Here is a 140,684-nt window from a genome sequence, read left to right on the forward strand (position 1 = left end):
GTTAGTTTAAATATAATGTTTACTTTGATTGTTACTTAAATTTTATTGTATCGTATTGTATTTTTAAATCTATCGTTAGGAACAATGAAAAGATCGGTTTTTATGCCACGACTGATTTGGTGTGATCACGTCATCACCTTACTATTTTCTTCTCATTTTGTCTTTATTCATTATTTAATAATTGTGTTTTATCTTTTACCCTACCTTTTTATGGTAGCTCTATCTCGTCCCTACTTGTCTTATAGGTTTATCATTCAAATTATGAATGTGTGACATCATTTAACGATAGAGAACAATGCAATCTATCCAAACACTTTATTCATTAAAACAATACAATATGATCAATACAACACAATACAATACGATACATGATGAAATAATACATGTCAATCATCCAAACTAGGTGTTAATGATTGAGATCTAAATGATCAAAGATTCAAACTTAAATAAAAAATAAGTGTACGTAATAACTGAGACCTGAATGATTACTATTCAAACCTTCATTATGTGTAGACAAACGAGGTTTAAACGTAAGATCAATGAGTCGGATCCAAAATACTTACACCACCACACATTACAATTTATTAGTTTTATATATATTCAAACCTTCATTATGTGTAGATAAACGAGACTTAAACGTAAGATCAAAGAGTCGGATCCAAAATATTTACACCACCACACGTTACCATTTAATAGATTTATATTCAAACCTTCATTATGTGTAACGAGGCTTAAACGAAAGATCAATGAGTCGGATTCAAAATATTTACACCACCATACATTACGATTTAATTCATTTTCTTCGAGCTAGCTTTTAAAGTTAATTTTTTTTTATTTTCACTTTTAAGGGTAAAGAAAAAGAAAATTGTTATTAATTCATGACACGACAAAAGAAAGAAGAGAAGGATCTCGAAGCACTTTTTTGGTTAAAATTCTCGATATAAGAGGTTTGATTATTCTTTTCTTTTATCTCATGTTATGCCTTTTGTGTTTTCATGATTTATATATCATAATTTAGGGTTCATATTTCTAAAGAGAATATCCTCAACCTCCCTTGTATGATAAGACAAAGATATGATATTTGGTTCTAATTTCACTTTAAAAATTAGCTCACGAAGAGAGAATTTCTCTAGTCTATATAAAGAGACCACCTGTCTATTTTTTAAACATTGTGAGACTTTTACCTACTCTAACACCCCCTTCACATTTAGATCCTAATATTTTGTCACAAACATGTTCATAGCTTATCTATAATTGATGTCTTTGAGATACATGCATATAAAAAGAACCATATGTTTGGGGATTGATGTGTTCTTTTGTGTCATGTTTGCATCCTAGATCTACCAGAATTTAGATGTCATATTTACAAAATTAAATAAATGAAAATTGATTCCCAACCTCCTTTCTCTACAAATTTATTTCAGGAATCTCAATCATAAGCTAATCTACCCAATGAGTACATAAAAAACACTTGATAAAATTAAAATACAAAAAAGAAGATCAATAAGTACTCATAAGAGGAAACCCACATTTTCCTTGAATTTTTTCAAAAAGCTATTTTATAGGAAAAAATGACAGAATATTAAAGTTAATCAATCTATTAAAGTTTTCGTAAAATATAAAGTCCCCATCAAAGGTAGTAGCTAGTAGGTACTCCAAAACTTCATCATTTTTAATTGGGTCGAGTTATTAGAGCCCATCAACTAATCGAGTCGGGTAACGGTGCAACCCAGACTCGCGAATGGCGCGTTTGCTCAAAATATGCAGACCCAAAAATGGAGGGAACTCTAAAAGCTACAAGGAGGGAAAACAATTGCCAATAAGTAAATGCAATTAAAACACAGAGACTCTGCATTTATTCACATTTTTTCTCTTCTTCTCTTCCATTATTATCAAATCATACTAGAATTTTGAATTCTAAACTCATAAATTTTGAATTCCGGATACTTTTTTGATTAATGGATCGAGTTACCTTGTAGCTAAGCCGAGGCGGATTCAGGATGGATTCAAACTCTTACGTTTCTCATGTCTATTATTTATTGTAGTTGAAAGTTATGAGTTCAATTGAACTCGTAGAAGAGAGTATGCAGAGATTTGCACTAATGGATTGAGTTACATTTGAGGCGAGAGGATGCAGATATCTGAATACTAAGGTATTTATGCTGTGTGTACTATTTTGATATTGAGTAATGTTTATCAATTATGCGTGATGATTAATGTGTAATTTGTTGTCAAATTGAAGTTGTAACTTGTAACGTTCACGTATATTGCTGAAATTAAAATGTGATGATTCGTGATTGTGTGTAGTTTCTTTTATAATTGTTAGTCCTGAAAAAAGCATTAGTTTCGCCTATTTATGTGGTTATGATTAAATGTGAGGCTTCATCTAGGTGAATTGTTGATAATTCTGGTGCTCAACACTTGCACATTATTGTTACTGTTCTCATTTTGTATTCCCATTTTTCAAACTTGTTTGAAAATGTTTTATTTAAGAAGAATGTCTATTGGAAATAATCGTTCTATCTTAATGAGTTAGGCATAAAATCTACATACACTTGATATATTGTTGTTGTATAGATGGTTGAGTTCATTTCGTTTGACTCGAATCATGTATATGTAAATATGCGAAAAAAGTTACGAATAGTATCTGTGTGCAGTAACCACTTTTGAACCAACTCGATCGTTGTAAATGTTGAATCTACCTATGTACTTGTTCAGGTTAAGAATTTGTCATCAAAATTGCTGAGATTGAATGTAGACTTTTCTCAGCTTCACAAAGTTGCAAGCTAAAAAGTCCTCTTTTTCCAGTTAACTCACGTAGTTTTAATGAGATTTCAGTACGTTAAGTTACCATCAGCAGTAGCAGGTGCATTAACATGTTCACTTTTGAGTATTACTATTACTTCAAGGTTCAAACTATGTGTAGCAAAGAACATAAAATACCACAATGCTGTCCAGTTTAGGCTATTACATAACTCAATGTGGTGTTGTGGCTACCTGAAGAAAGATAATGGGGCTCTGTAAGTCTGTTATACATGCCAATATATAAATCTGATTTTCCTATTGGTGTCGATGTAGTTTTCTTTCCCTTGACTTGAAAGAGAAAGGAGATGTAAATTGCGGAATTCAAGCGAACTAATTGGGAATAAACTGATTGAATAATTCAATAAATTGTTGCTAACTAAAGAAACTCCATAACTTTTACCTAAAAAAACTTATTATCTCATTTACAAGTTAACCAGATACACCTATCTTCTTTTTACCAACTGGTTTAGAACTGCATGATATTGAATGTTGTTAGATAATTTTGGCTTTGGCATGAGTACTTGGGTAGCTATATTCAGGAGGCTACTCCTTTGTCTTCATTTGTTTTCCCATTAGTCCTATTTAACTTGCTGGCTGGAAAATGGAACCTTGCCAATAGCGGCCGAGGTGCTCGCGTCTTATGATCAAATCCTCGCACACAAACAAACCCTGAAAAAATACAATATCTATTCATCAGAAAAGCAAAAAGGTTTTGCAGCAGGGGACGTCAAACTCTTCTTGTTAGCTAATATTCTATTGTCATAGCCAAATTTTCCCATTTGTCCAAATGCTTGAGGAACAAAATATTAATTGTCAAAAATGGTGCATTTTTACTATTATTGTATACTTTTAGTACTTATCTCAGACCTTTTGTAACATATGTTCAAAACCAGTGTCCTTTTTCAAATGAATCTTACAGCTACGTGTGTGTGTACCTCATGTTTGTGTTCCTGCTTCATATATACCAAAAAAGGAGTCCTAGGACTGCTTATTTTCCAAAGGGTCTCACACTTTAAATTGAATAGATAATGTTGAAAACAAGATTCTTGTTCATAGAGTGTAAAGAAAGAATAGAACAACATAAATTAAACAAAGAATAGAACAACATAAATCGTCATTGTAGACTACCATGGTCCTAAGCTAAAAGTACAACTATTGTATATTCTTACCCCTAGCCTGGGGGACCTTTTTTTTAGGGATCAGATTGGTGAAGGTGAGGGCCGGGGGACTCAATGTTGTGAAAGGTAGAAGGCAAACAGAAAATAAATAGGATTCTCAACAAAGGTGAGCATTGTTGATCCTTGTTTCCTATGTTTTAGGGTTTGCTCCTGACAATGAGTGGTTATATAATCCTTTTTTCCTAGGTCTTCTGATGCTTCTTTTCATTTTAAATTTTGACAATGGCATGTTAAATGTTAAACAGACTAGACTGTGATCCATTTTATCTGTGTGTTTAACAGGATGGCATCTCAACATAAAGCTAGTTTAACATGTAATTTTCAGGGGTTTACTTTGTTGAAATGGATAAGAAGCTAGCTTTTCACTGCAAATATCTGAAGGATTTTCCATTTACATACCTCTCCAAAAGCAGTGTTGGATACTTTCTGTGTTTAAACCTGATGAACACAACAAATTTCAATGTTATTTTACTCCCAAAACTTTCTAAATGAGGTTCTATCAGTTTAGTGGTTCTTTCACCTTTGAATATCGTGGGTATTGAGGTTCCAAAGTAGACAGTCCGCCGTGGGAGATTCCACAGCCAATCCCTTGGGACATTGATTGGGTTAAGGCTGGAGTCATGGTCCGCGAACACCTGCAAAGTAATTTCTATCAATGAAAACCACAATATTTGATGCGAAATCTAGTCTTTGACGTGTGGAACTATAAATGAGCTAAAAGTTGGTTATATTCACCTCATTGACCTGAAAGTATGTACCATTGAGTGGAAAGCTTCCTCTCATAGCTGTTCGACATGGTATCTATTGACAAGAACAATGATTAATCATACTGTATGTATCTTTTTGGCCGTTTACTCATATGAAATGACCACTATTAGAGTCTATGGATTTTCTTACCAGAAGAGTCCCTCTTACTGTTTGAGATTGTGCTTCACGTGTGCTGTTGCATGAGGAACAAGTCTCATCTTCACATAGTTGGCCAGATTCTTGAGAGTTGCACTGAGTTTCTGGAGGTTGCATTGAATTTGCTGTTTCACCTGATATGAATTTGATACAAGTCGTGAAATCAGTCAACGAAAGTTAACTGATATTACCTACAACTAAAACTAACCCATGAAATTTGTATTCTATATTTACCAACGTGATAGCTATATCAATAGTTCCTTAAGCATGGCCTATCTAATTCATCTATTTTCCACATTACAAGAACTAGTGGAAGGAAGCCTTCCAAAATAAAATTCTTCAATATATAGCATTACAGTTCTTGTGATCCTACCCGGTGTCCAAATAGCAAGAAGATAGGAAGAAGGATCATCTGGTTCTCTTTTGTCCAACTGCAAAATGAAAAATGTAATTCTTTGGAGGATTAGTTTTATATCTGCTTGGCTGCTGGTTATATGCTAGACATAAAACTAATACTAACCCCTTCCAAAAGAGGATGAGAATCTGGAAGTTCATAGCTGTAGGAGGAAAAACAATTGATAGTTAGTACACAAAGTTCTTTAAACATTGTATTACCTTGAAAAGTACAGTCTATCCTTGACTCTTGTTAGTGCTTCTTTGGCAGCATAATTCTATTTTTATGATATAAAATCAGGATTGTTTACTTACACTTGATGTTCAGTTCTGAGCCGGCTAACATTCTTAAGTTTAGGTGTGGGAATTGATGCAGCTTCTGAAGTCAAGGCTACTAAGGCATTCGACATTTCTACCTGATGAAGCTCCATATTGTTTTCGACATACTTCTTTACATTTTGAGTAAACTCTGCCATATTCAATTCAATCATAGGAATTTCATTAGGATCTTCAAAGTAAGCGTCTTCTATGTCAATTTCTGGTGCTTGTATTTGCTCTTGCTCAGGTGTGGAAGGAACTTCAACAATGGGCTCTGGTGTTGCTGGCACTTCAATAATAGGACCTGATTTGATCAATTTCTGATTCTCCACTGGTTGTTGATTACCCGGAGGTAATGGCAGAGGCAGGTGCGTGAAATTTTCCCTTGGATTGTTGTTAGTGGCTTTGTGTTCTGTTGCACTGACAATGCTTTTCTCTTCCGGCGCGGGAAGGGCAAGCCTTGCACTGAATGAGGCATTTTTATTAGGTCAAGTTTGTGAAATACAATGTATCTGAATGTTTAAACAGATAATGGTGCTTGCAGAATGGATATCATCAATAAGCTGGTTAATTTAAGAAGCCATCTCAAAAATGGATGCATCTAAAATTTTTAGCATGAAATTGCTTTATCAGTGACTGAAATTTTATTTACTAGAATGCATCATGGATATGGAGGGTTAGCTTGCAACGGACAAGCGGTTTACTGCCACATAGTAGATTTTTCATACCAAAAACATAGTAGAACTATGATCCTTTGGGTTTGAGTAGAATAGTTTATGTACTAGATGTTAAAGAATGACAAAAGTCCCACATTGGTGGTTAATGAGATGGGTGGACTCCTTACAAGGCTTGGGCAACCCTCCTCCCTTTGAGCTAGCTTTTGGGGTGTGAGTTTTAGGCCCAAGACCTAATTCTACACTAGAAAGAAGATAGTTGGACAAACAGGACAGAAGTATTTTAGCTGCAGAAAGTGTAAATCGTAATATGCTAACCTTGCAAATGCACTCGCAAAGTGTCTGCATTCTCCTCTCAATGGACATGCATTGCAATTGGGTTTGCTTTTTGTACAGAAGACCTACATGAATTGTAAGAGTGTCTTTAGCCTTTGATTCTAGATATCTACTACTTTTAGGAGATATCATCTAATATATTGACATACCTTCCCAAAGGTGATCATATGATAATGTAGCTCATATCTGTAAGTAAGATCTTAATTAATGGACCATTACTGATTGGAAGAAAAAATAAAATAGTTTCTAAACAAACTTAGTACGAGTAGACAATACTTTTTATCATTTGATTATTACCAAAAGATTGTCATTGGACTACTTACTTTTAGTTACAACTGAGAGCTCGACATCTGTCTGTCTGTATATATGTAATTGTTTAATAGATGCTACTTACAATGTTCTTTGATCAAGCTTGCAGAGACGTGGCCATAGGTACTGTTGAATTGACTCCAGTATTGGGTACCTGTAGGAATACCACAGAGTTAGCCTTGCACTATGTATGCAATTAGAGATTTAGATTCAGGAATACTCACAGTTCCAGAAGATGCAACTGTAGTGACTCAGGCAACGGCTGCAGGGGCACCCACCCTAGTCTAACAGCTATACGCCCTACATTTACGTCAACCTTATCACAGAAACACAGAAATTAGTGTGATTGAATGACTATTTCTCATATATTTAACTCTTCCAAAATTGGTTTTAGGTCTTACAGGGAAAGCAAGGTGGTGAAGTGTTAAAAGTCTCACACACTCCACGCTCTTTAGACCCAATCCCCTTATGCTCAGTAGATACTCTCTGAAACCATACATTTGAAATTTGTTATAGTTTGTATATGACTAGAATCTCACACAAGGGAGATTATTTGGAATAATTGCTGGCTTACTTTGCTTTGTCTGGTGGAACATCTCTCAGCCATTCAAGATCAATGCTTCCATGATCACTAACAATCCGGTTAAGAAAAGCCTGCAATAGCAAGTTTATTTTTTAAAATAGAGCAATCATGGGGATTTCAGGCAAAATAAATACTGTAGATGTATATGTTCTACAGTATGTAAGGGAAGATTGTGTACAATAGACCCAATGTAGTTTGGTCCTTCTGTGGACCCCACACATAGCAGGAGCTTAGTCCTATGGGCTGTCTTGCATATGTTCTCTTGTTCTCAGATATTGCAAAGAAGGTTATGCAATGCAATACTCATGTGTGTACCTGGATTCTCTCTGCCAGCTTGTTGTTCATTCCTCGTTCTCTAATTGTATGGGCTACCTCATTGACATTTGCACACCTCACTGCTTCATAGTCCAGTGAATCCATTGAGTTTGCTGATTTTTCTCTTTTCTTGCCGTTTGCCTGGGCCTGTAACCGTAAGCTGTCCCAATCAATGTTCTCTTTCTCCTTCCCAAGCCGTCCATTTTTTGCTTTAGAAGGACTGTCATTTACTTTGTCTACTTTGCTACAGACATGATTACTGTCATTTTTCAAGTTTGACTCCAAACTTCTTTGCTCAGGCTTGCATGAATCAAAAACTACGCTGGCCCTTTCTGTGACATTTACAATGGTTTCTGAATTGGTTGGGGCTTCTGGAACTTGCTGGACATTGCAATTGTTATCTTCAGTTGGAAATTGTAGTTCAACATTGTCTTCTGCATCAGTCACTGTCTCTATGTCCAACTTATTTTGAGGGTTCATTGTGTACAGTGCTGATTGTGCAGATTCTGCCGACAACACACTTTTTTGGGGGGCAATAAGTTCCTTGCCAAGGAATGGAACGTTTTCACCTTCTTGTAAATGTTCAGTGCACCTGGTTCCTCGTGCTCCTGAGGTTCCTGCCATCTGTAATAGCTTCAAAAAAGAAGTGGAGCTGCAAAAGTTGCTTGAGTCAGTTCCTTCTGAAGCTTGAATAACTGCAGAATTCTCCGAAGAAACTACAGAACTCGGAGAAGAAGGCAAATCATTCAACTCTTTTCGATCTTGGAAACTTGTAACTGTTGATCCATGATACAGATCTGAGCCTTCTCTAGAAGAATCTGATTGCAGAATTACAGAACATTCTGCTGACTTTATGCATTGTGTGCTATATTCACTTGATTCAGAGTCATTGACAGCTACTTTTTCTTCATTTGAATCTGTATTATAGACTCCTGAAGAATCCTGACAATGGGTTGACTGATTTGGTTGATCTTCATACCATCTGATAGAAACATTGGGGTCCGTTGCACACTCTTCAGGTTCTTCAATTATAATACCTGTGTTTCCTTCATGCTTCTGACTACTGTCTGTCTTCAGAGGAAAGTGGGCAGCGAGTGACATGAATGCAGAACTGTAAATAGGATAAAGTAAGTAATTTTAGGTACAAAAGTGGGCTAAGTAATATGTTGGCACTCCATCTTTGAATGTTTAGGAATTTGCCGGAAGACAGAAAAAAATTCCAAAACTGTAGAAGTTTATTGTTTCAGCTAACCTAGAAAGGTGATCTGAAACATTCTGCGTAAGATATACCCCAACTACAGAGTCCACAACAGATCCCTTCCAAGGTGAGAAGCGCCTGTCTCCTGACTCACCCAAAAAAGAAGAAAATAAAATTTATGGTTATTACAATAGAAGAAAACAGGTCACTGACATTTTTTTTCTTTTAATATGGCATGTTTAAACTCCTACAGCATTCCTACGGAAATATAGTAAGGGTATGTGGAATCTTGGCGTGCAAGATCAACATTTAGTTGATGCCTCACTTTTCAATTGTTTTATATTACCACATGCTGAGTCACAGATTGAAGATATTAACATAGCCATTTTTATCTTATTTAAACTAGCAATATTTTCTTCTACCTATGTTTCTAGTGAAGGAATCTAGCTGGGAATTTGACTTAGCCACTAGGAAAGGTTGAAGACTTTGCACAATTACCTTGGACAAGACGCATGCGTGCAATAAATGAGTCTGCTCTACTATTAAACACTCGACGTTCTTCCTCCCACCATTTTGCCTTGTCTTCATCTGTTCCATCAATGCCTTCACTGTTTATATCTTGCAGCAAAAGCTTCCATACCCTATCAGTCTCATCATCAACATCAACTTTTGGTCGTGGTTTTCGTTTTCTAACTAATGAACTTCCAAAAGGGACAATACTTCCATCTCTTTGATAAAGAACAAGGGCACTCTCCTTTTGAAACTTGGTGTGGTAGGTGATTCCATGTTGACCTTGATTTTGGCTGCTTTCTCTATTTAAATCAAGATGCCGCAAGTGTTCTGCAATTTCATCGATTGGAGACATGCCTCTCCATGTTAAAGCTGGCAGAGAACCTGCATTCAATGTTGTTAGCAAGAAAAGAGTTATGATATAATTGGTAGTTTTAAGTATATGCCTTTAAGCACCTCTTGCATTTTTTGTGAGATGTTGATGGGTATATAAGTTGGAAGCTGCTGAGCTGACAAGGATGCTCTTCTTTGACTGCCTTTTTTTCTTCATTGCTGCTTGGGTGTCTGCAATTGGAGTTCCCATGCATGCATTGGATAGATGTGAAGTTTTATATCTTTCTCCAAATCCATATATTGTTGCTTCTTTAGATGTGGAAGTTGGAAATTGTTTGTAAATTTCACGCAGAGATGCAATGTCATGTACTTGAGTTGCGCCATTTGATCTCTTCTTCCTTAACATCTCTGCTTCCACATATGCTGGCATAACATTGGAATTCCACATTCCGTAATTGCCTATATTGGTTGCAGAATTGTTGCTAGGGGAACCATTGATATTGCACTGAGATGAAGGCACGTAGTTAGTTTCACCAGTAAAAAGTTTGATGTAAGATGATGTTGAGATGTGGCCCTTTTCTGCTCTCATTTTCTTGTAAATAGCAGGAAAATGCATCCCTACATTACTATAAACATCAGGTTTATTTGCTGGAAGGATTGCTTGATAAACCTGCATAGAATTGAAATACGCCCCTCTGGCATTTATGCTGTAGAATTGTGCTTCATCAGTTCTACATGAATGCTGTCTTTTCAAGCTTTTCCCATGTGGTAAGCATGAACTGCTGCTGCAGTTGGAAAAATTCAGGCTCTGTGGTGTCATTTGTAGTATGCTTGCCTGTTTATCATGAGTTAAATCTGAAAAAATGATTCTGCTATTTCCTCTTGTGCTTTCATTGTGATTCCCAACCATGGCTTTGTCATGATTCCAGCCAACCTTGTCCGGAGTTGGAGGACCAGGGTACTGCATTCCATGCTGTGATAAGTAATTTCTCACCTCCTGGTTCAGGGAGCGGGTGATGTTATGAGTTATGCCCACTTCTGTTTCTTCACTTGTGGCTTCTTTACCTTGTCCAAGCTGAACAGACTGTGCTGTTGACCCGGAATTATTTGCATGCAAATCCAAAGTTGAGGGCCTGTATGATGAATACTCATCACTTGCTTGGCTTTCCAATTCAAAACTCAACGATTTCCTGCAGGTTTTTCTAGAATGAGGAACTTCTGTCGGGTCAATTGTTCCACTGCTTCCCTCTTCAGAGAGTTTTTCCATGCTCATGTTAACTTGATTTGTTCTGACATTCCTTTTTGCTGTTGGAGTTTCTTCGGAATTAGGAGCCTTTCCCTCGTGAAAAGTTGTATTCTTTACCTCTTCTGCGGAGGTGGCTACAGGTCTGCCAGTTGTTCCACTGCTTCCTTCTTCAGAAGGTTTTTCCGTGCTCTTGTTCACTTGATTTCTTCTGACATACTTCCTTTTTGCTGTTGGGGTTTTCTCGGAACTAGGAGGCTTTCCCTCGTGACAAATTGTATTGTTTACCTCTTCTGCAAAAGTGGCTGCAGGTTCGCCAACCTTGTTTCTTCGGACATACTTCCTCTTTTCTGTCTTTGTCTCCTCTGAATCAGGCTGCTTTTGGATTCTTGGTTTAGGAGTCCTTTTAGGCTTGCCTTCTACAACCACTTTGGGCCTGTGCTTTCTTCGTCTTGGTTTTTGCTCTGGTGTATTATTCAGTTCAGTATCCAGTTTTCCTTCCAAGATCAGCACTGACTGCTCTTTATTCTGTTGGAGTTCATTTGCTTCAGCTCTCTTTATTATATCCTCATTTGACTGTATAACACTTGCTGTTGTCACATTAATATCTAGGTTTGATGCATTAGATGCTTGCCCTTTAATCTTCATCATATCTGGTGTTACTGGTTCGAACTGGAACGGGATGTTGCTGCTCAAGGTTGCACCCGTCATTTTTGGTGGTGAATTCAAGTTGAAAGGGAAGCTGGATAAAATAGAGCTTTCATCTGCATGATGAGTTCTCTTATGTCATATTAGTTTATCAAGGAAATAATCACAAACTTGAAGCGACAAATTTCTTAAGATTTTGATATGTCACCTAAATCATGATACTGTTTGATGCTTAGCTGACTTGTTTTCATGGAAACGAAACCAAAACAAAACATGTTGGAGTATGTGCTACACGTTAAATATCGAATTACTTGTAGATAACAATAGGATAATTTGACTTGGAATGACACTCTTTAACAGTAGAACACTCAATCAGAGAAACACAGTATCATGGATCTTATATGTGACCTTTTGTTTCCACTGATTTTGTTCTAGGATACATTATTTTTAGTCCAAATTGGAACTTCAGTAAGTATTCACAGGGTTGTTCAATTCAACATGAGCTGATTCGTGCATGCTGTGCATTCAAATTGTTAGTAGATGTAAGTTTCAAGAATGATACTAAACTAGTTATATTTCATTGTCAAACATTTTGCAGGTCTTACAATGCACAAAGACAGCGTTGTGTTAATGAGGCAGGTAAAAAGAAGCTCTTGACATATACATGGAATGCAATTATTGAAATCTGAAAATCCTCCAAGCAGTAGGGTCATTACAATTAGTAGTAACAAATGTATCAATGACTACTTCATTTGTCTACCTGCATTCTGAGTATTGATGAGCGGTTGGAAAGAACTCTTCACACTATAAGCTGTTTCATCAGCTGGCGTGGTGCCACTGCCACCAGCATGTGCCATCGCCAACAGATCCCCGAAAGACACACTACTCCACAAGTCTACATTATCACTAGCGAAGTTATTGTACATATTTATACTACCTCCACACATTTCAGACTTTTCTCCCACTGCTGCTTCTGAGGTCATGAAGCACTGATCTTCTTCTACTGAACTTGTTGAACTGCGATATGCAGCAGCATTTTGAGCTTCAGCCGTGCTGCCAGTAGCATGTTCTAGTGCTTGTTTTCTTTGCAAATCTGACCAATCAACTTGAGCTTGCTGGTTTTCCTGCCCGTTACTGCAAATTGTTGGCGATTCCGTAAAATTTGGCTTCCCAGGAGTTGCTGGGATCCATGAACTGCCTTGGCCTATTTCCATTCTGCAAACTGGTAAAAATCCAATCTTTTTTTCCCTTTTTTATTTTCTTCAGTTTGACATAATGAATTTCTTATGAGAAAAACTCAACCAATTCCGGCATAGAGATGCAGGACTTAGATAAGGTTATTAATTCTACTGTACCAAATCTGTTTTATGAAATCATCCTGCAAAAAAAAAAAACAAGAATTAAAGATGAAATGACCCAGATTAAAAAAAAATCCCAGAAATTACAGAAAAACATAAACAGAATTTCAGAAACTCTACCAGAATCCGAATTTATCAACACTTCCATTCAAATTTGTGAATTTACTGATTCATTTTATCACAGATCCCCAAAGACCAAAATCAGAATGTAGATTGTACATCAAAACAATAAATCTCAATTTTTTGTCAAATTCAAGAAATGAGTAGCAAAAATTAGGTCTTGATCAGTGAAAATTTCAGCAAACCGACAGAACAATAAATTCTACATCAAACCTCACCTCAAAAATCCCATTTTGTTCTGCAATTTCATAATGTCAAATTTAGATTATTTTTTTTGTATATATAACTGGTAAAGAAGTGTAACTTAATTGTAGAAATCTCAGCTGAATTTTACTCACCTGAAAAATGGATCTTTGAAGGAGATCTCACAGAATGGTAGAAGAGATATTCCTGTGGGTGGGTGAGAGAAAATAGGAAAGAAGCTGAAAACAGAAATACACAAGGGATTATTCATAGACTGGAATAAACCTCATTTTACCGATAAATATGTTTTTCTCCGTAAGCTGTTAAAAAAACTTTAAATGATTTTGTGTTATTTTAATTGTACTTATGTGTTCTTTAAGTTAATCAGGTAGAATGATAAATATTTCTTCATTTTTAATTAAAAGATTTTGAGTTTGAGTTTTATGCATATAAATTTAATTCGATTAAATTCAAATTCATTTTACTCTAGACTTACTTACTGACACGAATTTAAATTTAATCTGACTATAATATGAATACTGAATATTGGGTGGAAAAAAAAGTTATTGAGAAAAAGGGTTTAAAGTTAAAAAGTATTAAGTGCAGTTAAAGTATTAAATCTCTGTGAATTCGTTTAATTTGGGTCTTGACCACGTGCCGTGTAAGGAGAGTGGTCCTGTTTCGCATGTTTTCATGCTACTTATATTGTTAAAGTTAGCCGTTAGGGAAGTGGTAGTTATAACTTATAACTAACTTTGGAGGCGAATTCAGAATTTAAAACTTATAAATTTTTAATATTATTTTAATAGATTTTTGTCATATAGGTACACAGGTTTAGTCAAAAGTTGTGAATAAGCGGCATATATATATATATATATATATATATATATATATATATATATATATATTGTTTATATTGTTTATGTAAAATAGATACTTTTGAGTATGCAATTTAAAATTGATTTTATTTTTTTAAAATTTGATTCATAAATTTAAATTTTATTAAAAAGATTTATTATTTTAAATTTTGTCAAAGAAAGAAAATGTTTTTGGAGTGAAGGGATTGCATGTATCATATGGAAATATTATATTAAATAATAGCTAATTATTATTATATTGATTAGTGAATTTTCATAAATTATGTGTATTTTAAAATTTGTAACCACAAACATTTATTTATAAAAAGAACATAGAGATATTTGATTTATCAATGTGGTATCTTAAAGATATTTTGATATCTTGTTTTTGACCTATGATTTATTCATTTGATAAGATTATATAAGAATGATTTTTATTTTTTTATAGTTTTCACAACTTGTGGAGTTTTCATTTTGTGAAAAAAATATAATTTGAGAAATTCAAATTGCATGTCTTAACAAAATTTCAACTTTAAACCAATCTACTGTCAAATAATGTACAAATAGGCCTATATTAGATATAGAACATGTGTTCGTACATATGCTTTTATCACTTACAATAAAAATAATAATATATCTAGTGTAATTTCATAAATGAAATTTAAAGAGGATAAAGTATAAATAGACTTTGTTCTTACAATCTTAAAAAAAAAAATTGGCTTTAGTAATGCTTGTCAATGCAATTTTTTAAAAAGAGGAAGTAAACTATTGAAGTAAAGCAGACATAAATAATATTTCAAAATTCATTATATAGCATTTAGAATAAGAAACAATAACAATAATAAAATAAAGTAATACTTAAAGCATAGAAATAAGAAACAATGACAACAACAAAATAAAGTGATACTTCAAGCAAAGAAACAACTGACATTAACTGAAATTGAAAACAAGAAACTACGAGACAAGTACTAATGTTAATGGTGTGTATAGAGAAATATGTACAGGGCACTAAGACTATTTATAGTAAATTGAGATAACACTCAACTATCTTCTTCCTCCTCTTATTTTAATTGTTGACTTCCATTTTTTCTCATCTAAGGTCATACATGTTTTTGATAAATTGAAGATGTGTATGTCCTTCTTAATCGTTTCTCCTTAATACTTTTTTTGACTTCTGTCTATCTTTCTTTAAACCTACCACTGTCATTCTGTGCATTCTCCTTTTCATATATCTGAACTCTGAACTATTACTTAATCATTATTAATTAATATATATGTTCACTATATTAAATCAATTACATGATAAATTATATCTACTGTAAACACTTTGTACAAATAAATATTTATTATCATATATAGTTAAGGAAGTGAGTTATAACTGTTGTTTTATGAGTGTTAAGCATATAATATGTCACAAGTTAATTTTTCGAATAATCAATTTAGAAATAGGAATTGTAATTTTTATACCAAAAGCATCTATTAAAGAAATTAATTAAAGTACATCTTCTCCGAAACTTCCTCGTTTTTTTTTTTGTGGTTAGTTTGTTTTGTATTTTATTCTTTAAAGATAAATTTATTTTATGGAAGTTTTTTTTTTTTTCAAAAGTAGAATTAATAACTTTTTTTTTTTATAAAAAGGCAGAAAGTGGTTTGTGCACCCCGATTTAGATGGTTTGTTGCAAATTCAATTGCTTTAGAAATTTTCTACCAAATAATATTAATGTTTAACTCTTCATCACAATTTCCATTAGTCAAGCTTTTGAGAAGTAAAAAATATTTATTTTCTTAAGAAAAGTATTTATTTTATAGAATTGAGATATTTAGAGCCCATTTGTATAGGCTAAAAAAATAGCTTTTAAATAAAAAAAAAAGGTTAAATTTTAAATGACTTGTTAAGTCAAAAAAATAAAAAGTAGTGGAGTACTGCATTTAGTTTTTAACTTATGTTAAGTTATTTTTAACTTTGCCAAACACACTCAAAAACTAAAAATATCTTAAAAGTAGGTTTTAAGCCTATCCAAGTAGGATTTTAGTTTTTTTTTTTAAAAAGTGTTTGAATTGTAACGAGATTTTTTTAAAAAATTGAAAAGAGTAATTTGTTTTTTCAGTTCTTATATCGATAAATGTTTTAGAATTAATTAATTAAATTCAAATTATTATTCTTCAAAAAAATTATTTCAAAAGCCAATTTTTTAAAAAAAGATAAGCAAAGTTTTAGAATTTTGGCGAAAGAGGTTATTATTAATATGTTTTGAGGGCGTTAATTTTTATTTTTTTTGTCCTTTCATTGCGTAATTGACGGTGCCGTCAGTTTCGCCGTTAGTGGCCCCGTTTCAGTAGTACAATTATGCACGTAAAGAATTTGCTGAATTTAGTACTATAAAGTTTTAATGAGGTGGTGGTGGGGTTGTAATCTACTGTATTTATTTTTTATTCGGTACAAAATACAATTATGAATTGCTTATTACTTTTATATATTTGGTGTCATATTGTGGTGATAGTATTTTAATTATTCATTTCTAAGAAACTCATTGAATATGGTATTATAATCATTGTTATTGTTATTCTGATTGGACATCATCACTCTTCTTAATTGTAGTACAACCAAAAAGTGACATCTTGTCTTATATTGTATTGTAGTTAGAATGAGACAAAAATTTCGATAATTTATATATCTTTTGATTTTTTTTATAGTTCTTTCGTTGTAAATTGTTTTTTTTTTTACATAATAAAATGTTTAAGAAAGTAAAGATTTTTTTGAATTTTGTGATGTTATACTTTCTCCATTTCTATTTATTTGTCAAATAATTTTTAATTTAATTTCTTTTTTTATTTGTCATTTTTAACCAAAGAAGAAAGAACAACTTTTATTATTATATCCTCAATTTTTTTAACATTGAATGTCTTTGAAAAATATAGTAAGTATATCTATTTGGGACCCTATCAATAATAAACTAACTATGTTAATAGTTATTTTCTTAATAGGTGTGTCAAGTCAAAATTTGACAAGTAAAAAGAGATCGAGGGAGTTATAAAGATATGTCAAAATTAGCAAGATACTTTTTAATCTTGTGATTTTATACATGCTATGTAAAAAATTAAAATTCAAAAATTATCAAAAAAAATAAATTATTTTTGAATAAACTAAAAAAATAGAATCAACAAATAAAAATAGATGAAGAATTATGTTAACTATATATTCTATATATTTTTATTTGAAGAAAATATAATATACATAAATTATACCCCTGCTATTGTGGAGTAGGTCATGTCATCTCGTGCTGATAACATATAATGAATCATTTCTATGAAATTCATTTGAAAATGGTATAGTATAATTATAATCAATGTTATTGTTATTTTGATTATATGTACGTCATATATTTTATTGATCTCATTGTAATTAAAAAGTAATATCTTATCTTATATGATAACTTAAGGTGAGATGAAAGTCTTGAACAACTTATATGTATTTCATGATTATTTTTATTTAATTTATTTGTTTTATTTTGATTTGGTACAAAATATAAGAATGTAATTTTTTCTTGAAATTTGTGGTATTAAGTTAATAATATGTTAAATATATTATAATATCTTTTAATTTTATAGTTTTAAACAAATTACGTAAAATATTGAAACTGAAATGTTGTTAAAAAATAAACTATTCTATATGAACTAGACTTAAAAAAAAAATGTAGGGCAAACAAATTAAAATGAAAAAGTAATACAATAACAATATATTCAATATAATTTCATTTGAAGGAAGTATGATCTACATGGATTGTACTTCTATTTTTGTGGAATAGAAGATTGTTTTCGATAGACTTTTTGTATGATGATCTATTACTAAAATTGCTTAGAAAAATAGCAAAATAACAGAATAAAAAAAGGATGATATTTTTTGAGGAAAAGATTTGAAATATATTCGAACTTTGATTGAAATTGCTATAACAATATTGAACTTTGGAAATGACCTTTCACCCCCTGCACTATTTAATAGTGTATTTTAAAGGTATATATGTGCCCATGTGGACATCATAAATATTGCACCATTATAAATAGTAATGTGTCCACATGGGCACATATATACCCTTAAAATACACTATTAAATAGTGCACGGAGGTAAAAGGTCCTCCATAAAATTTAGTATCGTAACAATAATTTCGGCCAAAGTTGAAGTATTTTTAGAACCTTTTCCCATATTTTTAAAATTTCTTTTCGTTTCTCACCTTGTGAGACACTATTTAAAGATATGTTCTCATACCACTTATTTGAAGATTAAATAAAAGATTTACTCAATTTGTGAAATAAAATTATTTTTAACTGGAATTTATGTTGATAGATTTATTTTCTCATCAAGCTAAATTTTAAATTATTGGTTAATTTTCTCTTTCATTAATCCTTTTTATAATTATGTATTTAATTTTTATTTTTTTTGCATATTCAAATAATGTAAAAAGATATAATGAGTGAGTATTTAATCTAAAAAATATTTTTGTTGTTTGGATTGATAGTTCAATTTTGAAAAGTCTTATTATTGTATTGAAAACTTAGACTAGACAAGATAGATTTGTTCAAGTGGTTATTTAACATAACAAAATGAAAAGGAAGAATAGTTCTTTTTTATCTTTTTAGTGGAGTGGAATGAAAAGAAAAAACTTATTGACCGTAAAAGAGTATTTTTTGAATCAAAATATTAACGGTAAGAATATTTTTGAGTTAAATTATAAGTGGAGGACATTTTTGTTCCTTTCATATAATTTAAGGGCATTTTTTACCTTTTTCCTTAAATAACTATTTAACTTAAATTTTGTATAAAACCCTTATTAAAGAAACTCGAAATTCCAAGTAATATTGCTCCCTATTGTTTTATGAAAAAAATACTTAAATACATAATTTATTTTATCATATTCTATGAAATTTCCCACCATTTGAAAAATCACTACTCTCTTTACGTGATGTATCAGTCGGATACATTACTATATGTGATGTATTGGGACGTAATACATCATTTTACGTGATGTATCAGTCGGATACATCACTATACATGATGTATCAAGACGTTGAGTGATATATCCAAAATTGAAATGTTGAGAGATGTATTCGAAGGACGTGATGTATTCTGAGGTTTTAGGATGTATCTGGATTCCATAAAATTTAAGAGATTTTTGTAATATAGAAAACAATAGTAATAGGATGTAATATGGTCTTAACATTGAGTAATATGCTTTTAATTGTCATGTTGCGCTTTTTGAAAGTCAATTTGACTAATTTTCAAAGTTAAATTAGATTACATTAATTTGATATTTTAAACAAAAAAATTAGATATTTAAAAACTATATAAAAAGTACTATAAATTGCAATATTTTGCATATTAATATGATGGAAAAATACATTATAAAATATTAATCAAAATTATTATCGTTTGACTCCATAAAAGTAACTATAATAATTAAAAATGGGAGTTAATATCTCATATGGTCACTCAACTTTGAATTGTTCACTTAGAAAGTTACTCAACTTTGAGTTGTTCTCTGAGAAAGTCACTCAACTATTGATAGTTTACTTAAAAAGTCACTCAATCAATTTAAATATTTTTTTCATAAAATTTAATTGAAATTTAATTTTTATGTTAAACTACTTTTTCAAAGAAATAATAAGATATTTATTTTAATTATTTTGTTAATCCAAATTATTTAATTATAATTTTTTGGAAAACGTACCGTAGCAATTGACCCAAAAAAAACTTTTTCCGTTTTATCAATTATATAACTGGAATTAAATATGTTAAAAAATGATCCAAAAAAGAAGAAGAAGTTGGAATTGATAAGAAGTACAATAAAAAATAAAGACGCAGCACAGTACCATTTTTTTTATTAAAAAAAAATAGGTAAAAAGAAAAATTATACTTCAAAAAAATTCAATAAAATAATTAAAATAAGCATCTTATTATTTTTTTAAAAAAATAGTTATTTATTTTTTGTATTTTACAAAATTTAATGAAAAAATTAATTTGAATTAATTGGGTGACTTTTTAAATAAAATATCAATAGTTATGTGACTTTTTAAGTGAATAATTAATAGCTAAGTGACTTTTGAATTATAAAACAAAATTAAATAAATTTTAAAATAAACAACTCAAAATTGAATGACTTTCTAAGTAAACTATTAAAAGTAGAGTGATCATATGAGATACTAACTCTTGAAAATTGACAGAAGAAGTACTATGTTAGGAAAAGTCAATACTGGGCCATCCGTTTGAGTATAGGCACCGGTTCTCTAGGTGTTATTATGTTAGTGATTCATTTCTTCGAAAATACTCAATTGAAAATGATAATGTAATCATTATTGTTGCTACTGTAATTTTAATTGGATGCCATCAATCTTCTTCGTCAACCAAAAAGTGATATCTTGTCGTATGTTGTAAGGCGGCATAATACATAAATATATTATTTAATTTGATTTCAAATATTTATATTTTATAATTTTTGTATATACAATTATCTATTTAAATTTATATAAAATTAAATCTACTTTATGATTTATTTGATAGTTTGAAGTGTTGTGCAATGACTTTCAAAAAAATAATATTTAATGTTTTAATTTCTTTTTGAATATCTTAGGATCTAATGGGATTCGAACCTTTTTGTAAAGGTCTATGTTATCCTTATATAGGTATGAGTTATGATTTAAGATAGGACAGCATCTAAAAATTCTAACAAAATTTAACTCGTCTTATGGAAGCCCACAAATTACATTGTATATAAAAGTCTCGAAGGCAATACATGTCAATCTTGTGAGTAAACTTTTCAAATATTTTAGTGAATAGATTTACCGTATTTTCTCTTGAGCAAACTTGTTGAACATTTATTTCACCATTGAAGATCTCGAATGTAAAGAATTTTAGTAAAATTTATTCTCTCCTTTAATGTATACTTCTTTTAGTTGATTTATTCAATGTCTTGGAAAATCTCTATTCAATTATTGATTTCAATCAAATACATTGTGACCTGCTTCATGAATGAAAATGATTTTTGTTTGACTTTAAGAAGTAGCAATTATAGTCTATTTTGTTGATGGACATGATATAGGTTTAACTCTATATATAAATAAATAGTTTATTTAAAATTTAATTTTACATAAATCAAACAAATATCGTATATTTGCGTAACCAATTAATAATGAAATGAAGTCATTTGAACAAAAAAAAAAATATATCGATTGTTCCTCGGAGATATTTTAGTATATAGTTAATGTTAGACTTTGTTAGTTGTTATCTTTATTTGTTATTAAAAACATGTTTTAAGATACCATTATCTTTATTTGTTATTTATGCTAACGGTAGAATTAGTTAGAGGCAAGGTTAAAATTTGAACTAAATTTATTCGATTCAGTTCATCCCCATCACTTTCCCTTCGTCCCCTGGAATTAATTTGCTAAACTTATTACGATTTTAATTTGCTTAGAAGCGGATTTTATGCATCAATAAAGATTTTGGTGAGATGAATAAAAAATTTTCACATTAAAAAATGCGCTCTTTTTAAATATACAAAATTTTAAATTAATTGATGTCCTAATGCTTGGAAATAGCCAATGTGGGTCACTGAGAGTATAGGCAACCGATTCTTCAAGTAGTTTGTCAACTATTGATAGTATATAATTGGTTCATTTCTTTAAAATAGAAATAAAATTTTGTTGAAAACCATGTGACAATTATTATTATTGTTATTGTTATTCTAACTGTCGCATCAACTTTTTGGCCAGTATAACCAAAAAGTTATATCTTGTCTCGAAGTCTGTTTGATTAATCTTTTAAAATTTATGTATCTTAATCTGATTTAAAATATAATTTAAAAAAGTAAAAAAGATTTCTAAATTTGGCGATCTTAAAGTAAAGATATATATAATTTATCAACATATATTTTTATCTTGTACTCCCTCCGTCCACTATTGTTTGTCAGGTATACTAAAGATAGATGTTCAAAATTAATTGTCAATTTAAACAATCAAGAAATAATTAGTCATTTTTTTTCAATTCTACCCTTATTAATTACATAACTATTAGTTTAAAAAAGTAGCAATTTTAAAGTTACAAGACTACTTTAATGTGAAAAAAGTTATTTTTACAATTTTCAAAAAGTACAAACCATTTTTAATAAGCGAAAAGGGACAGATTTACCCCTGAACTTTAATAAATGGTACGTATATGCCCTCCGTTATACTTTGCGTCCACATAAGCCCCTGCCGTCCAATTATAGGTACACATATACCCCTCTCACTAACGGACCCCTAATTTCTTACACGTGTCTTAATCCTATTGAACTACCCGTTTGACCCTTTTCTTTAACCCATAACCCAACTATCCGCCCCATAATCCAATACCCACCCAATTTCCTCTAAAAGGAATCCTAATTAAAACACCCAAATTAACACACCAAAATCCGTCCCTTATTTGTCCGCGAAGAAACTGGAGGACCTATACATTTCATCAAGACTTGCATTGTGGACTTCTTGAACAAGAAAGGAAATGAATGAACTCTTAATCAGTTGTACCAGTTACTTACAGAAAAAATTGCTGTCAAATTGCAGAGACTACATGTTGTATGACAAGCTAAAAAGAGACATACTTTACAAAACTTAATCAATGTACCTCTCAGTTAAAGCAGCCTTTGATATATTAACAGATGTTTCATCCAAACATGTTTAGACAACTCTCTACTATAATTGGTACTTTGACTCGAAAAATCTGAATTAATATCTTGACTAGGAAATGCCATCCTCCGAAACAATCTTATCTGTGCAGATTGCTCAACAGAGTTATATATTGCACTTTCACCAACTTTCATCCCGTTTGTCAAATCAGACATTAACATACTATCAAAAGCTCTCATGATCTGCGAAAGCATAAGCATGACGAGAATGTAATTGCTCTTCTGTTAAAGAAGACTTGAGGTCGTTTGGGGATTAGTTTTCAAGTAAAGTAAATGAATTTACCTGTCCCATCCCTGGTCTCTTTGCAGCTGAGTGACGCACACAAGCTGCAGCGATCTCAATCATTTGAAACATCTCACTGTCAATGTAATTATTCCCAAGGAGAGGATCTGTTAACTGATCAAATTCCTTTTTTTCAACTGCATTACCAAGCAAAGGTCGAGCCTGGAAGCAATCAAATTAAAGTGCAGTTAGTGGATCTTGCTCGACAAAATGAGAAGGGATATAAGCTCTCTGTTGCTGCTGTTATGGAAGCAATCAATCAAAGAGCAGTTAGTGGATCCTCCGATTAGGGAAAAGGGACAAATTTTGGTGTGTTAATATGGGTGTTTTAATTAGGATTCTTTTTAGAGGAAATTGGTTGGGTATTGGGTTATGGGGCGAATAGTTGGGTTATGGGTTAAAAAAAGGGTCAAACGGGTAGTTCAATAGGATCAAGACAGTGTAAGAAATTAGGGGTCCGTTAGTGAGAGGGGTATATGTGTACCTATAATTGGACGGCATGGGCTTATGTGGACGCAAAGTATAACGGAGGGCATATACGTACCATTTATTAAAGTTCGGGGGTAAATCCGTCCCTTTTTCCTTTTAATAATGATTGATAGTATGATTATATTAGTCAAATTGCACCTTATATTAAATTTTTCTTAAAGGTTGTGCATGATCTTACCCTGACAAACAATAGTGGACAGAGGGAGTATTGTTAAACATGTCATGTGAAATATAACATTAAAGAGTTACGAAGTTAGATTTTTTTATTTTTTCTAAACACACAAAAAAAGAGTAAGACAAACAACTTGAAATAGAAAAATTACCAATATTTTCGAAGAGTAAAGATTTTTTTTGGATCATCAATTTGAAATCCATTTTTACTATTATTAAAGTTGATCAATTTTTTTTTTAAAAAAAGAATTTAATCAAGATTTCAAAAATACTTTTTTTTAAAATCAACTTTTAAAATATAATTTCTACTAGTTTTCAAAATCACTTATTTCCCGAAATGTTTACTTGAAAAACTCAAATTTCAATATATATTTCAAAAATTACTTCCAGCTATCTCCGTCCACTTTTAATTGTCATGATTTTCTTTTTTAGAGTCAAACTATAAGAACTTTGACTAATATTTTATGACGTATTTTTTCATCATATTGATGTGCAAAAAATTGCAATTTATAGTACTTTTTGTATAGTTTTTGAATATCTAATTTTTTTTTTAAATATCGAATTAATGTAATCTAATTTAACTTTGAAAATTAATCAAATTGACTTTCCAAAAACACAGCATGACAATTAAAAGTGGATGGATGGAATACTCAAAAACTTGACTCAACACACTATTATACAAGAAGTTAAAATAAAATGAAAGGCATAAACAATTTATATGTTATATTTAACCTTTTTTTATATTTCATAATCTTTTCAAGTAAATATTGCGCCTTTTATGCTAGTAACAAAAAACTTATGTAACGTCAATGAAAAAATAAAGTCAATAACTTCTACTTTTTATGCGAAAAATAAGCAACATGCGTAACGTAACGTTAATAAGAAAGTTAATATCTCGTGAAAAACTTTTAAACTTTGAAATATGAAAAAATGATGACATTATACTTGTTATGTTTGTTTTTTTAAAAGTCAAACTACATGAACTTTTATCTATACTTAATTTTGTATTTTTTCATTATTTTAACATGAGAAAAATTGCAACTCATAGTATTTTTCGTATAGTTTTCAAATATCTAAATTTTAAATTTAAAACATCAACTTAATCTATTTTAGTTTCAAAGATTAGTCAAATTGAATTTCACAAGTAAAATGTGATAAGTAAAAGTGAACGAAAGAAGTATATTTAAGACGTTAATAAGAATAAATTAGTCAATGAGGACGAAGACTATACGCTTAAAATACTTGCTATTTTTGGAATTAAACGTTATATATAAAATTGTTATTATATCAGTAATTTCCATGCGTATTGCCCTTCTTATCAAATTCTTTTGTTATTATCAAGAACTTGCTGGAAATATCATTATCATCATTTATTTTTATTGGTAAACATTGAACTAATTTATTTATAAATCTTATCACAATTATCATTAATTTTGCAAATTAAACGAGCTTAATAAGTTTCAATTTTAAATTTGAGAAGCTTCTACAAGTGTTTTTTTATTTGTTTATTAAATACTTAAACTAACCACACTAAATATGTCATTTCTCATCAAATTTTAGTTGAAAACGCATGAAATTTTATGGCTTATTCAGGCAAATATGTATAACTAAAATATATAACATAAAACTTAACTATTTAATAAACGAATGAGAACACACACTAAAAAAAATTCAAATTGAAAATATTTTTTTGAAACATTTCACTAAAAGATAGACGTATTCGATTATAATATAGCTTAATACAAGTGTTTAAATAAAATATTTTAAAAAAATTTAACGATAAACTCAACTTTATCGTGGAAACAAACAAATAATTAATCCATTTTTCATACCTGAACATTCGTTATTTCCTAGGTAGAGAATCTTTTATTTTCCCGTTGTCGCTTTCTTTTTTTCTTTCTTTTTTGGTTAATTATATTCACCTACAAAATTTATTAAATTAATAAGATAATGTCTTATGTATTTTAACACTATGCATTCTCACTTTAATTTGTTGATTATTAAAATTAAATAGGTAAGCTAGTAATGAATAAATTTTATCATAAGCATAGGAAAATTTGTTGATTCGTATATATATGAATATTAATTTTTGATTAGAAGGCGTTTGAACATGAATTAAATGATATTCGAAAAAAAATAGTATTTTATGTCTAAGTTAAAAAATGATATCTAGAATTGATGTGTTAATAACTGAACACAAATACTATTGAAATTTTGCCGATGTAAATTTAGGAAAACTTGAAAATTCCTAAACATCTATTTTCAAAAGTTCAAATTATGGTCCACGGGATGACATAAGGATAAGTTTAAACTAGTTTCAATACGTTAGAGACAATTTTAACCTTTTTTTTTATGTTTTTATTGTATTCTGACACATTAATCTTTTCAGTCATACTGTAATAAAAAAAATGACGTCTTGTCTTATAAGACGAGTTAAAAGTAGTTGGAAATTTCTAATAATTTACACATTTTATTTCATAATCTTTTCAAGATAAATATTCACGTTTTTTTTTGTGATTGACAAGAACATATATTGCGTCAATTAAAAAAAACTATATCTCGTACTTTTTAGAACAAGAAACAGATTTATCGTCACTAAAATGTTCTTATATATTGTGAAAACTCTTAACCTCCGAAAACGACAATAATATTGTTTTCATACGAGTTTTTTGAAGGCTCACACAATTAGTATAAGTAAAACTAATTTTTACTTGAATATTTTCATTGGTATGTATAAGGTCGAAGACAAATTCTTTTTCCCCCAAATTTATGTGAAGCTTGGTATATTGGAACATTATAACCTATCACATTTCCATCAATCTAACTTTTGAATTACTAGTTAATTTTGTTTTTTCTTATTTCTTATATAATATATACACTCTAATTTTTTTAAATTTGTCAAATTAGTGGATTCTAAAATAATAATCTGTAAATATTTAATGAACGATTAAAATAAATATAGAGTTTAAACTAAAATTATTGAGTTCAATTGAATTTATAATCAACATTTTCTCTTTGTCCTTAAAATTAATTTATAAGACTTATCATGAATTCAATTTTGCATAGGAGGGAATTTTATATATCAATAAGAATTATGACGAAATAAATCTAATTCTCCCATCCTTTAGTAAAGTTTTAGATTCCTGCCTTAAATACTAAAAAAATTATGTTAAATAACACTTTCTTCTTATATGTGTCTTATGTAACACAAACTTAGATTAATTAAAATCTTTATATATATATTCAAACATCATATGAAAAAATAAATGCTTGGAAAAAGCCAACAGTGGACCATTGGGAGGACTAAGGAGTATAGGCAACCGATTGTCTAGGTAATTTTGATAGCCATTAATAGTAATATTTTATTGGTACAACTTTTATTTTATTTTTCCAAATTTCAGTTGAAAAAGACAACACAATCATTGTTGTTGTTATTGTTGTTCTAACTGTCGCATTAACTTTTTGGTACTATCGTAATCGAAAAGTGATATCTTGTCTTATAGTTTGTTTGATCAATCTTTTAAAGTCAATTATTTTTAAAAATAATTTAATTAAAAAAAATGTAAAATAAAATAAAAATTTGTATTGACTAATTAATTTGAAATTTGATTTTAATAATATTAGAACATTATGTGCTTAAATCTTTTTTAGAGGCTTCTAATTTTGCTAGCGTGATAATTGTCCAAATCATTTGACGCTTCTTTTTATTGAGCAATCCTCAATTTTCACTTCATATCGAGAAACTTCAAAAATTACTTTTACTATTATAAAAATATTTTTTCTTAAAACTTAGCTAAACAATTTAATGATTAAAAGAAATATACATTTTAAAGAGAAACTATCACTCTTAGCTTGTTGAAACTTGATCATACATGCTATTATCATACTACAAGTTAAAGTGGGACAAGATTCTGGACAATTTATATGTTATCTCACTTTTTTAATTTCATAATCTTTTTAAGATGAAATTCCTTCTGCTTTTTATGCAAATGACAAAAAGTGCATGTAACGTAAATTAAAAAAATATACTTTTTATGCGAAGAACAAATAGCACACGTAACATTGATAAGAATGTTATTATTTCATAAATAATGATACTAGACAATAATATTTTCATTTCTCACCTTGCAAAACACTTTAATTTGAAAATATATTTTCCACACAACTTCTTTGAGAAAAACTTAATATGAAAAATCGAATTCACACAAATAATATATGTAACTTTAAAAAAAAAAAAAACAGTTCGACTTTTCTAAGTACTCTAAAACTTGCTAATTTTGGAGTTGAGCATAGTATATAAAATTGTTATCATAATTAGCAATTTCCTTTCGTATTGCCCTTCTTATTAAGTTTCTTTTGTTCTTATCAAGAACAAGAACTATTGGAAAGAACAATTATCTTCATTTATTATTTTTGGTTAACTAATTTATAAAACTTATTACAAATATTATGAATTGCGCATATTAACAATAATAATAACATATTTATTAAAATCTCATAAAATGGAGTCAGGGAAGGGATAGAGTGTACGCAGGTGTTACTACTACCTCGGAAAGGTAGATAGATTATTTTCAAGAGGTCCTCACCATTTTCTAAAAGCTAAGCATATATATATAAATTAGTATAAATATTGTGGTAAAATACAGGTATCAATTATTACTTTTTAAAGGGATGTGTAAAATTGAAAAGAACAAGTAGAAATGGTCGGAGGGAGTAGTTGGCCCATTTTTATACCAATGCCTCATTAATTTCGGAGTAAAAAATCTTAAATATAAATGCCTTCTTGATTTGGGAAGGACTTTTGGATCACCACTAAAGAAAGATTTGTTGATACGTATCATTGATAAAGAGAAAAACTTATGATCTTATGACTACATTGTGGATGCCTTCTAAAATTTATGGTCCTCCTCTCTAATTTTGGATGAGACAAAAGAGTTATGTAGTACCCCTATTTATAATTGTAGAGTATAGATAATTCAGTAATATATGAGATGTTTTGCTTAATTTTAAATAATACGTGTAAGTCATCAAATCTATAACAAATTATCTGATTATTAAATCATATTTGATTAGTTAAAATATGTCATTTTAGACATTTAATGACTTTAATTAATCTTATATTGACTAAATTTCTTGCATCATTTACGCACATGACATAATCTTAACAATCTTTATTTTGACTTGGCGTGCCATGTTAGTTAACACATTGTGGACCTTGAGCTAATAATATAGTGGGCCCATTAAATGAAATAGCCCAATAAAATTGGACTTACTTTAAATTCATGTCTTGAACTTTTACTAATTTCAATTTAGGCTTGATATTTTCGGAATTAAAATGTGATTTTATTTTCATGAAAGTCATATGCTTACAATATTTTTAACTTTGTTTTAAAAAATAATATGTATGGATAAACGAGTAAAAATAACTTTTTAACTATTTTTTATTACTCATTTCACTAATCTCTATGTTTTTTTTTAAAAAATATATTTTTTTTTTCATGTCCAGGTCTTCAGTGCTGTTGCGTCACTATCGGTACTACCGCTTTTCATGTTTGAATTTGTCCGTTTCCTTTTATTTGGTCATATATTAAAAATAAATATTCTATTTTAATTATTCATTTTAGCATTAAAAGAGTAAATATTTTTTTTCCAATCTATCCTTAGTAATGAATAATCATATAAAAGAGCAATAGTAGTAAAATTTAGAGTTACAAAACATTGTTACAAAAATTAGCTTAGTACCCCCTCTAATCTATTTCAAGTAAATTATTGGTATTTTTGTGTAAATCAAAATAAGTGGCCTATTCAAAGTTCATTTTTTTTTTATATTTATCCTTCATGAGGTTCTCAATTACTTTACATTTTCTTGGGACTAATTTGAAAATAATCAAAAAAAATATATTAGTGAAAAATAGCGTCTATTTTATGTCCTCAAATATATTTTTAAAAGAAGTATGTTATACCTCAATAATTCACTTAATATTGACTAAGAAAAATAAAATATTATTAGAAATTTTTATTAAAAAATACGTCAAAGTTAATAAAGATCAAGTAATATAACATGAGGAGAGTGTATATATATATAGGAGTAAAATTTTAAGTAAAAATTTGAAAGAATCGATAAATACGAGGAGAGTTGACAAGAAAGAACAGTAAATGTCTTGTCTAAGGCTCTATACATTGGAATTATTCTGCCACAACTTCCAAGCTACCTCTGAACAAACATTGCATCAACCACTTTTAATTTTGTTCCAACCCCCCCCCCCCCACCCCCGCCCCTCCTAAAACCCAAACCATCTTGTCCGTTCGACTCATATTACTCGGCTCATATTGATCTGATATAGTTTTTTTTTTAACTAAAGATATATTTTATTAATGATACTCTAATTCAGAATTTTAAATTTGATTAGTATTATTGTGTATAATTATTTAATAATATTAAGGACACCATGATTTAAAAAAAACAATATATTTTTAATATAAGGGTTGAGCAAAATAATCCTAAAATTTGTGATCCTAGTAAATATGAGGGCAATTTTATTACGCAGTGACATTTATATGGAACTATGAACTATTAAACAAAAGTGTATTTTCAAAGCAATAGGTTTTGTTAAGAGAACAAAAAATCAGAATCATCTTTATGTTTTTCCTTTCTTTTAATTCAGCATTGTTCAATTATTATCGGTTCGAGTAATATTAGGTTATAGCAAGACAATAGAGATTAGATAACTTCTATTTGAGGAAGATTCGAACTAATCCTCCTCTCTCAAATAGTCGAAATGTATGTCAGGTCTTTATCGAATTTCATTGATCATCACCTTTTAAAACAAAATTTTTATAACTGCTTTGATTACACGTTTTTTGAGTCAAAGGTCTAATGAGAAACAATGTCTCTACCTCAACAAAAGTAGGAGTAACAACCACGTAAATCTTTCCCTCCACAATTTCTTTCTAAAACAAGCCAAAATTCCTTCGTGACATGAGAAATACATTATTTCTCGAGTCTGATCTTATCCCGAAAACCTTTTTTCCATGCCTTGCGACTCTCGAGTGCTTGTGAATTTAAGATTAAAATAGAGTTGTTAGTTGAGACGTCAATTCTTTTACCTAAGTTATGATTCAGTGATGATGCTGACAAATGAGAAAAGAACAATACTCCACTAATTTGATTTTATTTACACAAAGTTTCATTTTTTTTAAAAAAAATTAACAAAAGAATATTCATATTGGGCCAAAATGCTTAGACTAAGATTTGGCAGGGGCCGCGCGAATCTTTCACAAATTATGACGTAGGCTTGACCACTTGGGCCGACCTTAGGCTAGAACCCTTTAAAGTGCAATAAAATTCACCAGCCTAAGCCACAAGTCTTATTGATCACCCATTGACCCCGTCCAGGTAAATACATTTCTCAAAAGCCCAGTAGTGTTCATATTTTCCGTTGTATTTACGATGTGGTACGGAATCGTTAATTATAGTTCTATTTTATTATTAATCTTCAGTCCAAAAGAAATATACAACGCATTTACAGATACTATTAACAAGTAATTAAGTTTTCATAGTTTGTATTTCAGATTAGAATTATTTAGATATTGTTCATTTCCCAGGTTTTCCACTCGAGAATGATTTTGGTGAATGTAATTCAGCTCGAACAAAGTGAGAGTGTCTTTTCGCTTCTTCGGCTATGTGAAACTTAGCTTACTTTAGCAACCATGTGATGATTCAAGTTCGTGGCAAGTATAGGGGATAAATTAGAGGTGTTTAATCAGCAGATTGCTGCTTATATACTGGACGAGTCAAAATGGATCACATCATTAGATTGAATGATGTGAGAAATTGTATCTTGCTATTTTGTTGCCTATTTTCGTACAATCTCACATCGAATAACTCTCTTATGAGCCAAGGGTTCATCGGGAATGGTCTCTCTACCTCACTAAAGTAGGGATAAGATCTTTGTATATCTTACCATCCTCAAACCCCACCGGTGGAATTGCCGTGGAAATGTTATTGTTCTAGTCAAGTAATTGTCCATTACCCAACCCCATTCCAACATAAACAAAGAGTTAGTTAGCTATACGTACCCATTTGAAAATGCTTATGTGATGAAGTTGTTTTAATGATGCATCTAGTTTTTTTTAGCACAGGTTTCTTTTCCTCTCAACTGCAAATCATGCCGTTAGGTGCAAAGGATGTTATCTATTCCAAGGTTTTTCTCTCACCATTACTTCAAAATGGCTAGAAAATTATCAATGTCAAACATTCATGATTTCAGCTTCCATGTCATGAAGCCACAAGCCTATATTCACACCAATACATAATATTACATCGGAATCACACAACATGAAAGAAGATGCAGTGATCATTTCGACTACATGATATAAAGATGGCTCTACATAAATGAAATGAAAGGAACTGCAAAAGGAGTTTATACTGCAGTCTAGCAATTACCACATAAAAATCCTGCTCTCTTCAGCAAATTTGTTTCAACAGAAACCTCCAAACCACTGAAAGTAAACACGATTAAATACTGAAATGAAACTCAACCCAACAGGTCACAGACCAGTACAGTTATACACAGCACTATTGTCTTTGAGGATATAAACCTGTAATGCCTAACAAATGGTAAAACTCCAAAACGGAAAGAACTTCATAGGTTCATGGACTTGGTTCCTTCACTTCTCGTCATCCCTAGCATGTTAAAAGTCCCATGGACTCGTCTGCAGCAGAGAAAACCTGTATACAAGACCATTGTAAGCTGCTATGTAAAGGTAGGCACGACCACTGCAAAGCAGGAACCTTTTAACCTGCAAAACCTTGGAATAGATAACATCAATCTTATAAGAATGACAAACTCTATGAATTATCCTAGAAAGAGAGAAGCCCTTAGACTGTAGACAACTAACAAATCTAAGGTGGGCAGAAATCTTGGAAGGGCTATGTTTTTAACTCCCAATCACTTTAATCAAATGTTCCATTTTCAGGAAAAATGAACCAGGGAAAGAAAAAAAATCATTTGACCAGAGACCCTAAAGTTAAAAAGATGTTATATCAATTAACAGGTGCTATATTACTGTTGGCTGGTTCCCTATATAAGAAATAAATAGTTGTCAATAGGAGACAGGAAAAAGGACATTGGAAATATTAACAAGAAAAATTGAGCACTGCAAGCTTCACTGTGCAAGCAACGGATGCATCAGAGTCGGGAAAAATGGCAGTGTTCCTAAGTAGGCCTCACTATGATCCCTGTTAAACAAAGTCCTGTACTTTAAAAATTTGGTAAAAAGAAGACAAAAGATGGGTAATGCTTTTTTCAAAATCATAGGACAGTGGACCTGTACTCCACCCTGCACAGTGGAAAATGGACAGTGAGCTATACTTCTGCAATGTGCCACTAAGATTGAAAGACATTCAGGTGAAACAATAAGTACGATGGAAGTACCACTAACCAGAGCAACAATACTATAGCAGCCATCACTTCCATTTTCTACCTACTGCTGCTTCGGGTAATCATCATCAAACTGTTCTCCATAGTGATCACCACCATCATTCCTGCCATTATCAGCATCAAAATTATCATATTTAGCAGAATCTGCCTCTTCTTTCTCCCTATTCCATTGATCAATCTTTGCCCTCCTCTCAGCACTGCCTTCCCTGTCTTCCCTACGTGTCCCACCACCATGATTCCTCCCAGAACCCGTCTCTTCCTTTTCTCTGTTCCATTGTTCAATCTTTGCTCTTCTCTCCTCACTTCCTTCCCTATTTGGACTTCTATTTCTCCTACCCCCAGGACTTCTGCTCTGTCCGCTCCTTCGTCCAGGACTTCTGCTTCTAGGCCTCCTACCTCTATCATGGTAGCGATCACCACCTCCTCCACCTCCTCTTCTACCAAAACCACGGCCTCCCTGTGGGCGCGGCTCTTCATAATTGCGATTACCACGCGGACTTCGGCTTCTACTATGGCTGCGCCTTCGCCTACTACTCTTCCCAAATAATTGCCTCCTCAACTCCCTTCAACAAAAAAAAAAACACAAATGCATCAGCCACCAAATACCAAGATTAGCAAGGTCAAAAGCACAGAGTTTTGGGGATGTCTGTGTGACAGGAGAGGAAAAGGAGGGATGGGGAGATGAAAACCTGCTTATCTTTTTCAGATGCATGAAGTTGCAATAGCCGCCTCGGTTACATACATTTTCCTCATACTGCCTACACGTGGCTTCCCGAAAATCAGTCACTGGGGAGAAGTCAACAATGATTGGACGTCCTAAAATTTTCAAATTTCATGATTGTCAGCCATAGAGAATGAGTTTAAGGCACAAAAGAGAAACAAAAGTATATAACAAAAAAAGGATTTGATTTGTTCCTATCCATTATAAATAATAGCATCCGCTTTGAAATAAACTAAGCTCCCTGCAAAATAAAATATTCCATAGTCCAAAACCTAAATTTCCTTCAACCTCATTTGGGATATATATGATCTAAGAACTGAAATAATGTAGGCTTAAACACACTGACACGTGTAAAACAACTGACAAGTGCAACCATCAGCATAATACTGTACATAATCTCCAGAAATTGAAGGAGATGAGGGAGCAACAGCTTGAAAGATATCTGTCTAGTAGAGACACACTACAGGTCAATTGCGCTGTACTTGAGATAAATATAACCAAAAATCACTTATATTTGTATAAGATACACACTGAGTTCCTTGGGTTATTTCTATAGAACCAACAAAGTTGACCAGAAAACCCATACCAAAACTAACTGCTAACACAATCAAAACTAAAAATAAACATCATTCAACCAAAATGAGTGAACTAACCTGCATAAAATCTTCCTGTAAGATTCTGAAGAGCACTTGCAGCATGATCTTCCTCTCTGAACTGGACATAAACATTACCAACCTGCGGAAAGAGGCACAATATCACTCAGATCAGATGAGATCAAATCACTATGGCAAAGTTCATATCAGAGAAGTGGACATACCATGTGGTCAGCTAAATTGTCACAGATGTTAAGGTTTTCAATCTCTCCATACTTGCTAAGCTCTTCAAACAAATCTTCATAGAAGTCCTGCATGTTCAATGGTGATCACACATATTTCATACCCACGAAATCAGAGGAAACACAGGATAATAAATCCACCTACTTTTACTAGGACAGGATCCCTATTAGAAACTTACAACAACAACAACAACAACAACAATGAACGGAGTGTAATCCCACAAGTGGAGTCTAGTGAGGGTAAGATGTAAGCAGACCTTATCTTACCCATTAGGAACTTCAAAAACAAATTACCTATACATAAAACAAACCTCAGATTTCCTCAAAGATGACACCACAGCTAGAAAACAGAAGCTAAAAACGAGGACAACAGTCTTTTGAATAAAAATTGACACGAATTCCATTTAAACATGCAATTACATCACAGCACCAAAACCCCATCAGCACACAAATGTAAGAAAAGGGCTTAATGTTTTCAACAACACACTGTTTTGCTTTTTCATTGTTCTAAGTTCTTGCAGCAGATGGAAACAGAAAATGCTACGGTCTGTATACGAGCTCTCAAAACCAAGTTCAACAACAACAGTATTCCCGGTGAAATCCCACAAGTGGGGTTTGGGGAGGGTAGAGTGTACGCAAGACCTTACCCCTAACTCGTGGAGGTCTCAACACCAAGTTCACTTTTAACAAATCCGTAAAACCCATTCAATGACAATGCTAAACTTGTGCATACTACACAACATGCAACACAGTTATGAGTTAACTTTCTTTAGTTTCACAAAAAAATCGCTCCCAACCTCCCAGTGGACAATAGAACAGCACCTAGCAAAATTAGCCAACAATTAAAAACAAAATTTCTTCATGATAACTAGTTTGAATCTTCAACTTTTCTTTGTTTATTAGTGTTTGAAGTTCTATTCCTGTAACCAAAGACTCTGATAATCATGTAGTAACCCAACAGATAATAGCACTTCTTAAGACAGTCAATCCATAAAAACAAAAATAAACAAGTATCCACCCAATCCATATATACATACAGAAGCAGAAGGAACACTGTATCGTTCACGCACAAGTATATGTTTTATGTAATGATAGCAGTGTCTGAGCTAGCTTTGGGGCTTCCAACCTACTAATATCACACATACACAAGTACATGTTTTTTAATGATAGCAGTGCCTGAGCTAGCTTTTGTGCTTCCAACTTACTCATCCACAACCATAGGCAACAGATAATAGCAATTCGGCTTGCACAATCTAGCAATTCCATCATTCTAAAATTTTAAATTAAATAACAATTGAATGATTTCTAATCGTAACTAAATCTTCAATTTCTTCGTATCTGAGCTAGTTTTTGTGCTTCCACCTTACTAGTCACGCTCAGAAACCATAAATTAAAAATACTGGCTTCGCCATAGTTAGATCCATATAAACACATACATATACACACACACACACATATATATATACCTCGAAGTGGCGCTGGATCTGGCGAGGGTCAAGGGGCTGGCCTTGAGGGTCAACACCAGGAGTGATCATATCAGGACGCTGGTACATGTTAGAGAGAACTAAGGTCGGACTGATGCTAGGCTTTGTGTGAAGCCTGGAACAGCGGTCACCATGCCGACACGCACCGATCTTAAAGTAGAAAGGGCAATTCACCCTGTCTTTCTCTGTACCAAATATAGAAGCCAAATGCTCCGCCATGATTGTCTTGCTTTGTTCTTCTTCTTCTTCTCCAGCACCGCCCCGATTTCAATTTATTGTGAAAACTAGGGTTTCTGATTTCGGCTGAAGAGGGGTTTTCTAATGTGGATTTTTGGGATACAATGGTAAAATTGTAATTATCGCTAAAAATTTGACAAATAATTTTTTCCCTTTAGTTTTTTTTTCCTCCTTATATTCTCGAGGTTTGACCCAAAAAAAAAGAGGAGGGGCAAATAATAAGTACCTTTTGAAGCGTTACATAGTATATAAATATATTTATTTTCTTAGATAATTTAATTGTTTATAAAATAAAAAATGAAGTCAAACATACTCGTGATCTTTTATTGGGATGTAGTTAGGGTTTCTCTATGATTAAAACATTAAACTGAACCGCTATTTGAAGAAATCGATTTAAAAATTTGATATTTGGTTCAGTTTGATTTTAAATTTTGAAAATCAATATTATTTGGTTTGATTTCGATTTTGCTAAAAAAAATCCATAAACATAACCAAATCGAATCAATAAATTATATATAAAATTTATATAATTATTATATATTATTCATAAATAAATTATAAGTATTTTATTAAATTTTAATTAACTTAAGTCTTTAGATTTATCATTTTTTTCAAACCCAACACTTAAATTTTAGTCCAACTATTACAACCCTAAGTCAAAATTCATTACTTTAATCTTCACCTACCGTACCTCACATAAGATAGTGACACTTTCTCTTAATTAAATCACTTTATTCGTGTAATAATAACTCTAGTATTACTTCATTGAATCCACAATAGCTTCCCTGAGGATTGTGTGTGCCTCTATTGAAATTCGTATGTCCTCAAAAAATTTATTACTTTTCAACCTAAAGAACCAAAAAGACCGAACCAAATCGAACCAAACCGACCATTATTTTTATTGTTTGGTTTGGTTTTAGAAATTTAAAAACTGACTAAATTGGTTTGGTTTTGATTTTAGCCAATAACCGATCCAAACCGAACTACGAACACACCCCTAGATGTAGTAAAAAAATGTCAGATTTGTTCTTAAAGTTTTAAGAAGTTGTTATGAATTTATCTTCCGTTAATAGTTGAGCCAGAGCTACTTTTATAATTATGAAAATAGGCTGAATTTATTTTGAACCGTGCAAAATTGTTCAAATTTCCTATAAAAAATTGAAGGATACAATTACAGTTTCGAACGCGGTATTATTATTTTATTCCATGCTCAAAAGCTGCAATAGTCACGTCGAGATATTGTAAGCTCAAATTAACCTTATTCAAGTGTCAAATAAATTAATATAAAGCTCAAACAACAATAAATTACACGATCAAATTGAATTCCTATCTCTAATGAGACTTTATCAATGTAGCTTCATTATGTGGTTTGATTTGCAAAATCATTCTGTACAATTAGTTGCAAAGTTGTTGTCTTTAACTTAAATTCAGTTCAAAAAGACATTTTTACTAACTGAATCAAGTGAAATGGCTAGACTTTGCTGCAATTTAGGAACAAACTAAGTAGAAGTTATTCACACACAAAAGTCTTTAGAAAAGGAGTTCTTCGGGTTTCCCACCAGTTGGAGCCCGAACTAAATCTGGATTTGCACCGGGAAGTGACACCAGTTACATGCATCACAATCAAACAGTACTCATCTGTCATAGCAAACTCCCTCCCAATTCCCAAGTAAATGGACCAGATACAATCATAATCTCCAAATAGATAGAACAAGAAACAAAAAAGAAACAGTTCATAATCTTTGACCGTATAATACATCACAAAGACTAGTAATCGAACACTTGAAATCAAGATTTTAGTATCATGGTTATCATCAAGATTGCCTCAAAAGAAAGAAAGGAGAAAAAACCTCTAAAGAGCCTGAGAATATCTTCTGCACTCCTAACATTGAATGCCATCATCCACAAGCATATAACATTTTCACAATGAATATTTCAAGTTTCCACAAGTTATATCTTTGCGCCAAAATTCCTTTCAATTACTCCCAATTTCCAAGTCCATTAAGTTTAAAAATTGATCAGATACAGTCATAATCTCCAAATAGATAGAACAAGAAACAAAAACAATCCAGTGCTTATAACTAATTAGCCTCATAATCTTTGAAGACATCGATATTATTCATCATAAGACTAGTAAGCAAATACTAGAAATTAAGACGTTAGCCTCAAGATTATCATCAACATTTTCCTCAAAAGAAAGAAACAAGAAAAAAAAGACAAATAAACCTCTAAAGGGCCTTGAGAATATCTTCTACACTGCTAACATTGAAAGCTCCACCTTCTTCCAAATTCAACACCTCAACAACCCCATCATCCACAAGCATAAAACATTTTTACAATGTATAATTTCAAGTTTCAACAAGTCATTTCTTTGCGCAGAATGTCGAAATTAAACAGGACTCATCTGTCTTAGCAACATTCCTCTCAATCACTCCCAATTCCCACGTTCATTCAGTTTAAAAACTGATCAGATACAGTCATCATCTCCATATAGAAAGAACAGGAAACAAAAATCAGTGTTTTTTTTTTTTTTTTGAAATTGGTAACTTAAACAAAAATCAGTGTTTTAACTAATTACTTCATAATCTTTGAAGACATCTTTGTTATGTTATTCAATCACAAGACTAGTAATCAACCACTTGAAATCAAGATGTTCGCCTCCTCATAATCATCAACATTCCCTCAAAAGAAAGGGAAAAAAAGGAAGAAAACTCTACACTGCTAACATTGAAAGCTCCACTTTCTTCCAAATTTAACACCTTAACAACTCATCATCCACAAGCATAAAACATTTCTACAATGTATAATTTCAAGTTTCAACAAGTCATTTCTTTGCGAAAAGTGTCGAAATCAAACTGCACTCATCTGTCTAAGCAAAATTTCTCTCAATGACTCTCAACTCCCAAGTTCACTCAGCTTAAAAATTGATCACATACAGTCATAATCTCCAAACAAATTTATATAACATGAAACAAAAACAGTACTTTTAACTAAGCAGCTTCATAATCTTTGAAGACACCTGTATTATTCATCACAAACACTACTAATCAAACAGTTGAAAGCAACATTTTAGCCTCATGAATCATCAACATTACTTCTAAAGAGGGGAAATAAAACGATGAAACCTCTAAAGGGCCTTGAGAATATCTTCTACACTGCTAACATTGCAAGCTCCACCTTCTTCCAAATTCAACAAATTTCAAGTTTCAACAAGTCATTTCTTTGAACAAAATTTCTCTCAATTCTCACGTTCATTCAGCTTAAAAATTGATCACATATAGTCAATAACAATAATAGCATACCCAGTGTATTCCCACAGAATGGGGTTTGGGGGGTAGAGTGTACGCAAGCCTTACCTCTACCTCACCTTGAGAGGCTGTTTCCAATAGGCCCTCGGCTCAAGACAAAAAACAGAATCACATATAGTCATAATCTCCAAATAGATAGAACAGGAAACACAAAAAAAAAAGGGCTTTAACTAATAAGGTTCATAATCTTAGAAGACATCTGTATTATTCATCACAAAGACTAGTAATCAAACACTTGAAAACAACATTTCAGCCTCATGATTATCATCAACATTCCCTCAAAAGAAAGAAACAAGAGAAGAAAAACACAACTAAACCTCTAAAGAGCCTTGAGAATATCTTCTGCACTGCTAACATTAAAAGCTCCACCTTCTTCCAAATTCAACACCTTAACAACCCCATCATCCACAAGCATAGCATATCTTCTAGACCTAACACCAAGTCCAATAGGCTTATCAGTAAGGTCAAGTTCACACCCAATTGCCTTTGTAAACTCCAAATTCCCATCACTCAACAGCAAAACTTCATCACCAATGTTCAAATTCTCCTTCCAAGCTTTCATCACAAAAGCATCATTAACCGAAATACAAGCAATTGTATCAACCCCTTTCGATTTTAGCTCCTTTGACTTCTCCACGAAACCAGGAAGATGTTTCTGTGAACATGTTGGTGTAAATGCACCTGGGACAGCGAAAAGAACAACCTTTTTCCCAGATGTGAGGTCAGAGACGGAAAGGGTCTTGAGTTCATCAGATGAATCGAAGTAGGAAAGTGTGGAATTGGGTAATTTGTCTCCGACGGAGATTGTGGCGGAGATTCTTGGAGTGGTGTATGAAAGGGGTTGTGCGTTGCGCTTTGAGTGATGTACCTTGAATGGAACAGATGAAATGGAAAAAGAAGAAGAAAGAGTGGATTTTGGGGAAAAAAGGGAAATGGTTTTTGGGTTAATGGAGGATTTGTAGAGCTTTGGAAGGGTGAAAATGGCAGCTGTAGTGGCAGCCATTGTTGTTGTACTCAAGAAAATTTGATTGGGTTTTGGGGATTTTGTGGCCTTTTTAGAGACCCTTTTTAGGATATGGACGGAACAAACTATGAAGGGTCAATTTTGCAAGAGGGCCAAAAGATTTTTAGGGTAATTGACATTTTCATTCTTGATCCCATCTAATATTAGTTTATTATATGAAAAGCCCACTTAGTTTTAAAAGGTATACTTTTGGGACATCATTTTGTAATAAATCAATTGAAGCGTAACTAATTCAGATTTGCATCACGTAGATCTCATTTAGAGGAAGCACTCTCTATCAATGATAATTACATATAAGCACTATATTCGCATTACGTAGGAAACGCTACCTATCAATGATAGTAGCATACATACAAGTTTCTGTATTCAAACCACATAGAACCCATATAGGAAAAGCGCAATCATTAATGATAGTTGCATACATTCGGAAGAAACAATCCTTATCAATGATAATTACATACAGGTTGCTATACTTGGGCCGCGTAGAATCCATTTAGCGAAAGAGCTCTCATGATAGTGGCATACAATAAAAACTTGTTTTCATAGCTTGCATCTTCCGTCAATAGAAAAACATAACTTTTTTATTATATTAGTAAAGCGCTAGCGCCTATGCCTAACCTTATACAAGAGCTACCTTCGAGATAGTTATATACACTAAATGACTAGATTCTCCTGAAACACTAGTTCAATGACTAAATTCTCCTAAACCACTAGTTAAACTAGTCGTCCTATAAAATATAAGAGCAAATATCATTATGTCCTGTGATGGATCTAATATTTGAAGTTTATGATTATCGAGTTTGTTACATGTGCATGTTCAATGAATTTCTGAATTAATATACAGGGTTCAATTATTTCATTACCTTTCACAAGATCAATTATCAAGTTCACTTCAATTTCTATATAACATAATAAAAAGACAACTGAGAATACAAAGAAACAAACAAAAAAATAAGCAGCAAATTTAGCTGTTCCTTGGTGTATAATAAGCACAAGATATTATATATCCTTCATTTTCTTGCCTGTCTTCTGTATACACATTTTCACAATACAATTTTCTTTCTTGTACTGTTTAACCTTCAAACATATTCATTGGAATATACACAAATAGAACAAAACAGATTCGAGTTATCAACTCGAATACTTTATGCTAGAACCAAAAAGAATGAACAACTCGATTTCTCTTTACGTGTGAAAAAAAAGGAAGCTGAAAATATTACTGCTTCAGCGTTGCTTACACGAGTAGTGTCCTTAAGAGTTGGGAACAAAAGTACCAATATGACCAAATCCGATGATGAAGAAGGCGAATGCTTGAATGAAGAGGTACAAGAAATAGTGATTTTTCCCAAAGGCGACGTCATAACATCCACAAAAGAAGAGGTAAGCACCAGTGGCTAGCTCTAACAAAAGAAGTCTGTTGTCAAAAGAACAAAGAATAACTTAGTTTGATGTATGGTTAGCCCTGTTTGATCTAAACGACGAAAGGGAAGTGAGTTTAGAGAGGGATTGTTTACCTGTCACCGAACCTAAATCGAGGTTTCTTAACTGCTTTGCTGGCTGATTTCATCTTGAGAACATCCCCTAGTTTCTCTGTGACAATCCATTCGTTGACTCTACCTGCCTCTAACAATCCAATGAACGTAGCCTTTGTTCGATGTAGTGACATGACATTCTCGAAAAGGATCCAAAATATTATCAGATGGAACGACCTGTTGTCAAATAGGCACGAGCGCAAAACCTCAGCATTTTCATGTTCACACTCAAATGATGGACTAGTAACTATATATTATTAGCTCTTGCTATAAGTATCACACATTTGTGTTTAAGTACTTGCTCCGCAGCTCATGAGCGTTTGATTATCGATCATCTTGCAAGGATCTGTAAAATCTAACAGTGTCTTTCCTATTTCCCTTTTCTGTTTATGTCACTCTGAGCAATGTTGCTCGGACTATCCTAAAATGATACCGCGCCCCTGTCGGATCATCCAAAAATGCACTACTTCTGGAGGATTCGACACGCACCAGGAGGCATTTTTGAAGAGTCCGAGCAACATAGCTCTCCTAAGTACTATTTGAAGTAAAATCTTAACATGGAATGAGAACTGACCGTGGAGTTCCAACTGCGTTGAGTATTGTAATAATGGAAGGAATGTAAACAGCTCCCCATTTCGGAACCTCAACTTCAGGTACTAATACAGTTGCAGGTAGTACAACACAGTAGAACACAAATGTCACAATGTGGGCTACAACTTTTCTTACAAAGAAAAAGCTGTAAATCACATGAATCTTCTTCCACAACGATACTTTCTGCGAAAAGACAAATGCAACATAAAGGCTCAACAGGGACTTAGCTAGCTCAGTAGTACTAAGCAGTTATAAAATTCACATAACAACGATTACACGAGGAATTTACCTTGTTTCTTATGATCTCCATAAACATTTTCCTGAAAAGATTGGCCGGGCCACAGGACCAACGATGTTGTTGATAGCGATACGCCTTGAATGTACTTGGTAATTCATTTTTCACCTATACAAATGAAACAAGATCTTAAAGTTTGGCATGTCATGACTCAATGTCACTATAGTAAGTATGACATTTTATTTGTTTGTAAATAGGATATATCACTCGTATTTCGGATAAGTTAAGAGGGGAGAATTTAAGTATTACCTTGAGAGCAGAAAGGTACAAGAATTTCCAGCCCTTGAGACTAGCGCGGACAGCCAGGTCCATATCCTCAACTGTTGTCCTATCCTTCCAACCTCCAGCCTCCTCTAATGCGGCAATTCTCCAAACACCGGCTGTCCCTGTGTTGTTTTTTCACACACACATTGTGAGCTTTACTTCTATTCAAACACAACAATAACAGCTACTTCGCCTCAATTCTAAGCAAATTGGTGTCGGTTATATGAGTCCTCAGTGTTCATTTTGCTCCATTTGGCCTCTTACGGATTTCAAAAGACTAAAACATTAATTACTGCATAAAATTAGCTGAGACAAGGAAAAATAGTTTTTCATCTCAGCGTTGGCGTGTGTAAGACTAGTGCATCCAAGCACAGCGCAGCCAAGAGGGTCCCAAATTTCTTCGACTAATGGAGACAGACAGGCTTCCGTGCATGATAAAGAACGTCAAAACTTCATTACTATTACATTTTCCTAAACTTCGTCAATCTCATCTGCTAATTTGTTCCGAACTAGAGTTTCTAGTTTTAAGATCCCGCATTTAGTATGCATGGTGTGAGATGTTTCAAGCTCGATATCTACTTATTTTGCCATTCCTATGATTTTTAGTCCGTTAAACAACAACATCCCCAGTAGAGTCTGGAGAGAGTAAAGTGTACACCGACCTTACTCCTACCTCGTGAATGGAGACTGTTCCCAAAAGACCTTATATATGACTTTTAGTCTATTTGGTTTCTTTTTGAACACGAGTAATGTCAAATATTATTTTGTCTTTTAAGCTCGGACTTTTCGAAAATATTGTTGCACCACACCCGTGTCAAATCCTCCAAAAATACACTATCTTTGGAGAATCTAACACACACTCAACGACATTTTTAAAGAAGAGTCCGAGCAACATGAATCATATCTGGTCTGTTCCTTAGAGATTTCAAAAGGGTCAATCTCAAAACATTAATTACATGTATAAAATTAGCTGAGATGATGAAAAAGATGATTAATGGGGAAGCAATTTGTTGATAGTACCATTAAAGCCAAAAAATGCATAGGTGGAAGAGCCCACTTCTTGCTCCACTGTGAAATGATAATCCAGGGACATTTCTTGCATCCTTGTCATCAAGCATTCATCAGCATTCACTGCAACCATTATACACCACAAAATCGTAAAAGATACGACGTTTGGACCTAACTTAATATCAAAAACTAAACCGAAAACTCGAAAAGGAAAGATTGTTCAAGTCAAGATAAACAAATCACCAGTTCATTCTCTAACCAATGTGAGCTTATGATTAATGTAACATTGTTTGAATTAGAACAAAGTTTTATTTTTTTTAATTAAAAAAAAAAAAAAAAACTTGGAAAATTTTATGGTCTAAAAAACTTTAGTCTGTATGACTATAAATCATTTTATTAAAATTAAAGAAAAGTTTAAAGTTAAATTATTTCTAATTACATAAATATGACATTCTTTTTTCGACTAACAAAAAAGGAAAGCATGCCAAATAAATTAAAACATGGGAGTTGATTCATTAAACCTATAAAACAAGCATGAATTAATAGATCACATGTTACGACAAGTAAACTATATTATTAAAAGATAGCTCAGTGCATAAAACATCGCACGTTCACGTAAACTATATTAAAAAGTAGCTCGCTACAAAAAACATCTCGCACTCACGCGTAAAGTCTAAAAAAAGGTCACATTCTAATGTAGCTTATACTAACCTAACACAAATATTAATTACTACTTGCATGATTCAAATTCGTAACTTATAGATCAAACGAATCCTAACACAAATATTAATTGCTACTTACATGATTCGAATTCGTAACATATAGATCCTGTGGAATTTATTGCACTTATTAGTGTCGGTTAAGTAAGTAGGAGGTGGCTTAGGTCCACAACTCTTTTGGCACATGCAATTGCTGGCTATATATTATAAGTACCATTTGTCTTCATCAAGACGACTCCATAACAGCCTTACATTGTAAGTATAAAACATGGCAGCTTTTTCAGTACCGTTCCAGCTCAAAAGGATAGGTCTATATTTATTTTACGTTCGATATTTGATATTCATATTGATACACTCGACTAAATTCAGATTGATGCATTGCATAACCAATTTCTAAAGGGAGATCTTTCTATAGGAATTTTTTCTAGTAAAATGAGCTTCAACCCGAGATCTCACGTTAAATATCATTCCACCAGTATATATAGTTGTTCAACCGATTATTGAAGTGCATATATCATGAGACAATATATAAATATTTAAAGAACATTTTTAATTATGTGGCGTAAATTAATTGAGCATCAAATTTAAGAAAATAAAAGCTATTTTTGAAATTTATTGTCTTAAATATATTGTGAGATTAGATCATAAGAGTGAAATAAAATGAATATTAAAAAAAGGTATTTTTTTTCTAATAGATTAATTAAGAAAATTTGTGCCACATAAAAGAAAAATGTAAATACTAACTAAAGTAAGTATAGTAAACTATTTTTAGACCATTATCCCAATTTTATATTTAAATGGTATTCGGATTCGAATAACACAAATCGTCATTAATATTTGTATACGTGGCCCAACCAAATTGACCAACCAAGATTGTTACCTAAATCATCATACACACAACAAGAAAATAGCTGTCTAAAGCCACCGACAGCTATAAAAATTAATTTTTATATTTTGCTAGAAAGTTGATACTATAACACGTGATTTTTTAAAGCAATAATTAGTGACAAAAGTTTTATTCTGTAATTAGGAATACGTGGTTTATAATGCACGAATTATTTATTTTTGTATAGTACTATATGTTACTGTTTATTGTATATATGAAATTTAAATTTATATATTTATGTGTTTACTTTTTGAATAAAACAAAAGCTTATTTATTATTATGATGCCAGTGTATTTAAGTGCCAACATATTTGTTTTACGTTCCATTCCGGACAAAATAATACTATATAAGATTTTCTTGTAATTTATGTAGGTATTATTATTAATTAATGGTTCGAATTTTATGTGGAGATTAATAGTTTGTTTAGAAAAACTTTTGAAAATTAAGAATGTTTATTCTAGAGGGTTGAAGTGTTTCCTATTTATTTATTTATTCTGGAAAATAAGCGTTTTTTTTTAATAGTAGTAGAAATTGTTTTCTAGAAACCAAAAAGGTATATTTTTTTCAGAAGCATTTTTGAAACCTCGATCAAGCTTGTTGTTTTAATATTATTTTTTCAAATTTATTAGTCAAACACAAATTGCCACATTATGTAACATGCTTCAAAGTAAATAATTTTTGAAAATTTCACCAAATATGTTAGTAGTAAATTTCCTCACTAGACCAACCAAATGACCCCTTAATTTAATGATTCTTGTTATGACAAGTGTGATTTTGATTAGGAAAAAGACATTTCGATGTACTAAGTTTTTGCTACGCATGTTAGGGAAAATCACAAGGGTTCTATTATATAGAGTAACGAGTAACTTACCGAATTTCCAACGAGCCTGAACAAGTCCGAGTTGAGGATTGTGAACTAGAAATGGAATGGTGCGCCAGAGAAAATCAGGCTCAGGTTGAAAATCAGCATCAAATATAGCAACATAATCACATTGTTTTACATATGGATGTTTCAATCCTTCCTTCAATGCTCCTGCTTTGTACCCATTTCTGTTGTCTCTTATTTCATATTTTATATCTATCCCTTTGCTTGCCCATCTCTGGCACTCCATTGACACCAAATTCTACACCAATTCCAAAACAACAGCGAAGTCAGAATTTTCATTAAAAATGACACGAAATGAAGCAAGTTGACACTATGTGTGCCATTTAGAATTTAACTTATATACACTGACAGTTGACAGTTTACACTATGTGTGTCACTCAACATGCTTATAGTAGGTTGCCCGCATCATTTTATTTTGTTTCCCGCTCGATGTCCAGAGTCGAGTGATCCATTGTCATTCAACATGCTTATAGTAGGTTGCCCACATCAAATTTTTTGGTTTCCATGCGGTGTCCAAAGTTCAATAGTCCAGAACCTACTTGGAGCCTGACTAAATTTAGATCACACACAAACAGGGTCTATTCGGAGATAATGCTCCCAACATGGTTTTCTTCATACAGAAGGCTCGAATCTGAGACCTCTGGTTAAGTATAAAGTAGTCTTACCACTACACCACAACTTATGTCGATGCCTACGTCATTTAAGTACTTGTAGTTCTATTTAGATGACCTGATATTATAAAATTCATTTTATACTGTCAGTATATATAACTCGAAGGAATTTGGTTATACCTTGATAATAGGATCAGTTGAATCATCAAGAACTTGGATTATAATACGATCAGAAGGCCATGAAAGTCCACATGCAGCACCAATTGAAAGCTGATAAACCTATAACAAAAACAGCAAATTCAATCAATATTTATCCATAACTCCACATTAACCAAAAATATAGTTATGAAACAAAAGCAATTATTTACAGAGGTTAATTAATGCAAACCTCTTTTTCATTATACATTGGAATTTGAACAAGAACCATAGGATAACATGAATTCCCAATCTCAACATCATCTTTTAAAGATTCCCATTTATAACGTTTATCTGGTTTTCGACCGAAAAGTTTCACTAGCGTAATCACAATCCCCATATAAACTCTCTCAATGAAGAGCAAAATCGACATTAACAGACACAAAAACACCGCGATTCTAAGAAGTGGAACAATTAATGGAGCTTTTATCTGTTCCCAAATTATCGTCAATTGCTCTGTTAAATCATCTCTTGTACCAGTTAGTGTATCAGGAAACAGAGTCGTCGACGAAAACCGATCCATTTCAGAAAAACAGAACAAAACAAAGCAAAATAGAGTAAAACAGGGGATTTATTAGAGAGAAAAGAGCTTTTTTGAAACTAAAACAAAACAGAGTAAAACAGAACAAAAACAGGGGAGGCTTTTAACTAAGGCAAAAAGTGAAAAAAATATGTGGTTTTTCCGGGATTTTTTGCGTCTAGATGAAGCAAAACAATGGTGGAATGTCAGAAATACAGAAAAAAAGATTAAATTGAACTCATAATCAAATGAGGACAGTTTTTATTATTATTTTTTTGGAATTTAAAATGGGGTAAGAAATAATGATTTCTGCTTCTGCAATCAATGAGAAAGCAGAAGCAGATATGAGATAGTAAGAATGGAGAATAAGCGGTGAAAGAAGAAACCAGAGAGAAAAAGAAGAAGCACAGGAGAATGTGGAATGAGAAAGAGAAGAATAAAGGCATCTTTTTATAATTTGGCTCATGTGTTTGGGACTGGTGGAGTAACAGGGAGTAAACAAAAAATTGATTGAGAAATGTTTAAATTAATTTTAAAAAAATAAAAATTTATATGATACAATTAGTTTTTACTATATTTGTGTTAAATTATCTGGCATATTTTCAAAAAATAATGTTATATTTTTATAGTAATTAACTTAGAATTCTCATTTTATACCTAATGAAATGATTTATAGAAATGCAAATGATCTGAAAGTGTTTTTTCTTTTTTAAAAAATAACTTTATATTAAGTCAAATTGTGACACGTAAATTAGTATGAAGAGAGTACTAACTATTCTGATAGCGTAAAAGTTTTTTATTAAGTCAAAATTTGCACGTATAATGTACACGTACAAAAAAAGTTTATGGCGTTGACAATATCAGATTAACTATAATCTTACTCTATGAAGAATAGTATATACACAACTTTATTTCTACCGAGTGAAAATTGAAAGCTTATATTCGATAGACCATTAATTAGTATAATCAGTATAATCCAATATATTTTATAATATAGGTTTTAAAAATCTTTCCTTCTGTTCTTTTAACTTTGTATGACTCAAACATTAGTTCCATGATAAAAATTAAAATTAGATGGTAAAAATAATGTAACAGATTTTAATTGTTAGTGTAGAAAAGAAAATTATACACTGACAATCAGTACACATAACTTAGCTCCATATAGAAATTGCAGAACCAAGAAAACTAAGTATATAATCTACTCTGTAACTAAAACAACATTAGTTGGTAATCAATCATTAACACAACAGTAATTAATGTTTACATTCTTAAAATTAGGTAAATGAAGTGGATTAATTCAAGTAAGGATATATTGACTAATTTGTCTCAGCTTACTCTGTACAGTTTGCAAGACTATGACAGTTCAACTGCATTTTTGGTGGTATATTTTTATTTTCCTTTTTTTTTAAAAAAATAGAGATTTCATTTTCTGCAAAATAATTTGTATTGTTATTTAGAATATATTTATTTATTTATTTGGAGAAAACCAACTAAAGTTTAACTATGAATTTAACAATGTCCAGAATTCAAAAAGTGACTTTTTCTTAACTCAGTATTTGGTACTTACTTTGGGTTGGTTGATCCGAATTTATGTAAAAAGAAAAATCACTTTATGGAGTAAAGTTCTTCATCTTAAAAATGACTTGAAGTCGAGACTCAGATCTAAGATATTTAATTAAGAATATAAAAATTCTTACTTGTGAGTTATGACATTATTTGTTGATTATCTCAGTCTGAATTGTATGGTTTATGACTTATGAGAATCTACGGTAAATATAATTACATGAATTATATTTGAGAAACAATTTTATGTATATACTAATATCTTAATTTTTATTTTTATTTTTTATTTCGGAAAAATCTATGTCTGATTGCTGTTGTCACACTGAATCCTATGATTATGATGTTGCTTGGACATATATTATATATATATATATATATATATATATATATATATATATATATATATTTAATTAGTACCTTTTTTACAAAAAAAATAAAAAAAATTAAGGACTCTAAAGTTGTTTTATATAATAGTAATATAAAATAATTGTCTCATTTGCTGACAAGAAATCTTTGTTATAATTAAATAATCAATATAACAAATGCAATCTTTTGTGTCGAAGTCAAATTTGTTTTCTTAATTTTGGAATTAGGGGAACATTATTTTAATCAACTAAAACAAATTATTTGGTTTAAGTACTTATAATGATTTTATAATACTCTTGAATTTTCTCTTAAAGAAAACAAATTAATACAATATTTTTGGAGTAGTTGAGGAACAATTAAGTCCAATTGTACCCCAGGATTTGGTTGGAGTTCATAATCATATTAAATTTTTGGGTTAATAGTATTTTTGGTATTTCAATTATAAATAAAATTTAACTTTTTTTTTACTGATATCGTAAACTTAGTATAATTTTTTATTATTCCACTATTTAATTATCCAAGTGATGGATTATTTGATTTTCTTATATGATATTAGAAGACCACATAGATATTAGTTATGCTTCTGATTTTCATTTCAATCATCATATGATAAATTTTCTCGTGTTTTGCCATAAGAACTTGGAGTTTGTATCATGGTGAAGATGAGGTAAGACTATGATTCAAAAGCAGATCGAACAATTTTTTTTTATTTGATGAGCTATCTTTTGATTTTTATTTATGTCCAACTATAATAACTTCCAAATACATCTTTCTGACTTAAAATTTAAAATTATTCCTTTTTATATATATAAATTTCAACCAAATCTATATTCAGATGCTTGAGTATCAGTTTTCTATTTACTTAAAAAAGAGTGACTAATACATGCACACATTAGGAAAACATTATCATAAAAGGTCTAAATTCTATAGCTATAGAAGGAACTAAATTCCACATAGCCAAGAAAATTAATCATCTAGGAAATGATTTAATCGTATATTATAAAGTAAGAAATTGATACTTTGACATATTTTCTATACTGTCAAGGTTGTTAAGAGACTTTTCATCTACTTTAATAGATTTGGAATATTAACAAACACTCAAGTAGTTCCCAAAAAAAGCAATAAATAACACATAAATAATATATATATAATTGGATCTTACATAAGCACTTTCTTGTATTTTCTTCCTTTTTCTTTTATATGCTATTAACTATCGAAAGAAAAAATAAAGGGGGTCCCTTCTTTTCTCTTTTTTACGAAGGTGGAGTAACTTTTTGTATGCTCTCTATTCTCATATATATTGAGTATTTCTATACTCTAATTTATTATGATTCAAAATCTACGATTATGATGACATTTATGAACATTTTATCAGTATATAAATTGAATTCATAGCTCGAAATAAGAAGTAACGAGTTATTACGCGAAAGAGATGAATGCAAAATATAAAGAATAAATATCGGAAATAGAAACGGGAGGGAGAATCAAGATATACATAACACATCTCTCAAAAATTGATATTAATAGGTACTCAAGCTACTAATCACAACAGGAGTACAAGATAAGTATAAATATACAAAATCGTCTTTGAATATAAAATAAAGACTAGTCCATCCAAAATAGAAAAAGAAGAACAACTCCAAATGTCAGGAGTTCACCTCAAGTCCCCGATCCAAAGTTGTTTTGCATGATACAATCGTCAACGACGAAAACTTGTACTATAATTAATCTAGAGAGTTTCGCTAGATAAGGTGAGAATGATTTTTTTTAAAAAATTGAACTTTATTTATTTACGGGGACTTTATTTTGAAATTAAATCTCTCTAGTCTCTACTTGTTTGTTTGCAAATAATTTCATGATGATTACGACATATTTTGTGACGACAATCAAATAATGATGTTATTATATAGGACTAATATTAGTAAAGTTAACTATCTCTCATTCATTTGATTGAACGTTGTTGTTTACTTTTTGTTCTCGTTTAATTAATGATAATGACATGAATATATAATAAGCTTGTATTAACGACATATAAAAAGCATTTTATTATTTGATTTGATACATGTTATAATAAATAATAATTATAACTACTAGTAGTTATGGATGTCCTATGACTAATAGTATCTTAATATCCTATGTCTGTCGGTTCTAATTAATCATGTGCAAATTCTTCATTTGAAAAAAAAACTATATATTATCTTGATAGGAGATTGAAATTAGTTAATTTTATATTATATTTGTAATCAAATTAGGTAAAAGGTGTATAATTTAGAACTAAAATGTAACACCAAATATCGGAAAAAATTATTCATCCAATTAATATTAAATGTGACTTCATTTTAAGGACTCGAATCCAAATCTCGCTGAGATATTTACCACTTCATCACCACGACTTTTGATTAAACTATATATTTATACTTTCTTTGGATGATTGTTATATATTATTTCATAATGTATTGTATTGTGTTGTATTGTATTTACTGTACCGTATCATATTATATTATTTCATGAATCCAACATTTAGATAAGCCGTATCTTTTTTGACATTACATAATGTCACACATCAATAATTTGAAAGATAAACTTACCAGAAAAGTAGAAATTACTATAAAAAGATAGTATAAATAATAAAAAGAGTTTTTTAAATAACAAGTAAAAAATGAAAAAATAAAAAGAGAAGGAGTAACAACTCAATCATACCAAATCAATCGTTATATAAAATGAGAAATTTACTCACTATCTAACAATGAATTTAACAATGCAATAGAAATAAATTTAATTATCTATCAAAATAAAAACATTATATTTAAACGAACAAAATACCGCAATATAACAAGTTATAACACCCGCCATCCAAACATGCTTTTAGAAAACCAAACTTAAACAAGTGTCATAAGAACTATATAGCTTCACCCCTAATATGCATACGTGTGTTGAAATGTGCACTTACAATGTACAATTTTTTAATTTTTTTTTTGCATTATCAAGCTTTACGGTCAATAGAAATCCTAATTTGATAACTCAAAATGCATAAAAAAAAATAATTAAAAATAACCGACTAAAATACATTGTATTTTTGTAAAAAAGGTACTGTATTTAGATAAATTTAAAGTTGGATGATTTAACATCTCAACTATATAGTCAGATTTTTTTATTTATCTAACAAACAAAATGAGCGGTCGAGTTTGCAAACGTGTAGCCTTAAGGACCCAACACCATAAAACTAACATGTGCCCTTGGAAGCTCGTCTAATCATGCATTGATATTTTGTCACTTCGTATCTGATATTCGTATTGAAGTCTAATTAAATTTGAATGTACATATATGAATTAAATCTTGTTACTCTTCTTTCTTTATAATCGTATTGAAGTTTGATTAAATTTAAATTTACATATATAAATTAAATCTTGTTACTCTTCTTTCTTTTATCGCGAGTAGGAAGCATACCAATAATGTTTATATAACTCATTTTTAAGAAAGCGCTCCAAATTTAAAAAAAAATTCTCATTCTTAAAGGCTCAAACCCTAAACCGGTAAGAATAGAAGAGTTTCAGTCATTCATAACAATTCATATTAGTTATGTTTGTGTTAAAAGTTATTAAGGAACATAATAATATTTTTTTATATATATCAATAAGCATAATTATTGGTAGTAAATTAAGGTATCGATTTAAAAAACTATTCATACGTAAGGGTATTAAATGAGCTTGTTGAGTTGAATTTGAGTGAGTTAAAATAAATTTGAAATAATTAATGAGTGAGTTATTGATGCGTACAATATTACTTGAAACAAATTGTGTGCTAAAAAGCGGACCGTAATTTAGTTTTTCATTTGTTCTTTTATGATTTTACCGTACTTAATAAAATTATTATTATGATTATTTATATATAACATATCAAATAAAAAATTATTTTTTTTGAAAATATTTTGATAAAATTTCTCATGGATTAATTTAGATTATAGTAATTTAATTTTTTGATGAGTTGAGCTAATACATGAGCAGGTCAATACCAAAAACAAATTCATTTTTCTTCGATAGTAAGTTGGTCCAAAAACAAGAGTCGACTTCCAACATTAAGTCTTTCGTTCCTCAGTAGCTCATAGAGCAGTCCCAAATTTAGATGAACATGTTTGTAAGGGCTAATTTTGCCACTCCTATTAATGAGCTCGCAGAACGCGACAATTTTGGCATAAATTTTGCACTTGTGTTGAAATTTTTACTTAACATGTACAAACAATTTATCCCGTTATTTTTCTTTTAGAATTCATAAATTTAAAATTTCAATTCCCACTTTGATAAGATACATGTAAACTTAAAATAAATAAATATAAATATTATATTAACATGGAAGTGGTGGAATTGTTCTTCATATTTTAATTTTTCGGGGGCAGGTAGGATTTTGGGGATGTGGTTGGTTGGTTCAAAATACCCCAAACAGACATGGAATTGATGTCTCATCTAACTTGACCCTTCCTAAATTCCCTAGCAAATTCCATCACTTATTTGAATAGTTTAAAAGTTGATGCCTCGCAAATCAGAGACGAAGTTCAAATTTATAATTTATGAATATAAATTTATTGAATTTTAAATTACAAATAAAAGTGTATCGTACCTAAAGATTCACTTTCAAGCTGTACTCGATTGAGATGAAATTGATATTTAAGATAACTAATTTATGACATTAAATAAATACCATCAAAATTAGAAATTGAGATTTAGCTCAGTACTTGATGGTTATCGCGCTCATTGTACCTTCACGACACTGGTGAAAAATAAAATTCTATATAGCGAAAATAATAGTTCCAGCGTCATTTAAATTTCTCCTAAAAAATGATTGAATAAAATTTTAACCTTAAAGCATGGAAATTAAACAAAAAACAAATAGTACTAGTTAGTTTGTATTTTGTACATATGAATGGTCATTATCTTCTCATTCAAAATGATATAGGCACCATCCAACAATGAGTCAATTCCTTAAATTGTCACCCAAGTTTAGAGAATTGCCTTGAAATATCATTTATGTTTCATTCAGAACCAAAATATCACTCAACTACCATTATTTTCCTCCAAATATACTTGACACTCCAAAAGCCCTACTCTCTCCTAGTTAGCATGACATGTCATTAAATTATTATTTTTAATAATAGACTAATTTAATTCATTAAACTCATTTAACTAAAATAATGATCATATTTTAAAAAAAAAAAGATATATTAGTTTATTAAGAATAAATTTTCATACTTAGGAATCTTTTATCATAATTAAACTTTTTTATTTTTTTATGTTATGAAGAATAGGTTTTTAAAACGTACTATAATATCACCAATTTTGAATACTTATAAACACATACATTCAAAAAAATATTGATATACAAATCAGTCATGAATGCTAACTTACATCAATTAATCATAAATTGTGTATTGAATCAATAATATTAAAGGTCAATTAACTATTACAACAATATTAATTATGTATTTTGAAATTCATGCTTACAATAGTGAATAATATTATATTTTTATCCAAAAAACAATACTAAATACCTCAAAAGTCTCCTTCTATTCTAGTTGATACGTCATGTCATTAAATCATCATTTAAAAAAATAATTGACCTATTTAATTCATCAAACTTATGACTCTACAAAACAAATGTATAAATTACATGAGAATTTATGAAGATTATAAAAAAAATAAAAAAATCTAATTCATTTTTATATTTTTACCAAACAAAATTCAATGAAAAAACCTCTATGTGCAATTATTACCTGGTAATTTTTAAAATTCCTAAGTAAATTATTTGAAAATTTTAAGCAATTTTTTCCATAAAAGTATTCAAATAAATTTGTAAGGTTGACAAAAAAGTTGGTATGAAAGAGAAAATTATTATTTAAATTTTTTTAATTTAATTTTTATTTTTATTTTTATTCTTTTATTCTGTTTTATATATTTTAACTTCTCATACAATTAAACACCAATATATATATATATATATATATATATATATATATATATATTCTTATCTCATCCCAAATTTATGAAATACAAGTAATAATTAATTGAATTGCCTATTTTAATTCAATAATATACATATTATATGAGATTAATATACTGATATATAAAGATCAAATTTAATTTTCTAATATAAATAATATTCACTTTCTATTTTCTTTTCAAAAAAAAGATATTGTAAGTATATATGGATTTCAAAGCACCCAATTAATTATTTTTTAATAGTTAATTGACCTTTAATATTATTGATCCATTATATAATATATGATTAATTGATGTAAGTTGACATTCATAAGTGATTTATATCTCAATATTTTTTTTGAATATATGTGTTTATAATTATTCAAAATTGATGATATTATGGTAAGTTTTAAAAAACTATTCTTCATCGCATAAAAAAGTAAAAAAAATAAATTATGATAAAAGATTTTTTAAGTATGAAAATTTAATATGATCATTATTTTAGTTAAATGGGTTTAATGAATCGAATTAGTCTATTATTAAAAAAAAGATTTTAATGACATGTCATGCCAACTAGGAGAGAGTGAGGCTTTTGGAGTGTCAAGTATATTTGGAGGAAAATAGTGGTAGTTGAGTGATTTTTTGGTCCTAAATGAAACATAAATGATATTTCAAGACAATTCCCTAAACTTGAATGATCATTTAGGGAATTGACTCTCTAACAATTAGTCAATTTATGTTTTATCTATCTTAGCTAATAATCTAGGCTAATAAGTAGATTTCCAATCAAATAAACAGTTGGCTATATTATCGATAGCGGCAGAGTCGGAATTTTCAGCAAAGAGATTTAAAATATGAAAAAGTAAACACATGAAATAGTCAAAGAGAATTCAATATTTACCGTATATACATGAAAAATAATTTAAATCATGTATAAGTAATATATTATTTTCTGTTGAAGGGGTCCAAATGAAATCCCTCGACCCTACCTAATTCCGTTGTTGGTTAACGATATAAGTAGTAGTAAACAATGGATGGTTGAGCATCCTTCATCCTTAATCAAAAGTCTCAAATCGTAGCCCATAGGAACAGAAAAAATAATGTTGAGAGCGTCGTACTCAAAAATCGGCTCTACAGTGCTCAAATCCAAATTAATTGGATCCCAATATAAATACCAGACGCTAGATTGAAAAAATATTTTTTGCTGTGTTAATTAATACTCTTATCATTATAAGTTACTCTCTTAATCTCTTTAGTTAAACCATTTTCAGATACAGTTTAAGTTTACCAAGGAGTTCCCATATCTACCTCAGATAAGAAACATTGAACCTAATTAAACTCAATAATCATCATTGTTAAACAAGTTTGATTAATCATGAAACAGACAGATAACATTTTTAGTAATAAACAAAAACAAAAAAAGATGGTTGTATGTCTATTTATCAGAAGACTTGTCAATTTTTTTCTTAAATAACTAGAAGAATATTGTGGAAAAGTTAATTTCATGAAATATTAGATTTTATCTTTGATTTTTTTTTTTAGTGTAAATGCTCAAAGTCATGGTTTGTTCCACCCACTCCCCCATCTGCCCCAACCCCTTTCAAAGAAAAAAACACATTTTGAATTTGGTTCTATAAAAAATAATTCTTTAAAAAATATATTTTTTCAAGTTTAAAAAAGGAGCTTTAAAAAATACCCTACAAGAGAAAAAATAATAATGAGAAAAATGATCTCATTTGATCACTTACGATTTAAATAAGAAAAAACATTTCTTAAAAAAAGGTCATGTATTATATCTAATATGCATTTTATTATCGATCTCCCGTGAAAGGAGTGGTGTAACTAAAACAACATTTTGATAGTAGCAGGGAGAAGGAAAGGAGTTGAAAGTCACTTGAATATAAGAAGAAAAAGACCGGCAAACGAAACTAAGAGCTGCTCAAGGCACAACCAACCCTTGGCACAATGATTAGGTCAAGCAAAGCGATATTATTTCGATTTATTTTTAAAGCCCTCAATACCAAGCCGTCTGTTTAGATCTATTTCTATTGCGAATAAAATGACATATAGGGAATATATATAATGAATCATAGAATCAATCTGCCCAAAAATAACGACAATCTTTCACGAGAGATCACCTTTTTACAGGCCAAACAATTTTCTATTTCTATAATCAACTCGACTATTTTTATCAAGATTTATTTAAATTAAATATTATATTTATCTAGATGTTTTTTTCTACTTTAGAAAACGTGATATGTAGAAACTCAAAATAATATATCGATAAAAAAACTGAGATATACATTGTTATATACCATCTGACACTTGGTCCTGAATTTTGTTTAATAAGGCTAATAATCAGCTAGACAGAAGTAGATTTACAGTCAAGGAAAATAATTTGTAGATGTGGAGACTCTTTCTTTATGGGTAGGTTAATAATTTATCATTTTCGGTAGTGAAGTCAGAAATTTTATTAAAGGTATATATTTATAAAATAATTTTGACGATATATTTCGTATGACTTTTTATATACATATTATAAATTTTCGATAAAGGATATTCGATTGACCATCCTAGAGTGTATGTTGCTATGTGCTTGTCCGTTATGAATATTTATACCAAATTAATATATGTATGTTGTGTGTTTAGATATAAAGTTTATAATTCAATTATAATTCATTAATACATATTTAGATATTTTTATTAAATTATTCTTGGTCCTATATGGATGATCGACTAAACTCAGTTTCTTTTTTAAAAAATCTTTTAAATGACATGTGTCCTATGACCTGGATAAATTTTTTGACGTGGCATTGCTTATTTGATAAAAACACACGCATAGAACAGATCCAAAGGTCTAGTTATATGTTTCTAAAAAATTAATATTCTCTTTTATCAAAATTCTATATATATTAAAAAAATTATAAATATGTAATTACGAATTGAGTTACACTAAAATAAAAATCATAAATTTTAAATTCTGATTTGCCTATTGAAACATTCTTTTAGGATATTAATAAACTTTATATGTTGTATTAAAAATAGCTATTGAATCAGATCTATTCATAAAAAAACTATTAATTACCTCATTAGCTCATAAACTGGTCAAGAGTCACAAAAATAGTTTGTTAATTTGTTATTTATCAAAATGATTATTCTTTAAGTTTACATCCTGCAGGTGGAATATAATTTGAAACATTCCTTGAATTAAAAGAATTCGATGGGATTAAATATTAATATTACTAATAATACATACATGCATTATAACAATTGTATATTTGAAACTAATTTGGAAAGTGTTTACCCTTAAAACGATATAGTTAAATTTAATATAGTTAGATTGAGATCAGATGACTAACCAATTGAATTGCTATGAATTATTTTGCTTATGAAATATATATCAGGATACTATAAAGATACAAAAAAATAGAATCAAGTAATATTACTGAAAGAGCCAAATGTTATTGTATTTCAGAACTATAGAGCTTCTCATTACAATGTTTTAGTATAATGCTATTGAATAAATATAAATCTAACTAAATCAACTGCCTTACAACAAACATGTAATGAATTTGAACGGGTTATGACCCGTATTTTAGTCCATTTTAATCTAATTCATTTCAGTCCCAGTAACTTTTGAACGGATCAATAACCCACTCATTAATCAAGTCAATTCATTTAGTATGACCCAAATTCATCCCAAACCGCCATTTGACACCTCTAAATTGATGATTATATATGGATTAGAGATTAGACAACTGTGTATTAAATTTTGTCTTCATTTTCAATTGATTGGTTATTTATAGGGATGGCAATGGGTGGGGAGGGGCGGAGTTTAAGGCAATGCGGGCGGGTTTAAGGTTGTGCGGAGCGGGTGTGATGCGGGCGGGTTGAAGTGGGATTTTTTAAAAAACTAATGTGGGGCAGGGCGGGTATATATGTGATTTTATGTGGGTTCAAACTTAATTTTAACTTTTTACATGTTATAAGAGTGATAAAACATTTTTTATTAAAATAATTTCTTTAAAGCTACTAAAATATTCAAGATAGTAAATGAAAATGGTTCAATAAAAAATAATACCATTTCTTACATGTTTCCCAGTTAACCTATAAAAAATAAATTTTTAAGACACTATCCTATTAAATTAATATAACTTAATGAAAAAATGTATTTTTATTAATTATATTTTTAGTATCAAATTTAACTAGAAAAAGAAAATATTAAAAAAAATTATGCGCGCAAGGTAGAGCGGGTTGAAAATGAAAAAAGTTGTCATGAGGTGCGAGGCAGATTAAAAATTTTGCCGGATAAGCTCAACCCGCCCCACCCCCACCCCGCACCACCCCATTGCCATCTCTAGACTCTTTTGAAGTGAAGCATAGTTGGTTGAGTTGTTTGGGCTTTTAAGTTATTGGGCCCAAGGCCCATATATTAGTAAGGATGTGAGCCCATATATAAGGTCCACAAAAATAAAATAAAAATGGGAAAAAAAAATGGAGATGCGGGGTATCGATCCCCGTACCTCTCGCATGCTAAGCGAGCGCTCTACCATCTGAGCTACATCCCCACAATAAAATTATCGGACATAAAAGGTAATTAGAAACAATCCTCAAAAACCACGTTGCAAGGCTAAATACTCCTAAATGGCCGATAGCAAAGTAGTATCATAAGAAAAAGGTGAATAGAACATAGAATCGTAGGCATTGTGGTTATAAATTTTATATTAATGAAGCATCATTTGTGTAGTCAATTATAATATGAGAATTATTGTGTGGAGTTTATTTATAACATTGGCTCGAGAAACATATTTAATAAAACCAGTTTGAAGAAAGGGGAGAAGTAAGGAAATTGAGAAGAAAATATCAAAGTAAAATATTAACAATAGAATAGTTAAAATAACCGATTTGAAAGAATAACAATAAGAAATAAGGTAATGATAGAATAATATTAATGTCTAATGATATTGATAAGGAGGAGAAAAAGCATATAAGATATTTTAAACTAGATAAGATAATCATAGAATAATACTAATGACTAGGGGTGTTCACGATTTGGATAAAAACCGATTCAAATCGAAAATCAAACCAAACCGATTAAATGAACCAATTTTATTTAGGGTTTGGTTTGGTTTTGTTTTAAATTTTTTAAAAATCGATAGTATTTGGTTTGGTTATGGTTTTGTTCGAAAAAAACCAAAGAAATAACCGAACCAAACCGATAAATAATACACATAAATTTTATTATTATACATACATAATATAGTATTTTATAAACAATTTTAAAAATCTTATGTATGTATTCATCAAAATTTATTTATAATTTACTTATGAAAGTAAAAAAGTCCAAGGTAAGAACATCTATCTTATTGGTTTCATGTATATGAGTGTCTATGACAATTCTTTGTGGGACTAAAAATGTCAATGTCTCTTCCTTCTAGGACAAAGCTAGTGAATTTTGAAGCTTTATTCATAGTAAATTCAATGATTGAAAGTTTTGTAATGTCAGTCATTCTAATTATTTTTCGTTTTGAATGGATTATTGTCACTTTTTTCACGTTTTGAATAAATTATTTCTTTTAATTTTATGTATATGGTTAATAACCGAATAACCGAACCGAAACCGATAGCAACCAAATCGATAAATATATATTATATTAGGTTTGGTTTGGTTTTGATAATTTTAAAACCGATTAAGTTGGTTTGATTTTGGTTTTGACCAATAACCGACCCAAACCAACCCGTGAACACCCCTACTAATGACATTGATAAGGCAAATAAAGTGTTTTAAACTACAACCATGTCTTTTATCTAAATAAAAAGAAATTGTTCCATCATATATCCAAAATTATTTTCTTAGTAAAATAAAAGTGTATCATATCTTAAGTAATTATTTCTCTTCAATTATATCATATAACATACCTCATTATTAGGTCATATACACTCTTCACTTCACATATTCAAATTTGATTAGGCCACAAAATCAATTGAGCCGCCCCATCTAGAAAAACTCAAAGGTATTCTAAAAATATCATGTTTGATTTGACCACGAAACATGGAAGCAATTTGCCTTTTTCATTCCGTCTAGTTCTGTCACATCCATAAATGTCCAAAATTGACCCAAGAAGTCCAAAACACAATGAAATGATCATGGTCCCTCTTTGAATTGAATATATTGTTTTCGATTTATTTTATTTGATCTTTATATAAAAAATATATAGTTATTTCATTTTACTTGTATATTTAATAAATTAAGGGAGTTTTTTTATACTAAATTTAATACTTCATTTATTTCATATTAATTGAATTTTTAGGATTTTTTTCATTGTTCAAAGTTTAAGATGTTTGAATTTTTGCTATATTTACCCTTTCCGTTAATAAAGTTTAATATTTTTAGGAGAAAAATTGCACTGTTTGCAAAGTTATATTTATGATTTTATAAAGGACAATACTGAAAAAAATGATTTAAGTTATGTCATTGAATAAATGTTTCTTTTTAATAAGTGTGCATTACCTCATAAATTAAGTTAATATGAAATAAAGACAGTATTAGTACTATCTCCGTCCATTTTTAATTGTCATAATCTTTTTTAGAGTCAAACCATAATAACTTTGACTAACATTTTACGATGTATTTTTTTTATCATATTGATGTGCAAAAAATTGTCATTAACAGTACTTTTCGTATAATTTTTGAATATATATATTGTTTTTGTTTAAAATATTGAATTAATGTAATCTAAATTAACTTTGAAAATTAGTCAAATTGACTTTCGAAAAACGCAACATGACAATTAAAAGTGGACAAATGAAGTACTATTATAGCCATCCAAAGCTGATCCTCACTAATAGTCGCTTTTGTTCTCTTTTCCTTCTTCAGTTGGATGAATCGCAAAAGTTTAATTTATACTATGATTAGCTACTTTTAATATTTGATATTAAGTCAAATAACAAAAGAAAATAGCAATAGACAACATATGTCTCGAAACAACAAAAAATCGTCATTGATCCTACGTGATGATGAATTAGGTTATCTTAAAAAACATTTTATGACAAAAAAATAAAAATTAACCTTATCTTAATTTTATAAATTAAAAAATATTGGGCAAGCCACTTGCGTAGCGTAAAGCAAAGAAACAAGTTTTGTGTACATAATTTATCATTGACTTGACAATATTAGTGAAAAGCAAAGAAACAAGTTTTATGGACATAATTTATCATTGAAAAGCAAAGAAACAAGTTTTATGAACATAATTTATCATTGAAAATGTTAAACTAACTTAATTATACAAGCAATAAGGGCTGAAATTAATTGACCGAGAGCACAGCCGTCGCCCGGAGCCAAAATTGTAGTATCTTATAGATTTTAAATTTTACGGTAATGATATCAGAGGTTAGTAATTAAGTTTTGAGTTTATTTTATACACATTATATTAAATTTTCAATAAACGCTAGTTCCTCCCATAGGGAAGACTATTCCGATAGACCTTGACTCAAGAAAATCATTTCTCAAAATATTTTTTTAAAAAAATGCAAGAATTAAAAGTTATAATGAAAATATTGAAGAAAGAAGAATACAAACAATAACTTAGTAAAGATAACCAAAATAAAAAAAGAAAAGTCAAAATATAAGGTAGTGCTACCATAACAAAAATAGCTAGGTGCTCTAGACTAGAACCCTAATTTACCACTAGGAAGAGAAAAAATGTTTGACGACCTACTTAACCATCTACCATAATGATCGATCTCCTTATTTTCCTATCTAGAATCATGTCATCGAGAGATATGTCACGGGCTGTCTAATCATTTCCCCCTTTTTTTTCTTGATCTAACTCTACCTCCTCAAACCCATCAACGTCAGCGGACTCTTGCACCTCCTCACTAGGACATATGTACTCCTGTTGACCTGTTCACATATTCAAAAAAGGGATAATGAATAAATCAAACCAAGTTAAAGGCTATGATGTAAATGGAAAGCAATATAACATTATAAATAAGAGCTTTCATCACGTAAGTTATTGCAAACCAAATAAAATCAACAGAAAAAGAACTAAGAGAGATGGAATATGAATGGAGCTATCTGTTTTTTTCTTCAACCATCTTGTTATCAATTTTCATCCTATTTTTTTCTAAGAAAAAAACTACTAAATGTTCTTACAAATTACCTCCAGGGCCACCTGGATTACCAATTTTTGGTAACATGTTTGAACTAGGAACAGAGCCATACAAAAAAATGTCAGCTCTAAAACAGAAATATGGCCCTGTTTTGGGGTTAAAAGTTGGCACCTCAACAAATATTATGGTTGTTCAAACAGCTCAGGCTGCTGCAGAGTTATTTAAGAACCATGATACTTCCTTCGCCGATCGACCATTGGTCGATGTGAATTCAGCACATAATTACTATCAAGGATCTCCGGCTTTAGCTCGATATGGTCCCTTTTGGCGGTTTCAAAGACGGATATGTACTGTGGAAATGTTTGTACACAAAAAAATCAATGAAACAGTGTCAGTAAGGCGAAAATGTGTGGATAATATGTTAAAATGGATAGAGAAAGCAGCGAATTCTGCTGAAAAAGGAAATGGAATTGAGGTAACGCGTTTTGTGTTCCTAGCATCGTTTAATATGCTAGGGAATTTGATTCTATCGAAAGACTTGGCCGATCCAGAATCCGAGGAGGCCTCGGAGTTCTTCAATGCCATGAAGGGGATTATGGAGTGGTCAGGTATTCCTAATGTTTCTGATATATTTCCATTTCTTAGAAAGTTTGATTTACAAAGTTTGAGGAAGAAGATGACACGAGACATGGGGAAGGCGATGGAGATCATGTCTATGTTACTCAAAGAACGCGAGGAAGAACGAAAGAAAGGTATGGAGAAAAGGAAAGATTTCTTAGATGTTTTGCTTGAATTTGAAGGCACTGGAAAAGATGAACCAGCTAAATTATCAGAACATGAGATCAAAGTATTCATACTAGTAAGTTTTTTTTCAAAAATATACTAAATGATTTTCATTTCATTTAGAATGAAATTAAGTTTGTTTTATATGTATGAAACAACAGGAATTGTTTTTAGCTGGTACAGAGACGACTAGCAGCAGCGTAGAATGGGCACTAACAGAGCTTTTGCGCCATCCACAAGCAATGGCAGAAGTGAAAACAGAGATATCAAAAGTAGTAGGATTAAACAACAAGTTTGAAGAAAGTGACATTGAAAATCTTCCTTATATGCAAGCTGTACTCAAAGAATCACTTCGTTTACATCCTCCTCTGCCTTTCTTGATCCCAAGAGAGACAATTCAAGACACTAAGTTCATGGGGTACGACGTGCTAAAAGGGACTCGAGTCCTTGTAAATGCCTGGGCAATTGGAAGAGATCCTGAATGTTGGGACGACCCAATGAGTTTCAAGCCTGAGAGGTTTCTTGGCTCGAAATTGGATGTGAAGGGTCAGCATTATGAACTAATTCCATTTGGTGCAGGACGGAGGATGTGTGTTGGTTTACCTTTAGGCCATCGTATGATGCATTTCGCTCTAGGATCGTTGCTTCACGAATTCGATTGGGAGCTTCCTGATGGTGTCTCTCCTAAATCTATTAATATGGATGAAAGCATGGGAGTAACAGCTAGAAAACGCAACTCTTTGAAAGTAATACCAAAAAAGGCTTGACAACTTACAGCTTGTCTGGATAGTTGTTACATATTATTTCATAATTTATTGTTTTAATAAATATAATGTTTCAATAAATAACATTGTTTTCCCATTATCATATACAATAGTTAACGTTTAGCTTATCTGGATATAGTTGTTACAGCCAGAACACGTGACTCTTTGAAAGTATTACCAAAAAATTGCTATAACTTTTAGTTTGTCGGGATATAGTTGTTGTATATCGTTTTATAATGTATTACATTTTTTTAATAAAAATTACGTTTGAATAGATTATATCATTTCTCCCGTTGCCTCGTGCTTCCAACATCATCAACGTTTTCAAGCGAAAAAAATGTTGACTGGTAAGATGCTGGCATCTCAGTATTTTGAAGTACCAAAAGCCGTGATACATGAATTTTATTGTACCATAAGGTGTGAAACATGAATTCTATTGTACCAAAAGCTGTGATACATGAATTTTATGTGGAGTCCAGCCCCATTATTCAATTATTGTGTTTTTCAACATTTACTGCACCATTGACAAATATTGCTTTTCAACAATTGTTGCATGCAATTGTCAATGGTTGGCAGCAAATGTTGAGAAACATTTCGGTGGATGTTGAAATTTGTTACAAATTTCTTCTATAAAAGGAGCTTATGAGCTCATTTGTAACATACCAATTCACAGAGAGAGTAAAATAGTTAGAGAGTTGTGAGGTTTCCATAGACTATATAAGAAAATAGTCTGTGAAGAAAAATAGAGTGTGAGCGATATTTTAGTAAGGTGGAAATCAAAAGAGTGTTATTCCTTTTGAGTGTGTAGTAGTCACTTTGAGTATTGTATTCGTGACTACACAGTGTAAAATTCCTTACTATAGTGATATCAGTTGCTCCTCTTGGCCCGTGGTTTTTCCCTTATTTAGAAGGATTTCCACGTAAAATTCTTGGTGTCATTATTTTTCCATTTTATTTCCATTACTTTTACCATATATATTTTTGTGCTTGTCCTTTTTTTCCCAACATTTTATTGTACCAAAAGGTGTGATACATGAATTATATTGTACCTCTGTATCGTTTTATATTTCTTAGTTTGATTAGGGACTCAATATAAGAATATTAAAATATGAGATTTATAAGATCTAAAAACTATTTAAAATATTTAACTGTATCGAACAAATATACTTGTTATTACCTCCTCCCCCACCTCAATTTTTCTGTATTTTCGTACATTTTCTGTGATGATGTGACACCTTCAATCAGGTAAAATTGGATGCATGTATAACACATGCCGCCATGTATATAATATTTTTTTAATTGTTAAAAAAAATCTTCTTATTTTCTTTGTCTTGTATTTAAACTAAGTTAAATTAATCATTTTTTCTACATGACTTCTTTACTACTACATTTCCTTTTCTTACTGATTTTGTTATGCTTTACTTGAGTTGAAGGTCTATCGTAAAATAACCTCTCTACCTTCATAGGGTAGGGGTAAGATCTACGGACACATTACCCTCCTTAAATCCCGCAAGTGGGATTACACTTATTCCATTTACTTGCAAGTTAGCTAGATGCTAGTGAAATTTCCGATAAGGCATATGCTACAATGACAGCTTGTTTCGATGGTTGTTACCTATTGTATTGTATGTAACAATCTATTCAAACATTATATTTATTAATACAATACAATATAATACATTACATTACACAATGAAACGATATGTAACAGCAATATATCAAGACAAGCTAAAAGTTGTCAAGCCTTTTTTGGTATTACTTTCAAAGAGTCGCGTTTTCTGGTTATTGAACCCATGCTTTCATTCATATCAATAGAGTTAGGAGAGACACCATCAGGAAGCTCCCATTTGAATTCATGAAGCAACGATCCTAGAGCAAAATGCATCATGCGATGACCTAAAGGCAAGCCAACACACATCCTCCGTCCAGCACCAAATGGAATTAGCTCATAATGCTGACCCTTCACATCTAATTTAGAGCCAAGAAACCTCTCGGGCTTGAAACTCATAGGGTCGTCCCAACATTCAGGATCTCTTCCAATTGCCCAAGCATTTACAAGAACTCGAGTACCTTTTGGCATGTCGTACCCCATGAACTTGGTGTCTTGAATTGTCGCTCTTGGGAGCAAGAAAGGCAGAGGAGGATGTAAACGAAGCGATTCTTTGATTACAGATTGCATATAAGGAAGATTTTCGATATCACTTTCTTCAAACTTCTCGTTTGGTCCTATAACTTTTGATATCTCTGTTTTCACTTTGGCCATTGCTTCTGGATGGCGCAAAAGCTCTGTTAGTGCCCATTCTACGCTGTTGCTAGTCGTCTCTGAACCGGCTAAAAACATTTCCTGAAGTTTCATACATATGGAACAGTTTTAGTTGTATGCATAGTCAGTGTAAACAATTTTTGAATTCATAGAACAAACCGAATTTCATGGTTCAAAGTAATAACATATGCTGCAGAATAAATACTAGATAGTGTTGTTTCCGAAAGACTCTCGGCTTAAGTGGATCAAACTCAAGTAAAAGAAGAGCAAAACAATGAAGAAAGCATACCAGTTAATAAGAAAATGAGTGTAAAGTCTACAAGAAAGAGAAAAATAACAACAGAAAAATTGTGTGATAATCAAAATACAATAAACAATACATGGCAAGAACTACAAAGGTACGACTAGTACTACAACAGACACTAAGCCTTCGCAAGGCAAGACAACACTCTATCCCTACTAACCTTCTATCCTAATACGCGACCTCCACTTCTTCCTATCTAAAGTCATCTCCTCAGTATTATAAGACCATGTCCTATCTAATCACATCTCACCAATACTATTTCGGCCTACCTCTACTCCTCTGCGACAACTTAATAGTAGTAGAAGATAAGAAATGAAGATAGAGGAGTGAGGACCAGATGTTTTTGCCTAAGCAGAACAGAGTTTTCTTCTCCAAATACAACTAACTGAAATGAAAATCATTAGTGTTGAAAAGAGAATTCTAGAGATTTTACAAAAAACTTACCAGTATGAATATTTTGATCTCATGTTCTGATAATTTAGCTGGTTCATCTTTTCCAGTGCCTTCGAATTCAAGCAACACATCCAAGAAATCTCTCCTCTTCTCTGTACCTTTCTTTCGTTCTTCCTCGCGTTCCTTGAGAAACATAGACATGATCTCAATGGCCTTCCCCATGTCTCGTGTCATCTTCTTCCTCAATTTTTGTAAATCGAATTTTCTAAGAAACGGAAATATATCAGAAACATTAGGAATACCTGACCACTCCATAATCCCCTTCACGGCATTGAAGAACTCTGAGGCCTCCTCGGATTCTGGATCAGCCAAGTCTTTCGATAGAATCAAATTTCCTAGCATATTAAACGATGCTAGGAACACAAAACGCGTTACCTCAATTCCACTTCCTTTTTCAGCAGAATTCACTGCTTTTTCTATCCATTTTAACATATTATCCACACATTTTCGCCTTACTGGCACTGTTTCACTGATTTTTTTGTGTACAAACATTTCCACAGTACATATCCGTCTTTGAAACCGCCAAAAGGGGCCATATCGAGCTAAAGCCGGAGATCCTTGATAGTAATTGTTGTGGACCCACATTCTGCCGAGCTGGATAACTTGAGTGGGACACCAAGGAGAAGCACGCGTCTGAGGACTGTGCCTAAGAAATTAATTGATTATGTTGTGACTGGGGCAAATCACGTGAAGGGCCACACAAGTACTGAGAGTTAGTATAAGTAGCTAAAATGAGGATGAGTAGGGTAGTGAACAAGTTATAGCAATTTCTTATTCTCATCTCTGTAATCTTCTCATCCTCATCACCTTCTTTATCCTTATTAATGCTTTTGTATTATTTCTGTTTCATTCAAGTTTTAGATCTATTGTAAGCAACTTGGAAGTGTTTGTTTATAATATACTACTTGGGATCCTTATTGTTCCATTGGTGCTTTCATTGTGCCGACAATCATGTCACCGGATTCGAAACTCATAGCTCCCGACGGTTCCGACTCTTCTGGCCTTTCTGATGCTGACCTTCGTTCCCACCTGGCAAGTCAACAATTAGTGATTCAAGATCTTGCTGCTCAGGTAGCAAATCTCAGCTCTCGTTTGCCGTCGCTGATGGTTGCTCCACCTTCTAGCATAGCTGGTGGTTCATCTGGTGGTCATATGCCTGTTCGCCATAAACCGGCACCGGTTGAATTTGGTCGTTTTAATGGTGCACAGCCAGACGCTTGGATCTTTCAGGCTGATCGTTATTTTGATTTCTACGGTATTATCGCTGAACATAAATTGACCTTGGCTTCGTTTTATCTTGACGGTGAAGCCTTGGAGTGGTATAGATGGCTCTATCGTAATAAGCAGTTGAGTGATTGGCCTCGATTCACAGAGAAACTGCTTAGTCGCTTTCGTTCCCGTCATGTCCTTTCGCCGGAAGGTCGTCTGTCTAAGTTGATGCAAACTTCTACGGTTGCAGACTTTCGGCGTCGTTTTGAAGCTGTTCTGAATGAAACGATGACGTTGCCTGAGGAGTTTTTGGTGGAATGCTTTCTTTCGGGCCTTCGACCCGATATTCTAACTGCTGTTACTGCTCATGAGCCCACACGGTTGGACCAAGTCATTAACCTAGCCCATATTCAGGAGCAACGTATTATAGCTGAAAAAGGGCCGCCCCGACCCGCTTTTGCTCGGACCCAACCTTTATTGCCTACGCCGACATCCCAATCAGCTCCAATTGCGCCGACGACGCCTTCTAATGGTTGTCTTCCCTTTAAGCGTCTATCTCAAGCTGAGATGCAAAGTTGTCGGGAAAAAGGGCTTTGCTTCAATTGTAATGAGAAGTTTTCTGCCGGCCATCGTTGTAAGACTGGCCCTCAATTGTTGCTTTTGTCATATGAGGTCGATGATTCTTTGCTTATGCCGACTCCCGTGCTTGCTGATGAGGTCCTCGCCGAGGAACTTCAATGTTTGGAGGTTCAGGCTCACTCCACTATTTCCTATCATGCCTTAACTGGCAGCGTTTCAGATCATGTGATTCGTCTCACCGGACATGTCACTGGTTCTCCGGTACAGGTGCTTGTTGACGGCGGTAGCACACATAATTTTATCCAGTCCCGGGTGGCCAAGTTTCTCCAGCTCCTAGTGACGCCAGTCCCTATTTTCTCTGTAGTGGTGGGAAGTGGACAACTTCTCAAGTGTGACGGTGTTTGTCAGGGTGTGCCATTGACAGTTCAGGGATCAACTATTCATTTAGATTTCTTTGTGTTAGCTGTCCATGGGGCTGATCTGGTTATTGGGGCATCGTGGATGGCTACATTAGGTCCTGTGGTCATGGATTATGGGGCTCGTATTTTTGAATTCAACTATCGTGGACAGAGGTACAGTTGGCATGGCGATCCACCAGATGTGCAACCCATCCAGTTGCATAGCCTTCGTCGTTTATCAGCTACTGATGCCATCTCTTCTTATTTCCATTTAAAATTGGTGGTGGATTCCCCACCAGCAGGGGACGACACTTCACCGGATATTATTGCCTTACTAGACTATTTTTCAACTGTATTTCAGAAACCTCAGGGCCTTCCACCGGTGCGACCCCAAGATCACACCATCCATTTGCTACCAGGGACGGAACCAGTGAATGTCCGCCCATACCGCTATCCCTATTTCCAGAAGAATGTCATGGAACAATTAGTTGGTGATATGATTCGCGATGGGGTTATTCGTCCCAGCACCAGCCCTTTTTCTTCGCCTGTTCTTTTAGTTCGCAAAAAGGATGGCACTTGGCGTTTTTGTGTGGATTATCGCGCCTTGAACGCTGTCACAGTGCGTGACAGATTTCCAATTCCCACTATCGATGAGCTTTTTGATGAACTTTATGGTGCCCAATTTTTTTCTAAATTGGATTTGTTATCGGGATATCATCAGATTCGGGTCCGCTCAGGGGACGTTGAAAAGACTGCATTTCGGACTCACAAAGGGCATTACGAGTTCCTTGTTATGCCATTTGGTCTCTCCAATGCTCCATCCACATTTCAAGCGACCATGAATGATATATTTCGCCCGTATTTGCGCCGCTTTGTATTAGTTTTTTTCGATGACATTCTAATTTATAGTCCTTCTTGGACTGCCCATCTTGAACAATTACGGTTAGTCTTGCAATTGCTTCAGGAGCATAAATTGGTTGCTAAGCGGTCGAAATGTGTCTTTGGCCAAGCATCTGTTGATTATTTGGGCCATGTTATCACTACCACTGGTTTAGCAGTAGACCCAACCAAAATTACGATCATTCAGCAGTGGCCTACGCCTTTTTCTGTGAAAGATGTACGGAGTTTCTTAGGGCTGGCTGGGTACTACCGTCGGTTTATTCATCATTTTGCATCCATAGTTGCACCGTTGACTGACTTGTTACGTAAGGAGGCCTTTGTGTGGGCTGTACCCCAGCAAGCAGCTTTTGATGCATTAAGGCTTTGTCTCAGCTCCACCCCTGTTTTGGCGCTTCCGGATTTTAGCAAAGCTTTCCAATTGGAAACTGATGCCTCCGGCGTCGGCATTGGAGCTATATTATCGCAAAATGGCCATCCAGTGGCCTTTTTCAGTCAAAAACTTAGCAAACGCATGCAACAAGCTTCAACCTATCACAGGGAAATGTTCGCCATCATTCAAGCTGTTGGCAAGTGGCGGCAATATTTGTTGGGACGCCAATTTTCCATCGTGACTGATCAACAGTCACTCAAGAACTTGACCACCCAAACTATCCAGACACTTGAGCAACAAAAATGGCTTAGAAAATTGGTTGGCTATGACTTCACCATTATCTATCGACCTGGCCGACATAATGGTGCTGCGGATGCGTTATCTAGAGTTCCGGATGTTATTTACATGGCACTCTCTAAGAGCGTTCCCACTCTTCTTACGGAATTAAGACACCTTAATACCAGCCATACTGAGTTGCTTGCTCTAAAGCAATCTATTCTCACGAGCCCTACCTCTGTTCCAGCTTATTGTATTCGTGATGGGTTAATCTTTTACAATGGGCGTCTGGTTATTCCCTCAGGTTCTTCCTTATGCCAACAATTGCTATTGGAGTTTCATGCATCTTCCATTGGAGGGCATGCTGGAGTTGCCCGCACATACCATCGTTTGGCTTCTAATTTCTATTGGAAACACATGAAGCAAGATGTGAAAGTTTTTGTCTCCACGTGTCAAATCTGCCAGCAGGTGAAAGATATCAATCATCACCCTTTAGGCCTTCTTCAACCCCTCCCGATTCCCGAGTTGGTTTTTGAAGACATTGCCATGGATTTTATCACGTGTCTCCCTAGTTCAAAAGGCAAATCAACAGTCATGACAGTGGTAGATCGTTTGTCCAAATACGGACACTTTATTTCACTTCCATCTACTTTCACGGCCAGAACAGTGGCTGAGGCTTTTGTGGTTGACATCATCCGCTTACATGGTCCTCCACGCACCATAGTCACTGATCGCGATCCTAGGTTCATTCATGAATTTTGGCAGGAGATACATCGGCTGCAAGGAACTACTCTCGCCATGAGTACCGCCTATCACCCACAAACCGATGGACAATCAGAGGCTTTAAATAAATGCTTGGAGCAGTACCTACGTTGCTTTGTGGCCGACACTCCAAAAGATTGGGTTGCCATGCTGCCTTGGGCTGAATTTTGGTACAACACAGCCCTCCAAACTTCAGCTGGCATGACGCCTTTTGAGGTAGTCTATGGCCGCAAACCGCCGTCTATAACTCGCTATGTCATGGGAGATAGTTCGAGTGATCTGGTGGACCAGTTCTTATTACAGAGGGATGAAGTTTTACAGTTGCTCAAGTTGAACCTGACCAAGGCTCAGAAACGTATGAAAGTTAATGCGGATAAGGCGCGCACTGACATCCATTTCCAAGTGGGAGATTGGGTTTATGTCAAACTCAAACCATATCGCCAATATTCGTTACGCGTGCAGCCTTCCCACAAACTTGGGCGCAAGTTTTTTGGACCCTTTCAGGTCCTCAAGAAAATAGGAGCAGTTGCTTACAAACTTGACCTTCCGGAGGCCGCGAAGATTCATCCTGTTTTTCACGTTTCATTGCTCAAGCGTTGTATTGGACAGCCTGAGAATCAAGTGACTCCTCTACAATTGACTGAATCAAACTCTGATTTGCCACTACCATCTATGAACCTTGAGGACAAGGTTCTGAATTCGGAAGGGAGTAATGTTGTGGACCCACATTCTGCCGAGCTGGATAACTTGAGTGGGACACCAAGGAGAAGCACGCGTCTGAGGACTGTGCCTAAGAAATTAATTGATTATGTTGTGACTGGGGCAAATCACGTGAAGGGCCACACAAGTACTGAGAGTTAGTATAAGTAGCTAAAATGAGGATGAGTAGGGTAGTGAACAAGTTATAGCAATTTCTTATTCTCATCTCTGTAATCTTCTCATCCTCATCACCTTCTTTATCCTTATTAATGCTTTTGTATTATTTCTGTTTCATTCAAGTTTTAGATCTATTGTAAGCAACTTGGAAGTGTTTGTTTATAATATACTACTTGGGATCCTTATTGTTCCAGTAATTATGTGCTGAATTCACATCGACCAATGGTCGATCGGCGAAGGAAGTATCATGATTCTTGAATAACTCTGCAGCAGCCTGAGCTGTTTGAACAACCATAATATTTGTTGAGGTGCCAAGTTTTAACCACAAAACAGGGCCATATTTCTGTTTTAGAACTGACATTTTTTTGTATGGCTCTGTTCCTAGTTCAAACATGTTACCAAAAATTGGTAATCCAGGTGGTCCTGGAGGTAATTTGTAGCAACATTTAGTAGTCTTTTTCTGTGAAAAAAATAGGATGAAAACTGATAACAATATGAATGAAGAAAAAAATAGATAGCTCCATTCCCATTCCATCTCTCTTTCTTCTTTTTTTTTTGGTGATTTCTTTGGTTTGCTATAAATTATGTGATGGAAGCTCCCTATTTATGATGTTACATTGCTTGCCATCACCTCATAACCACTTTTACTTAGGCATCGTTTATTCGGTGCGCACCTAAATTATTTTTTCTAGTTATCATTCTGAACTTGGTAATTGATGTGGTGGGGAGTAATTAGGAAAAATAGTTGGAGCAGATTCGATCGAACCTAATAATTTTAGTTCAAATTCTATAATCAAGAATTCATAAAGATTAAATTTTGGCTTCGATCAAAGGCTGGGGTCTCGAGCTATAATTATGCCTCAATAATATTAGGGCAATGATAAATTATGTCCACAAAATGTGCTTGTTTTTTTTTTGGCTTTATTCATTTCCAGATATTTATCTCACATAATGACAAACGATATTTTGTTATTTGTGGCCAAATAATTGCGATTACTATTCGTGTAGTTGGTCAATCCCCCACTGTGGGGCTTTTTGCTTTTCACGAATATGCCTCTCCCTATGCTTATGTGAGTTTTACTCGCCCTGCATGTTTGAAAGGACAAATGTAAATTGAATTTGAGTGTAATTGAGCGTAAATTATACAGTTTGATATATTTATCTATTTATTTGGCCAAATATTTACTTATTTAGTAGGAGATTGTATGTAATTGTGAGGAAAGGACTCGAACTTCTAGTAGAAGTAAATCGTGAGCAAGTCCTACTCAATTGTTAGGCGGAGGGAGAATTTTAATAGCTCAATTGGTAACTGAATTTTATCTCAATGGTGACCGATGAGGATTTGATTTCCCACTTCGTAATTCCTTTCTCTTTTATTAAGAAAATTAAAGGAATTGCTACGTGTGTGTTGTTGACACCCAATTTTGGACCTCCACAATATAAATTAATCATCGAGCTTCTTAAATTCCAAACGATTTGAATAATTGACTTCATAAATTTTAAATACTTTTCAAGTCATTTTAAGTAATTTTGTCATTTTTATTATTTTTAAAATTCTAAAAAATAAATATATATATTCTATATAATTTTGTATATATTTATTATATTAGTATTTGGAAATTGTCTCAAAAGACTTTAGTTTTACCTAAATATTTGGTTAATTAATTTAGCTAATTATTAATTTATAATTAAATTAATTATTTTATGTCATTAAGATTAAGAAGCTCGTTAATTAATTTATGAAAATTTATCTTGTTGCAATTTTTAGCCAATTGCTTATCCTATCCTTAACCCTTTAAAAGACCAAAAAATGGGCATGTTCCCGACCCAATTCTTCTTATTAGCAGACCCAATACAATGCAATTCTTATTTCCTTTCCTCTAGCCCATTTCTTTTGTTCAAGCCGTCCCATTTCTTAACTCCAATTCAAATCCCAGCCCACCAATTCTCTTTACAGTAGTACCGAGACCCAACCCATCAAAGAAAACCAATTACAATACATACATAAGCATATACATACACGTACCAAACCGACCCGACCCCACTTCACTTCTTTTTCTCCCCTACGCGAGAACCAAAAGTCAATAGCTGCAAACCCAGAAATCGCGGACATCAGCCAAAATCGCGAGCAGTACCAAAACCGTACATCACCCATCGGCAAACCCATAACCCTAGCAACCTAATCGATCACTTCGTCGTCCCCTTTCCCCCTTTTCACGGAATTCAGCTTTTTCCCATCCCTTTTACTGTGGCTTCGAAAATAGCAGAAGAAATTCAAATTTTTGTTTGAATTCTTAATGGATTTCCCCCCCAAAATGATTTTTTCTTCTTCTATATATTCTCTCTTTCAATCATTGTTTAGGAGGGGATTTTTTTTTATAAAAAAGGAGGATTTTTCCAGACACTAATTGACCGCCCTAAAACAGAGCGAATATCATCAAAAGAAAAAGTTGTTTTACTTTTGGGAGCTCATCGAAATCGGCTCACAGTGGTGAAAGTTCTTCGTGGTCAAGTTCGAGTCCCGGTCTTGCTGCCCCGGAATAGGTGATCTCCTAGCCTATTTTAGTTCTTTTTTTTCCTATTTATGTGCTAAGTTGTTCTCTTTTGGAGCCTGCTCTGTAGTTCTTAATTCTATTTTCTCTTAGATTGAATTCCGCTCATGCTATTGAGTCACTGCCTTGATATGTGTTTGTTCAATTAATTATGTGTCTTAGGCTAATGGTCCATTTTCTCAAGAATTTTGTTTTGTTCTTTTCTTTCTAGTTCAAAGCCTTGTAGTTGATCATTTGTTATTCAATATTTTTGAATTGTCTACATTCTTGTTTGAATCTTATTTATTGTCTTCTGAAGCATGAAGAAATTGTTATTATTTTCCTTATATGACTTAGTTTGGGAATAAATTGTTAGTTCTCTTTTCCCCTTCAGTACATATCATATGATCTTTGACAATGTTATTGATTTTAATGGCTTGATTTCCTAGTCTAGTTTCCCATGTTCTTTATTTTTAGGAGCAACTCTTAATAGTTTCAGACTCCATAATTTAATCTGCTTAGTGGATTATTTTTATCCATTTTTGAACAAGTGTGGTTGATCCCAGGAAGTTTGGTTATTTTTTAGCATTTGAAAAAATGTTATCTTGTTAAATGGGTTGATTTTAAACTAAGTGCATTTGTTTTACATTTTCTTGTTAACTTAAGCATATTTGGTTGTGTTATGTCTTTCTTAGTTAGAATAGTTTGATGTTTGGATGTAACCGAATCAATCATTCTTGATTTGCTAAATTTCAGCTTCTTCCATTTGTTCATCACATAGCTAGTATATAATCTTCAAATAAGCTTAAAGATTTAGAAGTGTTCAATGTGTATTGGAATAATACCATGCGCTGCGATTGATTTCCCTAGATGATAATGCAATGTGGTTGGAAATTAATAATGCTTATATGTGGTCTCTTCCAATTCTTGGTGTGTAAGGTTAACTGCAATTGAATTTGCAATGAAAATGCCAAAGTTTCCTTTACTTTAAAAATAGTACATCAATTAATCTTCTTATATCCATTTGCTAATTTGTATTTATTTGTTCACTTTGTGTATGTCCGAGTGAGTCCTATGTACTCATGTCTACACCTCGCATTTCAAATGGGTCTTGGAGGCCTATAACTCCCTCTTATTGAGTCAACCTCATCATTGGGAGTAGGGGTGTACAAAACCGAACCGCAAACCGAACCAAACCGCGAACCGAGTCAAACCGAAAAAAAAACCCGACTAGTGGTTTGGTTTGGTATTGAAAAAAAAAACCCGACTATATTTGGGTTGGTTTGGTTTTAACTAAAAAAAACCAACCCGAGACCAAACTAACCCGACATTATATATGTAATTTTAAAATTTTATTTTATACATAAAAATGTTTATTAATATATAATTTATATATTTTTCTTAATCTTTCTCACAATTTTATGTTTAATATTAGTGGACTTTGGGCTACATTGTTGACTTGAGCCCACTTGTTATTTTTAGGAATAAACAAAAGCCCAAATAAATTATACAATTCAACTAGCCCTTTAATATTCTCTTTCTCATTTAACAAAGGTCATTTAGGTCAGCAGCTCAAAAATAGCTCTTCACGTTCAAAGACTTAGTCACTGTTAGGTTTTACTCATTAGCTATTAGGACATATATTGAGCTCGTCTTTTGGATTTTAGTTCAAATCGTCATCAACTCATCTTAATCTGGGTAAGTAATTGCTACTAACTCGTTTTTAGATATTTTTCTTGTATTGCCATTGTCAACAACATCACATTTTTGGGTAGTTGAATCATAGATATAAACCTAAAAATTATACATCTTGGTGTCCATATCTATGGTGTGTTAAGCTTAGCAACAAGATGATAAAGATGATGATAAATTTTTTGTATATAAGTTTCACTTATTTCTCTCTTTACTTATGTTGTTTCAATGCAATGAAAAAGGGGCAAGTGTTCGACTCATTGCTTTTGGTTCCATTTGTATGGAGGTTTTTGTATTGTAAACATTGTGATGGTCCGCAGAGATAAGGAAAAACAAGTGATAGAGATAAAAATTTAAGAGACTATTAGATTTGATAGTAGTAGCCAGTAATATACATCATACTTTTCTAACCAAATATTTTGTACTATATTTGTATCTGTTTTGGTTTCAAAGTGAAATATACTTCTAAGTCTTGTGCACAATACTTGAATGGAAGTCTTGTTGAAACACAATCTTGTATCAGAATACTAATAACTATTGTTATGTATGTGCAGAAACTTTCTTTTTGGATGGAAACTACACCTTCTGTAACGGATGTAGAGGTGATTAATAATATTCCTTCAACTATGTCGACAATATCTCGACAACAAGGCAAAGTAACTCCACATCGACGCATACCTCCTAAGAAGCAAAAACGAGCAGCTCCTCCGGTCACTCCTAACTCTGGAACTACAGGTAGAGAAACATCTCAAATTTGGGATCATTTCTCCAAGTTTATTGCTAAAGGAGGTAAATGTAGGGCAAAATGTAATTATTGTACTAAAACATTTGCTGCCGACAGTGTCAATGGGACAACTACGTTATGGAATCATTTAACTGTGAAATGTCTCAAGTCTCCATTTAAGTCCGATAAGTGGCAAACAACATTAAAACCTATCAAAAGAGGTTGGCCAGAAGGTGGTTCCATTGAAAAAGGGGTTTTTAATATGGATGAAATTAAGAGAGCAATTACCGAATTTATAATTATTGATGAACAACCGTTTAGGGCTGTTGAGGGAGAAGGATTCAAAAAATTAATGGCTAAAGCCTTTCCAAATTTTGAAGTACCTTCTCGTGTAACTGTTGCTCGACATTGTCTAAGGATTTATCAAGAAGAGAAAGAAAAGCTTAAGGAGCTTATAAAAAACCAACGTGTTTGTCTTACCAGTGACACATGGACATCAGTCCAAAATTATACTTATATGGTTGTCACTGCACATTGGATTGATGATCAATGGAATCTACAAAAGAGAATTCTTAATTTTTTTCAAACATCATATCACAAAGGTGAGACTATTGCCAAGGGGATTGAGGATTGCTTATTAGGTTGGGGCATTGAGAACTTGTTTACAGTGACCTTGGATAATGCAACCGCAAATGATGCTTCCATTAAGAGTTTAAAGGGGCGTATTGAAGATTGGAAAGGTATAATGTTTGAAAATCAGTTTTTACATGTTAGATGTAATGCTCATATTTTAATCTTGATTGTAAAAGAGGGGCTGGATGAACAAATTGAGCCTATTTCTCATATAAGAAGTGCTATAAAATATGTCGGTTCTTCTTCTTCAAGATTTGCTACTTTTAAGTCCGTTGTTGAGAAAGTTAAGATTGACACCCGTGGTCTTGTAAGTCTGGATGTTGAGACTAGATGGAACTCGACATACACAATGTTGGATAAAGCTTTGAAATTTGAAAAAGCTTTTACAAGAATGTATGTGGATGACCAGAATTATCAAAAGCAATGTCGAGAAATAAGTACAACAACAAAAAATCCATCAACAGATGATTGGAAGAATGTGAAAGCTTTTGTGAAGTTTCTTAATATTTTCTATCAGGCAACTTTAAAATTTTCGGGCAGCTTATATTCTACTTCTCACTCTTTCTTTCATGATTTTTTCAATCTCCGAAATGATATTATCAAGTATACTAAACATGATGATCTCATTTTGGTTGATATGGCAACAAGAATGAAATCCAAGATGGATAAATATTGGGGTAAGTTTGAGAGTATGCATATGTTACTGATGGTTGCTGTTGTGTTGGATCCTAGATACAAGATGCAATATGTAGAGTATATTCTTTCTATTGCATATGGCTCTTTGATGGGAAGATTAAAGTCTCAAGATATGAGAGATGTTTTGAATCTCTTATATAATCACTACAATTGCTCTTGCTCTGAAGATCCTAACGAAAATATTGAAAATGATAATTGTGTGATGGGTGAATCTAGTGATTTGTTGCAATCTCAGTGGGAGAAACACATGAATAAAGAGGGATTTGTTGTAAAAAAATCTGATCTGGAAATATACTTGAAAGATGATGTAGTGAAGATCAATGATTTTAATATTTTGAGTTGGTGGAAAGTTTCGTCCAGGAGATACCCAATTGTTGCGAAAATTGCTAGGGATATCCTTTCTATTCCTATTTCTACTGTTGCATCTGAGTCAGCTTTTAGTACAGGTGGTCGAATTCTTGATAGTTATCGAAGTTCTTTATCTCCAAAAATGGTAGAAGCGCTTATTTGCACTCAACAATGGCTACGATCGCCTTCTAAAGAATGCAAGCTTGAAGATATATTAGAGGAAGTCCAAAAAATTGACGAAATTGAAGAAGGTAACTTTATATATTCTAATTGTTATTAAAAATGATTCTCTGCTTTTGAATTTTATTTAGTATTCAATTTGTTTCAGTTGTTTCAGAATACCCCGACTCACCTTTGAGGATTGATTAGCCAGTTGATGTACTTTAATTTCACTTCATGGAACAAAGGTATTAGTTTATTCTTTTGTGATTGTTAATTACCTAATTACTGTTTGCTCTAAATAGCAATAAGAACTAAGGACTAAACATCAACCTAGTTAATATGTTGCTAATCAACTTAATTGATTTGTATTGTCTACTTTGCAGATGCAGGCTATGGTTTTTGGAAAATATATAAAGAAGATCTCACTTCAAAAATGTTTTGTTCCTCTAGGTACAAGGTCCTAGGTTGTAATTAATGATGGTGTAGAATTTAAAGACTTGAATGTAAATAACTCGTATTAACTTTTGATGACAATATTTTGACTATGCAAAAATTGTTTAAGTCACTATGTTACTTTCATGAATTTCTCTAATGTATAATGAATCACTCTTGATTATTGATATTATTTTATGATTTGTCCAAAATAGTAATAGTAGTAATTTTTTGAGAATTTGTGTTCCAAATAGAATGGAGAATTGCCTATTGAACTCATGGGCTTGCAATGCCAAAAGAAACTACTGAATGCTTTTCTAGGATGAAAAATCATGTTAGTGTTCAACGTTTTTTTTAAATCACTGAAAGAACACTAGTTCTTTAGTCTTTATAAAAAAACCCGAGAAAACCCAAATAACCCGAGAAAATCGAATAACCCAAAAAAACCCGAGAAAATCGAATAACCCGAAAAAACCCGAGATTGAAAAAACCCGACTATTATTGGTTTGGTTTGGTTTATATATATTTTAACCCGATACAAATGGTTTGGTTTGATTTTTAAAAAACCCGAACCAACCCGGTAATGTACACCCCTAATTGGGAGAATATGGAATTCGGAGAGGAAATCTATGTTATAAAAGAAGGTGGAACAGGTCTCGAAAAGTAGAAAAAGGGGTTGTATACAAGATGTATATAGCTGTATACACTTATATACAGGTCAAAAACGCAAAAACAAAACAGGGCGGAGGCAAAACACAGGTGTTCGGAAGCAAGAAATACATGAAAGGGGCCAATATACACGTTGATATACACTGATATACATAAGGTGTATACAAAAAGGGGAATTGGGTTAAACCCAAAAATAGCAACGAATTTGGCCCAAGAAAGGCCCAAATTCAATCTCTCCATTTCTCTTAAATTATTTAATTGCGATTATTTATTGTTTGTTGTTTGTTAGCTCTAACTTTAGAACTATTAATTCCCCAAAAGATGAACTATATTCTTTATGTTAGTAAAACCTTTTTATCAACTCATGTACTTTATTTGAAAATCTTTAGTCAAATTTTTTTATTTATTCTTTAATTAACTTAAAATGGTTCCTTGCTTAAATTAACCAATTTGGTTTAAATTATTATTTTAAAAGTATATCAAGTAATTTCTAATTAATCTAGCTTTGTTAAAATTCTATCCACTCGCACTTTAATTCAAATGTTTCATTTTGGATCCTTTTCTCTAAAAAAATAAAAATGAAATAAAATGTGTCATTTACTTGACTATTTTTCTCAAAGTTAACCAAATATTGTAAATTATTATTCTTATGTTAAATAATTTTTTCTAAAAAATAGTCAAAATAGATTTTAGTCAAGTCACAGGTCAATTGCATGTTAGTGGACACTTCAAATACTTAAACCCTTCTCGAAGTGTAAATTGAATTCCGAACCCTCTTTGGTATTTTTAAATGATTTTTTCTGTTTAAATCTTTAAAAATTATAAGTTTTCTTAATTTCTTTAAAAAATTAAGTGGCAACTCTTTTCTAAGTATTTTTCTCAAATTATTTTATACTTAGAACATTTCAAAAAAGTGATTTTGCTAAAGATAGGAAAATTATGGCACAACATGTGTAATTAGCTATATGAAGTTATTAAAATGTTTTGAAAATAGTAACCTTTTTTTTTATCCGATTTGTTACTTACGTGTTTGACTAAATTTGAATTCGCATAAAAAAATCTCATAATACCGTCAGAAAAAGTAATTGTATGATTAAAAAATTAGGATGCGAGATTGAGATACCTTAAATATGGGAGAAGAGGTGTATATATTTAAGAAGGTATAAGAGATTGATAATAGTAAAAATTAGGAGTAGTAAATTGTAAAAAAATCGGACAAAATATTCAATATCAGTTGATTTTCTTTGTTTTTATCTTTGATAAGAGTTTGATTCTCTATAATATTTCCCTAATCGGACAAAATATTCAATATCAGAATGATCCTGATTTTAGAAATATTCAGTCTCATGGTGGGATCATGAAATTCAATGTGTTTGGACTTTGGCAATTTGATGAACATATATTTATGGGTGTGACAGAATTGAAATGGAAACCAGATTTTGCTTAAAGTCTCTTGTAGAAGGAATATGACAAGAACATGTCTACATAAACATAAATTTAGCCATGGTTGGCTATGTTTTAATGTAAATTTTTAAAAAGTTATTTTTAAAATGAAAATAATATTTAAAAGTTGGTACAACTCTGTTTGGCCATGAATAAAATTTGGAGGTATCTTTAACTTTTTGATGAGTATTTAGAATGAAATACATTTTTATTCTTTTCAAATACTTAAAACTTTTAGGTTTAAAATTTAACTCAGTGAAAAGTTTTCATGATTAAACACTGCCGCAAAAGAGATTATCCCAGAGAGAAGTGAAAGCGTTAATCAAAATATTATTTTTTACCTCCTTATCTTAACTGATAAAATAACACAGAAAATATGTGATAACATAATCAATGGAGGCAGGATTAATTTATAAAAATTAAAACTTCATTTGATTTGATGCATCATAAGTAATCAGTTTAATAGATAAGATTTGTTCTTCATACTATTAATTATGAGTTCAATATTAATTGAATCACACATAAAATAATAAAAAAGTCTTAACAAATACTCACTAGTTGCTCCATCTCATTGTAACGATTCATAGATCCTGATGGATATTCACACTTTGGTATTATGTTAGTACATATATAAATTAACTATGATTAAATGATAAAAAAATTATATGATCACTAGGTGTGTGCAAATTTATTTATTTTTCTCTATGAAGTTGTATTATTACAAAGTTAAGTAACGCATAACTAGGAAATGTACTAATTTTCGCGATAAATTTGAAAATGGTGAGTTAATTAACTAGTGGTATTAATTTATAAGTTTAAATCATTCATTATATGAATTTCTCCAAATTATAATCTTATTCAAAGATCTAGTAAACATACATTTAGTACAAGCACTACAAATACTTAGTAGTATTACAAAGAAAAATATATAAACATACCTAATTAGTAAGTCTCAAATACTTGTTGCCTTGTTGGCTCTATAAGGTTTGAAGTGAGGTGTTTATCATTCGAGCAACTCTCTCTTGTCGTTAATATGCAACTAGATAAATAGTCAAGCCTTTTTTGGTATCACTTTCAAAGAGTCGCGTTTTCTTGCTGTTACTCCCATGCTTTCATCCATATTGATAGATGTAGGAGAGATACCATCAGGAAGCTCCCATTCAAATTCATGAAGCAACGATCCGAGAGTGAAATGCATCATTCGATGGCCTAAAGGCAAGCCAACACACATTCTTCGTCCAGCACCAAATGGAATTAGCTCATAATGCTGACCCTTCACGTCTATTTTTGAGCCAAGAAACCTCTCAGGCTTGAAACTCATTGGGTCGTCCCAACATTCAGGATCTCTTCCAATTGCCCAGGCATTTACGAGGACTTGAGTGCCTTTCAATATGTCGTACCCCATGAACTTAGTGTCTTGAATTGTCTCTCTTGGGATCAAGAAAGGCAGAGGAGGATGTAAACGAAGTGATTCTTTGATTACAGCTTGCATATAAGGAAGATTTTCGATATCACTTTCTTCAAACTTGTTGTTTAATCCTACTACTTTTGATATCTCTGTTTTCACTTTGGACATTGCTTCTGGATGACGCAAAAGCTCTGTTAGTGCCCATTCTACACTGCTGCTCGTCGTCTCTGAACCAGCTAAAAACATTTCCTGTTGTTTCATACATATGCAACACGAGTTTAAGTTTTATATACTGTCAGTATAGACAATTTCAAGTTTCGAACAGATATAGTCAACCGCTTTGACACTAGTTCACAAATATGGGACAAGTGTATCTATGAAAATTTCGAATAATATAATAGCAAAATTTTGAGATCTATAAAACTTACCACTATTAGTACTTTGATCTCATGTTCTGATAATTTAGCTGGTTCATCTTTTCCAGTGCCTTCGAATTCAAGCAACACATCCAAGAAATCTTTCCTCTTCTCCATACCTTTCTTTCGTTCTTCCTCGCGTTCTTTGAGTAACATAGACATGATCTCCATCGCCTTCCCCATGTCTCGTGTCATCTTCTTCCTCAATTTTTGTAAATCGAACTTTCTAAGAAACGGAAATATATCAGAAACATTAGCAATACCTGACCACTCCATGATTCCCTTCATAGCATTGAAGAAATCCGAGGCCTCCTCGGATTCTGGATCAGCCAAGTCTTTCGATAGAACCAAATTCCCTAGCATATTAAACGATGCTAGGAATACAAAACGCGTTACCTCAATTCCACTTCCTTTTTCAGCAGAATTCACTGCTTTTTCTATCCATTTTAACATATTATCCACACATTTTCGCCTTACTGGTACTGTTTCATTGATTTTTTTGTGTACAAACATTTCCACAGTACATATCCGCCTTTGGAATCGCCAAAAGGAGCCATATCGGCCTATAGCCAGAGACCCTTGATAGTAATTATGTGCCTGATTTACATCGACCATTGGTCGATCTGCGAAGGAAGTATCATGGTTCTTAAATAATTCTGCAGCAGCATGAGCTGTTTGAACAACCATAATGTTTGTTGAGGGGCCAAGTTTTAACCCCAAAACAGGGCCATATTTCTGTTGTAGAACTGACATTTTTTTGTAAGGCTCTTTTCCTAGTTCAAACATGTTACCAAAAATTGGTAATCCAGGTGGTCCTGGAGGTAATTTGTAAGAACATTTAGTACTCTTTTTCTGAGAAAAAAATAGGATGAAAACTGGTAACAAGATGATTGCAGAGAAAAACAGATAGCTCCATTCCCATTCCATTTTATTTTTTTTGGTTGACTTTACTGGTTTGCTGTAAATTGTGTAATGATAAGCTCTTATTTATAATTATTTATTTTTGAAACATGGTCTGATAGATAAAGTTCTATTAAATGATTTCACCTATCTCATAACCCTTTTAACTTGGAATTGTTTATTCAATGGATCCTGAATTTTATATTGTGTCGGCTCAGCCTACACAGATTTTGAAATTTAACGAGTCAAGTGGGACTAACCCCTCATTTAAAGGACCCTTAAAACAGCCAACCGAACCCTCTAAGTGGGTTGCAGTCTTGCAGTCCCAATGGAACTGACTTATATGGACAACTCTAGTAATTTGATAACCTTTACCCCGAATGAGTGGGAACTAATATAGCAGAATAGTCGAATATAAGGAGTAATTAGGAAAATGAATGTCAAGAAAATGACAAAAGTCTCACATTAATGTTAATGAGATGGGTGTACTCTGTATAAGTCTTGGGCAATACTCCCTTGAGCTCTCTTTTGGGGGTTGAGTTAGGCATAATACCTAATTTCACATGATATTAGAGCAAGATAAAAGTTCAAAAGACTCGTTCACGCACCAGATGCTAAGCACTTGTCATGAAGTGGGGTGTTAAAGAATGACAATATTCAATGACAATTGACAAATGTGTATTGAATATAATAGATAAAAGTTCAAATATTGGCATCATGTCCACCTCTCTAGCCATATGCTCCTTCCGTTCGAATTTACTTGTCAAATAGGGGTTCTACTTTTACTTGTTATTTTTGACGAATTGAGAAATAATTTTGTTTTTCTATTATACTCTCAAATTATTAACATAAGATAAAATAGTAAACTTATTATTTTAATTATTATTTTATTAATAGATGTAGTAAATTCGAACCGAACGAGTGTCATGTCTATGTCAACTAGATATTGACTTTTGATTTTTCTTTTTAAATTAAACTTGTGGCCCATTTGGCTTGTATTATTAGGGAGTTAGGTTGGGATTAACATTTTTAATGACTCAATAATATCAAGTCAATGATAAATTATGTCCACTAAATGATAAACAATATTTTTTTGTTTGTGACAAAATAATTGAGAGTACTAAGTAAAATAATAATTAATAAAATGTTGAAAAAATTGCTATCCAGTTGGCCCGTTGAAATTGATATGATAGAAGTTAAACCATAAAATTTCTTCAGTTCGAATCCATTTTTACCGTACTTGATATACCTTTTTTTCTTTTTTTTTTTCCCACCCGGTGTCCGGAGTCCACATTGGAACTCCGACTAAATTCGAATTGCGCTCTGCAGGGCCCATTCGAGGGTGACGCTCCGAGCTCGAACCCGAGACCTCTAGTTAAGGGTGAAGCACTCCCACTAGTGCACTACAATCCATGTTGGTGACATACCTTCTTTCGTTTCATATTTATATGACGTAATTTAATTTATTATCAAATTAAACAAAAGTAAAGAATGTTAAAAATTTATGGCCTTAAAGAATATATAAGATTTGTGTAGCTATTAAAGCTTCTTATTAAAGTTAAACAAAGAAAATAAAATAAAATTATTTTAAATAGAAAATATTTCATCTTTTTTTAAATGAACGAATAATAATAACTTTCGAGGGTAAAAAAGAGAAAAATAAGTTGATCGGCAAGGTCAAACAGTGTCTCTTTAATGTAAATTACGTGATTAAAACATGCTCAAGTATAATTAATTACTACGTCAAAGATAAGAACTCTTTTAAATAATTATATTCGCGTGTTATTGGCAAACTCAATAATTTATTTCCACTTTATGCATGCAGTTCCTTTTTTAAGTAAAGAAATTGTTAGAATTAAATTTTTTAACTCATGTTACATATGGATTCCCATGGACTTATTAGTACAGTTAATTGTTAACTTAAAAGCTATGGAGTAGTATCTATTATTGTTCAATTTTATAGGAGTATTACTTAATTCATATTGATTAGACTTATATATAATTTTTTAAAACGTACTTAGAAGTGTATTTTGTTAAATTATTTTTTCATGTCTTAGAATTTTAAATTTGACTATTATTATGTTATTCCCTCTTTTTCTTTTTACTTGACAAACTTCGACTTAAAATATCTATTAAGAAAATATTGATTGCTATAGAGAATTTACAATTTTATCCCTATTAATTGATAGGATTTCAAATATCTCTAATCATTATATTTTTCATAACATTACTTAATGTTAATAAATTAAAAATATAATAGGTAAAAATGTTATCATTTCTTAATTTGTAAAAAATGATAAAGTAAAATAAGATAAGTAAAAAAAAATTAGACAAGAGGAAGTATATAGTTATTTAATATTAAGGATAATATGAGATACGTCTTCCTTGGGATTTGCCCATGTGGTCGGTCCATAATAATATATTGTGTTTTGGACAATTTTCAATCAGTATTATTTATGGGTGTGTGTGACACAATTAAAAGGGTTGACAAAGTCAATGTTTTCGTATAGATTATAGAGCTGTTAAAATAGGCTTAGGTCATAGGATTGGTTCAATCGAATTTGTTATTGAAATAGGTTTGGGATTTGATTTTTCTAGTCTCTTTAAAAGTAGGGTTTATAAGTCTGACTCATATAAATATTTGGCTCTTGAGGTTTGATCGGGGCTGGGCATGGCTTAATTTATGGGTCAAAACTATTTACTTAAAGATAATTCATAAAAATCTCACTAGTATATGAGCTAATTACTTAGATGCACGTTATGTTGTAATATTACAAATTTTATCCAATTTTGGTGTGTCCAGATATATGGACTTAAAATTAGGTGTAATTTGTTATAGATACATTCTATCCAAAATGGATTCGTATGTATCTAGGATACATAGACAAATCTCGTGTCCTCGCTTCCCTTCCATTTCACTCACCACTCTCTTATCTCGCTAGCGTATCTAGGATGCATCACACCAGATATAATGATACATGTATCTCATGTATCTAGTATCCTACATACATGCTAAGCACTAGATTTTTTGCTAGTACTATTATTGAAACAACACCATTATTCGCCATATTTGGTTTGAAAATCTTCTTATTTTCTTGATGTTATATAATTCTAAGTTTGAAAAGAAAAAAAAGTCTAGCCCACCCAGCCCGCGGCCCTTCTAAAGTTTGGTTGGGTTGAGCATTTTCAGGCCCTTCAAATGGAGGGTCAGCCCGTCCTAGCCCATCAAATTCAAGGCCCTTGAGGCTTGGGCCGGGTGGGGCGTAGCTATAGCCATCCCAGGGTATCCAACTGGCCACACTCCATCGGAAAATTATGTTATATATATATATATATGTCAAATTCTACATTTAAAGAATATATTTTTAAAGTTGGATACCCTTGACAAAGTTATGCCTTTGGCGTAGTGGTAATGTGTGTCCATTTGAATGAAGAAATTTTGGATTTAAACCCCAAATAACTTAATATTTTTTTGTTTTATTCTGAGAGTCACACATCATTATTCTTGGACACTCATAATAAAACTATTTTCATATATGATGTGACACAAGCTTTGAATTATTTTTTTTGGTTTTCCACCCGATGTCCGGTACTCACATTGGAGCTTGACTAAATTCGAATTGGCGCCGGAAAGTCCCACATTGGGGGGTAAAATGCTCCCTAACAAAGGCGACTCCGTACCCAAAGGGGCTCGAACCCGAGACCTCTTGGTTAAGGATGAATGAATTCTTATCACTCCACCACAACCCTTGTTAGTGACAGAAGCTTTGAATTAATTTGAAGGTTATTTTTTTTTTAGCTCTTGAAGTTGTAATATAATTCGTTTTTGGCTTTTGAATAATTAAATACAGTATAATCTTTCGTTTTGATTAATTTATCCTATATTTTTATTTTTTGTATATAGAGTTTATAATCACAAAATAAAAAAAAAATTCTTGTCTTAAATCAAATAAAAAAAAACAAAGTAAAATGGAGGGAGTATCATTTATTATTAAAATATTGTCCAAAAAGGATTAGCCCGCGAAAGTTTCACTCAAACCCGACCCACCCTTTTCCCTCTTCTTTCTCCTTTTTGCAATTCATAAGTAATTTTCCCCTTCTTCTTCTCATAAGAGGAAAATTGGGGAAATGGCGATGGAGATTTATCGAGCCCTAAGTTATGGCCTATCACCGCTGATTCACTTTCGCCTGCGGTGGCGCTAATTGCTCCTCCTCGAACATCCTCTACGCTGGCGGCGAACTTCTACGATCAGTATGTATATGAGAATTAGTGCGTCATATTTGGAATCTGCAGTTAATCTGCCCAATTTGTTGATCGGTATATTTATCACTGCTTCTTTTTTCATCCTAATATGAGATTTGTTTGCTGTAATGTGGAATTAGGTGAAGGAATATGCGCGATTCCTCTAATTAAATGCTGCGTAGAAAAGAGGAAACTATCACACCAGCACTGCGAGTCTCAATTTTGAATCTAAAGACTATTTCTGTTTACATTATATTTTATTTTGATCCTTCGTTATTTCGCTAAGTTTTTGGTGATAAACAAATTTTGTGATGTGATAATGGTCTAACAGATCAATATTTTGCATTAATTGTTCTAGTTTTTGTATGGTTTCTCATCTGACAGTGACAATGATCTTCTCTATATAAATACACAAGAGTAGTTTAGTTTTCTTCTGCATAAAATGGAAGTTATTGTGGGGAGGTTTAGAGAGGGTGTGCTTTTGGATTTATGCAAGTTTTACTTACTCTCTTTACTTTTGCTGTTGTTACGGTTCCTTTTTCCTCCATTCTATGCAATGCTTTTTTCTAGTATTTGTTTTGACTTCCTTTCTTCTATATGTTCTTTGATATGCAGTGCCTGAGTTGGGGTCTTTCGGAAATAATTTCTCTACTTCCATGAGGTAGGGGTATATTGTTGTTCTTACTATCTTTACTAGCTAGAACACCATTATTACCCAAAAAAGAAAACCTAGAAGATCATTGTCTACTATGATATTTCCATTTCCTCTTCCTAATCAAGATTTATGTAGAAAAAGAAGAAGAAATTGGAAAGACTGAAATCTTCCAATTTCTGAGAATTAAACAGTAGCATGAACAACGATTACGTACATGTTAATAGTAGTTGAAGTCTTGTAGAATCTGTGTCGAAAAAGAAATTGCTTCAAGCTGACTACGTTTATCTTGGAAACTGATAGTTTCATGATGTCTCGGGTTCAATCCTAGCATAGACAAAATCACTACATGATTTCTTTCCAATTGTCCTAGGTGGACAGAGTTACTTGGTTCATATTGTTGGGAGGAGGTGACATGTATTTTGTGGAATTAGTCGAGGTGCGCATAAGTTGGCTTAGATACCATAGTTATTCAAAGAAAAGAAAAGAAGAGAGTGTGTGTTTTTGTATTTTATTTCTTTCATAATGGGTTATGTTAGAATGGATGCGTCCACCAGTGATCACTGGACCAGTCCCTCGACAGAATATTAGTGCGGAAAATAGATAACTCAAAGTAAAACAAGCACAAGGATTTTACGTGGAAACCCCTTGCTCAAGGGCGGTGAAAACCACATGTACTCACATGATTTCAACCCAAACTCCATTTCACTCAAACAGAGCAAAGTTTCAGATTACAAACTCTTGCAACTTAGGAATTAAAACTCTTTAATCACTTCCCCCTTACTGTAGCAACTCTAATACAAAGGAAACTATGCAATAACTCTATTTCCCACTAAACCAAGTAGCTCTAATTGATCTAGACTTTAAGAACCCAACAATGCTAACCACCAACTCTGGTCTCGACGATAAGAGCATAAACAAGCAGCAACTCTGCTGCACCACACATCAACTAACTCTTGTTGACACTCCTAGGCAACTCTACCCAAGAGAACATCAAAACAATTATGCAAAAAAGCTTGACTAAAAATGTAGATGATTTGACTAACTAGTTCTAGTTAATACGACTCAAACTAAAGACTTAGACAAACAACTGATCTACTATCCTTTATAACTTGGGAGTTGATTTACAATATAAGAACATAAGACACAGAGCTCAAAAATACAACAACGACGCTTCAACATTTCATCAGGTCTTTTGTTGAGTATGAGTAGTGTTCATCCTTGAAGATGACTTCTTCTTTGTGAGCTTATGAATTTTCAGAGATTCAAAACTTTGTTTGTCAAATCTTGAGTTTATGTCTTTTGAGAAGAGACTATATCAAATGGACACAAACCCCTGGGGACGACATCATTGCCAGAGAGCTTGCTTCTCTAAAAATACGTGCACCAACAATATCAGAGTTGACAACTTTTTGACAGCTGTCTGTTTCATGTACGCAGTCTTTCCGGGACCAGGTCCCTTGCGGTGTGTTCTTTGATGCTTGAGTTCTTGAAAAGACTTGCGAGCTCTCTCTTTTTGAATGAATAATGTTGTTTGTTTATTGTTGTATATATCAATCACCAACAAGAGTTTTGACCACTGAAACAAACAACCTCGTCTGCCCTTCCTATTGGTGAAGTACACTGCACTTTTCACCAACCAACCTGACAAGACAACTTTACAGCTGTACACCATTTTGAACCTAGACGAGAGCACTCTGCTAGAGACCGGGTCCCTGCATTTGTGAGGATCATCAAAATTCAAAACACTTAGAATACAACATGTTAGTTTGTCCACATGGAGCGACATACGACCTGTACCAATCCAACAATTTCTTATTGCTTACAGAGGAGACATGATTTCCAAATATAATATTATGTTGGTTATGGGATATAATATTGCCTTGCTTAGATGGTTTGGCTTGGGACATCCATAATGAAGGTCTCAAATTCGAAATCTCTTGTCTGCAAGAGTAGAGAGTTTGTCTTCTGGGTCGAGCTAGTCGAACGGGGCTTGTGTAGTGCAGTTTACCGATTTTGTGTGATTTGCAAGCTATTGCATAAAAACGGAGTTTACGATATTGTATTTCTCTAGCGCTCTTTGAAGTTGAAAACCAAAAAGACTTTGCTAGCGTTCAATAATTCATATCTTATTGGAACAAAATTAAAAAAAGATCCTAGTGTGGACGACAAGGATTTTTTCAAGATAGATAATCACTTCTTTAAATGTGAGCCTGAGGTTACTAAGAACCCTCTGGCTCCAGAATGGAGGGTGGTTCCAGAAGCCCAGGTGCCAACATCAACATAACTTGCCCACACACCTAACCATCAAAAAAGCATGCGAGACTTCAAAAAGACATTCAAAGTTTGATTCATAAGCAACTTCGTAAAGACTATTCAAGCTAAAATTGATTTTAAGTATTACATTTATCACACATGAATTTCTCCAAATTACAATCTTGTTGACAAAGATCTAGATACATACTATAAATATTGTACTAAAGAAACTCCAGTTGCATTACAAATACTTTTTTTTAAAATGGGGAAGGGTGGGGAATCGAACATTCGCCAACAAGGTTAAATTTTAGGTGGTCAACCAACTGAGCTACTAAGATTCCCACATTGCAAATACTTATTATAAGGAACATATGCAAAAAAATGCATACATAATTATAAAGACATACTTGTTGGCTCGAAAAGATTGATGAGTTCTCAAGCCTTTTTTGGTATTACTTTCAAAGAGTCACGTTTTCTGGCTGTTGCACCCATGCTTTCATCCATATTGATAGATTTAGGAGAGACACCATCAGGAAGCTCCCATTTGAATTCGTGAAGCAACGATCCTAGAGCAAAATGCATCATGCGATGACCTAAAGGCAAGCCAACACACATCCTCCGTCCAGCACCAAATGGAATTAGCTCATAATGCTGACCCTTCACATCTAATTTAGAGCCAAGAAACCTCTCGGGCTTGAAACTCATAGGGTCGTCCCAACATTCAGGATCTCTTCCAATTGCCCAAGCATTTACAAGAACTCGAGTACCTTTTGGCACGTCGTACCCCATGAACTTGGTGTCTTGAATTGTCGCTCTTGGGAGCAAGAAAGGCAGAGGAGGATGTAAACGAAGCGATTCTTTGATTACAGATTGCATATAAGGAAGATTTTCGATGTCACTTTCTTCAAACTTCTTGTTTGGTCCTATAACTTTTGATATCTCTGTTTTCACTTTGGCCATTGCTTCTGGATGGCGCAAAAGCTCTGTTAGTGCCCATTCTACGCTGCTGCTAGTCGTCTCTGAACCGGCTAAAAACATTTCCTGATGCAGAACCGTATATAATCAGTGTATAGTATATGTATACCAGATAGGAAAAGTGAAACAGTGAACCCAGCCGGCTATTTGTGTAAAGGTCTCAAAAGAACTTACATTAACTTTTCAATCAAATTAGTCCTCATAATTAAAGTGAGCAATTGTAGTAAAAGACAAGAAATGAAGACTGTTAAGTGAAGACTGAGGCCTGAGGAGCATAAATTATGTCCTAAGCAGAACACATTTTTCTGCTCCAGATACAACTAATTGAAAAGAAAATCATTAATTTTGAAAAGATAAGTGTAGAGATTTTTTTTTAAAAACCTTACCACTATTAATACTTTGATCTCATGTTCTGATAATTTAGCTGGCTCATCTTTTCCAGTGCCTTCAAATTCAAGCAACACATCCAAGAAATCTTTCCCCTTCTCCGCACCCTTCTTTCGCTCTTCCTCGCGTTCCTTGAGAAACATAGACATGATCTCAATTGCCTTCCCCATGTCTCGTGCCATCTTCTTCCTCAAATTTTGTAAATCAAACTTTCTAAGAAATGGAAATATGTCAGAAACATTAGCAACACCTGACCACTCCATGATTCCCTTCATGGCATTGAAGAAATCCGAGGCTTCCTCGGATTCTGGATCAGCCAAGTCTTTCGACAGAATCAAATTCCCTAGCATATTAAACGATGCTAGGAACACAAAACGTGTTACCTCAATCCCACTTCCTTTTTCAGCAGAATTCGCTGCTTTCTCTATCCATTTTACCATATTATCCACACATTTTCGCCTTACTGGCACTGTATCACTAATCTTTTTGTGTACAAACATCTCCACAGTACATATTCTCCTTTGAAAGCGCCAAAAGGAGCCATATCGGCCTATAGCCAGAGACCCTTGATAGTAATTGTGTGTCTTATTTACATCAGGTATGAATCGATCTGCAAAGGATGTATCATGGTTCTTAAATAATTCTGCAGCAGCCGGAGCTGTTTGAACAACCATAATGTTGGTTGAGGTGCCAAGTTTTAACCACAAAACAGGGCCATATTTCTGTTTTAGAGCTGCCATTCTTTTGTAGGGCTCTGTTCCTAGTTCAAACATGTTACCAAAAAATGGTAATCCAGGTGGTCCTGGAGGTAATTTGTAAGAACATTTTGTAGTCTTTTTCTGAGAAAAAAATAGGATGAAAACTGGTAATAAGATGATTGAAGAAAAACACAGATAACTCCATTCCCATTCCATCTCTCCTATACTTTTTTTAGTGAGTTTGCTATAAATTATGTGACGGATGCTCTTATTTATAATGTTATATTGCTTCTCATTACCTCATAACCATTTAACTTGGTACTGTTTATTCAGTGCGCAACTAAACTATTTTTGTCCTAATTACCCTTCAAAAATCAATTACCTATAAAGTTCAAATTTTGGCTCCACGCGGCAGCTATGGCCTTGAGCTACATGTTATGTGTGTGTCAATTAGATATGAGCTTTGATTTTTCTTTTTGAAACTTCAACCCTGGTTTGCTTGTATAGTTAATATACTTAGGTTAGCTCAACATTTTCAATGCTTATTAATATTGTCGGCGTTAATGATAAATTACGTCCACAAAAGATGTTTCTTTGCTTTACCATACTATTTATCTGACAAGATAGTAGACGTACTTAGAATAATTGCGATCACTATTCATACAGTAAAATGATAAGAAAATGTTGTAAATTGGTACCCAATAATTGGCACTTGTCGATTATATGCAGGGGCGGAACTTTGTAGCAGAAGGGATTTCGGGCGAATTCACTGGCTTTTCCGTAGATCCTATATTCATATTAAAATATCAAATAAAACGTACATATAAATTTCCTGCGAACCCTCTAACACATAGAGGCGGGTGGCCCAGTGGTCTCCCCGCACCCAGTGAAATCATTCAATACACGCACCATGGATTTAAAACCCACTCACGGCACCAATTTTTTGGAATTAATTTCAGATAAAAACATTGGATTTTTGTTTTTATAAAAAATAGAAAATTGGCAAATGATAATTTATATTTAAAAAATAAATAATTGAAAACCGGTATAGAAAATTGGCAAATGATAATTTTTTTTTTATATATATAAACAGAAAAACGGTTAATGATAATAAAAAAAAAGTGTTTGGATCATACTTTAAAACAATATCTAACTATTGATTTCTACTCAGATATTCAAAAAAATTTAACCCAAATATAATTTCATTGATTTCTACTCAAATATTCAAAAAATTTAGCCCAAATTTATTTTCAAAAATTAGGATTCTAACTTTTATTGTTGATCTGATGGCTATCATCCGACCTCTGCCTTCGATATGTACTATGTACTCTCACCTCTCCTTTTTCATTTTTTTTTATTTGTTTGCTTTTACACCGTAGAATTATCTATTCAAAAATCAATTTTTAATATTTTCTAAGGTTATCTCACATATTGATAATTGATTATAGTAAATAATTGTTATTTGCTTTTCGAAATTATAACTTTTGAAGGTAGTAATAGTTCAAGGTCACAATGAAACTAGTAAAATATATATTTTAGGTGCGAAAATATTAATGGTGAATTAAATATTTTTCTCACTTAAAATAGTATTTTATATTATAATAAAAATATTCAAGAATTATATTTAAAAAATTATTCATCTTTCATTAACAATATTTTAGAACTTTAAATTAAATTACTCAAATCTTCATATTATTAAAATAAGTTTTTAGAATAACAATATCTAAGGTAATGTTTTCAACCATGACAAACATCTCATTAACATAATTTGTGTTTTGTGATTTTTAAGATCGTTATTTTTTTAAAAATTTAAAACCCACAAGTCTGAAATCCTGGCTCCGCCTCTGATTATATGATACAATTAGATAAACACTAAAATTTCTAACGATTAAATCCATTTTTAAGTTATCATACTCCTTTTGTTTCAGTTATGGAATTGATTTGTCATGAAGTTTAAAAAGAAGAAAAAATAAAATTTGTATAGCTATCAAAGCTTCTCATTAAGGATAGAATAAAATGCATTGAAATACGTTAATCTTTTTGGATGGATTCATAATTTTCCCATAAAGAAATAATATCACGTGAAATAAAATACAAAAAGCAAACAAAACACAGTGATGACTTTCAAGAAGAAAATAAGTTGGTTAGCTAGGTCAATCAATATCTCTTTCATGTTAATAATGTGAATATAAATATATTCAAGATAATTACGTTAAATATGAGAACTCTTTTAAATAAATTATATTCGGGTATTCTTGGCAAATCACGTACAATGTTTCATAGTCTATATTTTCTATGCAAACCATCCAAAATGATAGATAAGATAACCATTAAGTCGTTATTACATTAATTGCTCAATTAGTAAATGTGAGTAAATCTCAATTAACAAAAGGCTTAAGTCTGACCTCTTAAAGTTATCCGCATATTAGTCACTTCAATGGTGAAAAAATATATACGTATTGAACATTTTTCTGACCCTTAGTTAAAAGAGGAAGTGTGTAATACACATGTATATGATGTGGCAAAGAAGACATGTGCCATTTAATTTAAAATCATTATAAAAATGAATTTTGCATATAAACAAGTTCAAATCTAAGTAGTTACTGCTTGACTCACGAATCCTAGAAGTATCAGCTCCTTCCTGTCGAACTCCCCTTTGCTCACCAATCTGAGTAGTTACTACTTGACTTAGAATTCTAATTGCCTCTCTGAACTCGGCATTTGAAACTTCCCCTTGATCTTGCACTCCCGGGGCATATGGTAACTCTTGCTCATCAACATAACGTCTAGGAAGACGCCCTCTGCCAACTCTTCGTGGAGGCATGACTATCTGAAACATGCGTAAGCACGGATTAGATAGAAACTTTTTAGAGATCAACTCTAACGCATGAGATGAGTGTGAAAGAAATGAGAAATCTTTCTAAATGTTGTAGCCTCCCAATTATAGATGTGGTGCGCTTCACACCGATAACTAGGACTTTACAGACACGGCTTCATAGACTCCCTAGGACTCTTGAACTTGCTCTAACACCAAGTTTGTCACGCCCCAAGCCTACACCCTGGACGTGGCTGGCACTCGAAGACCATTGCTGGCTCCCAAGCGAACCCTTGGCTTGGCTTACTTAACTCAGCGGAAAACTCAATGCAATGCAATGTTTTAAAACAACCTGACTGAAATAAAATCTGTCCAAAAAGGCAACTTGAGTCTCAAAATAGAATATTTACATATATACATAGATGAGAGACTCCAAACCAACTGACTGACTGTCTATGAAACCTCTATAATACTAAGATGGATGTTGGGACAGACCCCGCAACACCCTAATAAAACAAAACTGAGAGAACAACATAATCGAGTCCTCCGGAACACAAAGAGGCTCACCACTGACTCGGAAGTACTCAACTGGATCAACGGCGAAACGGATGCTGGCCCTGGGTACCTGTGTCTGCATCACAATAAGATGCAGGCCAACTGGCATCAGTACATTGAATGTACGAGTATGCGAGCTGGAAAGCTAAACCACAACTTAAGCTTGAAAAGAGTATAAAGGAACTCTTACCTTGGCTTTGTTCAACTCATGAATAACTGAACTCAATATATAAAGCAATACGACACATGCAATATATAAAGCTTGTAAAATAGTGTAAACAACTTAGCTTGTTAAGGGTAAAACAATAACAACTCAACTTTACTTATATAAAAGTAATATAACTTTAGTGGGAGACTCTTTCAACCGACAATCACCACTATGAGCCCTAGTGGTGATACAACGTTTTACCTCACGTTGCCCAAAGACCATCATATACCTTGCCGTGATATAGGAAGCTAACTTTACTAAGTGGATCCATTAGCTTAATCTTAAGGATTCATCTAAAAAGTATGACCCGTTAACTCCCATGTTGGCGCATGGTTCTTATGGAGAGTTGAGTTTATATGAACTCGTGTCCCCAATTCGGTGCTCAAGACTACTCCCAAAAATACTTAGCTCATAAGTGTTTTAAACACGTCTTTCTTTATTTGAGATAATTACTCAAAACTTTGCCCGAAGGCTCACTTGGAAACAATGTTCCTTTTTCTTGAAAACTAGCCCAAAGGCTCTTTTGAAATCATAGTTCCTTTCTTACTCAAATGTAAAAAAACATTTGGAAACTTCTTTGGGAATACATAGTTCCCTAATAACTTTTGAGAAATGAACTCAACTTTAAACTCTTGACTTAACTTGCAACTTGACTTAACTTGAAACTTGAGCCTTAAAAATGAAGTTAAAACATTCAACAAAGACTCTTGGAAAGCTTTAAAGACTTGTTTTGACTCCCTTCTTGAACTTCTAGACTCAACTCTTAACTTCCCTTGATTTGGAAACTTACTCTCCTTGAATTGGAATCATGGATTCAAGGTATTTGCTCACGTGTTATGGACGAGTTCTTGACGTTTAAACGTACCTTGGGGTGTTGGAAACAACTAGGGAACATAGGTACAACACCTAGGAACATGTATGAGAAAGTGGGGAAAAAATGGGAAGACTTGGCGCTCTAAGAGGCGCGGAGCGCCAGACCTCAAACTTCAGAGAGGTCTGGTTGGGGCTCTGGTAGGGGCGGCGCCCCAGGGGCTGAACCTCAGAGTCCCTCTTGGGGCGCGCTGGCTGGCGCGATGCCCCAACCCTTTTCCCCGAAAACTTGACTTTTCTCCTCCTTTTCTCCAACTCTAAACCTTCCAATATTCAAAGCTTCAACCCCCAAGCACTTAGGATCATCAAAACCCTTAACATACACTAGTTTCAACTCAAAAACACCCCCGGAAACATACACCAAACCAACAAGAACTACAACATAACACAACTACAACTTCAATAATTCCAACCTACAACTTCAATCAAACATAAATAATCTCTTCTCGAAATTAAACGAGCTTGGCGTGTGGGGTAAAGAACAAACCCAACACTATGAACTCACATACCTAAAAGGGATCACCACCGACGATATCCACGACGATCTTTTGACAAAATCTTGCTTCTTCTTCTCCTTTCTCTCCTTTCTCTCAAGAACCCTAAACCTTACTCTTTTTAAAAAGGGAAAAACTGATCACAATTAAGTCTTACACCTTAATATATATCCAAAGACAAGGCTAGGGAAAAGACCAAAATACCCTTACAAATTTCCGGACAGATTTCCTGCCAACTGCCCAACTTTCAAAGGGAATAATTCGCTCATACGAACTCAGAAACGAGCAAACTTTATGGCGTTGGAAAGACCAATCCGCGAACTTTGCAACCATAACTGGAACCACACCTAGATTATCCTGAGCTAGGAGTTATAACTGTTCAAAGTTGGCCAAAAATTCATTATTTTCCATACTTGCCAAATTTTCCAGATTTTTAAATTTTTTCCAAATATGAAAATTTCCAATTCTAAGCCTCTTCCTAGTTATTTCAAATTGTCGGATGTTACATTTTAGCCGTGATAATGATTGGAGAGATCAATTACTTGGGTGAATCAATTATTAACTCAACTTATTTTGACATGCTCAAATTCAAACCAATTCACCCATGTAACACTCCTAATCATATTCTATTTATAGGGAAATTCATACCAACAAACTCTTGAAATTTATTATGGGACCTTATGGCCCATTTATTATCTCAACTATGCTCTAATTCAATCCCCCCCTTTTCCCTCTTCTTTTCTGCTTTTTGTAATTCATAACTAATTTTCCCCTTCTTCCTCACAGAAGAAGAAAATTGGGGAAATGGCGATAGAAGAGGTGAACTGGTATAAAATATTTATGGATTACCGCTGCTGATTCAGCTATGGTGGCGCAAATTCCATGGCCTCAAACCTATTCTCTGCTGGTGAGAGCTTGATGATCAGTACATATATGAAAATTAGTGTGTTATAGTTGCAACTAATTCGTTGATCTATATATTTATCACTGTTATTTTTCCTTCCTTTTTTGAAATTGTTATTGAAATCTGTTTGCTGTAATATGTAATTAGGTGAAGGAATGTATGCTATTCCTATTATCAAATGCTGCGTAGAAAGGCACTGTGAGTTTCAATTTTGAATCTAAAGACTATACTTCTGTTTCATTTTATTTGATTGTGATCCTTCGTTATTTCGTTAAGTGTTTGGTGATAAACAATTTTTTTGATGTGATAATGGCCAAAACATCATTGTCTAGTATGATATTTCTAGATGATTTTTCTGAGAATTATAGAGTAACAATGAACCAACGATTAGGTACATGTTAATATATAGAAATAGAAGTCATGTAGAATCCGTGTCAGTGATTATTTAAGCATTACTTTATCATTCACATAGGATTCCTCCAAATTACAATCTTGTTTGATTAAGATCTACCCACTATAATTTTAGTACTAACAGAAACTCCAGTTAGCACTACAAATACTTATTATAAGGAAAATATGCAAAAATACATAATTATGAAGACAGTACTTGTTGGCTTGATTAGATTGATGAGTTCTCAAGCCTTTTTTGGTATTACTTTTAAAGAGTCACGTTTTATGGCTGTTACTCCCATGCTTCCATTCATATTAATAGAATTAGGAGACACACCAACAGGAAGCTCCCAATCGAATTGGTGAAGCAACGATCCCAGAGCGAAATGCATCATTCGATGGCCTAAAGGCAAGCCAACACACATTCTTCGTCCAGCACCAAATGGAATTAGCCCATAATGCTGACCCTTCATGTCTATTTTTAGCCAAGAAACCTCTCTGGCTTGAAACTCATAGGGTCGTCCCAACATTCAGGATCTCTTCCAATTGCCCAGGCGTTTACCAAGACTTGAGTGCCTTTTGGTACGTCGTACCCCATGAACTTGGTGTCTTGAATTGTCTCTCTTGGGATCAAGAAAGGTACAGGAGGATGTAAGCGAAGTGATTCTTTAATTACAGCTTGCATGTAAGGGACATTATCAATGTCACTTTCTTCAAACTTCCTGTTTGGTCCAATTACTTTTGATATCTCTGATTTCACTTTGTCCATTGCTTGTGGATGACGCAAAAGCTCTGTTAGTGCCCATTCTACGCTGCTGCTAGTCGTCTCTGTACCACCTAAAAACAATTCCTGTTGTTTCATACATATACAATAAACTTAATTTTACAGAGGCTCCAATATGAGGATAATTTTAACCGTGTCTAATTAGTGTTTACCAACTAGGACAAGTAAACAGTGAATCCAGTTGGCCTATTTGGTTTAAAGATCCCAAAAAATGTGCACACTATTTTTTCAATCAAATTAGATCATATACAACTAATGATAATGAAATTATTTAATTTTGAAACGAGAAGTCTAAAGATTTAAAAAAAATTACCAGCACGAATATTTTGATCTCATGTTCTGATAATTTAGCTGGTTCATCTTTTCCAGTACCCTCAAATTCAAGTAACACATCCAAGAAATCATTCCTCTTCTCCGCACCCTCCTTTCTTTCTTCCTCGCGTTCCTTGAGAAACATAGACATGATCTCAATGGCCTTCCCCATGTCTCACGTCATCTTCTTCCTCAAACTTTGTAAATCAAACTTCCTAAGAGACGGAAATATGTCAGAAATATTAGCAATACCTGCACATTCATTGATTCCCTTCATGGCATTGAAGAACTCTGAGGCCTCCTTGGATTCTGGATCAGCCAAGTCTTTCGACAGAATCCAATTCCCTAGCATATTAAACGATGCTAGGAATAGAAAACGCGTTACTTCAATCCCACTTCCTTTTTCAGCAGAATTCACTGCTTTCTCTATCCATTTTAACATATCATCCACACATTTTCGCCTTACTGGCACTGTTTCACTGATTTTTTTGTGTACAAACATTTCAACAGTACATATCCGTCTTTGAAACCGCCAAAAGGAGCCATATCGGCCTATAGCCAAAGACCCTTGATAGTAATTGTGAGCCTGATTTACATCAGGTATGAATCGATCCGCAAAGGAAACATCATGGTTCTTGAATAGCTCTTCAGCAGCCTGAGCTGTTTGAACAACCATAAAGTTTGTTGAGATGCCAAGTTTTAACCACAAAACAGGACCATATTTATGTTTTAGACATGACATTTTTTTGTATGGCTCTGTTCCTAGTTCAAACATGTTACCAAAAAATGGCAATCCAGGTGGTCCTGGAGGTAATTTGTAGGAACATTTAGTACTCTTTTTCCTAGAAAAAAATAGGATGAAAGCTGGTAACAAAATGATTGAAGAAAAAAACAGATAACTCCATTTCCATTCCATCTCTCTTTTAGTTCTTTTTTGGATGACTTATTTGGTTTGCTATAAATTATGTGATGGAAGTTCTTATTTATAATGTTTTTTTTTTTTTTTTGTAAGTGGTTCTTATTTATAATTTTATATTGCTTCCCATTTGAACTATTGGCAAAAAAGAATAGTTGACATACAAATTCGATTGAACTCAGTAATTTTAGTTTAAACTTTAGCTCGGACTGGGCTCTCGAGCTATATATTAATGTCTGTCAATTAGATATGACATTTGATTTTCTTTTGAAAAACTTCAGCCCTTTGCTTGTACAATCATGTTAGTTTAACATTTTCAGTGGCTCGTTAACATTGTTAAAGTCAATGATAAATTATGTCCACAAAACTTGTTTCTTTGTTTTATTATACTATGCACATGACTGTCCATTTCCTATTATTTATCTCACATGATAACAAACAGTCGTTAGAATAATTGAGATTACAATTCGTTAAGAAAATGCACTTATGAGATGTAAATTCTAAAATTAAATGTAGTGGGGAACACTTATTTTTGTATGGCTCTGTTCCTAGTTCAAACATGTTACCAAAAAATGGTAATCCAGGTGGTCCTGGAGGTAATTTGTAAGAACATTTTGTAGTCTTTTTCTGAGAAAAAAATAGGATGAAAACTGGTAATAAGATGATTGAAGAAAAACACAGATAACTCCATTCCCATTCCATCTCTCCTATACTTTTTTTAGTGAGTTTGCTATAAATTATGTGACGGATGCTCTTATTTATAATGTTATATTGCTTCTCATTACCTCATAACCATTTAACTTGGTACTATTTATTCAGTGCGCAACTAAATTATTTTTGTCCTAATTACCCTTCAAAAATCACTTTTCTATAAAGTTCAAATTTTGGCTCCACGCGGCAGCTATGGCCTCAAGCTACATGTTATGTGTGTGTCAATTAGATATGAGCTTTGATTTTTCTTTTTGAAACTTCAACCCTGGTTTGCTTGTATAGTTAATGATAAATTACGTCCACAGAACATGTTTCTTTGCTTTACCATACTATTTATCTGACAAGATAGTAGACGTACTTAGAATAATTGCGATCACTATTCATAAAGTAAAATGATAAGAAAATGTTGTAAATTGGTACCCAATAATTGGCACTTGTCGATTATATGCAAGGGCGGAACTATTGTAGCAGAAGGGGTTTCGGGCGAATCCACTGATTTTTCCGTAGATCCTATATTCATATTACAATATCAAATAGAACGTACATATAAATTTCCTGCGAACCCTCTAACACAGTGAGGCGGGTGGCCTAGTGATCTCCCCGCACCCAGTGAAATCATTCAATACACGCACCATGGGTTTAAAACCCACTCACGGCACCAATTTTTTGGAATTAATTTCAGATAAAAACATTGGATTTTTGTTTTTATAAAAAATAGAAAATTGGCAAATGATAATTTATATTTAAAATATAAATAATAGAAAATTGGCAAATGATAATTTATATATATATATATATATATATATATATATATATATAACAGAAAAACGGTTAATGATAATAAAAAAAAAAGTGTTTGGATCATACTTTAAAACAATATCTAACTAGTGATTTCTACTCAGATATTCAAAAAAATTTAACCCAAATATAATTTCATTGATTTCTACTCAAATATTCAAAAAATTTAGCCCAAATTTATTTTCAAAAATTAGGATTCTAACTTTTATTGTTGATCTGATGGCTATCATCCGACCTCTGCCTTCGATATGTACTATGTACTCTCACCTCTCCTTTTTCATTTTTTTTATTTGTTTGCTTTTACACCGTAGAATTATCTATTCAAAAATCAATTTTTAATATTTTCTAAGGTTATCTCACATATTGATAATTGATTATAGTAAATAATTGTTATTTGCTTTTCGAAATTATAACTTTTGAAGGTAGTAATAGTTCAAGGTCACAATGAAACTAGTAAAATATATATTTTAGATGCGAAAGTATTAATGGTGAATTAAATATTTTTTTCTCACTTAAAATAGTATTTTATATTATAATAAAAATATTCAAGAATTATATTTAAAAAATTATTCATCTTTCATTAACAATATTTTAGAAATTACTCAAATCTTCATATTATTAAAATAAGTTTTTAGAATAACAATATCTAAGGTAATGTTTTCAAACATGACAAACATCTCATTAACATAATTTGTGTTTTGTGATTTTTAAGATAGTTATTTTTTTTTAAATTTAAAACCCACAAGTCTGAAATCCTGGCTCCACCTTTGATTATATGATACAATTAGATAAACACTAAAATTTCTAACGTTTAAATCCAATAATCCATTTCTAAGTTATCATACTCCTTTTGTTTCAATTATGGAATTGATTTATCATGAAGTTTAAAAAGAAGAAAAAATAAAATTTGTATAGCTATCAAAGCTTCTCATTTAAGGATAGAATAAAATGCATTGAAATACGTTAATCTTTTTGGATGGATTCATAATTTTCCCATAAAGAAATAATATCACGTGAAATAAAATAAAAAATGCAAATAAAACACAGTGATGAATTTCAAGAGGAAAATAAGTGGGTTAGCTAGGTCAATCAATATCTCTTTCATGTTAATAATGTGAATATAAATATATTCAAGATAATCACGTTAAATATGAGAACTCTTTTAAATAAATTATATTCGTGTATTCTTGGCAAATCACGTACAATGTTTCATAGTCTATATTTTCTATGCAAATCATCCAAAATGATAGATAAGATAACCATTAAGTCGTTATTACATGAATTGCTCAATTAGTAAATGTGAGTAAATCTCAAATTAACAAAAGGCTTAAGTCTGACCTCTTAAAGTTATCCGCATATTAGTCACTTCAATGGTGAAAAAATAAATATATATTGAACATTTTCCTGACCCTTAGTTAAAAGAGGAAGTGTGTAATACACATGTATATGATGTGGCAAAGAAGACATGTGCCATTTAATTTAAAATCAGTATAAAAATGAATTTTGCATATAAACAAGTTCAAATCTAAAAAAAAAAAAGTTTTCAACTAAATAAATAGAAATTATACACACTCACTCTTGTTCACCATTGTTAATTCTCCATATTATGTATGGATTTTATCATTTTTGTTTCTCTATATGCCTTCTTTCTTATTCACATTTAAATTAATAGTGTTTTCTTAAAAGATCTATTCTTTCTTTATTTATTTTGATTATGACTTTTTTTTCTATTTGTGCTTCGATTTATGGGGAAGAAGGGATGTGGGGGAGAGGTGAAGAGAGAGAAAATATTTGAATAATGATCTCTATTTTTTCAGGCAAAGTAGATGTGGATGGTGGTCTCTATTTTTTCGACAAAGAAGATGTAGATAATAATCTCCATTTTTTCTGACAAAGATGAAAGAACTATGGATGGTAATCTCCATTTTTTTTTCAGAAAAAAATAACGGGAGTAGTTCTACATCTGCAAAATTAATAGTACAATGATAAGAATTTTTATTTTTATTTTTATTTTTAAAAAAGAAAAAAAATTGTAAAAAAACAAATTGGATTGTTGTGAAGAAGTGGTTACAACAAGTGTAAAAAAATGACAGGAGCAGCTCTACATCTGCAAAGAGACAACGATTGTTATTTTTAAAAAACAAATAATGAGAAAAAATTGAAAAGGAAAAGAGAAAATGTTAAAATATTGGTTTCACGCGCTCACCAAGGTATGAATTACACTTTTTATGTCACGTCTGCATAAAGTGTTTAAGTGGTTCAAATTCGAGAGGGTAGAGGTGTTCAATAGGTATACGTTCTAGTTGAGGTGTCTAAGTAAATTAAGCGGACAACTTCAAGGTGCCATAGAGGACTTAAGCCTTAACACAATCTTACAAGCGAACAAAATTTGACAAAAGTAAAATAGAGCATGACAAAATCAACCCATAAAATCATGATATATTCAGTTTGTTTAGATTTGAGTGAATTTACGATCTATTCATTTAATTAACTCGGTCCATTTTGACCCAGCTTAATTTAGTTCATTTTAAAATTGCGCTAATATTTAGCCCAGATAGACTCGAGAAACTATCTAAATATTTTTTATTTAATATGTTATAATATAAGGGAGATTTTTCTAGTAGGTACTCGAACAAAGTATAAGAAAACAAAGTAAGAAATTAAAACATAGTAAGAATTAAACGAGTTAGGTTATGGCCCAATTTTTAGCCGTGATAATAATTGGAGAGATCAATTACTTGGGTGAATCAATTATTAACTCAACTTATTTTGACATGCTCAAATTCAAACCAATTCACCCATGTAACACTCCTAATCATATTCTATTTTATAGGGAAATTCATACCAACAAACTCTTGAAATTTATTATGGGACCTTATGGCCCATTTATTATCTCAACTATGCTCTAATTACGTCCACAGAACATGTTTCTTTGCTTTACCATACTATTTATCTGACAAGATAGTAGACGTACTTAGAATAATTGCGATCACTATTCATAAAGTAAAATGATAAGAAAATGTTGTAAATTGGTACCCAATAATTGGCACTTGTCGATTATATGCAGGGGCGGAGCTACTGTAGCAGAAGAGGTTTCGGGCAAAGCTATTGGCTTTTCCGTAGATTCTATATTCATATTAAAATATCAAATAAAACGTACATATAAATTTCCTGCGAATCCTCGTCCCTCTAACACAATGAGGCGGGTGGCCCAGTGGTCTCCCCGCACCCAGTGAAATCATTCAATACACGCACCATGGGTTTAAAACCCACTCACGGCACCAATTTTTTGGAATTAATTTCAGATTAAAACATTGGATTTTTGTTTTTATAAAAAATAGAAAATTGGCAAATGATAATTTATATTTAAAAAATAAATAATAGAAAACCGGTATAGAAAATTGGCAAATAATAATTTATATATATATATATATAAAAAAAAAACAGAAAAACGGTTAATGATAATAAAAAAAAAAGCGTTTGGATCATACTTTAAAACAATATCTAACTATTGATTTCTACTCAGATATTCAAAAAAAATTAACCCAAATATAATTTCATTGATTTCTACTCAAATATTCAAAAAAATTAGCCTAAATTTATTTTCAAAAAGTTAGGATTCTAACTTTTATTGTTGATCTGATGGCTATCATCCGACCTCTGCCTTCGATATGTACTATGTACTCTCACCTCGCCTTTTTCAATTTTTTTTATTTGTTTGCTTTTACACCGTAAAATTATCTATTCAAAAATCAATTTTTAATATTTTCTAAGGTTATCTCACATATTGATAATTGATTATAGTAAATAATTGTTATTTGCTTTTCGAAATTATAACTTTTGAAGGTAGTAATAGTTCAGGGTCACAATGAAACTAGTAAAATATATATTTTAGGTGCGAAAATATTAATGGTGAATTAAATATTTTTTTCTCACTTAAAATAGTATTTTATATTATAATAAAAATATTCAAGAATTATATTTAAAAAATTATTCATCTTTCATTAACAATATTTTAGAAATTACTCAAATCTTCATATTATTAAAATAAGTTTTTAGAATAACAATATCTAAGGTAATGTTTTCAAACATGACAAACATCTCATTAACATAATTTGTGTTTTGTGATTTTTAAGATCATTATTTTTTTTTAAATTTAGAACCCACAAGTCTGAAATCCTGGCTCCGCCTTTGATTATATGATACAATTAGATAAACACTAAAATTTCTAACGTTTAAATCCAATAATCCATTTCTAAGTTATCATACTCCTTTTGTTTCAGTTATGGAATTGATTTATCATGAAGTTTAAAAAGAAGAAAAAATAAAATTTGTATAGCTATCAAAGCTTCTCATTAAGGATAGAATAAAATGCATTGAAATACATTAATCTTTTTGGATGGATTCATAATTTTCCCATAAAGAAATAATATCACGTGAAATAAAATAAAAAAAGCAAATAAAACACAGTGATGACTTTCAAGAGGAAAATAAGTTGGTTAGCTAGGTCAATCAATATCTCTTTCATGTTAATAATGTGAGTATAAATATATTCAAGATAATTACGTTAAATATGAGAACTCTTTCAAATAAATTATATTCGTGTATTCTTGGCAAATCACGTACAATGTTTCATAGTCTATATTTTCTATGCAAATCATCCAAAATGATAGATAAGATAACCATTAAGTCGTTATTACATGAATTGCTCAATTAGTAAATGTGAGTAAATCTCAAACTAACAAAAAGCTTAAGTCTGACCTCTTAAAGTTATCCGCATATTAGTCACTTTAATGGTGAAAAATAAATACGTATTGAAAATAAAAGAGGAAGTGTGTAATACACATGTATATGATGTGGCAAAGAAGACATGTGCCATTTTAATTTAAAATCATTATAAAAATGAATTTTGCATATAAACAAGTTCAAATCTAAAAAAGAAAAAGACTTTCAACTAAATAAATAGAAATTATACACACTCACTCTTGTTCACCATTGTTAATTCTCCATATTATGTATAGATTTTATCATTTTTGTTTCTCTATATGCCTTCTTTCTTATTCACATTTAAATTAATAGTGTTTTCTTAAAAGATCTATTTTTTCTTTATTTATTTTGATTATGACTTTTTTTTCTATTTGTGCTTCGATTTATGGGGAAGAAGGGACGTGGGGGAGAGGTGAAGAGAGAGAAAATATTTGAATAATGATCTCTATTTTTTCAGGCAAAGTAGATGTGGATGGTGGTCTCTATTTTTCGACAAAGAAGACGTAGATAATAATCTCCATTTTTTTTAGAAAAAAATAACGGGAGTAGTTCTACATCTGCAAAATTAATAGTACAATGATAAGAATTTTTATTTTTAAAAAAGAAAAAAAATTGTAACAAAACAAATTGGATTGTTGTGAAGAAGTGGTTACAACAAGTGTAAAAAAAATGACAGTAGCAGCTCTACTTCTGCAAAGAGACAACGATTGTTATTTTTAAAAAACAAATAATGAGAAAAAATTGAAAAGGAAAAGAAAAAATGTTAAAATATTGGTTTCACGCTCTCACCAAGGTATGAATTACACTTTTTACGTCACGTCTGTATAAAGTGTTTAGGTGGTTCAAATTCGAGAGGGTAGAGGTGTTCAATAGGTATACGTTCTAGTTGAGGTGTCTAAGTAAATTAAGCGGACAACTTCAAGGTGCCATAGAGGACTTAAGCCTTAACACAATCTTACAAGCGAACAAATTTTGACAAAAGTAAAATAGAGCATGACAAAATCAACCCATAAAATCATGATATATTCAGTTTGTTTAGATTTGAGTGAATTTACGATCTATTCATTTAATTAACTCGGTCCATTTTGACCCAGCTTAATTTAGTTCATTTTAAAATTGCGCTAATATTCAGCCCAGATAGACTTGAGAAACTATCTAAATATTTTTTTTAAAAATATTTTTTATTTAATATGTTATAAGTCATAACGGAGATTTTTCTAGTAGGTACTCGAACAAAGTATAAGAAAACAAATTAAGAAATTAAAACATAGTAAGAATTAAACGAGTTAGGTTATGGCCCAATTTTTAGCCGTGATAATGATTGGAGGGATCAATTACTTGGGTAAATCAATTATTAACTCAACTTATTTTGACATGCTCAAATTCAAACCAATTCACCCATGTAACACTCCTAATCATATTCTATTTTATAGGGAAACTCATACCAACAAACTCTTGAAATTTATTATGGGACCTTATGGCCCATTTATTATCTCAACTATGCTCTAATTCAATCCGACCCCACTTGTTAACACCTCTAGTTGATATTCACGTTCATTTGACACTTCTAATCATACTCAAATTCAACCCAACCCATTTAACGTCCCTAAGACTCACTAGTCTATTCAGAATTTTATTTGCACGGAAATTCATACCTAACAACCATATGGGACCAAAATCTTTAAGGTTAATATTGGTAGGGGTTGAATTTGGGTTCGAAATTCAACCCATTTCATTTAACAATCCTACTCAAATTCAATCCAACCCTTTTAACAACTGTCGACTAAATAGTCTATTCAGAATTCTATTTGCACAAAAATTCATACCAAACAAAAACTCTTGGATGTGGCCAAAATCTTTAAGATTAATATTGGTAAGATTCGAAATTCAACCAAACTCATTTAACACCACTAGACTCAATAGTCTATTCAAAATTCTATTTGCAAGAAAATTCATTCCAAACAAACACCCGAATGGGACCAACGCCCTCTTGGGCCGACCATAGGCTTCCACCCTTCCAAAGTGCAATGGAAGTCACCAGACTAGGCCACAGGTCTTATTGATCACCCCGTCCAGATATGTATGTTTCTTTGTTAGCCCAGTCCATTACTTATACTATAGCTTTTGCTAGCTTCTCCTCAGTTGGCCATGTGGGGAAAATCACTCAGAATGACATTAGCTCTCTTTATCACTCTGTTTGGAAATAGAAAACAAGAAAAATCAATGGAAAGTATATTTGATTCTCTTTTAATACAAGATTAACTATGAAGTAAGCAATAGTGTTGCATAACAAGAACAATTACTTGACCTGATGGTTTATCGGAAACCGTCTCTCTATCTTCACAATGTAGGGCTAAGGTTTTGTATACACGACCCTCTCCAGACTCTACTTGTGGGATTACATTGGATATGTTGTTGGAAAATAAGCAGCTGCAAAATGGCACCTTTTGATGATAACAATGAACCACATGATACAAATATTATATCTAATGAATTCCTCATTCTAATGTGCACAATAACATGGCTAGAGGATGTATAAACGATGAACATATATACATAAAACCTGTAGAGTAAGTCATTGAATGTTGAAAGGAAGAGAAATTTTCATCTTAGTTGTACCAGGAAAATAAGTGTCTTGCTCTTCTTTCTCAATATATAAGGATGAAAGCATACGAAATCATAGACATGAGTTGTTATCGAGACCAAAACAAGATGGTATAACGACTTCAAAAACTGTATAACACAAGTTCGTATTCAGAATCCATTAAGGAATCATATACAAGAAGCATCAAAATCAATTTTAAAAAACTGCAGCTATTTGAAGAACAGTTGAAATAAACATATCCATGTGCCTCAAAATATCACAAATGACCCTCATTGCACGTTATCATAGTTTACGCAAACGTACATATCCAAATGCTCCAAGTAAACATCGATATAAACTGCAGACATAACCATATCTGTTAAAGGAACATTGTTGTTCTTGAGTATAAATAACCAAGAAACCCCCAATGTAATAGTGAGGCTGGTTTGTATTTGCTCTTTGCAACTAAGGCTCATTATCTCACCTTCTTTGACATGTGGCTATATTAGATTGTTAGCCCTATCTGGCGTTGTTTCGTAGTGCAGTACATTTGAAATGAAATCACTTATCTTAGTTTTTACCAAATTACAATCTTGTTTGACAAAGATCTACATACTATAATTTTAGTACTAACAGAAACTCCAGTTAGCACTACAAATACTTATTATAAGGAAAATATCCAAAAATATATAACTATAAAGACGAATACTTGTTGGCTCGATTAGATTAATGAGTTGTCAAGCCTTTATTGGTATCACTTTCAAAGAGTCGCGTTTTCTGGCTGTTACTCCCATGCTTTCATCCATATTGATAGATTTAGGAGTGACACCATCGGGAAGCTCCCAATCGAATTGGTGAAGCAATGATCCCAGAGCAAATTGCATCATTCGATAGCCTAAAGGCAAACCAACACACATTCTTCGTCCAGCACCAAATGGAATTAGCCCATAATGCTGACCCTTCACGTCTATTTTTGAGCCAAGAAACCTCTCGGGCTTGAAACTCATAGGGTCGTCCCAACATTCAGGATCTCTTCCAAGCGCCCAGGCGTTTATCAAGACTTGAGTGCCTTTTGGAACGTCATACCCCATGAACTTGGTATCTTGAATTGTCTCTCTTGGGATCAAGAAAGGGAGAGGAGGATGTAAACGAAGTGATTCTTTGATTACAGCTTGCATATAAGGAAGATTTTCGATGTCACTTTCTTCAAACTTGTTGTTTAATCCTACTACTTTTGATATCTCTGTTTTCACTTTGGCCATTGCTTGTGGATGGCGCAAAAGCTCTGTTAGTGCCCATTCTACACTGCTACTCGTCGTCTCTGAACCAGCTAAAAACATTTCCTGTTGTTTCATACATATACAACAAATTTAATTTCATGGTAATTCAATATTGGAGTTGAGGGTAAATTTCACGGGGATTTTAACCGTGTATAATTAGTGTTTACCGACTAGGATAAGTAGACAGTGAATCTAGTTGGCTATTTGTGTAAATCCCAAAAAACTTACACACTAATTTTCAGTCAAATTACTCCTCGTTGTTTAAGTGGGAAAACATTATTGAGGAGTGAGGACCAGATGTTATTGCCTAAGCAGAACAGAGTCTTCTTCTCCAAACACAACTAACTGAAATGAAAATGATTTATGTTTGAAAAGAGAAGTCTAGAGATTATTTTAAAAAAACTTACCAACACAAATATTTTGATCTCGTGTTCTGATAATTTAGTTGGTTCATCTTTTCCACTACCCTCAAATTCAAGTAACACATCCAAGAAATCATTCCCCTTCTCCACACCCTTCTTTCGTTCTTCCTCGCGTTCCTTGAGAAACATAGACATGATCTCAATGGCCATCCCCATGTCTCGCGCCATCTTCTTCCTCAAATTTTGTAAATCAAACTTTCTAAGAAACGGAAATATGTCAGAAACATTAGCAATACCTGACCACTCCATGATTCCCTTCATGGCATTGAAGAACTCCGAGGCCTCCTCAGATTCTGGATCAGCCAAGTCTTTCGACATAACCAAATTCCCTAGCATATTAAACGATGCAAGGAATACTAAACGCGTTACCTCAATCCCACTTCCTTTTTCAGCAGAATTCGCTTCTTTCTCTATCCATTTTAACATATTATCCACACATCTGCGCCTTACTGGCACTGTTTCACTGATTCTTTTGTGTACAAACATTTCCACAGTACATATCCGTCTCTGAAAGCGCCAAAATGAGCCATATGGGGCTAAAGACAAGGACCCTTGATAGTAACTATGTGCCTGATTTGCATCATGTATGAATCGATCCGCAAAGGAAATATCATGGTTCTTGAATAACTCTTCAGCAGCCTGAGCTGTTTGAACAACCATAATTTTTGTTGAGGTGCCAAGTTTTAACCACAAAACAGGACCATATTTCTGTTTTAGAACTGACATTCTTTTGTATGGCTCTGTTCCTAGTTCAAACATGTTACCAAAAAATGGTAATCCAGGTGGTCCTGGAGGTAATTTGTAGGAACATTTAGTACTCTTTTTCCTAGAAAAAAATAGGATGAAAACTGGTAACAAAATGATTGAAGAAAAAAACAGATAACTCCATTCCCATTCCATCTCTCTTTTAGATATTTTTTGAATGACTTATTTGGTTTGCTATAAATTATGTGATGGAAGTTCTTATTTATAATGTTATATATATTGCTTCCCATTTGAACTATTGGCAAAAAAAATAGCTGACATACAGATTCGATCAAACTTAATAACTTTAGTTCAGCTCGGACTGGGCTCTTCAGCTATATATTAATGTCTGTGTCAATTAGAGAATGACATTTGATTTTCTTTTTAAAAAACTTCAGCCCACTTTGCTTGTACAATCATGTTAGTTTAACATTTTCAGTGGCTCGTTAATATTGTTAAAGTCAATGATAAATTATGGAAATGACTTTGTCCATTTCCTATTATTTATATCACATGATAACAAACAGTAGTTAGAATAATTGAGATAACCATTCGTTAAGAAAATGCACTTATGAGATGTAAATTCTAAAATTAAATGTAGTGGGGACACTTATTTTAGTTTAACGATATAAGACTAATACTATTTGAGAGGTTCTGAGTTCAAACTTTGAATATAAAAATTTTTTGTTAGAAATTGTTTCCTCCTTAAATAAGTATCATGTAACATAAATTTAAATTAGTTCAGATCTCAGTGTGAGTACCAGACATTAAATGAGAAATCAAAATAATTATGTAGCAAAAAGCAAGTTGATCTTCTAGAAGGGTGGTGAGTGGTGACATGTTTATGAGTATTTAATTCATGTGGGGGACATTGAATCATGTATGGTATTATCCACAGCACTTGCAGTTCTTCTAGAATGAAAATGACTAGGATAAGTCTATGAGAGATCCATTTATTGATTTTATTTTTTTTGGGTGGGGGTGGGGGTGGGGTATTTGATTAAAGGCACAACCCAATGCACTAAAGTTTGCGCTATGCACAGGATTTGGGAAAGAGTCTAATCTAAGGCTGGGCACCGGACCGGAATGGGACCACCGGACCGGAACGAACCGGTACCGGACCGAAACGGGACGGTTTGACCGGGTTGTTGACCGGTACCGGGATGAACCGGACCGGAACTACCAGAATGGAGGCTCAGTTCTGTCCCGTCCCACTATATACCGGGATGGAACCGGGACGGACCGGAATGGACCGGAACGGAACGGGATGGGATAAACGGGACGGCACATATAGCTATTTCAAAAAATAATTATTTTTTTTGAGTTATTTTGAATTACGAAAATTCGAATGTTTTTTTATTCTTCTAAGTTATATTAGTTTATAGTATTTAAGTTTTAAAATTTATAATAATTTTACTTAAGTTTATTTTAAAGATTTTTTTTTTAATTTTTACGTATATAAGTTTGTAAGTTAAGTTTAATAAAGCTTTTTTTTTTTAGTTTTTGAGCTTATGTAGTTATGTTATAAGTTTTAAAGATTTGAATCTTTTGAAGTTTATAAGTTATTAAGTTATACTTATAACTTGTAAGTTAAATAACTTAAGTTTGTAATTTTAAAAAAATTAAATAAACAAAAAAGAAATGCTAATAAAAGTAAATAATGAAAAAAATATTATTTTTTATTTTAATTAAAAATGATTTACCGGGACCGGACCGGAACGGAACCGGAATGAACCGGGATGAACCGGTACCAAATCATGGTACCGTTCCGTTCCGTGTACCGGTTCAATGTATCCCATCCCGTCCCGAATACTACCGGACCGGAATGGTACCGGAACGGACCGGAATGGTACCGGTACAACCCTTTCCGGTGCCCAGCCTTAGCTCTAATCATAAAGATTTATTGTATATAGTCTTGTCTTGTATTTTTGCCCGAGGCTATTTCCAAGACTTGAACTCATGACTGTCTTAGAGTCGTTCAAATTGTGGCCTAAAATTTAATTTTAATAAGAAACTTCGAATTAATTTGAAAGTTATATTTTAGCTCTTTAAGATGTAATATAAGTAAATAGTTTTTTCTTATATCTTTGAGTTTTGAATACTTAAATTTATATTTTCATTTGACAAAGTTAAATTCTTATAAATAACAAAATTGATAGTATCTACTTGTGAAGAAACATTAAAATAAAAGAAAGTGTAATAAAAGTTAATAGTATAAACGAATTTTAGAGGGATTGGACAAACACATTTCGACTTATTTACATCATATGATCTTTTTCTGAGATTGCTCTTTAAATTATGTTATTTGTCAGTAGTTTGTTATACTAAACTTCGTCATATTTTTTAGACAAAATTTAATCCACCAAGTTAAAAGGGGATAAAACGAGAATTTCAAAAATAGCAAAGATAATAGACATAATAAGGCTCTATAGTTATAATTTTGATAATTACACTTCATAGCTATAGTTGCGGTTTGTATATTTCGCTTGCAAATATACAAACATGGTAAGTATATACAAATAGAGGTTGTGGTTTGTATATTTCGCTTGCAAATATACAAACATGGTAAGTATATACAAATAGAGGTTGTGGTTTGTATATTTTGCTTACAAATATATAAACAGGGTAACTATATACAAATTATGTATTTATACATTTAGGAATTTTTCAGCACTCTATTTGTATATTTCGCTTGTCAATATACAAACAGAGTAATTTATTATTAATTTTTCATAAACTGTATACAAATAACTAGGGTAAACATATACAAATTCTGGATTTATACAATTAGAACCAAATTATACAAATTCTTGCTTTATGCAATCAGGGATGAATTATACAAATTCTGATTTATACAATTAGGAAACCAAATAGCAAAATTTCTCGAAACTGTAGTCACAAATTAAATATAATTGAAACTATAACTATATTACGTAATATACTCTAGATGTTTGTCATTTCGCTTAATTTTCCACCAAGTTAAGGTAATTCTTGAGTTAAATTTCAGCAAGTTTATATGTTCTAGCATATGATTGTATGTGTTCTAGCATAAATATTATCAGTTATCTATTATTCAGGTAAGCAGTAAGATTCTGATATGCTTTCATTGTGCACATAGTTTTCAACATACTGAACCCTTAAACTCCCTCTTTATGACTTCTGAGTGAAGAGAAAACTTCTGAAGTCTGTTTCGTCATACAATCACGGTTCAAGTTTTTTTTTAAATGTGTTCTGTGTATGTGTTTTTTTTTTAACTTCCCTTACAATTTTCTCTAAGTTGTTCAAGAAAGGTTAAGAGGATACTGGACCCTCAAACTCTATTTATGACTTCTATTTAGTTGAATGAGTATAGGACTGAGTAAAGAAAAAACTTCCAAAGTCTGTTTGTCATACAATCACTGTTCAAGTAAAAACATAATAAAAATAGTGATTCAGCTTGACCTTGAATTCCCACTTCAGTTAACAAAGCTTAAGGCCATCTGCACTTGGTTTCTTTTCAATTTAATATAAGCTAGTTTTTTCCACTTCTAACTTATTAAAGAAGGAACTTTGTTCTACTACTCTATTTTTTTCTAAAAAAATGCATGTATTGATTGTGTGTTTTATGGTAATCGGTGTTTGTTTAAGTGGAAAGGGATCAGATATGGAAAGGGAAGAGGGGTTTCCCATATGACCTGAGTAACCTTCTGCTCTTGGGATAGAGCAGAAAAGCAGTAAATAGAGTATACCTCAGGGACTGATGACTTTGAATATAACTAAAGTTGCTCTGTGCTGCTGATTGAATTTGTAACAACATTGATATGCAGTCATGTTAGGAGTACACAACGCTTTAAAGCAAATACATCCGGATATCATCACCATCGTTGTGCTTCGGCATCCTCATACTTTTTTTGTGAATTCTAACAAACTAAGAATAGCTAAAGAGAAAATCAGAGAGTTTTCTAGAGTTTTGCCAACAATTTAAAGTAACTTCCACGATTTCTTTGTAATCAGTCATCTTTTATTCTAAATATCGTAAATCTGCCCTTACCTCAACTATAGTATTCGTTACAAAACTGACAAGAAAAAGTGATTACGAATTGAGCAAACTTTAAGTTTGGGTACCACCAAAACTAGAGTTATGGAAGCTAACAGAAAACAGCAAAAAATATCTATATACAATGTAAGCTAACACAGAATTTGGCTACTCCTCGGATGCAACCCGCTGCTTCTTCCATTTATAAGCAGAAGCCAAAATGTTAAGATTGTTCACCTGCATTTCTTCAGGGAAAAGATAGTCTATGTACTCCTCGTAGACTGCTGGACCATCCTCCATGTCTATTTGCCTTCTCTTCGTCAGTTTCTTTGGTAGTTTGGCATAGACTAAATTGACATCTCCAAGCTCACCAAAACTGTTTTCCATATTTAGCCATTCTTCCAGAAGCATTCCTCTTTCTTTTTTCAGTTCTGGTGCAGATATTCTTAAGTAAGAAGAGGCCCTCTCAAAAACATCTCTAGCATTTTGCAGGCACTTCTTTTTCTGTTCAACATCTGATTCCATAGCCGATGCCTCAAACTTGGCATAACTTATCCACACCTTTAAATGTTTGGTGCGGTTAAGAAGTCTTTCATATAGTGCTCTTGTTCTTTCAAATTCACCCTCAGAGATCTCAAAGTCTATGTAAGCCTTCCATAGTAACTCTGGAGTATCCAGTGCAGGTTGATCAATTGCAAGCTCAAAAACAGCTCTGGCTCTCTCCGTTTCATACAAGGACCTCTCTAACCCGGCGAATTTTCTCCAAGCATAGCAATTTTCTGGTGACCATTCTAAGTACTTCTCATAAAGCTTTCTGCAACGATCTATGTTCCCAAATTGCAGCTCTATCTCAATGTACTTCTTAAATATCTTGTCTTTAGGAGCCCTTCCAATCGCTTCTCCAAGTAGAAGCCGTGCCTCCTTGAGTCTCAACTGCCGAATCTCAAACAGGGCAGCCAACAACCAAATCTTTGCAAATGAAAACTTGTGATGCGGAATCAGCTTAAGACACTCCCTGTAAACATGTCTGGTTCTTTCCATGTCTTGTGCATCAATCTCTTCATATAATGCATAATTAATCCATAAGTAAATGTATCGTTGCCAATACCGCTTCTCTTCAGCAGGAGGAACATTAGCAATGGCTCTCTCATAAACCTCTCTAATCCTCTCTTTATTTCCAACGCTCTCTTCTAGACGAATATAATCAAACCACGTATCATAGTTACGTGGATTCATCTTGACTTGATCCTCATACTGAAACCTCCTTTTTCCAACTATAGCATCCTCAATACCTTCCCTATCACCGTACTGCTTTTCAAATGCCACAAACTTGCTGTACAAATCCTCAGCTCGCCCTTTTGGTATCCGATCAAGTGCAAATTTATATATGCACCGTGCCCTGTCCGTCTCCTTACACTTGTCCTCAAACTCTGCGAATGCCAGAAACAACTGCTCAGCTTCCTCATCATCATCTGCCAACTTATCCACAGCCCTTTCATAACAATTCCTTGCCCTCCCAATCTCCCCATTCTTCATCTCAAATTTTGAGAACCTAATCCAAGCACTAACTTTCGGATGACACTCCACAAATCTCTCAAAAACTTCTCTTGCCCTCTCTATTTCATTATACCTTAACTCAAACTTAATATAAGATAACCACCCTTGCTGGTCCGGCATCCACCCCATCCACCTCTCAAAAATCTGTCTTGCACCAGCTACATTGCCAAGCATCTCTTCCATATGAATATACTTGTACCACAACTGATCAACCCTAGGCAAACGGATAACAGCTCGATCCCATAGATTACGAGCATGATTAACAAACTTATTCTTCATCTCCATATCAACATACTTCAACCAGATGGTTTGGTCACGATTGAGTGCATCAACTCCAAGTGCACGTTCCCAAATAGAACGAGCACGCTTCAAGTCCTTTTGTGATTCTTCCCATTCAGCATATTTCACCCACACACTCTTGTTCCAGCCAACACGGCTAATTAAACCCTCAAATTCCTTTCGCTTGCGAAGGCGATAATCAGCTACTTCTGTTGGATCAGTGATTTTCTGTTTGGGCAATCTGATTTCCGCCTCTTGACGTTCTCTAGCTTCCCGGAGAATCTGCTCTGCCGTGATTTGGATTGGGGCTGGGGTTTTGTTCTTCACCCGCATAGCTCTAGCAAGAGATAATGAAGCCATTAACGGAATTGTGTTGAATTGTAGAGAAGATGGAAAAATACGTGACAATTTTATTTTAATTTTTCCAGAAGAGGAGGCTTTATGTAACATCACATAGAAAGTTTTTTCCTATTTGGTTAACGCAACCTTTTCCTATTAGGTTTAGGTTATGATTTAAACTCAATACATCTTAATTCTTATAATATCATAATATAATATTTGGACTTAATACTTATTTATTTGATTAATTCAATTATCAAATAATAAAATAATCAAATCCATTAGCAAAGATCACAACACTCGTTAATGTGCATGTGTTTCCATAGGTTCGCTGATTGTATTGTTTATATCAATATATATACTAATCAAGGGTAACATTGTAATGACCCTCCTGGTTATTTATGTGTCTTGCCTTCTGTGAGTCGTTTAGAGCATTCTTGTAGCGACCCCAAGTCATTTATGACTTGATGGGACTGACAGTTCGGTCACCTGGTCGTTCATTTGGTCTTGGTGCAAGTTTTTGTGATTTTGGAGCGCATGTGATCGGCCTACAGGTAGGCTATGGTTTTCCTCTCTTAGATTGAGCTTGAGAGTGTGAATGCATGTTGATTAGTTGGGATTTGGGTTGGTAGTTATTAAATCATGCATAGGTGTTTAGAAATCATGTTTTCGGCCTATTTCGAGAATTATCGGGTAACTGTGAGAATGTTTTGTGTTATTAATTGACCCTCCTCACTATGTGGAGTGCTTGTATGCTTAATTATTGTTTATTTGAAGCATGTTGGGCCTTAGTTTAGGTTTGACTAGGGATTGCCTTAGAAATACATAATTCGGATCCGCTAGGCTTTAGTTTTGCCCCGACGTCGCTCAGCCGGCTTAGATCCCTGTAAACTGGTGTAGCAGACTTGAATTTGATAGTTTGGGTCTTAGCTAGGCGATACGCTTGCTCCGACGATAGTTACCCTTATTTCCCCGATGTTACGGCTTCACAAGTTACGTCGGCGACACTAGTTCTGCTTCGTGATTTGAATTTGATTTTCAATTCGATTCCAAGGACTTACATTGATTGGCTAAGTATGGACGGCGTTCTACGGACATTTATGAGCATGGATCGATTAGGACTCTTTCATCAGCTACATTGGCCTTATATGGAGCATCCGATTTAAGGTCCGACATCTATTGCCCAGATACTTATATAGAGCATCCGGTTTAAGGTTCGGCCTTTATTGCCCAGATACTTATATGGAGCATCCGGTTTAAGGTCCGGCCTCTATTGCTCAAATACTTATATAGAGCATCCGGTTAGAGTTTCGGCCTCAGATACTTGATACTTGTGATTGGTTACTTGGGTACTTCTGGTGAGTATCCGGTTCGAGGTCCGACCTCCGTACTGTCAGATTCTACTAATTGGGGTTGAAGTTCTGGTTCGATGTTCTCCGTTCTTGGGTTCTTATATGCAATTCTCTTTAGTTATAGTTATTTTGTGTACTCGTCGGGCTTATGGGGGTCCGTTCAGATTTTTATTTAACTTGCGCACGAGTGTACCTTCTGGGCTTATAGGGTCCATTTAGGTGTAGTTAGCTTATAGATTAGGCAAAATGGTCTGGTGGACCCTTGTACTTGTATCTGTTTGTATTGTGAACCCTTCTACTTACCCTTTTGTCATCTAGACCCCTGAACCCATCCAAACCCAACATTTTAAACACTTTTTTTGATGTGGTATGGAGTGTGTTGCACAAACACGTACACGTTGGCCAAAAAGAAAAAAAAAATCCACGTATGATATTATATTCCATGTGGCAAATGACTCACCTTAAACTAAGAATAGTCCTAACTCCAGCGAAATTTTTCAAACCTTCGCGACTTTTACACTTCTCCTCTTCTCCTCTTCTCTTCTCCTCTCCGCGACGTTCGTCTGTGATTTTTCAAACCTTCGCTCAGTTGAAGCTCAATTCCACTCCGATTTTCGTTGTAAGTTCTTGCCTTTTGCGTTAGTTCTAATCTTTTTCATTTCCTCGCGCGTATCTGTTTGATTTTAGGGTCGATTGTCATTCGATTTTTTGAAATTTTTTGGGGATTTTACTTTGGTTTGGATGTAATATTATTGTAATATGCTTTCTTAGTTGATGTATGACTTTGAGTGACTTCAATGGCATATTTCGTGAATTCGAGTAGATTCTAGGGTTTATTCGTAAAATCCCAATTTTGACTAAAATTAATATTTTATTTCTGGTCAATTGTCTTGGGTATTGATAGTGTTAGTGGAGCATTATTACAACAATTACAGTCATGGTAAGTTAATGGCTTTAACTGTTACAACAATTCATTATTTCCTTAAAAAAATTAGGGATTTTTGTGTTACAGTCATGGTAAGTTTATGGTTTAACTGTAGTTATTTTTTTTTTACTTTACAGGCATCGTAAGGTAATGGCTTTAACTATAGTGACACTTCAATTTCACTATGGGGGTTGTTTTGTATCTAATCCTACTTTAAGGTATGTCAATGGAATTAGTAGTGTTGAAAAGATTAATATAGATGTAGATGAGTTGCATATTATGTTGTTTCATAAAATAGCAATGGAGTTGGGTGTTGAAAATATTGAGACATTTGGATGTAGAGTCAACAAGAAGGGTACTTTTTACATGTTAAATACTGATTCTGATGTTTTAAACTTTCTGAATGGTTTGAATGATGCTGATTTTGTTGATGTATATGTTGTACATCCCATTAGTATACCTTTAGTTGTAGAGGAGATACTTGTATTGCCTAGCACTAATGCTGATGTGTCATCATCTCCACAACAAGATAATGCTGATGTGTCCTCCTCCCCACCAATAGATAGGGCTGATGTGTCTTCATCTCAACCATTTGATGAAAATGAAAATAAGGATTTAAACCAAAATCAGCCCCATTTAGTTGAAGAGCAGTCCCCTTTAGTTGAAGAACAAGCCCATGCCCCTAGAGTTGAAGAACATTCTGATTCTGATTCACTCTATGATATTGATGAAAATATTGATGATTTGAGTGATTTGGATGGGGAGTTGCTTCAAGCTAGGCAGTCTAATATTCAAGAACAAGTTAAAGAAAAGACTGCTAGAGTAAATCTAGATGAGATACCATCTGGTCCTATAGGTATAGATATTGGTTTTGAAGGCAATTTGGGTGGTGATGACCCTTATTTTGATAGCTCAGATCCTGGTAGTGACATTAGTGAAGATGAAGGGGATCCTGTTGAGAATGATGAAGTGGTAGATCCAGCACCTAGGAAGGAAAGTACAAAGATCTACTTTGATCCAACTGGTTTTTATTTCAACTGTATATGGTATTTTTGAATCACATAGAGTTCAGAGAGGCACTGCAAACTTACTCTATTAAGAAGGGTGTTAATATTAAGTTGAAACCTAATGAGAAGGAAAGGATAAGGGCAAAGTGTAATAAAAAATGTTGTCCTTGGCATATTCTTGGAAGTATTGATGGTAACACTGGAAATTTTAGTGTTAAAACATATTTTCCTGTCCATAAGTGTTTTAAAAGAACAAGAAACAAACTGTGTACCCCATTTGGATTAGTAAACATTACAAGGAGAGGATTATGAGTGAGCTTACCATCAAACTACATCAGATTCAGTCTTTGATACAAAAGCAATATGGTTTGTATGTTAGTAAGACAAGTTGTAGAAAGGCAAAACTGAGAGTTATGAATGAACATATGGGAGATTTCATAAAGGAGTTTGCTAGGTTGTATGATTATGCTGAGCAATTAAAGACCATAAATCCTGGAACTACTGTATCTATTAGGACATCCAAGAACACAATTCCAGGAAAAAAGGTGTTTATGAGCATCTATATTTGTCTTGGTTCCTTAAAAATTGGATGGAAAGAAGGGTGTACAAGGATTATTGGTTTAGATGGTGCATTTCTTAAAAGTGTATGTAAAGGTGAATTGTTATCTTGTATTTCCAAAGATGGAAATAATCAGATGTACCCTATAGCATGGGCAGTAGTTGATAAAGAAACCAAGGACATATGGTCTTGGTTTCTCAAGTGCATCAAACATGATTTGGAGCTTACAGAAGGTGAAGGACTAACAGTGATGTCTGATATGCAAAAGGTATTACTATATTATTTGTTAAATTTATTTCTTCATTTTTGGAGTAATTAATATTTAACATTGTTGTATGTCAAATGTTTTTTGTTTGACAGGGTCTTCATCTTGCACTTATTTATGTATTGTCAAATGCTGAAATTAGATGGTGTGCTAGGCATATATGGGCAAACTGGAAAAAAGACTGGAGGGGTGAAGAAAGGAGAAGAAAATTCTGGCAGGTTGCCAGGGCATCATTTGAGGTACTTTTACAGTCCAAACTTGATGACTTGAGTGAGTTAGGAGTAGGCATTGTAGAAGCTTTGTTTAAGTATAACAAAGAAGCATGGTGTAGGGCATATTTTAAAGAACATAGCAAGTGTGATGTGGTTGAGAACAACATGTGTGAGACTTTCAACAGTTGAATTTTAGGTGCTAGGTTCAAATCAATAATCACTATGCTAGAGGAAATAAGAGTCAAAGTTATGGAAAGAATGAATCACATGAGAGAATTTTTAGAAAAATGGATTACTGATGTAGCACTAATGGTCATGGATATTCTTAGAAAAAATGCTGAAATTGCAGATAATTGTGAGGTAAAGTTTAATGGTGATCTTGGCTTTGAGATTCATGATCCACCATATAAACATGTTGTTGACCTAAGAAAGAAGGTGTGTAGTTATATGTCATGACAATTAAAGGGAATTCCTTGTGGCCATGCACTTACATCAATTCATTATAAGGATTGGGTTGTTGATACATTTGTTGATCACTGGTATAAGAAGGAAACATACCTGAAAACATATAATAGGTTTATTCAACCTATGACAAACATGAAGATGTGGCCAAAAAGTGATAGACCAATCATTGAACCACCTGAAATTACAGCTATGCCAAGAAGACCAGGAAAAAATAGGAGAAAAGATAATGATGAGCCACTTAAGAAGAAGTTTGGAAAGGCTACAAGGAAGGGAAAAAAATGAAATGTTCTGTGTGTAAGACTTTTGGACATAACAAAAAAGGATGTCCAACTCTGGTAAGTTGTGCTTTGATGTCTCTTTGTTACTGAATTTTACTCTTGTTATACTTTTGATTTTAAAATGTGTTTGTAGAAAAATGCTGCTGCTGGAACAAGTGTTGCAAGTGCTGCAACTGCAGGAAGCCAGTCAAGTGTAAATGCAGGTCCAAGTGTATGTCCAAGTACAGGTCCAAGTGCATGTCCAAGTGCAGTGCAGGTTGCACTCCAAGTGCAGGTCCAAGTGCATGTCCAAGTGCAGGTTGCACTCCAAGTGCAGGTCTAATTAGTGCTCAACAATCAACTTCTAGTGCAGGTGACCAAAAAAGAAAGACTGGCACAACTTTGAGAGGTGGTGCAACTCTTGCATATAAGAAACCAAGACCAAAAAAAGCAAAGACAACTGGTTATGGTCTCTTATTTGGATGAGGTGGCAGTGTAACTGCGAGGGTATGTATTTTATCATTTAAACACATTAAATTACTTTAATTGATATTAGTTCATCTTTAAGTTAAGATTTTTGTTGTTCTCTCAGTCTGAAAATACTGATAGGGTATTACATAGTGCTACATTGTCAAGTTCAACTCCTACCAATATTGATATTGGTTACAAACCCAATGGACTAAGGTGGAAGGGAAGAGCTGAAATTACTCAAAGGCAGCTACAGGATGAGAGTTACAGAAGCACTCAAGGCACACCAAGCACTCAAGGCACACATTAGATTTCACTTGGTTTAGCTTAATGACTTGATCCCAACTAACTTTATTTTGATTAATGACTTGATCCCAATTGTTTTGGTTATGCTATTAGGAAGACTTTGTTTTTGTATATGAATGCGCGCATACATGAATTTGTGTTATGTTGCTATTAGGAAGACTTTGTTTTTCTGTATGAATTTGTGTTTGAATGAAGTTGCTATTTAGATTTCTGAAGCAAATGCAGTCCATTTCATTATTAAATAACACCTAGTACAAATTAATATATCTTAAAAATAACGGCTACAAACCAAATAACAACAATCACAATAACAGTGATATCAATACTAATGTTTGATCCTTGCCTTCCTTGTCTTCCTTGCCCTGAACTCGTTGATGGATTCTTAATGTTGTATTGTTCTTGGCATGTTGAATTATTTGCATCAGCCCATCGGAAGAATCCACACCCATTACCGGATGAATATTTTTGGCAACCCCAAAACATTCTTCCAGGATTAGTTGGTGTTCTTGATGTCTTTAATTCAGCATATATTCCACAGTAGCAACATCGAACCATCATTGTGAAGACCAACAAAATCAAACCAACAAAAATACAATAGAACCACACACAAAAAAAAAAGATGAAACAAAAATACAATAGAATCACACACAAAAAAAAGATGAGTAGATCGAAGGAAAAAATAAAGGCATAAAAAATAAAAGAGAAAAAAATTTGAAGAGACAAAATCGAGAAAAAAGCTCAAATTTGTCCAACAATGATGTTTGAGTGAAAATAAAGAAGAAAGATGGCCTTTAAAGGTCAAAATCTGACTGTTAGTGCCTTTTTAAGGCTTCTCACACTCTTACCTTGTGTGTATCACACGCTCCATGTGGAGTCTTTCCACATAGGATGCCACATCAAAAAAGGTGTTTAAAATGTTGGGTTTGGATGGGTTCAGGGGTCCAGATGACAAAAGGATAAGTAGAAGGATTCACAATACAAATAGATACAAGTACAAGGGTCCACCAGACCATTCTGCCTATAGATTACTTTAGTTAGTTCTTTCTACACTCGTGTGCATTCCATTGTTAGTTAGATTTCCGTTCTTGACCTCTGTTTGTGTTATTCCTTCTTTTCATATTGCCTTTACTTTTCAAGTTCAGTCGGCATATGATGCCTACTGGGTACCTATTGTTTTGGTACTCATGCTACGCTCTGCATCTGTTTCGTGATGCAGGTCCGAGCACCAGTGGCCAGCATTGATCCTGTTTGGAGTAGTCTGATCCAGAGACGGGGGTGAGCACACGGCGTTTTGTACTATTTCAGTCTCCATCTGTGTATAAAGACTTGTCTTTTACCTTTCGAGACAGTCCAATCTTTGTGGTCCACTTTTGAGACTTGTACTCGTTTTGTTAGTAACTCTGTACTAGTGACTTTCAGGTTCTGGGAGGGATCTTTATTTATATATATGTTTTGGTTTGCTTCCGCCTGTTTATGTTGTTATCTTAAATCTTGCCTACTCTTGTTTAGTTTCTGCCTTCAGACTCATTACTTGTTGTTCCGGGTTACGGGTTGACTTATCTACTGGTGGGTTATAGTAGGTGTCATCATGATTCGAGTAATCGGATCGTGACAAACATCTAATTACATTCATTAACGATCAAATCACATGAACAATACGATATATGCTAAAAAATTATATAAAAATATATGTATAAATTCAATTTAATGTAGCTAATTTTGTGATATACGCCATGTAAAAAGTTTATGTAAACCTAGCCAATGAAAAATCTAATTTATTTTTAATAATAATGTATTGTTTATATATGATATAGATACACTAATTAAGTAATATGTAAATTAGTACCTCCTCCATTAGACATATAGTTTGTGACTAAGCAGCAAGTTTATTAATATTTCACAATTACTTTTAAAGAAAAATGTATTTTTTTAATAAAGTTTTAGTCGAATAAGTAAAATTCAATATGAATCAAATATTCCCCCTTCCTCACAAAATTACGAGACTCACAGTTGAACAGTATTGACAGTGCTATAATCAGGAAGAGGAAGAAGAATTGGGAAAATGGCGATGGAGAGAGGTGAGCTGATTTACAAAATTTACAGAGCCCTAACTTATGGATTATCGCCGCTGATTCAGCTGCATCTGCGGTGGCGCAAATTCCGCGGCCTCGAACATCCTCTCCGCTGGCGCGAGCGTCTCGGACTCCCTTCTCTTTCTCGGCCCCCTGGCCCTCTCTTCTGGTTCCACGCTGTCTCACTTGGTAACTCTTCTTCTCTCTTCCATTATTTTTTTTGCCATGTCTTAGCTTGTTTGGATGGTTGTTAAATAACATATTGTGTTGTTAGTTTAAATACAATAATTATTACTTAAATTTTATTATATCCTCTCGTTTAAGCCGTTGCTAATAACTACAAAACGTACCATTTTATGTAAGGATCCATTTGGTGTAATCATGTCGTTACCTTATTTTTTTCCTCATTTTGTGTTTATTTACTACTTAATAATCCTATTTATCCTTTATTCTACTTATTTATAATTTATCCTTCAAATTGTTGGTGTCTGACATTAATACATTATATAACAAAGGAATTGTATTCATTAAAACAATACAATACGATACAATATATAAAATACGATACATTATGAAACAATATGTAATAACCATCCAAACTTAGTGTTACTCTAGGCTCACAAGCATAGACAGACTCATAATGTATGCATATCAGAATTAGAGAGTGTGAATATATACATACACATATTATTATTATTTTTTGTGTATTTGTAGATATAAACTCTCTTCCCCCAAACACGCACACACATATTTTTTTGTTATTGTGTAGGTATTTGTAATTTATACAATTTTATATTGTGCAATTGTTGTTCAAGTTGTTGATCTATACTCCCTTTGTCCCAATTTATGTGATACCTTGTAATTTTGCATCAAGTTTAAGATAGACTTCTGATTTTTTTTATCTAAAACAAACTTAGCATTTGTGTGGCAATAAATCATTTCTTTAAGGAAGGGTAAAGATGAATTTTAAAGTTAAATTATATCTAATTATAGATAAGTGACATTCTTATTGGGATGGACTAAAAAAAAAAAGTATGCCACATGAATCGGGACAAATAGAGTATTATTTATTATTGTTTCTTTTTTCCTTTTTCATCCTAATATGAAATTGGTACTGGCTATTTAATTGTTTGTTAAAATGTGGAATTAGGTGAAGGAATGTGTGCGATTCCTGTGATCAAATGCTGCATAGAGAGGAGGCCTGATGTAACTGTCTTGATGACCACAACCACCACATCAGCATTGTGAGTCTTAATTTTAATTCAAAGTTTCTTTAAGTGTTTGGTGATAACAAATTTTGTGATATGATAGTAGCCAGAAAACTTAGTATTTTGCAATTATAGTTTAGTTTTCTGCTGCACAAAATGGAAGGTAGTGTGGGAAATATATAAAAAGATGTGGTTCTGTGATTATGGGGGAAAATTAATGGCACAAGATATCCTTGATATTAAAAATCTAGCTTAGTGTATTAATTGTTGACACAAGAAATTAAAGACCTGTTTGAGAGTGCATTTACGTTGTTGATAGTAGTGGAATGCAAGTTATGTTCAAGATTCCTTTTAGTGCCCAATAGAAATAGAAGGCATATCTAACTTATTGGATCAAAACAATGCAGGCATAATCAACTACTTTGTGATGAGAAACAAAAGATATGTCTTAGATCAGTTAATACAAAAATAAATAGATTTTACTTGCAGTATGCTATTTACTTTAATTTGTTTGCTGATGTGGATATTCCAATTTGGTCATTTTAACAACTTCTGCCAGATTCATGTGGGCATTATTTTCACTTCTCATTTCACTCCCAACTGAAAAGCTGATTCATATTTAATACCTAGTTTGTTTGTATTTTTCTTACAGTGAGGTAATAAAGCACCAGCTTCCAAATAACGTCCTTTATCAGGTACCTGTTCGATTTCCTTAAGACTGATGCACAACTTACATTTTGCTTGATAGACGTCACTAAGTTGAGTTATCTGACAAGACACCAACTTCCCTTTCAAGTGTACTATTTCAATTTTGACTTTTGTAAGTGAAATCTAAAAACAGGAGATCACACCCTAGCTCTTCTTCTATGCTGTTAGCTTGTTTCCTCCCTCCCTTTCTTCTGACCATACGGGGTGAATCTCACTTTCTTATTTTTCAGAGTTCTTATGATGTTCTGGCATTTCTTTTTGTGCTCAAATTTTTCTTCTGAGTATTTTGTCTTCTGACCTGCCTGTTTCCACTTATAAAACTGATTTACGTTTTCTTTTAATCCAAAATTACTCTTTGCGATTTATATTTTATACATGGCTTTCTCACCAAAGTTAGAAGATAGAGAAGGTGCGTCTCTAACATGTTTACAAATTTACCAGTTTTCTCCAGTTGACACTCCTGGCGCCATTGATGCTTTCCTTCGTTATTGGAAGCCAAGTGCAATCATGTTAATGGAAAGTGAACTCTGGCCAAACCTGATTATAGGTGCTGCGAAAAATCGGGTAGGTAAATATCTTTACTGAATGCTTCTGAACTGAGAGATGCCTGTTATTGTAACTTTTAGTATCTTGACTAAAGGCTTATATTTTCTGCTAAGGATTCGATGCAAATTTCACTTAATTTTTTCATGAGAACACTATTTCGTTTAACCACTGTTATCGTCCAGACACCCTATTTTGTGGTTTAGCATCCATCTTGTTCTTTTTCGTTTTAATTCTCATTGTATTCACTTATATGTCACTGTATTATGTTTGTTTCTCTGCTTACGCTCAACCATTATGCTACTCAGATTGCACTTGCATTGCTTAATGCTCGAATATCTACAAAATCTTATGGCAGTTGGTCTCAGCCATTTGTTAATTCTCTGACATCATTAATGCTCTCCAAATTCTTGCTGATTCTTCCACTGGTACGTATCTCATATATTTTCATTGAAGTGTCTGGATTTTAAAGACATCATTTTACCTTTAGAGTTCTGATTTTTATTTCTATAAAGAGCACTACCCAGGCAATTCGCTTTCAACTGCTGCAGTGTCCACCCTTCATCATAAATTTTTGCGGTGACCTAAAGTATGGTATGGCCAAAAATAAAGACTTATTAGCTTGCATGATACGATAGAACTACTAGCACTCATAATAAATTCATTTATATATTCCTTTAGAAATATTGTTGCATTTACCACTGCTTACCAGAGAGCAGACATTGATTGTACCCTTCTTCTCGCTTCCTTGTTCTTTTTCCCTTTAGCTGTAGGGAACATTGACACAAATGAAGGGGATCAAAGAGCGCTGAAAGAGTTGCAGGTACAGCTTATGAACAGAAAGGTTTGGATGGCATCTTCTATTCATAAGGGTGAAGAAAAAGGTAGTTGTTTTTGCTATATAATGTCTGTCCATGTATTAAAGACTTTTCATGGAGATGAAGAAATGAAAAGAATCTTGAACGTGAAGCAAGGGTGTTAGATAAGAGAGTCATGAATGCCCCTTTTTTTTATGTTACTTTATACCATGGTAATAGTTTAAAGTCATGTGTGTGAACAAACTGTGTTCTGTGTATGTGATTCTTTTTACCTACCTTACAATTTTCTCTAAGTTGTTCAAGAGAGGTGGAGAGGGTACTGGACCCTTCCCTCTTTATGACTTCTATTTGGTTGAATGAGTCTAGACCGAGGGAAGAGAAAACTTCTGAAGTCTTTTTGTCATACAATCACGGTTCAAGTTTTAAAAAAAACTGTGTTCTGTGTATGTGCTTCTTTTTAACTTCCCTTACAATTGTCTCTAAGTTGTTCAAGAGAGGTTAAGAGGGTACTGGACCCTCAAACTCTATTTATGACTTCTATTTGGTTGAATGAGTGTAGGACTGAGTGAAGAAAAAACTTCCAAAGTTTGTTCGTCATACAATCACTGTTCAAGTAAAAAAAAATAAAAAATAGTGGTTCAGCTTGACCTTGAATTCCCACTTCAGCTAACAAAGCTTAAGGCCAGCTGCACTTTGTTTCTTTCCAATTTAACATAAGCTAGTTTTTTCCACTTCTAACTTATTAAAAAGGAACTTTGTTCTATTTCTCTATTTTTTTCTAAAAAGATGCATGTATTGATTGTGTGTTTTAAGGTAATCGGTGTTTGTTTAAGTAGAAAGGGATCAGAAAGGGAAAGGAAAGAGGGGTTTCCCATATGACCTGAGTAACCTTCTGCTCTTGGGATAGAGCAGAAAAGCAGTAAATAGAGTGTACCTCATGGGCTGATGACTTTGAATATAACTAAAGTTGCTCTGTGCTGCTGATTGAATTTGTAACAACATTGATATGCAGTCATGTTAGGAGTACACAACACTTTAAAGCAAATACATCCGGATATCATCACCATCATTGTGCCTCGGCATCCTCAGCACGGAAAACAAATTGCTTTGGTATGATTAATGTTCTAGTCTATTAGAATTTATTTATAGTCCTTCTCAAATTGCCCTAACTTATCTCTCTTAAAAGCTAACTCGACCAAATCATTAAGTTTATTGAACCATGAACGCTCAAGTGCTTCTTCAAACTGTCGAGTGAACTCTTGAATGATCTTGGTCTGTTCTTCATGCTTGTATTCATCCTCATTCTCATGTCCATCCTGTGGGCAGTGGAGGAAATAGTTGAATGGGTTCCTGATATTTCATTATAGTTCAAGAGCAAGAAATTTGTCAAGTCAACATAAAAATACTTGAAAACAGCCATATTTTGTTCGTTAAATTGAGAACAGCATGCGCTTTAACCATAAACCATAAGATTTAGAGGAATCATGATCCCAAGTTGCTAAAGATGTCCTCAGGATTGATGTCAAAAGCGACCTTTATCTCATAACATGGAACTTGTAAATTACTTCCTCTATCTAGACTGAATTTATGTTGTCTTCCTCAACTTATGCAGGAATTGGAGAAAGATGGAGTAAGGGTAGCATTACGGTCTCGTCACGATAAGCTCATGCCAGGGACAAACATATATGTGGTTGACACATTAGGTTAACCTCTTTGGCCTTATGATAATTCCTCAAGCTAGCTGACTCAGATTTTCAGTTTAGATCTGTTTAAGCTTTACATCCCATCTCCTTTCTAAAAAGTTAGTGGGTTATTATTTTCCTGTAGGTGAAATAGTCGAATGATCTCCATCACACTTTTTTGTGAATTCTAACAAACTAAGAATAGCTAAAGAGAAAATCAGAAAGAGTTTAGAGTTTGTTGCTAATATGCTTTGTTCTAGTTATGAATCAAATTGCCTAGAATGACTAGGGTGCGATGCATACCAATTGATATGGTGTAGATCCACATACTTCAACAAGGTACAAATAGAAGTTTCACTTTTGTCTTGCAAAATTCCCTGTGTTCCACCTATAAAGAAGATCCAGCTTGCACATGAGAGCAGGTTGAAAATCTAACCCCAAAAGAAGCTATACCTTCATAAGAACTAAATCTTATTTGTTGAGCCACAATCCACACCATATAACAACTTTCGTATATGTATCAGATATTTGCCTAAAGAAGCTAGAAGATTAAGTACAGTAAATTTTAACAGATGAAATACTGCCCTTTTGCTTGCTGTTGCAGAGCTGTATTAACAAGGTCATTGATATTTCTTATTATTTTGCTCTGTAGGTGAATTACAAAAGTTTTACAGACTAACACCAATTGCTGTGATTGGAGGTTCATTTCTACCAGGTTCAGCTGGTCATAATATTTCAGAAGCCGCTGCAGCAGGCTGTGCTATTTTAACTGGTCAATTCTGTTTCCATCTTTTAGATAGAACTTGGATCCAGTCTGCAGCTAGGCTGGGATCAAGGCTTCTTTCCTTTGTTTCTTTGGAGTGCCTGATTAATTTGTAGTAAAATTTCATGTTTGATTCTCATGTGGTGCATAATTATATTTATATCAGTTTTTTTTATTGGTTCAATTATCAGGTCCTTATATCGGTCATTTCTCTCATATGGCAACACAGATGCAACGCTTGAATCCTTTGTCAGTATTACAGGTCTGGATACTTACTTTGATCTATACACACTCGGCTGGTGTGCATTGGACATTCATAATGTGCTATTTACGCTTTTTATTGCAAGGGAAGGATGGCATGAATATTTTAGGAAGGGTTAGTTCAGCATGTGCAAAAAACTCTTTTATTTATGTAGTCAAATTTCAAGGTCAATTATAAGAGGATCCTTGAAATTGGAGAAAGGCAGAGAACTAACCTATTTTGGAGAAAAAGGAGACCCAATGTAGTATATAAGTATAACCAAAAAATGAGAAGGTGGAACAGCAACATAACACTTGGCATTTTGAGATTGAAATTATCTTGTTCAATAGCTCTTATTGAATGATTAGAAATGAAGAGATAAAGCTAGTCAAGACAATTATATTTAATAACTATTTTGTCAATAGCCTTTGACTGCAAATTTTGGATGCATTAGCTCCCTGTCTTTCTCCTAGAATGTGCATCTAATGTACTGGAGCTAACTATCTTTTGTACAAATTAGCATTTTCTAGGTGCCTTAAATGAAATTACTTACTTCATAAAGAAAAGTTCAATTGCCTTTGACCGACAAAAGTTTCAAGAACCAGGTTGTTATCTTCTGCAGAAATTCTGAATATTTTTGATAGCATAGAACTGTAATAGTGAAGTATCCATATAAAGTATGTCAGATATATAAATTGATACAGTACCTTTTAATTTTCAACAGTACAATCTTTACTAGAAAGATAAACCAACTACAGTATAGAAGCATATGCACTTACGAGTCTGAAGGGCTGAAAGTACTGTTATCACAGAGGCATCAGCATATTTCAGTGTTTACTCTGGTTTACTTTGTATATGATTTTAATCTCCCTTTTTGAGATCCTTGTCGGACTCCTTTGCTCTGGCAGGTTTCTGGACACATTCTTGTCGAAGCTCTCAGCAACCTTCTTAGTGATGCAAAACTTTTGGAAGAACGTCAAGAAGCTGCTAAGCAAGCTTATCATGCTCTGTCTTGTGGGATCACTGAAAATGTTTGGAGCTTTCTAGACTTTCACATTTTTCGGATAGCACTGGCAAACGAAGGTTTGATGCTATGAATCCCTATCTTCAGATCATCCCCATCTATGATTGGACTGTTTCATGTTAAAAAAGCATTCACGAGTTCCTGCATCAATATCATGAGATCTTGAACAGGGAAGAAAAATGTGAAGAACCTAAATGCTGTTCCCTCCTTCCCCTGTATATCAGGTTCTTGTCTATTAATTTTCATTAATGTGGTGAGAAACGTCCTCAGATCATTGCATGCTAGATTCAGTCTTGCAATACCTCATTAATATCTGGTTGTCCACAGTATAGATCACATTCTCCCCTGTTTATTTTCATTAATGTGGTCTTCATCAAAAACAGAATTCATTAATGTGACGAGAAATGTCCTCGGCTCATTGCATGCTAGATTCTGTCTGGAATTACCTCATTAGATATCTGGTTGCCCTCTGTTAACTCCTCAGCTGTAAGCTTGCTTGCCTGAAATTTCTGCAGGATCTACTGTAATGCATTTCCTTTGAGTCTCACCTACATCCTTACTTGGCTAATACCCTGGGCGATTTGGATTTCCCTTGCTTCTTTTTTATAGTTCGCGGTAGTTAAATATCTACTTTTTTGCTTTCTCAGATTGTCCTTAGTGAGATTTGCCTCCCAAGATGGTTTATGAGTAAAGAGCAGCCTAAGAGGACAAGGATTTTTCAGGGGAGGCCTCAAACGGAAGTGTATCACAAGTATCAGGTATTGGAGATGCATTAATTATATCATTAGCTGTAATTTGGGTAGTGTTAGGTAACACATTTCTTACACCGTTTGATTAAGAACTCTTTTGGCATAAACTCAATAGAGAACAATTTTGTTTGGTTAGGAAGTCAAAACTTGTTTCCGAACAAGCGACACAAAGATCTTCCAAAGAATGAAGTATTCCTGGTTTAGGGATCATCAGTATTTGCTAATTATGTTATTTATATCATATTACTACTATTAAATGCCACAATTTAGTGTAGAAGAAGGATCTAACTGACTTCTATAAATTAACATTGATTCAGTCCAGTGACAATGATGCTTGATTGGCTCGAGGTGATGTTATTGCTGCAATAGTAACTGTTAAGGCATGCAAGAGGGGAGCAACTGCAATTCTCCCGAGTGAGATTGCTCAAAGATTGAAATGAAGAACATGATAATCTGAATGGAGTGCATTTGCACTTTTGTGGATTGGACGCGATACTTTGAAATCGCTGGACTAGTTTGCTGATTAAAGTTATTTACACCTTGCATGGCTTCTCCACTACTGTATATTGGCTTATTCCCTAGCTGCGTCAAGCAACTTCCTGAGCTTTGTGATGATTTCAGCTTCTATCAGGATCCATCTATACAGCTTTCATCAGAACTCTATTCTGGGAATCAGTGCCTCGAATGTTGACTGTTGTTGCTGTGGTAACAGGTAAATACAGTCATAATCTTCATCGTAGAGGCGACCTAGGTGAAAAATGTCCAGAAATTTGTTCAGTTAGCAATTTGTTACAGTTATGGCGAACTATGGCTGGGAAATGAACAATGACAACATTGACTAATGCTGAGAAGTAGAGTATACTCTGTGTTCTACATACAAATGCAGATTAAATTAACCAGAACAACTGTGTTTTTTTTTTTGTTATAATCGTGGTATTCGGGCCAATTTATGCGCATCACTACTAATTCACTGGTACTTACTATCTTCCACCAGAGCAGTTGTTTCTTTGCATGTCGTTACTTCTTATTTTGCTTGTGGAAATGTGTATCCCCTTGAGAAGTTTCCTTTCTCGTTTTTTAGTTTAACCATTTGGTATTCAATCTATTCGCTCAACTAATTCAAATTTGTACCATATAGATCATTTAAAGCAAAAACATTGTCCATCGGAATTCCTCCATCACCCAAGATCTTGACTTTCATCAAGGATAGAAGAGTCTTATTCGTTCCATCATCTTTTATATTATTTCATCAAGGATAAAAATCACTATGTTCGAAGCAGCTCTTGAAGAAGAAAAAATTCAACTTACCGTCCTTTTTTTCTTTTTCGTACACTATAATGTCAAAAATACATTATATTTAATACAATAAACAATATATATTTATTTAATTCAAGCAAATGTTCTAATGTTAAATAATTGTTGTTGAATGCATGCTATGTATAACTAAAGGGCTATTTTTATATAGCTGTCTTTTGTAGCCCCTAATGGCCACCACCTTAAATAACAGATTATTTAATATGAAATGACCAAAATCCAAAAAGATACGACCTTCCTCACTACAATTATTTTTTTCAAAATAATAATTACGACAAACTTAGGTATGCGTGTATCGCCTAACTATTTTTTATTTGAAATTTGGTGTATTTATCGAGCGGAGTAAATTTAAGATTTGAATTTTTGGGTTCGATTCTTAAAGGTTTTAACATTAAATTTACTTTAAAAGTATGAGTTCCTATTTATTATATATTGTGATTTTAATGATTTTTTGCAAGTTATGTTTCACATTGAAAATACTGAATTCAAATGAATGTGAGTGGTAGAATCCAAATTTGGTCGAAGTGGTAAAATCAAAATTAATGCAAACATAACTCTATTGTCTTATATTCTGAAATAAAGTTTTACACTATCATCTTTATTTATTGTAACAAATAACCTATCTTCTTTTTAAAATTACAATTTTCACATTTTATTTTTATATCCAAAACATCTTTAGAAGGATTTGAACCCAAGTTTGAGTATCACGTGAAACTTATAAAAATTCAAAAAAGGTTTAGTACTAATTCTTTTCAAACCACTTTGAACTATTTAGAAATATTTTACTATTAAATTAACCTAATAATGTTGGGGATGATGGCAAGATTAGAGCAGCAAAGCTTTGACTCATTGTATTATTGTACCGGACTATATAATACTAATTTTCTCTTGTGTCCTCTTTGAGAATCAAAATTTAGTTTTTAGGCTTGTTACTTTTTAAAATATTAAAAACTCATTATTTATTTATAACTGATTTAGCTGAATAAACATGAAAAATATCATAGTGGAATTTTGTTGAACTTAATTGTTGAAAAAAGACAAACGTGCCTTTATTTTTTGAAGGTTTAGATTGTATCTAAAATGAATTATTGGAATTGACAATAAAATGTAAAATATCTAATTTAAAGTCATATGAAGTTCATTTATATGAATTTTGAAGCAAGAATGCATTGAAATTACGTAGTAAATTAATTTTGTGGCTAAATTATGAGAATTTATAACATGACAATGATTTAGTATAGTCGGAATTTTTCGCAAACTACGGTGAGTTCGTTAGACCAAGCAAAATTGCACTAAAAGATTCTATTTTGTGCAAATGTTCAAAGGACACAAAACTATACCTTTTGGTAGAAGGCAACAAATACTTTATGAAAAGTGCATAAGTTGATCGTGACACTATGTTATAAAAATAAAATAAAATTGTGCGCATCACCCAAAAAGAAAAAAGGACAGGCCAACAGGATAGTTCTGCCCATAGATTATGACAACATCATTTTACATGTTATTTTTATAAAAAAAACTAACAAAAGAACATCTCAATTAATTTGAATTCGTATTATTTAAATTAAACTTATTTAAAAGAAAGTGTTTAAGTTTTTGTATATATAGATTTCAAATGCAACATTTCTTATTAAAAATGAAATTATTTTGTATATCTTTATCGTATTTTTAATTTCTTAATAAAAATTCTGATTTTGTCACAATAGTATTATTGTTTTGTTGATCTCGAAAATTTCATAAAGAGATTGAAATCTCGAATATTCCACAAATGATGGAATATTTATATAGAGGTCAAATCTAAATCATCCTAGTTCGACAAATACGCCACTAACGGTCCTCGAATTATGTAGATCAAGTCTAAATCATCCTAGTTTGAGAAATACACCACTAACGGTCCTCGAATTATGTAGATCAAGTCTAAATCATCCTAGTTTGAGAAATACGCCACTAACGACCCTCAAATTATGTAGATCAAGTCCAAATCATCCTAGTTTGAGAAATACGCCACTAACGCCCCTCGAATCATGGATAAATCTTAGGAGAGTAGAATCCAGGGATGAACAAAATTGTACCCGCACTATTTATCAATAAAATTATGTTTCTCCATATTTTATTTGTGATTGCAATTTCTTTTCTATCACTTTAAATTTTGTTGCAAACACATCAATAACAATAATTTGTATTTTTTTTTTGTTTCAAAAAAAAAATAAAAAAAATATTGTTTTGTTTTGTTTAGGTTTTCATCTTTCAATAGCCAAATAACTCTGACTTATTGCTCCAAAACATGTGATTTTTTATTTATTTTTGTTTCCC

At 32.8% G+C, this 140,684-nt stretch overlaps 11 protein-coding genes, 1 long non-coding RNA gene, 1 other non-coding gene and 3 pseudogenes across 17 annotated transcripts; 2 read left to right on the top strand and 14 right to left on the bottom strand.

Moving 5' to 3' along the window:
- Positions 1–3,117: 3,117 nt before the first annotated feature.
- On the bottom strand, positions 3,118–12,984 carry LOC125807045 (DNA glycosylase/AP lyase ROS1-like). Its single transcript, XM_049486802.1, has 19 exons — positions 12,507–12,984; positions 9,979–11,862; positions 9,511–9,906; positions 9,067–9,157; positions 7,815–8,925; positions 7,491–7,570; positions 7,318–7,402; positions 7,141–7,232; positions 7,002–7,070; positions 6,757–6,793; positions 6,590–6,672; positions 5,595–6,062; positions 5,407–5,443; positions 5,260–5,317; positions 4,881–5,020; positions 4,719–4,784; positions 4,504–4,618; positions 4,383–4,421; positions 3,118–3,474 (listed from the first exon to the last, which is right to left on the bottom strand). Exons 1-19 carry the CDS (start codon positions 12,958–12,960, stop codon positions 3,341–3,343), a joined length of 5,439 nt encoding a protein of 1,812 aa, XP_049342759.1. The 5' UTR covers positions 12,961–12,984; the 3' UTR covers positions 3,118–3,340.
- Positions 12,985–13,046: 62 nt separating this feature from the next.
- On the bottom strand, positions 13,047–13,681 carry LOC125807046 (uncharacterized). Its single transcript, XR_007441635.1, has 3 exons — positions 13,563–13,681; positions 13,443–13,462; positions 13,047–13,124 (listed from the first exon to the last, which is right to left on the bottom strand). It is a non-coding gene; the product is annotated as an uncharacterized LOC125807046 (long non-coding RNA).
- A 17,497-nt stretch (positions 13,682–31,178) lies between these two features.
- Positions 31,179–31,322, bottom strand: LOC125807161 (U1 spliceosomal RNA; annotated as a pseudogene).
- Positions 31,323–32,326: 1,004 nt separating this feature from the next.
- LOC125840970 (splicing factor U2af small subunit B-like) lies at positions 32,327–36,724 on the bottom strand. 5 transcript variants are annotated; one of them, XM_049519957.1, is made up of 6 exons: positions 36,384–36,724; positions 34,900–34,986; positions 34,736–34,817; positions 34,051–34,177; positions 33,363–33,924; positions 32,327–32,649 (listed from the first exon to the last, which is right to left on the bottom strand). In XM_049519957.1, exons 1-5 carry the CDS (start codon positions 36,618–36,620, stop codon positions 33,405–33,407), a joined length of 1,053 nt encoding a protein of 350 aa, XP_049375914.1. In that variant the 5' UTR covers positions 36,621–36,724; the 3' UTR covers positions 32,327–32,649; positions 33,363–33,404. The 5 variants fall into 5 exon arrangements, with proteins under 5 accessions (XP_049375914.1, XP_049375917.1, XP_049375918.1 ...); XM_049519960.1 differs by having other exon boundaries at positions 32,327–32,720; XM_049519961.1 differs by having other exon boundaries at positions 32,327–32,729.
- A 3,386-nt stretch (positions 36,725–40,110) lies between these two features.
- On the bottom strand, positions 40,111–41,147 carry LOC125841079 (peroxiredoxin-2E-2, chloroplastic-like). Its single transcript, XM_049520088.1, has one exon. It carries the CDS (start codon positions 40,947–40,949, stop codon positions 40,266–40,268), a length of 684 nt encoding a protein of 227 aa, XP_049376045.1. The 5' UTR covers positions 40,950–41,147; the 3' UTR covers positions 40,111–40,265.
- A 677-nt stretch (positions 41,148–41,824) lies between these two features.
- Positions 41,825–48,893, bottom strand: LOC125806780 (glucomannan 4-beta-mannosyltransferase 9-like). Its single transcript, XM_049486527.1, has 9 exons — positions 48,151–48,893; positions 47,943–48,041; positions 47,137–47,389; positions 44,673–44,783; positions 43,638–43,774; positions 43,383–43,496; positions 43,077–43,276; positions 42,485–42,679; positions 41,825–42,384 (listed from the first exon to the last, which is right to left on the bottom strand). The coding sequence occupies exons 1-9, from the start codon at positions 48,478–48,480 to the stop codon at positions 42,222–42,224; spliced, it is 1,602 nt and encodes a 533-aa protein (XP_049342484.1). The 5' UTR covers positions 48,481–48,893; the 3' UTR covers positions 41,825–42,221.
- An 11,977-nt stretch (positions 48,894–60,870) lies between these two features.
- Positions 60,871–60,943, bottom strand: TRNAA-AGC (transfer RNA alanine (anticodon AGC)). The gene has a single exon. It is a non-coding gene; the product is annotated as a tRNA-Ala (tRNA).
- A 3,488-nt stretch (positions 60,944–64,431) lies between these two features.
- LOC125807009 (cytochrome P450 76A2-like) lies at positions 64,432–66,073 on the top strand. Its single transcript, XM_049486761.1, has 2 exons — positions 64,432–65,346; positions 65,432–66,073. The coding sequence occupies exons 1-2, from the start codon at positions 64,432–64,434 to the stop codon at positions 66,035–66,037; spliced, it is 1,521 nt and encodes a 506-aa protein (XP_049342718.1). The 3' UTR covers positions 66,038–66,073.
- A 1,699-nt stretch (positions 66,074–67,772) lies between these two features.
- LOC125806807 (cytochrome P450 76A2-like) lies at positions 67,773–74,959 on the bottom strand. The gene is made up of 3 exons (XM_049486558.1): positions 74,626–74,959; positions 69,046–69,626; positions 67,773–68,378 (listed from the first exon to the last, which is right to left on the bottom strand). Exons 1-3 carry the CDS (start codon positions 74,957–74,959, stop codon positions 67,773–67,775), a joined length of 1,521 nt encoding a protein of 506 aa, XP_049342515.1.
- A 9,631-nt stretch (positions 74,960–84,590) lies between these two features.
- Positions 84,591–86,511, bottom strand: LOC125806804 (cytochrome P450 76A2-like). Its single transcript, XM_049486556.1, has 2 exons — positions 85,591–86,511; positions 84,591–85,411 (listed from the first exon to the last, which is right to left on the bottom strand). The coding sequence occupies exons 1-2, from the start codon at positions 86,503–86,505 to the stop codon at positions 84,806–84,808; spliced, it is 1,521 nt and encodes a 506-aa protein (XP_049342513.1). The 5' UTR covers positions 86,506–86,511; the 3' UTR covers positions 84,591–84,805.
- Positions 86,512–93,904: 7,393 nt separating this feature from the next.
- Positions 93,905–95,916, bottom strand: LOC125806803 (cytochrome P450 76A2-like). Its single transcript, XM_049486554.1, has 2 exons — positions 94,991–95,916; positions 93,905–94,670 (listed from the first exon to the last, which is right to left on the bottom strand). Exons 1-2 carry the CDS (start codon positions 95,903–95,905, stop codon positions 94,065–94,067), a joined length of 1,521 nt encoding a protein of 506 aa, XP_049342511.1. The 5' UTR covers positions 95,906–95,916; the 3' UTR covers positions 93,905–94,064.
- A 6,254-nt stretch (positions 95,917–102,170) lies between these two features.
- Positions 102,171–103,937, bottom strand: LOC125806806 (cytochrome P450 76A2-like; annotated as a pseudogene).
- Positions 103,938–112,150: 8,213 nt separating this feature from the next.
- Positions 112,151–112,297, bottom strand: LOC125807140 (U1 spliceosomal RNA; annotated as a pseudogene).
- Positions 112,298–113,534: 1,237 nt separating this feature from the next.
- On the bottom strand, positions 113,535–115,402 carry LOC125806805 (cytochrome P450 76A2). The gene is made up of 2 exons (XM_049486557.1): positions 114,485–115,402; positions 113,535–114,140 (listed from the first exon to the last, which is right to left on the bottom strand). The coding sequence occupies exons 1-2, from the start codon at positions 115,397–115,399 to the stop codon at positions 113,535–113,537; spliced, it is 1,521 nt and encodes a 506-aa protein (XP_049342514.1). The 5' UTR covers positions 115,400–115,402.
- A 4,024-nt stretch (positions 115,403–119,426) lies between these two features.
- LOC125840966 (uncharacterized) lies at positions 119,427–121,454 on the bottom strand. The gene has a single exon (XM_049519953.1). The coding sequence runs from the start codon at positions 121,452–121,454 to the stop codon at positions 119,427–119,429; it is 2,028 nt and encodes a 675-aa protein (XP_049375910.1).
- A 7,782-nt stretch (positions 121,455–129,236) lies between these two features.
- On the top strand, positions 129,237–138,143 carry LOC125840969 (probable 3-deoxy-D-manno-octulosonic acid transferase, mitochondrial). The gene is made up of 14 exons (XM_049519955.1): positions 129,237–129,510; positions 130,472–130,565; positions 131,182–131,224; positions 131,679–131,801; positions 132,089–132,208; positions 132,296–132,374; positions 132,548–132,664; positions 133,611–133,708; positions 134,211–134,301; positions 134,933–135,052; positions 135,235–135,305; positions 136,193–136,367; positions 136,956–137,066; positions 137,375–138,143. Exons 1-13 carry the CDS (start codon positions 129,312–129,314, stop codon positions 136,964–136,966), a joined length of 1,341 nt encoding a protein of 446 aa, XP_049375912.1. The 5' UTR covers positions 129,237–129,311; the 3' UTR covers positions 136,967–137,066; positions 137,375–138,143.
- Positions 138,144–140,684: the final 2,541 nt, after the last annotated feature.

The sequence above is a fragment of the Solanum verrucosum genome, unplaced genomic scaffold (genome assembly GCF_900185275.1).
Source record: "Solanum verrucosum unplaced genomic scaffold, falcon-dt-bn FXZP01000196.1, whole genome shotgun sequence".
Taxonomy (NCBI): domain Eukaryota; kingdom Viridiplantae; phylum Streptophyta; class Magnoliopsida; order Solanales; family Solanaceae; genus Solanum; species Solanum verrucosum.

Excerpts from the sequence above, each read along its gene's own strand:
- LOC125807045 (XM_049486802.1), bottom strand. The coding sequence starts at position 12,960 with ATGGAAATAGGCCAAGGCAGTTCATGGATCCCAGCAACTCCTGGGAAG. Across the intron at positions 9,158-9,510 it reads ACGCATGCGTCTTGTCCAAG|GAGACAGGCGCTTCTCACCT; the intron begins GTAATTGTGCAA and ends TGGGTGAGTCAG. Across the intron at positions 7,233-7,317 it reads TTCACCACCTTGCTTTCCCT|GTTGACGTAAATGTAGGGCG; the intron begins GTAAGACCTAAA and ends TTCTGTGATAAG.
- LOC125840970 (XM_049519957.1), bottom strand. The coding sequence starts at position 36,620 with ATGGCGGAGCATTTGGCTTCTATATTTGGTACAGAGAAAGACAGGGTG. Across the intron at positions 34,818-34,899 it reads ACAATTTAGCTGACCACATG|GTTGGTAATGTTTATGTCCA; the intron begins GTATGTCCACTT and ends CTCTTTCCGCAG. Across the intron at positions 33,925-34,050 it reads CATCTGAAAAAGATAAGCAG|GGAGTTGAGGAGGCAATTAT; the intron begins GTTTTCATCTCC and ends TTTTTGTTGAAG.
- LOC125841079 (XM_049520088.1), bottom strand. The coding sequence starts at position 40,949 with ATGGCTGCCACTACAGCTGCCATTTTCACCCTTCCAAAGCTCTACAAA.
- LOC125806780 (XM_049486527.1), bottom strand. The coding sequence starts at position 48,480 with ATGGATCGGTTTTCGTCGACGACTCTGTTTCCTGATACACTAACTGGT. Across the intron at positions 43,277-43,382 it reads TGGAGATCATAAGAAACAAG|AAAGTATCGTTGTGGAAGAA; the intron begins GTAAATTCCTCG and ends GTCTTTTCGCAG. Across the intron at positions 42,680-43,076 it reads AACGCAGTTGGAACTCCACG|GTCGTTCCATCTGATAATAT; the intron begins GTCAGTTCTCAT and ends ATTTGACAACAG.
- LOC125807009 (XM_049486761.1), top strand. The coding sequence starts at position 64,432 with ATGGAATATGAATGGAGCTATCTGTTTTTTTCTTCAACCATCTTGTTA. Across the intron at positions 65,347-65,431 it reads AGATCAAAGTATTCATACTA|GAATTGTTTTTAGCTGGTAC; the intron begins GTAAGTTTTTTT and ends ATGAAACAACAG.
- LOC125806807 (XM_049486558.1), bottom strand. The coding sequence starts at position 74,959 with ATGGAATGGGAATGGAGCTATCTATTTTTTTCTTCATTCATATTGTTA. Across the intron at positions 69,627-74,625 it reads GGTCGATGTGAATTCAGCAC|ACAATTACTATCAAGGATCT; the intron begins ATAATTACTGGA and ends TGTGGGTCCACA. Across the intron at positions 68,379-69,045 it reads AGATCAAAATATTCATACTG|GAAATGTTTTTAGCCGGTTC; the intron begins GTAAGTTTTTTG and ends ATGAAACTTCAG.
- LOC125806804 (XM_049486556.1), bottom strand. The coding sequence starts at position 86,505 with ATGGAATGGGAATGGAGCTATCTGTTTTTCTCTGCAATCATCTTGTTA. Across the intron at positions 85,412-85,590 it reads AGATCAAAGTACTAATAGTG|GAAATGTTTTTAGCTGGTTC; the intron begins GTAAGTTTTATA and ends ATGAAACAACAG.
- LOC125806803 (XM_049486554.1), bottom strand. The coding sequence starts at position 95,905 with ATGGAATGGGAATGGAGTTATCTGTGTTTTTCTTCAATCATCTTATTA. Across the intron at positions 94,671-94,990 it reads AGATCAAAGTATTAATAGTG|GAAATGTTTTTAGCCGGTTC; the intron begins GTAAGGTTTTTA and ends GTTCTGCATCAG.
- LOC125806805 (XM_049486557.1), bottom strand. The coding sequence starts at position 115,399 with ATGGAATGGGAATGGAGTTATCTGTTTTTTTCTTCAATCATTTTGTTA. Across the intron at positions 114,141-114,484 it reads AGATCAAAATATTTGTGTTG|GAAATGTTTTTAGCTGGTTC; the intron begins GTAAGTTTTTTT and ends ATGAAACAACAG.
- LOC125840966 (XM_049519953.1), bottom strand. The coding sequence starts at position 121,454 with ATGGCTTCATTATCTCTTGCTAGAGCTATGCGGGTGAAGAACAAAACC.
- LOC125840969 (XM_049519955.1), top strand. The coding sequence starts at position 129,312 with ATGGCGATGGAGAGAGGTGAGCTGATTTACAAAATTTACAGAGCCCTA. Across the intron at positions 135,053-135,234 it reads AGGCTGTGCTATTTTAACTG|GTCCTTATATCGGTCATTTC; the intron begins GTCAATTCTGTT and ends TTCAATTATCAG. Across the intron at positions 135,306-136,192 it reads ATCCTTTGTCAGTATTACAG|GTTTCTGGACACATTCTTGT; the intron begins GTCTGGATACTT and ends TTGCTCTGGCAG.